The sequence below is a fragment of the Bos mutus genome, chromosome 1, assembly GCF_027580195.1.
Source record: "Bos mutus isolate GX-2022 chromosome 1, NWIPB_WYAK_1.1, whole genome shotgun sequence".
Taxonomy (NCBI): domain Eukaryota; kingdom Metazoa; phylum Chordata; class Mammalia; order Artiodactyla; family Bovidae; genus Bos; species Bos mutus.
The window spans coordinates 105,739,433-105,874,947 of record NC_091617.1 but is presented as its reverse complement, the minus strand read 5'-3'; the positions used below and the strand labels follow the sequence as shown (position 1 = coordinate 105,874,947).

At 38.1% G+C, this 135,515-nt stretch overlaps 1 protein-coding gene and 1 non-coding gene across 2 annotated transcripts; both read right to left on the bottom strand.

Moving 5' to 3' along the window:
• Nucleotides 1-19,081: 19,081 nt before the first annotated feature.
• Nucleotides 19,082-81,080, bottom strand: KPNA4 (karyopherin subunit alpha 4). The gene is made up of 17 exons (XM_070374007.1): nt 80,815-81,080; nt 50,488-50,532; nt 49,566-49,655; nt 49,433-49,462; nt 49,283-49,335; nt 46,222-46,317; nt 45,616-45,701; nt 44,051-44,137; nt 42,330-42,499; nt 42,180-42,224; nt 39,398-39,529; nt 35,910-36,038; nt 32,738-32,842; nt 29,787-29,858; nt 25,555-25,717; nt 22,494-22,588; nt 19,082-21,111 (listed from the first exon to the last, which is right to left on the bottom strand). Exons 1-17 carry the CDS (start codon nt 80,881-80,883, stop codon nt 21,013-21,015), a joined length of 1,566 nt encoding a protein of 521 aa, XP_070230108.1. The 5' UTR covers nt 80,884-81,080; the 3' UTR covers nt 19,082-21,012.
• Nucleotides 35,368-35,691, bottom strand: LOC138989531 (small Cajal body-specific RNA 7). Its single transcript, XR_011465822.1, has one exon. It is a non-coding gene; the product is annotated as a small Cajal body-specific RNA 7 (non-coding RNA).
• Nucleotides 81,081-135,515: the final 54,435 nt, after the last annotated feature.

Below are 135,515 nucleotides of genomic sequence, written 5' to 3'. Positions count from 1 at the left end.
AGACTGGTGCTGGTTTATCCTGTACCATCACATCCTGCCGCAGAACAAGAATTCTAACTTAGAGCTCAGCCTTCCAGATTACTAGGAAGGTCAAGGGAGGAAGATAGAACAAATTAAAAAAAAAAATTTAGGATAATTTGTAACACTTACATATTTAGCCATAGTAATATTGATTCAAATTTGTACTTTTGCCCCAGACCTGACAAATTTCAGGGGCAAGCCCGACTAGAAAGGATGGGGGAAGGGGAAGGAGGAGGGGAGTGAAATGAAAAAGGGGAGGCCTAGGAGACATGGTATCCAGGGATCTCCACGCGATAGGTGAAGGGGACCTCTTGGAGTGGGAAGGTGACAGTGACGGGTTCTTCTCCATGACTAAGAGAAGAGAAGCCCTTACCTGAACTTGTGCACACACACGTTAATAAATCATAAGTTCCCTGTGATCTGTGGTAATTTTGTGGGATATCTGCTTTCCTTTTAATAAATTTGTCACTGTATAAATCAAACAGAGTACAGTTCTGAACTGCAATTACTACTAGTATAAAAACACAAAAGAGGGGCTTCTCTGGTGGTCCAATAGTTAAGGATCCACCTTCCAAAGCAGGGGACATCGGTTTGATCCCTGGTTGGGGAACTAGGATCCCTCATGCTGTGAGGCAACTGAGCTGCAACTAAATTCCAACAAAGACAAATAAATATTTAGAAAGAACTTATAAAAATAATAAATAAAAAATCAAAGCACACAAGAAAGGCTAGGGGTGATAGATATATTCTATGATAACAAATTAAGAAACAAACAAAAAAACCTGGAGCCAAGCAAAATGGCCAACAACAGAATTAGTAAGTGAATGATAGTCTATCTGTATCGTGAAATACTATGTAACCATTATAAACCATATCAGAGAAGATCATTTAGTGACTTGAGAAATTGTTCATGATACAAATGAAAAGAGCAGGATATAAAATTGTACTTGGTAAAAAAAAAATTGTACTTGGTATAATATTAAGTCTGTTTTTAAAAATAGATCATATGCATATTGAAAAGACTGAAAATAAATCATCATAATGGCAACTAATTATTTCTGTTTGGTGAGTAATAGACATTTTTTATTTTCCCATATTTCCAAATTTTATATGATGACATGTATTAGGGTTGCAAACTGCTGCTATAAACACACACACACACACACACACATACTTACACACATACATATGCACACACATGATCTGGAGAAAAGAGAAAAAAGCAGAACTAAGAATCATCATCAGAGTATTCCAGTTCAATATGGTGATGGAACATATGTATTCCCATATAAGAACTTGTTGAAATGCTGAAATTAAAATGACCATGTAAAAGAGCAAAAAGAAACAAACCTTTGGGTAAGGAGGGTAAGTGAAAGGGTGCATCATCAGAAGAGGGGCATCAAGTGGTTTCAAGAAGATGAGAAGCAGGAGTGGGTTAATCAGAGTGGAGGAAGCCCACAGTGCAAGTCTAAAGAGACTGAAGTGGAGGTGTGAGCCAATGCTAGGGCAGAAATCTGGGGAGATGCTAGGCCAGGAACTGGGATGGTGGAGAGAGAGATGAGGGGGGTCTGGAACAAGGGTACATTGAAGGTGAACATTTAGCCCCTTAAATGCCCTCCCTATGCCTATATGCAAGCAAAACAATTGACATTTATCTTGAGTGCAACAAATTGAAAACAAAAACAAGAAGCATTTACCCAGAGATATGGATCTGCTTGGGAAGAACTAAGGCTTCTTCCTCCTTAGTCTGAAATGTTGAGGCTCTTGGGTAGATGATCAGCATCTTAGCCACACACTTTAAAGCAAGTCTGCAGTCAACAAGATCTCCTTAAATCATGCAAAATTCTCAGCCTTGTCAGTTTAAGAAGAGATATCTTGGGGGAAAAAAAAAGACCTACAGTGTAATAGTAGAGAAAACACACCAGTGACCTATATCAATCTGATCCTTCAGTCTTAAAGACGAACAGAACACCAAAGATCACTGTGTTTAAGTACCAACAGCAAGAAAGATAAGGATCCAGGTAAGCAAAGCACCTGATCACAGAAAAAACAAAAAAGGACAAAACATTTCCAAAATCTAAGAAAGACATGAATCTGCCTAACATGATAAATGAGGCAAAATTCATGCTCAACACCATCATCATTAAGTTTCAAAACACCATGTATAAAGAGATCATAAAAAGATTCAGAGGGGAAGGAGGATAATCAGATTACCAAAAAGGGAATGAGAATCCCACTGTTACAGGAACTACCATCAGTAATATTAGGTGCCAGAAGACGAGTGATTTCTTCAAGGCTCTGAGAATTCTAGATCTGAATGAAGGATTCTATACTTCATTATAGAATTATATGTCAAATTAATGTGAAAGTAATGTAAAGATATCTTCAGACATTCAAATATGTCAAAAATGTATCTCCATCAACTATTTCTGAGGAAGTTACCTGAGGATGAATGACCTTAAAACAAAAAGAATAAACAAAAAAGAGAAAGATGTGGGATCCTCCCAGGAATTATCAATCCCCAGATTACCTCTTGCAGTGAGTCTACATTGGAGCAGACAGTGGAAGGCTCTGGAAGAGATATTTCAGGGGGATAAAGAACTTCATGACGTCAGTTTTGTAGCGAAGTTAATATAATCCTAGTGCACTATTTGGCTCTTGTAGTGAGCAACATATACACAATAATATAATCATATTCATTATGTTTCAATGTTTAGAATCAAACTATAGGCAAGACAGACAAGATGACTATAACACATGATTATGTGATTATAACACATGGTTAAAGAAAGATTTACAGAATACAGTTACAGAATAAAGTGAAAAATAAGTCTAATAGTTTATAGCAACATTATTCATAATAGCAAAACAAAAGTGCAAATGACAAAAAATGTATATCAACCAAGATGGAAAAATAAAATGTGGTATATCCACACGATGAGGTATTATTCAGCAATAAAAAGGAATAAGGTACATGCTTCAAAAGCATTTTTCGAAGTGAAAGAAACTAGTCACAAAAGACTGCATATTACATGATTTCAGTCCCATGAAGTGTCCAGAATAGGCCAGTCTATGAAGACAGAAAGCAGGTTAGCGATGCAAAACGTTGTGCAGAAATGGGGAGCTAATGGAAATGGGGTTTCTTTTGAGGGGTCCTGAAAATGTTCTAAACTGAGATTATAGTGATGTTGCACAACTGTAAATACACACAAAAAATTTGAGTTGCACACTTTAAATGAGTCAACCTTAAATTGTAAATTATATCTCAACCAAGCTTTTTTTTTTTTTTTTAAAGTAAAGCTAACAGAAGTTGGGAGGTGGATGAGAGGAGTGGAGAAAAGAGCTGAGATGGTAACACCCTTATCTAATTGTCAGGAGGTTAAGAGACGATGTTGAAAGTTGACAAGAACTGGAGACTTAAAAGAACAATTTAAAGTATAAAGGTCACCAACAGGAGAATTCAAAAATAGCTTATCAAAAATTGGTAAGAAAAGAAGAGAGGGTAATTTGAGGGAGTAGAGTTTGTCTTTCATATATAGGAAGCACATACTATCTAACGCTGAAAGAGATATATGCATACTATGCAAAGTTTTGTGTGTCACCCCAATTATAATAAAGATAGCTGTCCCTGGGGAATGAAACTGGAATGGAGAGGAAGACTAATGTTTCATAAAAAGCCCTTTTGTCCTCAGTTCAGTTCAGTTCAGTCACTCAGTCATGTCTGACTCTGCGACCCCATGAATTGCAGCACACCAGGCCTCCCTGTCCATCACCAACTCCCAGAGTTCACTCAAACTCACGTCCATCGAGTTGATGATGCCATCCAGTCATCTCATCCTCTGTCATCCCCTTCTCCTCCTGCCCCCAATCCCTCCCAGCATCAGAGTCTTTTCCAATGAGTCAACTCTTCGCATGAGGTGGCCAAAGTACTGGAGTTTCAGCTTTAGTATCATTCCTTCCAAAGAAATCCCAGGGCTGATCTCCTTCAGAATGGACTGGTTGGATCTCCTTGCAGTCCAAGGGACTCTCAAGAGTCTTCTCCAACACCACAGTTCAAAAGCATCAATTCTTCGGCGCTCAGCTTTCTTCACAGTCCAACTCTCACATCCATACATGACCACTGGAAAAGCCATAGCCTTGACTAGATGGACCTTTGTTGGCAAAGTAATGTCTCTGCTTTTGAATATGCTACCTAGGTTGGTTATAACCTTCCTTCCAAGGAGTAAGCGTCTTTTAATTTCATGGCTGCAGTCACCATCTGCAGTGATGTTGGAGCCCAAAAAGATACAGTCTGACACTGTTTCCACTGTTTCCCCATCTATTTCCCATGAAGTGATGGGACCGGATGCCATGATCTTCGTTTTCTGAATGTTATCCACTGTTTATTTTACCAAGGACCTACAGTGCTTTGCTTAAAGCAAAAAGAGAAAAAAATTGACTATGATTACAAAACTATGGAGGGAACTCAAGGAAAAATACTTACCTGACTCCCAAAATAATTGTCTTGTATGATAATACATTTTATATATTTTCAACCCTCGATTTAGATCCTTGAAAATTATAAGCCAAATAAAAATTTGTCATAAGACCAATTTCAAAAGGCTTCCGTAAAACCTTTTTCACACTGCCACCTTGTGGCAGAAAAAAAGCGAGTGTATTTATGTAGAAGTTATATATTAATATTTATTTATATTACACACATGGTGTGTCTGTGTTGTGTGTTCAGTCACTTCCGTCGTCTCTGACCCCATGGTCTGTAGCCCGCAAGGCTCCTCTGTCCATGCGATTCTCCAAGCATGACTACTGGAGTGGGTTGCTATGCCCTCCTGCAGGAGATCTACCCAACCCAGGGATCGAACCAGTTTTTTCCTGCATCTCCTGCATTGCAGGTGGATTCTTTGCTGAGCCACCCAACAAGCCATTTGGTACACACATGGTACAAAATTCAAAAAGAATTTTTTTAAAGCATCATGTTTTAAAAGGTGTCTCTCCAACCATGCCCTTCAGGATCCCAGTTCCTCTCCAAAGAGAATCCAGTGTTAATATTTTCTTGTGCATATCCTTCCAATTTGAGCAAACTCCGGGAGATGGTGACAGACAGGGAAGCCTGGTGTGCTGCAGTCCATGGGGTCACAAAAAGTCAGACATGACTGAACAACTGAACAAAAACAACAACAATCCTTCAAGATATTTTAAACATATTCAAGCAAATATGTTTATATATAGACATACACACAAAAAATACTGTACACAGTTATATATTTTGCTTTTTCAATATTTTGGAAAATTTTCTGTATCAGTACACAAAGAGTCTTCCTTAATTTTATTAGTAAGTGTAAAATATTCCATTATATGAATGTTGTTGCTGCCGCTGCTTAGTCACTTCAGTCGTGACTGACTCTGTGCGACCCTATGGACTGTAGCCGGCCAGGCTGCTCTGTCCATAGGCTTCTCCAGGCAAGAATACTGGGGTGGGTTGGCATGCCCTCCTCCAGGGGATCTTCCCAACCCAGGGATCAAATCCCAGTCTCCTGTATCGCAGGCAGATTCTTTACCACTAATACCACCTGGAAATCACTTCATTTTAACTTAATTATATTTTTATGGAACCTATCTCTAAATAAGGTCACATTCTGAGGTACCAAGTGTTAGACTTCAACATATGAATTTTAGAAGGACTCAACTGAAGTCAAAATAGAGCCATTTATAGTTTCTAAACTGTTCATATATTTTATCTATTTTCCACTGAACCTTTAAAAACTGATTTGTAGGATCTTTTCATGTTAGAAAGATTGATTCTTCCTCTAGGATGATTATGAATACTTTTCTCAGTTGTTTTTCTTTCGAAGTTTTCTTTCTTATGAAGATTTTCCTGCAGAGATTTCTCTAATTATTATGCAAATAATCAATTTCTTATTTATGGTGTTTCTGAGTTTTTGTATTATATTTGAAAAAAATCCCTCCTTGAGACGTAAATATTTGAGTGAGTGAATGAATGAATGAGTGAACGAACAACAACAATAAAAACTCTCCTTTTACATTGATAAAATAACCCTTTCATGGCTCTCCACTAGCACTTCCATAGTATCAGTATTTTTTTTTATTCATTTGAGTTTTTTCCTGATAAGCAGTGTGATATATAAACCAATTTTCTTTCTGGATGGCTACTCAGTTTTCTATTACTATTTATTGAATAATTCATCATTTCCCATTTATTTGAGACACTGCTTTTAATATATAGCACTATGTTTCTAAATGTGTTTAGATCTATTTCTGGACTTTCAGAAAATTTGTCTCTTGTAAATTATTATTAATAAGCCAGTTCTATACTGTTTTAATTAAAATTTTATATATATTTTACAACATAGCAGAGCTAGTAAGTACTCCTTTTAAGAATTTTCATATTTCTGTTCATATTTTTTTCTTTTAAAAGATCAACTCAGGAGAACTGACATATTGGTAACTTAAGAAATTTTCGACTTTTAATTCAAATCTCCACTTGTGTTCAGCAAGAAGTAGCATTTTAAAAAAACTTTAAGTATATTTTATAGTGAATTTAATCCTTTTTAGTGGACAGTTCTATGAATCTTGACAGATGAATACACTTTCTCACCACTCCAAAAATTTCTCATGCCCATTTTCTCTCCCACTTAGTCCCAGGAGACCACTGATCAATGTTTTGTCCCTACAGTTTGCCTTGTCCAGATTGTTGTGTAATTGGAGTGAAAATCAAGTGGCTTTCACTTAGCATAGTGCATTTGAAATTCGTTCATGTTGTTTTCAAAGAAGGCAATAACAACCCACTCCAGTACTCTTGCCTGGAAAATCCCATGGGCAGAGGAGCCTGGTAGGTTGCAGTCCATGGGGTCGCAAAGAGTCAGACATGACTGAGTGACTTCACTTTCACTTTTCACTTACATGCATTGGAGAAGGAAATGGCAACCCCCTCCAGTGTTCTTGCCTGGAGAATCCCAGGGACAGGGGAGCCTGGTGGGCTGCTGTCTATGGGGTCTCACAGAGTCAGACACGACTGAAGCGATTAAGCAGCAGCAGCAGCAGCAGCAGCAGCAGCATGTTGTTTTATCAGTTTGTTTTTATTGATGACTAATAATCCATTATTATTAGTCATCAATAAAAACAGGAGGAGAAGGGGATGACAGAGGATGAAATGGCTGGATGGCATCACTGACTTGATGGACGTGAGTCTGAGTGAACTCCGGGAGTTGGTGATGGACAGGGAGGCCTGGTGTGCTGTGATTCATGGGGTCACAAAGAGTCGGACACGACTGAGCGACTTAACTGAACTGAATAATCCATTATATGGATGTACTTGTTTAGCCATTCTCCAGTTGAAGGAATTGGGGGTGGTTTACAGTATTGGGTGATGATGAATAATGCAGCTATAAACATTCACATGCAGGTTTCCCTGTGAATGAAGTTCTCATTTCACTTGAGGGCATATCTGGGAGTAGACTGCTGGTTGCAAGGTTAACTGTGTGTTTAAGTTTATAACAAACTGCCAGACGGTTTTCTGAAGTGACTGGGTTATCTTGGGTTCTCTCCTGGAATGTAAGGGAGTGTAAGTTGCTTTGCATCCTTGTCAATAATTGGTATTGTCAGTTATTTGGCCTTGGTTTTTTGTTTAAATTTTAACCATTCTAACATAGGAGTTTAGTGGTATCTTGAAGTCTTTATTCACACTCCTCTCATGACTAATGATGCTGAACATCTTTTCATGTGTTTGTTATCCACATGTCACTTTTCCTGAAATGTCTGTGCAAATGTTTTCTCATTTTAAATTGGGTTTTCTTATTATTGACTTTTGAGATTTTATATAATTTGAGATTACATCGATTTCCTGCAGTGGCATTTAATGTTTTATCTTAATCTGGCACATTTCTTGTAAAGTTATTCTTTGGATAACATTCCAGTTCAGTTCAGTTCAGTTACTCAGTCATGTCCGACTCTTTGTGATCCCACGGACTGCAGCATGCCAGGCTTCCAGTCTATCACCAACTCCGGGAGCTTGCTCAAACTCATGTCCATCGAGTCCATCACCAGATGCCATCCAACCATTTCATCCTCTATCAACCCCTTTTCCTTCTGCCTTCAATCTTTCCCAGCATCAGGGTCTTTCCTAGTGAGTCAGTTCTTCACATCAGTGGCCAAAGTATTGGAGTTTCAGCTTCAGCATCAGTCCTTCTAATGAATATTCAGGACTGATTTCCTTCAGGATGGACTGGTTTGATCTCCTTGCAGTCCAGGGGACTCTCAAGAGTCTTCTCCAACACCACAGTTCAAAAGCATCAATTCTTCAGTGCTCAGCTTTCTTTACACTCCAACTCTCACATCCATACATGACTACTAGGAAAACCATAGCCTTGACTAGACAGATCTCTGTCGGTAAAGTAATGTCTCTGCTTTTTAATATGCTGTCTAGGTTGGTTACAGCTTTTCTTCCAAGGAGCAATCATCTTTTAATTTCATGGCTGTACACACCAACTGCAGTGATTTTGAAGTCCATAAATTAACTGTTTCCATTGTTTCCTCATCTATTTACCATGAAGTGACGGAACCAGATGCCATGATCTTAATTTTTTGAATTTTAAGCCAGCTTTTTTCACTCTCCTCTTTCACTTTCATCAAGAGGCTCTTTATTTCCTCTTTGCTTTCTGCCATAAGGGTGGTATAACCTGCATATCAGAAGTTATTGATATTTCTTCCTGCAATCTTAATTCCAGCTTGTGCTTCATCCAGCCCAACATTTTGCATGATGTACTCTGCATATAAGTTAAATAAGCAGGGTGACAATATATAGCCTGGAGATACTCCTTTCCCAATCTGGAACCAGTCCATTGTTTCATGTCTGGTTCTAACTGTTGCTTCTTTACTTGCAAACAGATTTCTCAGGAGGCAGGTAAGGTGGTCTGGTATTCCCATCTCTTTAAGAATATGATCCAGCCAAAGGCTTTGGGATAGTCATTGAAGAACTAGATTTTTTTTTTTTAATTCTCTTGCTTTTTCTATGATCCAACGGATGTTGGCAATTTGATCTCTGGTTTCTCTGCCTTTTCTAAATCCAACCAAGAACATCTGAAAGTTCTTGGTTCACATACTGTTGGAGCCTAGCTTGGAGAATTTTGAGCATTACTTTACTAGAGTGTGAGATGAGTGCAATTGTGCAGTACTTTGAACATTCTTTGGTATTGCCTTTCTTAGGGATTGGAATGAACACTGACATTTTCCAGTCCTGTGGCCACTGCTGAGTTTTCCAAATTTGCTGGCATATTGAGTGTAGCACTTGCACAGCATCATCTTTTAGGACTTGAAATAGCTCAGCTGGAATTCCATCACCTCCAAGAGCTTTGTTCATAGTGATGCTTCCTAAGCCCCACTTGACTTTGCATTCCAGGATGTCTGGCTCTAGGTGAGTGATCATATTATCATGGTTATCTGGGTCATTAAGATATTTTTTATAGAGTTCTTCTGTGTATTCTTGCCACCTCTTCTTAATGTCTTCTGCTTGTTTTAGGTCCATAGCATTTCTGTCCTTTATTGTGCCCATCTTTGCATGAAATGTTCCCTTAGTATCTCTCATTTTCTTGAAGAGATCTCTAGTCTTTCCCATTCTGTTGTTTCCTCTATTTCTTTGCATTGATCATTTAGGAAGGCTTACTTATCTCTCCTTGTCATTCTTTGGAACTCTGCATTCAGATATATCTTTCTTTTTCTCCTTTGACTTTCACTCCTTTTCTTTTCTCAGCTATTTGTAAGGCCTCCTCAGACAACTATTTTGCCTTTTTTTGCATTTCTTTTTCTTGGAGATGGTTTTGATCACCGCCTCCTGTACAGTGTTATGAACCTCCATCAATAGTTCGTCAGGCACTCTATTAGATCTAATCTCTTGAATCTATTTGTAGCTTCCACTGTGTAATCATAAAGGATTTATGCCATACCTGAATGATCCAGTGGTTTTCCCTACTTTCTTCAATTTAAGTCTGAATTTGGCAATAAGGAGTTCATGATCTGAGCCACAGCAGATCCCAGTCTTGTTTTTGCTGACTGTATAGAGCTTCTCTGTCTTGGCTGCAAAGAATATAGTCAATCTGATTTCGGTATTGACAATCTGGTGATGTCCACGTGTGAAGTCATCTCTTGTGTTTTTGGAAGTGGGTGTTGGCTATGACCAGTGTTTTCCCGTGGCAAAACTCTATTAGCCTTTGCCCTGCCTTATTTTGTACTCCAAGCCAAACTTGCCTATTATTCCAAGTATTTCTTGACTTCTTACTTTTGCATCCAGTCGCTTATGATGAAAAGGATATATATACATTTTTTGGTGTTAGTTCTAGAAGGTCTTGTAGGTCTTCATACAAGAAGAAACAACTTCAGCTTCTTTGGCATTAGTGGTTAGGGCATAGACTTGGATTACTGTGATATTGAATGGTTTAAACTTCAGCTTCTTTGGCATTAGTGGTTAGGGCACAGACTTGGATTACTGTGATATTGAATGGTTTGCATTGTAGACCAACAGAGATCATTCTGTCATTTTTGACATTGCATCCAAATACTGCATTTTGGACTCTTGTTGACTATGAGGGCTGCTCCATTTCTTCTATGGGATTCTTGCCCACAGTAGTAGATAAAATGGTCATCTGAGTGAAATTCACCCATTCCAGTCCATTTTAGTTCACCTATACCTAAAATGTCGATGCTCACTCTTGCCATCTCCTGTTTGACCACTTCCAATTTGCCTTGATTCATGGACCTAACATTCCAGGTTCCTATGCAATATTGCTCTTTACAGCATCAGACTTTACTGCCATAACGTCACATCCACAACCAGGTGTTTTTTTGCTTTGGCTCTATCCCTTCACTCTTTCTGGAGTTATTTCTTCTTCACTCATTTCCAGCAGCATATTGGGCACCTACCGACCTGGGGAGTTCATCTTTCAGTGTCATATCTTTTTGCCTTTTCAAGCTGTTCATGGTGTTCTCAAGGCAACAATACTGAAGTGGTTTGCCATTCCCTTTTCCAATGGACCACGAAAAAGGGAGAAGGAAATGGCAACCCACTCCTGTACTCTTGCCTGGAAAAGTCCATGGACAGAGGAGCCTTGTAGCCTACGGTCCAGGGGGTCGCAATTACTTTTCAATGGACTACGTTTTGTCAGAACTCTCCATCATGACCCATTTGTCTTGGGTGGCCCTACACAGCATGACTCATAGTTTCATTGGATTAGAAAAGGCTGTGCTCCATGTGATCAGTTTGGTTCATTTTCTGTGATTGTGGTTTCATTCTGTCTGCCCTCTGACGGATAAGGCTAAGAGGCTTGTGCAAGTTTCCTGATGGGAGGGATTGGCTATGGGGGGAATCTGGGTCTTGTTCTGATGTGGTGGTGGGGGGGTGGGGCAATGCTCAGAAAATCTTTAATCCAATTTCTTGTTGATGGGTGGGGCTATGTTGCCTCCCTGTTGTTTGGCCTGAGGCCAAACTACAGTAGGGGTAATGGGCGCAATGGCAACCTCCTTCAAAAAGACTTATGCCAACACTGTTGTATTCAGTGCCCCTGACCCCATGGCAGCCCACTGTCAACCCATGCCTCCACCAGAGACTCCTGAACACTCACAAGCAAGTCTGGCTCAGTCTCTTGTGGGGTCACTGCTCCTTTCTCCTGGGTCCTGGTGCACACAAGGTTTTGTTTGTATCCTCCAAGAGTCTGTTTCCCCAGGGTTCTAGGCGATGCGCTATATGGTTCCTATGTTAGTCTTGTGAACTTTAAGGTGCTCCAAAGAAAAGGAATGGAGTTTTATGTGAATAAAGAAATTTTAAGTTGGGCAGTAAGCGCAGGTATCCCTTAGAATGTGATGCTCAAGCTGAGGGATAACAAAGAAATGGGAAGGTGACATTCTAGCAAAGCGAAAAAAATCAAAGGCCTCATGAGAGGAGAAGCTAAAAAGCCAGTGCAGTCAAAGCACAGAGAAGAGTGGTCTGAGTGAAAAAACAGCTAGAAAAGCAAGCAGGGGCCAGAAAATGAAAGGCTATGGCCATGTTAATGATTTTGGTTAGTACAATGGCATTTGAACATGGATTAGATACTTGCTATTAAATGCTAATTTTTTAAAGATTTGAATTTAAAGTTCTTAATTTTTTGGAGATATATAATGCCTAGGATTTGCTTCAAAATAATACTATCGAGATAGGAAATGTGGCTGGGTCAGAGAGGAAACAAGACTGATCATGTATCAGACTTCCCTGGCAGTCCAGTAGTTCGGACTCTGCCCTTCCATTGCAGGGGGCGTGGGTTTGATCCCAGGTTGGGGAACTAAGATCCCACAAGCCTCAAGGTGCCGCAAAGAAAAAAAAAAAGATTGACCATGTGTTGGTGACGGCTGAAATTGTGTGATGGGCACTTAAGGATTATCTTACTGTATTTTATGCATGATTAAAATCTCCGAGAAAAAGGAATGTTGGTTTTTATTCTACAAGCAATGAGAAGATATGAAGTGTTTTAAGTAACAACACTGGTACACACAGGTTTGATTTTTAGAAAGATTATGTGCATGTGTGCAAAGTCACTCTAGTCGTGTCTGACTGCGACCCCATGGAATGTAACCCACCAGTCTCCTCTGTCCATGGGATTCTCCAGCCAAGAATACTGGAGTTGGGTTGCCATCCCCTCCTCCAGTGAATCTTCTCCACCCAGGGACGGAACCCACGTTTTGGCTTTAATGCAGAGATCAGACTGAAAGGGAGCCAGAGTGGTCAAGGCAGATTATTTTAATATACTTACAATGGTTCAAGAAGAGATGATGGCTGGACTCAGGTAGAAATGGAGATAAGTGAAACGATGCCAAGAGTCATTTAAAACTCAGGGGAGGTGGCACTCACAGAGATAGGGAACAATCCAAGAGGACACACTTGGGGGTAGGAGAGGAAGAGCACAAGGCTTAGGCTGGACAAGTTTGAGTTGTGCTTGCTTTTTCAGGCATCTAAGTGGTGTGACTATTGTATCCTTGCACAGATTAGAGGAGACTGGTTTGAGAGGACCCTGGGTTGAGGGTTAAACCTCTTAAACACTTAATGAAAAGGAAACATATGTGCTAGAAAGGAGACAAAATGCTGGGTAGGAGTTTGAGGGGCAGGGGAGAGATACAGGGAAGGAGGTAGCAGTGGTCGAGGAAAAGGGCTGTGATTGATAGAAGGGAGAGGTCAAGAGTCTAATTTTTCTGGGAGTCAAAAATTGCTGATTTAGGGATCATGTAGGCATCACGTCAAGGGCTTTATGGGGTGACGAGGGTGAAGGAGACTGTAATGGGCTGAGAATGAGGCTTGAGCAACTGGATGGAGCAAAGTCCTTAAAAGAATTTTTGCTGTGATGGTAAGGGGAGGGTGCGGTAGGAACTGGAAAGGGAGGGCGGGCTGCATTCCCATTTTTAGGTTGGGAAATATTTGTTGCATGTTCAAATGTTAATGGGAAGGATCACTCTGAAGGGCAATAGTTGAATACATAGGAGAGAAGAGTGGTGATTCATAGCGTGAGGCTCCCGAGTAGCAGCAGGAGGTAGGACTGAAGACAACAGGATGGCCTTAACTATGAGGAAAGATACCTACCTCCTCTAACAGATGGAGTGGGTGAGTAATCTGTTAGGTTTAGAAGTGGGCTGAGGAAGTTTGTTTCATACAGTTTCTCTTGCTACCTACCCACCCCTAAAATAGGTAAGTTAACCTACTAAGAATGAGAGAAAAACAGAAGAGGGGGGGGATGTTGGGGGAAAAAGAGAAAAAAAAAACAAACCTGAATAGCCAAAGAAAGTCTGAAGTTGGAAATAATGAATTTAAGACACAGGAAGTTTTTTTGTATGGTCCATCAAAAGCTAATGTAGTCCCCAAACTGGGGGTACTTTTATAGGTTTACCTATATGATGATATGATGCACATCTGTTACTGTACTTAGTTTTGGTTTTTCCATTTACAACTGCCTCTTTCTCAGTAAACTGAGAACAAGTATACATTTTAATTAACTTCGTATCCCTAGCCCAAAGTGGGTTCTCAGGTATTTGTCAAATGTAAAAAATTAGGTTCTGCTTTTATCTTCAGCAGAAGCTAAAGGGAGTTTCTCCTGCTGCTATGTTTATTATTTACATAAGATTATTCTGAGTGTTTTACATGAATTAACTCATTTAAGCCACAAAATAACCCATTGGGGTAGGTATTATTACATTTTCCATTTTTTCAGATGAACAACTAGGAAACACATAAAATAATTTTACAAGGTTCCACAAGAGCTGAGTGGCAGAGCAAGGATTTGAAGCTAAAGACTCTGTCAAAGGGGCCACTGTATGCATTTGTTCTTAAGGCCTCTGGGACACTGACCAGCAAAAAAAAAAAAAAAAAGAATAAATACCATGGTGATTATCCAACTGTTTAGATCAGGACTACATAAAACTGACAGAGTTCCTTGTGCTTGTTCCTAATTATTTTTAGCATCCAAAAATTTGTGTAATTGCTAGTCGGGTATAGGAAAGCTTATTATGTAAAGAACACTGCAACATCAATAACCAAAAAGGATTCTGATTTCATACTGAAGACTAAGACAGTAATCACTTACCTTTATGGTTTGGCTACTTCGTAAAAACACTATTATGATGCAAAGATATTTCAATAAATGACATTGCAAAAATTAATTGGATCAATAGTATTAGATACTAGGTCACCCCCTGCTTTACAGTATGCAGAGCTGGTATTTTAAAGACACATGAGGATGCATTGCAATATCCTGCGAGTGTCAGATATCCAGATCTGACATTGGTAAATGATCAAAAGTGATGAAAAGGAAGTAAAGAAATGAGCATTCATCTGACAAGGAATGAAGTATCTCTTCCTATAGAAAACATCCTAAATTTTAGGTCCAATAAGGCAAACTGGACAATTCCAAATTGAAGTTTTAGAAAGTCACTGTAATCAGTTAATGTGGGAGGTTGCATTGTAATCACAAACCTTTATTGAGTGCCCACAGAACTCATGGCACTTTCATGGGATTTACAGAGCTTTACCTGTTGACTTTGCCCTTAAGGAGCTTACAATTTAGTGGAACCGACTCTACAGACTGAAACATTACCATAAGTATGAAACACACACTGTAAAGTGAGAGCTGATGGGGATGGCGAGGGTAGTAGACAGTATGGGATGTGTTTGGCTTCCTGAAGGAGACAGGCATCTGAATGTTAACATGTAAGGTGGCTGGGAGTATAGGGATCCAAACAAGACACTTCCTTATCTGCTACTTTGAGCTTTCCTTACTCTCTGCAGCTGGGGAGAACTGCACAAAAGTTGTGTGGGATCAGAGCTGAGAGGGAAACAAACTTTTCAGTCTCTTTCAGCACCTCTGATCACTAGCGGACTCAGACTGGAGCAAAGTTACCATTTAGGTATTTTAATAGGAGCTCTTTAACAACTTTTCTATACCATCCTGTTAAACAGGTTCAAAGAAAAAAAAAAAAAAGGTGAAAACCAGTTTCTCTGTACCAGTTATACACACAGAGGTGGGGGACCCTGTAGACCACACTGGGAGCTACTAGATTTGAGGCAAAGTATAATTTGTTTATGGAGGGAGCACACAGGCAAGTACAAAGGTAAGCGGTTGGAAGTAGAAAATACCCATAACGTATTACGGATAAGTTCTCTGCTAATGAGTTGAACAAGGGGACAACCCCTAAGAGATAACAAGTATGGAGTAAGGCAGTGGAGAACACCACTATGTCAACTCCTTCCCAAATCCAATTATGACCCAAAACGATCTTTTCTGGCTGTGTAGTATGAGGGATCTTAGTTCTCTGACTAGAGTTGAAATCTGTGCTCCCTGTAGTGGAAGCTGAGTCCTAATCAGGGACTGAACCGAACCCCCAGGAAGTCCCCCTTTTTGAGGTAAGAGAAATACCCTCCTGAGTCCAAGTGTTTGGATATTAGCATTATAATAGCCAATTATAAAATCAGTCAAAAGGTAACAATGTACAAAGTATGGGGGAAAGATGGCTTGGAAAGCTCAAAAATCCGAGGACTAGAAAGATGGGACACTGAAGGAATGATCTGGAAGGCAGGTAACTGGAGACTGAGTGCAACAAACGGCATGTAGATTTAAGCAGATTATCAGTTGTTAGAAGAGCAAAAATAGATGAGGAAATCTTGGGTAAGGTCACAGACTTACAAAGAATCCATGAGCTATACAAATCAGGGTAAGATATAGTCAGGGAAAGCAGGATTCATGCTTGAATAATAGAAACAAAAAAGTTATAAAAGTTTTTCTTCATGAAGAATAAACTTGGAAGAATTGACACTTTGGAAAAACTAAGTAACCTGGAGCAAGCAGCATATTTAGAGCTGCAAAGATGCAAAACTTGTGAAGGCAGAAATTGGGACAACAACATAAACGATGAGTGCAGGTCTCTTCTAAGAGGTAAATCCGAAAGGATCTTCAGGGCAGCACCTGCCCTTATACACAAAGTAGCAGCTGTCAAGTCAACTTTATAAACAGTACATCCTGACATGGACATCCTGAACCAAACTTGTCACTTAAAGAACCTGAATTTAAAGACATGTTCAAACTGCTAGGTTAAGTCTTACAGAAAAAACATTAAACCTACCTTCCTGTACATTGATATGATAGTTAATATTCACTGTACACTATAGTTCAGTTGCTTCTGATCACACCAGAATATAGGCTTTATAAATCTTCATTCTTTTCACCTTAATTTAGGAATTAACTGAATACAGTAAGACTATGAATGTGCACTTTGATTTTATTTAAAGGCATGTAAATTTCATTACTCATATTTTTAAAAAGCATACACTTCATTAATGTGTCTGCTAAAATGAAAAACCATTTTCTCCTTAAATGTTTAAAACGTCATGTTTAAGAGATAAATAACCCATTAGGCCTCAGGAGTTCACAACTGGTAACTTCTCTAATTCAAGCTAAATTGGCCTGTTTATATATAGTTCACCTTCTTAATATCCACAATGAAAGATTCAATTTTGGAAAATCAGAAAGAAATATAATACAGTGGACCCCTGAATAACATGGGTTCACTTACACGTGGACTTGTTTTCACTGTAATACTGCATGATCTGTGGCTGGTTGAATCCTTGGATGCAGAACCATCGATGAGGGCCACTGCCCCTAACCTCAGCTGTATTCAAGGGATTAGCTACACAGTATTTACAGTGTACTTAACAATTATTTACGTAGCAGTTATACTGTATTAGGTATTACAAGTAATCTAGAGACAGCTGATTTAAAGTACAGTTGACCTTGAAGTACGTATTTAGTGGGGAAAAAAGGCAAGTAAGTGGGCCTGCAAAGTCCATGGTGTTCAAAGTGTCAACTGTAATTTCAAAACTCACAGACAAGCTTCTGTAAAATTAGTGTGTCATTTCTCAAACTACAATAAGAAATGCTGCATAAATGCTTTTTTGCATTGGCTCACAAATTTAAATGAGTTTTGCAGCAGTAATTGAAAGCATAGCTCCCTATTTTAAGAGTTGAGATCTGGGTCTTATCTAGCCCTTAGTAGTAGTTGTGACCTTGGTCAAGTCACCTCTTGGCAAGTCCATCATCTGAAAGGGAGGACTCGGACAGATCATATCTTGAAATTCAGACTCCCACAGAGCTCCCAACTGTATGTATATGTATTCTGGAAGGAAGCTCGGGCAGTTTTCATTAGATTCTCACAGGGGACCTTCATCCAAAAATAAGCTTGTGATATGTTAGGTGATCACATCTAAATTGCTCCAGCTCTAAATGCTAGTTATTTCTTTGTGGTACAGGAACTCTTAAGGTGGCTTCCAAGATTCCCTGATATACATACCCTTTATAATTCCATTTACTCAAGTGTTGACAGGATTATTTGAGCATGATGGATATCACTCTGTGACTAGGCCAAACAGTAGGCTTCCCAGGTGGCGCCAGTGGTAAAGAATCCACATGCCAATGCAAAACACTTGAGAGATGTGGGTTCGATCCCTGGATCAGGAAGATCCCCTGGAGGAGGGCATGGCAACCTACTGCAGTATTCATGCTTGGATAGAGGAACCTGGTGGGCTATTGCCTACAGGGTCACAAAGAGTTGGGGGCAACTTGGTACGCACGCATAGGGTAAAGAGGAAGGGATAGTGCAAGTATAATAATGTACTAATCAGTTTGGCTTTGGGTCAATTAAAAGGGAGATAATAAGGGGTAGGCCTGATTTAATCAGGTGAGCCCCTTTAAAAGACAGTTTAGGTTCTTCTCTGAGATCAGCTTCTTCTGCAGGCCTTGACTAATCAAGCTGATATGAGTCCAGCACTCGTAAGAAAATTACTCTATAAAATCATTTGGCCTACTATAACCTCACTGGCTTACTTTTAACCAGGTTTTTGTACACTAAGAAACAAGATTTATGCAGAGCACTGTTATGTTACTTCTGGTAACTTATGCCATTTGTAAAATCATACTTTGTGTGCACTCTATCATTTGCAGCCATATGCTGAAGTAATAGAAATACTTAAAATATATTTCAGGTTGTCTCTCTCAGTCCACTTTGCTGAAGGAGTGAAGGTAGGTCAGAATCTTGGTTTGGACAGGGAAGAAGCAGAAGCACAGATGGCATCAGCTGAACAAATTCAGTAAGTTGGAATATTAATACATCTATAGTGAAATTAGGACTTCCCTGGTGGCTCAGACAGTAAAGCATCTGTCTACAATGCAGGAGACCCGGGTTCGAGCCCTGGGTTGGGAAGATCCCCTGGAGAAGGAAATGGCAATCCACTCCAGTACTATTGCCTGGAAAATCCCATGGACAGAGGAGCCTGGTAGGCTACAGTCTATGGGGTCACAAAGAGTCGGACACAACTGAGCGACTTCACTTTCACTTTCATACTGAAATTAAAGAATTTAAGAAACTTCTTTTGTAATGTTGGGTCAATGTTAAAAGCTTATGAAAGACAAGCAAACACAAGCCACTGAGTTGTACTCTAACTTTACATTAATATATATATAAAAAATGCACACAGCACACACACATGCCCCATGTAAAACATTGCTTTGAGTTTTAATGTTTATTTCCCCAAGATAGCCTAGCCTGCACTCTACTTGGATAAATTTTACAAGCTAGTTTTCTGCTGCTTCTAGTTTTAAACTTTAACCATGTTTTTGATGACAAGGAATGCTGCAAAAATACTCTAGTTCAACAAAGAGTTATGATCACAAAATAATTTTTATCCATTCTACAGTGTTTCAGAATTACCAGTTGATTTTTAAACACAAAGTAGATATAGATGCTAATGGTGGCTAATCTGGTATGTTTCTTATAGCAAACTGTTGTTCATGCAACACTTGTGCTCAAAGGGGAAGGCACAGGATTTCCTACAATGAGCCACCTTATAAAGAGTTCTTTTTGTACAAATTAATTTATGTCACATTTAATTTAGTGTGCATAACCTCAAAACTGAGGTATTATTCCAATTTATAAAAACCACTTGCATAACTTTTATGCAAGTTTTAAAAATACAAAGTTTTCTCCCTAAAGTGGCTCAAAATAGATTGTTCATGGCTGCCTACATCTAAGATAAAAAGATTCTAAAACAATTGAACAGATTAGGCATATTATTAAAGGTGTTCAAACCATTACTTGATTTGTACATCTATTCAAACCTCTTCATCGGTCTTTATTCAGCAGTACATATGCACCAAATTCCATTTTAGAAGTTTCCATATCATTTTCATAGAAAACAAAGTTTGAAAACAAGTAACATTTAAACACAGCACGGTATTCTACCACAACTGAAACTTTTTTCTTCTTCTTCTTTACAGGACTCAACAAAATCTAAAAATGAACTAGGCTGTAGATTTACCTCATGCAAAGATCTTTATGTTATCTCTGAAAATGAAAAGGATGGCTTTTAAAAGCACATTTTACTGTTTTATACTATAATGGCAACTTGTGTACTGCAACACAGTCTATTTTGAGGGAAATTTATGATTTTTTTTTTCATGCAAAAATCTACACAAATTAGTTTTGATGATATGGAAAGCTTTTCATAGCATCAAACATTCATCTGGTGCAAATGCACAGGGAAACCTTCCTGAAAGTTTTCTGACTTGAGAAGCAACTAAAAAGCCATACTAGGTAAAGTAAATAAAAACTAAAAACAAAACAAAAAACTCCCACAAAAAAAAAAAAAAAAAAAAAAAAAAAAAAAAGGAGGGGGTGGGAACAGGGAGGAAGGGAAATAGAAAACACAGGCTGCAGAGTACACCAATGTCTGCTGCTGAACTGGTCTTTGTTTTCATGTCCAGTGTACAGTAACACTTATGATCTCACTCTGATGATTTTACTAGGTTTGTTATCAGCCCCCTGAAGGCAAATCAAGCTTGCATGCGTTCACATACAGCACCACAACCATACTCTCGTACACAGTCACTCCAGGACTAGGAGTCTGCTTCGTGAATGAAGAGCCCTAGATTTGAAAGATGAACCTGGCTCTCCATCACTGAGCCAGACATTCATTCAACACTGTCCACTCACACACTGCTTCATAGCAAGGCCTGGGCTCGTTTTCCTTTGACTTTTATGGGCATCCTATTCTCTTTCATGCTTACAAGGCTTGAAGATGACAGTACTGCACTTTCCCCTCAATTGATACAAAGTCATTGTTCCTTCTCAGGCACTGAAGATCTGTGACCTGTAGCCCTTTTTACTTTGAACAACCTAAATAAGCATCCATGTAGAGTTTTCATTACATTTTGCCACTCATTCTCACTCGCACCCACTCGCCATCTTGACCTCATTTGGGCATTTTCTGTGATTCCAAATGAAATCTTCACATTTTCTTTCCCGATTTAATGCAGCAGCAGATCCCATGAGCCAAGCTTGATGGATCAAACCTTTTTATATATATGTATATATATATATATATCCCAGTGCTGCATTGTACCTAACTTCCACAACATCTTTCTAGAACTGGAACCCTTCTGTTGGTACATTGGCAGATGAATTGAAACCAAATGTTCCACCTTGTATTGCCTCTGGAACAAGGCTAGGGTCTTCATCAATCTAAAGGGGAGGGGAAAAAAAGAAGGTGATGGTTAGTTTTAAATTATAAAACATAGAATTGTAGTTAACACTTCCATTTAAAAAGTATGAGAGATTATGGGTGGCCAACACTGTCCTACCATCCCTTGAGAACCCTGAAAACACTTCATAAAGGTTTTTTTCTTAAGGGATGCCAAAAGAGAAGAAACTGAAGAGAATATGCAAAATGGATATCTTCTGAAAGAATGAAAGAGATTGGAGATGGGACTATGTCTCAAATTCAGACAGTATACTCATTCTAATGCTACCACTTTTGGAGGCTAAGTGTATTCTTCGGTTAATATTTTAATAGCAACTGGAGACAACTTTTGAGCTTAAAGTGTAACATAATAGCCCTATTAAAATGGATAACTGATATTCTTTCTATATGCTTTATATCTAACAGTTGAAATACCACAAAATTATGTGCCTATGGTATAGTTCCTATAAAGAGGCACATCATCTTTATTATTATTTTCACAATGTAACAGAGTAAGCAAGACTTGCATGTTGAAGTATTAAAAATCATTAAGGCTTTGTGTATACCTAATTATCAATTAGGACTTCTAAAAATATCCAACTTTAATACATGATAAAAGCTACTTTTAAAAAAGTATGCTTTTTAACAAATATTATATTCTAAATAGGACTTAGCTTGATAATCTGTAGGTATAAATAGTCTAATTCTTTTTTAGTATTGTCCTTCTCAAGTTAATCTACAAACCATATATACTTAACAAAATATTTAATAATATTCCATTTTCTTTTTTAAAAAGTTGAGAAACTTAATCAAGAAATCTACTGCTGGCTATATCTGATCACTATAATTTTAGATTTAACATTCCCAAAGAGATAATACTAAAAATAATTCTTTAATTTCAACTACCATATACTGACAATCTGAAAACATTCTTCTATAGTATACGTTATATAGTAACTTACATTTCTTGATAATTTTTTTCCACTGTATCTATTTATCTTCATATTTGTTTTTGGTCACCAACTAAAATTAATGGTGGCAATATATTCAAATACAGATTAATTATTGTCATAATGGATTTATTATAGGATATACTAGCTTCACTATTTTGTTTATAAACACATTAGGCTATTAGCAATATAAAATATAGAGACATCAAGGGAAAATAAAGCCTAATTTATTCACTCTCAAAAAATTCTCTTCTGTTTTTGCCATTTGAGCTAATACTACTTTTTAATACCCCAAAGGACTTTAAAAAACTGAAATATTATGTATCTATTTCAATTCCATTCTCTAAAATGCATACATATATGTCCTAGCTTAAATTTCATCCAGACCTATGCTTATTAAGTAAAACTAAGAAAATGATAAGATTATTAAATACATCATCTGAAGAGAAGAACTGATCAATGATCTCATAGGCCAATTTGTAGATGTCTTCATTTTCATGATTTTGAAGCTGTTCAATTTTCTCCAGTCCTGTAAGAGATTTTATGAAGTGAAATAATAATAATATTAAAACAACAACAACAACACAGCAGCAGAAAGTGTTACAATAATCTTGGGAACACATAAATTCAATTTTGGGGTATCTATTCTAAAGGTGAATCTTAAAAACAGTAAGGATTTTTTCACAAAGATATAGCGTATTTATCTTAAAAAATTATCTGAGGGACCTCTCTGGCAGTCCAGTAGTCAAAACTCCACACTTCCAATGCAAGGAGCTCTGATTCAATTTCTGGTCAGGGAACTAAAATCCTATATGCCATGTGGCACACTGCAGCCAAAAAACAAAAAACAAAAACCAAAAAACCCAAACACTTGAGGGTTTAACTACATATAAATTAAGCAATGGGATATCTATCTATTCAGAATAAAATTATATATCATACATCAGTGTTTGTAAGGAGTAATAGTATGTAGAATTACTCTGTTAAAAGCTGGGAAATCCCTGGTGGTGTAGTGGTTAGGACTCTGGGCTTTCACTGTCATGTGGCTCGGTTTCAATCCTGGTTGAAACTGAGGATCCCATGAGCCATGTTTAAAGAAAAAAACCAAAAACACCCCAAAACAAACAGTAAAACCCAAAGGTGCAAGAAAAGTAAAAGAAGTTAAAAGCAAGTTCTTTCTATTTAGTAGCATTTGCCAAATTTTTCTAGTGAGCATCTAAGAAAAAACTTTTAAATACTCATGATTAACAAATATGAATGTTAAGACAGCTATTAAGTACAATGAAAAATGATCATGATCAACAACAGTATTTCAGGGGAAAGAGGATTTTCCCCTGTAAATACTAACAAATGTATTAAATCAAAAGCAAAATATGTAAACAACCTATTGATATAAAAATTGAATACTGTTTTGCTTTGTAGTGGTTTAGTCACTAAGTCATGTCTGATTCTTGCAACCCCACGGACTGTAGTCCACCAGGCTCCTCTGTCCATGGGATTCTCCAGGCAAGAATACTGGAGTGGGTTGCCATTCCCTTCTCCAGGAGATCTTCCTGACCCAAGGATCGAACCCTTGCCTCCCGCAGGTGGTCTCCTACATTGCAGGCGGATTCTTTACCAACTGAGCCACCAAGGAAGCCTAACAGGAGTAATAATTAATTTTAAAATCTCTGAATTAAAGTGAAATTGCCCTTTTATGAGTATTTGTCCTCTATTTCTTAAGCGGAGGAAATTGCTTTAGGCATATTTCTCACTTTACACACTCTCCTTATGGGGCCTTTTCACGAAAAGGCTTAACTACTATTTACATATAGGTTGAGGACTTGTACTCATCTATGGATTCATTTTTCTGAGCGTCAGATGCTTAAAACTTTAAACCTGCTTGATAATTCCATGAGGACACTTTATAGGTACCAAAGTTCAAGCTGTACAAACACAATGTTATCTGCCATTCTTCATTTACACTGTTTATTCTACTGTATTCTTACTGGTGATAATCAACAACAGTTTGAAATCTGTGAGAAAGACTAATTATTAAAGTTCCCCTTTCCCTCAACTCTATAACAGAATCTCAAAAACCTCAAAGCCTATCCTATCCATTTTTTGAATCCTGTCATCTCCCCCTCGTCTCTATTATCACTGCCTTCATTTATTGTGGTGTGGTCGCTATACACTTTCCTAGGTGGTTTCCTGCCAGTCTCTACCAGGGTTCCATTCCCCTCATATCCATGTTCCATTAAACATATCAATTCCCTTGGTAAAATCTTCCAATGACTTGTTGTACCCTATGGCAGAGAATCCTTTGGGAAATTTGTAAGCTAGGCTTTACTTCCAGTGAAATAGGCAATGCTCAAGATCTATATTTTTATATTAATATAGAAAATAAAATTTTAATTATTAAAAGGTTTATATGGTAAAAGAAAAAAATACACAAGTAGGAAAAAAATTTTTAACTATTCCTTTTAAATTTCAAATTTTTTAAGTTTTAAATTTTTTCTGGAACTCACTTTCTAATTATAATTAGTTACCTAACAGTATTTCCCGTTTCCTGTTCCCAATTTGATAGTTACAAATTTTGTTGTTGTTGTTCTGTCATTTTGTGTGCTGCGTATCACTTAAGTAACTTTAAAAACACTTCCTATTAATTTTCAAGTCACCAAATTCTACTAAATAAGTTGAAGATACTTGTTCTCCTATTCTTAGCTACCTGTCCTTTCACTTACTTCTCAACTTCTATCCGAAACAGCTTTACTTTTACGCTTACCTAGGTTGATAATATATTTTGTTCCACACCCACACGAGAAACTTCCATGTTCTGTCTAGATGTTCATCTTAAGAGCTGAAAGCTAAGGCATGTTGTGTACCTTCTTGGTGGTTCCGGTACACTGCTAGATTTGGGAACCACCGCCTTAAAGTATCTGCTGTGCTACAAAGCTTCCAAGACTGTAGGGGCCTGATCAATGGCTAACTCTACAGTCTCATCTTCTGGCGTTTTCTATCTCATACTTTGTGATTTAGCAACACTGAACTACTTATAATTTGCTGAATGCTATTTCTCACCTCAGACTTTGCTCATGGTGTTATCTCTGCCTGGAACACCTTTCATCCCTTTTTACTTTCTTAATCCTTATTCATCTCTCAAATCTAGCTCAGGTTACTTCCTATTTCTTCCAGGACAAGTTCGGTTTTTCACTTTGTTGCACATTTCTATTAGGGTAATCATTAAATCAGTTCATGTTTATCTCCATGATTGGACTACATGCCTTGAGGGCAAGGACTGTGTCTTGTTTATCACTGTCTTCCCAGTATCTTAGCACAGTGCCTGTTCAATATATGGCAGCAATTCAGTTACGTAAGAATATGCAGCAAGCTGAGCAGGACTGTACATATAGAATATAGTATTTAGACAGAAAAATATAGAAGTGTGCATTTGAAAATAAAAGTAGTTACAAAAAGAATATTAAAATGTGGAATAACAGCATATAATAAACTTACCTCCACATTCTTCTATAAGATTGGCTATGGTTTCTGCCTCATCTTCAGCCATTTTTAATATATTACTTAGTCCATCGAGTACTACTTGCACAACTTGTGCATCTTTTACAGTCAGCAAGTTGCAAAAAGGTGGGATAACATTTTGTTGGATTAGGTAGGCCACCTGAAGAACAAAAATACCATGATATAATAAATGTTCAGTGAATTTCTTTTGTGCACCCTGTTATCTCACTGGAATAATTCTGACTTTATAATCTTGAATTTGGAAATATGACCTCATTTCTCACATGTTAAGTTCAGTTTCAGTTCAGTTCAGTCGCTCAATCGTCTCCAACTCTTTGTGACCCCATGAATTGCAGCACGCCAGGCCTCCCTGTCCATCACAAACTCCTGGAGTTCACTCAAACTCATGTCCATCGAGTCAGTGATGCCATCTAGCCATCTCATCCTCTGCAGTCCCCTTCTCCTCCTGCCCCCAATCCCTCCCAGCATCAGAGTCTTTTCCAATGAGTCAACTCTTTGCATGAGGTGGCCAAAGTATCGGAGTTTCAGCTTTAGCATCAGTCCTTCCAAAGAACACCCAAGACTGATCTCCTTTAGAGTGGACTCGTTGGATCTCCTTGCAGTCCCAGGGACTCTCAGGAGTCTTCTCCAACACCACAGTTGAAAAGCACCAATTCTTCGGCACTCAGCTTTCTTCACAGTCCAACTTTCACACCCATACATGACCCCTGGAAAAACCATAGTCTTGACTAGATGGACCTTTGTTGGCAAAGTAATGTCTCTGCTTTTTAATATGCTATCTAGGTTGGTCATAACTTTCCTTCCAAGGAGTAAGCGTCTTTTAATTTTATGGCTGCAGTCACCATCTGCAGTGATGTTGGAGCCCCAAAAATAAAGTCTGACACTGTTTCCACTGTTTCCCCATCTATTTCCCATGAAGTGATGGGACCAGATGCCATGATCTTCGTTTTCTGAATGTTGAGCTTTGAGCCAACTTTCTCACTCTCCTCTTTCACTTTCATCAAGAGGCTCTTTAGTTCCTCTTCACTTTCTGCCACAAGGGTGGTGTCATCTGCATATCTGAGGTTATTGATATTTCTCCCGGCAATCTTGATTCCAGCTTGTGCTTCTTCCAGCCCAGCATTTCTCGTGATGTACTCTGCATAGAAGTTAAATAAGCAGGGTGACAGTATACAGCCTTGACGTACTCCTTTTCCTATTTGGAACCAGTCTGTTGTATCATGTGCAGTTCTAACTGTTGCTTCCTGACTTGCATATAGGTTTCTCAAGAGGCAGGTCAGGTGGTCTGGTATTCCCATCTCTTGAAGAATTTTCCACAGTTTATTGTGATCCACACAGTCAAAGGCTTTGGCATAGTTAATAAAGCAGAAATAGATGTTTTTCTGGAATTCTCTTGCTTTTTCGATGATCCGGCGGATGTTAGCAATTTGATCTCTGGTTCCTCTGCCTTTTCTAAAACCAGCTTGAACATCTGGAAGTTCACGGTTCACGTATTCCTGAAGCCTGGCTTGGAGAATTTTGAGCATTACTTCATTAGCGTGTGAGATGAATGCAATTGTGCAGCAGTTTGAACATTCTTTGGCATTGCCTTTCTTTGGGATTGGAATGAAAACTGACCTTTTCCAGTCCTGTGGCCACTGCTGAGTTTTCCAAATTTGCTCACATATTGAGTGCAGCACATTCACAGCTGCACTGTGAATGTGAAATAGCTGAACTGGAATTTCATCACCTCCATTAGCTTTGTTCATAGTGATGCTTTCTTTCTAAGGTCCACTTGACTTCACATTCCAGGATGTCTGGCTCTAGGTCAGTGATCACACCATCGTGATTATCTTGGTCGTGAAGATCTTTTTTGTACAGTTCTTCTGTGTATTCTTGCCATCTCTTCTTAATATCTTCTGCTTCTGTTAGGTACATACCATTTCTGTCCTTTATTGAGCCCATGTTCCCATGAAATGTTCCCTTGGTATCTCTAATTTTCTTGAAGAGATCTCTAGTCTTTCCCATTCTGTTGTTTTCCTCTATTTTTTTGCATGGATTGCTGAGGAAGGCTTTATCTCTCCTTGCTATTCTTTGGAACTCTGCATTCAGATGCTTATATCTTTCCTTTTCTCCTTTGCTTTTCGTTTCTCTTCTTTTCACAGCTATTTGTAAGGCCTCCCCAGACAGCCATTTTGCTTTTTTGCATTTCTTTTCCTTGGGGATGGTCTTGATCTCTGTCTCCTGTACAGTGTCATGAACCTCCGTCCATAGTTCATCAGGCACTCTATCTATCAGATCTAGGCCCTTAAATCTATTTCTTACTTCCACTGTATAATCATAAGGGATTTGATTTAGGTCATATCTGAATGGTCTAGTGATTTTCCCTACTTTCTTCAATTTAAGTCTGAATTTGGCAATAAGGAATTTATGATCTGAGCCACAGTCAGCTCCCGGTCTTGTTTTTGCTGACTATATAGAGCTTCTCCATCTTTGGCTGCACAGAATATAATCAATCTGATTTTGGTGTTGACAATCTGGTGATATCCGTATGTAGTCTTCTCTTGTGTTGTTGGAAGAGGGTGTTTGCTATGACCAGTGCATTTTCTTGGCAAAACTCTATTAGCCTTTGCCCTGCTTCATTCCGTATTCCAAGGCCAAATTTGCCTGTTACCCCAGGTGTTTCTTGACTTCCTAGTTTTGCATTCCAGTCCCCTATAATGAAAAGGACATCTTTTTGGGGTGTTAGTTCTAAAAGGTTTTGGAGGTCTTCATAGAACCGTTCAACTTCAGCTTCTTCAGCGTTACTGGTTGGGGCATAGACTTGGATTACTGTGATACTGAATGGTTGGCTTTGGAAACGAACAGAGATCATTCTGTCGTTTTTGAAATTGCATCCAAGTACTGCATTTCAGACTGTTTTGTTGATCATGATGGCTACTCCATTTCTTCTAAGGGATTCCTGCCACAGTAGTAGATATAATGGTCATCTGAGTTAAATTCACCCATTCCAGTCCATTTTAGTTCGCAATTCCTAGAATGTTGACGTTCACTCTTGCCATCTCCTATTTGACTACTTCTAATTTGCCTTGATTCATGGACTTAGCTAACATCCCAGCTTCCTGTGCAATATTGCTTATTATACATTGGACCTTGCTTCTATCACCAGTCTCATTGACAACTGGGTATTGTTTTTGCTTTGGCTCCATCCCTTCATTCTTTCTGGAGTTATTTCTCCACTGATCTCCAGTAGTATATTGGGCACCTACCGACCTGGGGAGTTCCTCTTTTGGTATCCTATCATTTAGCCTTTTCATACTGTTCATGGGGTTCTCAAGACAAGAATGCTGAAGTGGTTTGCTATTCCCTTCTCCAGTGGAATTCCCTTCTCCATGTTACGTTAGCCTACATTAACCTTTTCTTTTTATGCAGTACGTTTGTTTTTCACGAACTTAGAGAAAAAAACTGAAGTGAAAATGAAGGAATCAACCCATTTCATGTGACACATTTCTCTGCCATAAGGAGTACTTCCTTCAGAGAGCCTTTCTCCTTTAATATTAAATTATGAAGTCATTTAAGAGGCCAGGTAATTTTTTTAAAATTACAATTGTTCAGTGTGACAGCATCCTTTCTTTGCTTTAATATTTAGCACTGTCATATACCTGGCCACCTCTCAATCTGCTATTCTGTGGTTCCATAAAATCTGAAAATTTTCTATCATCTTTATATTAGTTATTGCCATGTAATATATTTATATTCTGCTCTATATTCATATTTGAGTGGATTCAGTCTATGGCTTATCTGTGACAATTATGTGCTCCAAATTTCCCCTTTTTACTTGTCTGTGAAACGTATCTGGGACTGGGACTTTCCTGGCAGTCTAGAGGTTAAGACTCTGTGCTGCCAAGGCAGCAGGCACGGGTGTACAGTCCCTGGTCCAGGAACTGGCATTAAAAAAACAAAAAAACATTAAAAAACAAAAACAATGCTGACAATAAGTGCTTCATCTTACCCTGGATTAGAAAAATTCTTGTAGGCCAAGAAGCTGGAAAGTGAACACTTCACATTTATGAAATATAACTAAAGGAATTCAAGGTGACACTTTTATATATCACAGGATGTCTATTATCTTGCTATTATCTTAAATTATGATTTACTGAAATACAAACCTTAGAATTATTAGTACTATTACTTATCAGTTTTGAGAAATACATAAGAGCTGAACTTACTTGATCCTTTCTTCCACTAATTGTTAAGTTACTTATGGCCCACGCAGCTTCTTTCTGAGTGCCAAAATCTCCCTACAAAAGCAAAGTAAAGGATATAAACTGCAATATAAGATAAACTGGAAAAGGTGTTTCCTGAAATGATTTTTCAACTGCATACTCCCCCTGGTTTTCTTCTAGCCTTTATGTATCCACATAATAAAAATAAGGCTTTGAACCCAATTTACCCTAAACAAATGGAGATTCTATTTTGTGAACTTTCCCAACAACAAACTGACTTGATATTGCTGTTCATAATATCAAATGAAGTCAATGATAAAATACAGGAAAATCAGTTAAAAAAAATAAGGAAGTTACAATTTTACTTTAGTCAAAGAAATGTCAAGGTGAAATAAAGTATCTTTTTAAACACATAGTTTTAAAAATAAAAATACCCATGATTAATGAGACTGATAAAGACTACTCTTATAAAGGTTACTCTCATACAAATTAAAAAATAAATTTAAAAAGTCATATATTTGATTTAATAATCTCACCTTTGAGAGTTAACCAAGAAAATTTAAAAAACCACAATGGATTAATACTGAACACTGTAAATCAACCATACTTCAAAAAAAAAAAGCTGCAGTAGGACATCTACTTTTACTTATCAGATTGAGAAAACCCAAGTATCTGTCAGTAAGACTGGTAGGAGTGTAAAACAGTACACAACCTTACTTGCAATAAATGGGCATTATATAGCAAATTTATATCTATGTCTATTTGTGGATCCAGTGATCCTAAATGTAACCTGGCATGCGGAAAAAACCTTACATAGACATTTGCTTATATTTAAAGAAGAAACAATATTAGAATAACCCAAAAATTAAGGGAAAGAGTAGGGAAGAACAGACAAAGACAGAAGTTAGACCTTTGTGTATTACCTTGAAAACAAGGTACTTATTTTTCACTTGGAAACTATAAGTGCTTTACATAACCAAAAACAAAATAAAAAAGGGAATTTTTTAGCAGTCCAATGGTTAGGTCTCCAGACTCTCATTACTGAGGGTCTGAATGAGGAACTAAGAAACCATAAGCCTCTTGGCATGCGCAAAAATAAAGAAAAATAAAACCCCAAAACTGAAGCAATTTCCCCAAATAAAAGAAAACACAGAAACAAAAAACTGTATATGAAGCTGGTGGCTTAACTACACATATAGAAATTATTTCAAGTGACATTATTTTTAAGTACATCATTGATGGAATATATCCTGAAGAAAAAAAATCCTCAAGGAAATCCCAAAAGTGGAGTAGTGATGTTATTAGCATCAATGTGGTCTTGTTATTTTGACAGATTTTATATTATATACCTCAATATATGTCAAGTAACTGTGTCTACAGAAAGATTTCCACCATAGACGAGATAAAAATACAAAATCAAATAAGTGAAAATAAAAAAGTTATCTTAGTGATATCTGATAGCTTTCTTTCATTCACAATTTGTTTTTATGAATTCTCATGTTTACAAAAATTACAATATGTATATCTTTCATTTTCTTAAAAAAAAACAAAAAAATTTACTTCCTATTTTATTCATTCAAGCCTAGATAGATATAATGACAATCTTATAGCAATGATCATCCTTAGTATCTGAACTATGACCTTTAAATACCACTTGCTACAAAAAGGAAGCAAGACACCCTGAAAATAGTTAATTCTAGGTCTAGGTCAGAAAATATACCAAAAAAAAGCGCCCAAGAATCATGTCATATCCAAAAGGTAGGAAGCTCTCAACAAATACTCGGGTGATGTTAAAAAGACAGGCACCAAACTTAAAAGAGGTTCCCACTGGTCAGGGACAACCTGAGTGTCAGAAAGAATAACTACAAAGGACTGAAACTTTTAATAAAAATAGATGTATGTAAATCTGTAATTTCCTAATGACACTGAAAACTTCGCACTAGTCTCCTTTTGAGGTTGCTAGGGAACCATGTCATTCTAAAAACTGAATGATAATAAGCAGGAATCAAACATTTATCTTGCTTTTAATATATGAAATATATTTAAGAGTAAACAGCTGATAAGGAAACGCTCTTTAATCTTCTTTACTGAAGAATCACGCCTAATACATAAAGAATGACACAATTACAAAGTCATCATTTTGCAGTTCCTAGTAAAATAAGAGATCTAGGTACTGTTCATCATGACTGCTTAAAAACCACTATGTGAAAGAATGATGAATAACATTATAATAATGGGTGGAACAGTCTGGTAACACTTGAGCTCACTTATCAATCTAAATTATCACTAAATGTAGGATAAACAGAATGTATCTCCCCATGTAAATCATTAGAGCATTAAATATTTTTCCCTAAAAACTGAACCCAATCTAGCAGTTTGTAAGAAACATGGAGGAAAAGAGGATAGAGATAACTTCTCTTTAATGAACAGATCAGTGTTCAGGAAAAAACCCGCATGCTGTGATTGTGACATTTTATTTTTTGATTGTGACATTTTAAATTGTGTCCTTCCCAAAAGTTAATGTAAGCATGTGATGACATGGCATATGACTAAATAGCACAATTACTTGCTGTTTGATCTTGGGCAGTTTATTTGTCTATACTAGAGTTTCTTCATCTGTCAAATGGGAATAATTCTTGACCTTATAGAGTTACAGCATTAAATAAGGTAATATATGTAAAGTGCATGGAACAATATTCAAGCATATATGATTTTTAATAAATTCTAAGATAATGGTAATTTTGATAAAAGAATAAGAAAAAGGGCAGTGGTTTCTAAAAAGAAATGTTTCATGTATATAAAAATTGCTTGTAAGTTTTAATATTAATACTACTTTACTGTACTACTCATGCCACTGTATCAATTCTAATTAAACAAAAAAATATATATACACACAATTAGTTATATTAAGTTCTTCTCCTCTTACACAGATACTAACAAGATGACTTTCTTACCTTATCCAAAAGGTGTATTATCATTGGTACAAGATTGGCATCAATTACTGCCTGAACCTGCTGCTGATTTCCTGCAGTGATGTTAGAGAGGAACCACACTGCTTCCTGTAGAAAAAAACTCCTTTAATATTTCTTACTGAAAAATAAAATCTGCAGCTGAAGTAGGAAAAAGCATTCACTACCATGACCAAATGATTTTTACTATGGAATGAGTTTCATAATAAAAAATTTCAGCATCTGTATTTCCCTGTCCCCTTTTCTGTATTTTTCCTTGGACAAATTGCTAATGAAATAAACTAACCTTCTAAAAACTTCTTGAAAATATTCCAAGCACTAAGACTATAAAGAAGCTTGGCTGAACAAATACTAAGAAATTGATGAACTGTAACAACCCAGCAGAGGTGATGGAATTCCAGTTGAGCTATTTCAAATCCTAAAAGATGATGCTGTGAAAGTGCTGCACTCGGTATGCCAGCAAATTTGGAAAATTCAGCAGCAGCCACAGGACTGGAAAAGGTCAGTTTTCAATATAATCCCAAAGAAAGGCAATGCCAAAGAATGCTCAAACTACCACGCAATTGCACTCATCTCACATGCTAGTAAAGTAATGCTCTAAATTCTCCAAGCCAGGCTTCAACAGTACGTGAACTGTGAACTTCCAGATGTTCAAGCTGGTTTTAGAAAAGGCAGAGGAACCAGAGATCAAATTGCCAACATCCGCCAGATCATCAAAAAAGCAAGAGAGTTCCAGAAAAAAACATCTATTTCTGCTTTATTGACTATGCCAAAGCCTTTGACTTTGTGCTGCTGCTGCTGCTAAGTCGCTTCAGTCGTGTCCAACTCTGTGCGACCCCATAGATGGCAGCCCACCAGGCTCCCCCGTCCCTGGGATTCTCCAGGCAAGAACACTGGAGTGGGTTGCCATTTCCTTCTCCAATGCATGAAAGTGAAAAGTGAAAGTGAAGTCGCTCAGTCATGTCCGACTCTTCGCGACCCCATGGACTGCAGCCCCCAGGCTCCTCTGTCCATGGGACTTTCTAGGCAAGAGTACTGGAGTGGGGTGCCATTGCCTTCTCCATTGACTGTGTGGATCAAAACAAACTGGAAAATTCTGAAAGAGATGGGAATACCAGACCACTTGACCTGCCTCCTGAGCAATCTGTATGCAGGTCAAAAAGCAACAGTTAGAACTGGACATGGAACAACAGACTGGTTCCAAATCGGGAAAGGAGTACATCAAGGCTGAATATTGTCACCCTGCTTATTTAACTTATATGCAGAGTACATCATGAGAAATGCTGGACTGGATGAAGCACAAGCTGGAATCAATATTGATGGGAGAAATATCAATAACCTCAGATACGCAGAAGATACCACCCTTAAGACAGAAAGTGAAGAAGAACTAAAGAGCCTCTTGATGAAAGTGAAAGAGGAGAGTGAAAAAGTTGGCTTAAAACTCAACGTTCAAAAAACTAAGATCATGGCATCTGGTCCCTGCACTTCATGGCAAGTAGCTGGGGAAACAGTGACAGACTTTGTTTTTTGGGGCTCTAAAATCACTGCAGGTGGTGAATGCAGCCATGAAATTAAAAGACACTTGCTCCTTAGAAGAAAAGCTATGACCAACCTAGACAGCATATTAAAAATCAGAGACATTACTTTGCTGACAAAGGTCTGTCTAGTCAAAGCTACGGTTTTTCCAGAAGTCATGTATGTATGTGAGAGTTGGACTATAAAGAAAGCTGAGCGCTGAAGAACTGATACTTTTGAACTGTGGTGTTGGAGAAGACTCTTGAGAGCCCCTTGGACTGCAAGGAGATCCAACCAGTTCATCCTAAAGGAAATCAATCCTGAATATTCATTGGAAGGACTGATGCTGAAGCTGGAACTTCAATACTCTGGCCACCTGATGCAAAGAACTGACTAATTTGAAAAGACCCTGATGCTGGATTGAAGGCAGGAGAAAAAGGGGACAACAGACGATGAGATGGATGGATGGCATCACCGACTCAATGGACATGAGTTTGAGTAGGCTCCAGGAGTTGATGATGGACAGGGAGGCCTGGCATGCTACAGTTCATGGGGTCATAAAGAGTCAGACGCGACTGAGCGACTGAACTGAACTGAATACAAACACAAATTTTATTTATTCCCTCTTCTATTCTGATCAAGAGACCTAGCCAAAATGGATGAGTATCTCAATTACTCATGATGATGAAAACACACAAAAATGAAACAACGGATTGTTTTTGTACACTTATTTGTAATATTCATTCACTGCACCACCTCTCTCAAAGATAAAACAGAATCAGATGTTCAACGGCTTTACTGATCTACCTCAATGATCTTTTTATGCTACCCTTTATACCACAATGGTGCTACTGCTACCAAGAGGATTACAAATCGCTTTTCCTCATAGAAAATAAAAGCAACTTGAAAACACAGAAAGAAATGAGACAAAAAAAAAAAAAGAAATGAGACAAAATATCTGCCTAGTGTCCTATGTAGGATATTACTATAATTTATAAACTTAATAAATCTATTAAACATATCAATTTACTAAAGGAAACATTTTCTCTCTTTTAAAAAACTAGTAAACAAATTTTACTCCTAATGTGCAGAAGGCTCTTTTGGATCAGATCACAGGATCACGTTCAGTGAACCTGTCAGAGATTTTAAGGTGCTAGGCTACTTAGGTGAGCTGCTCCTGGGCTATAATCATAGGCAATGTTGTAATCAACAACCCATGCACTTCTACAACAGCCTCAGATGCACTCCAGTATCAGCATCACCAGTCAGTGCCCCCTTTTCATAGCCTCCACAAGCACACACACATGCACACGCACATACACACACTATCAGTTAAAAAATATTAAACTTAAGATTACTTAGATATTAAAATTTTCTAATCATACAACATTTAACACCCAATTATCTCTATTTCATCATTTCCAGGAGAGCCAAGTTTGCACTGTTTGCAACTGGTTTATTGTAAAAATGGAAAATCATGTACCAGTCCATATCATAAAGAGTAAAATATCTTAGTTTCTCGTAATGTCTAAATGACAGCTTATATTAACAATAAATATTAAAGATACTCAACCATGTAATTTCATAAATGAAAATGACTTCTTCACATGCTATTTGTTAAACAGTATTTAAAAATACTTACTTTATTAATTTTCTCTTTGGGATGTGTCAGAAGTGCAGGGAAGTGTGAAAGAGCATCACAGTTTAAAACTACTTGTGTTTGCTCATCAGTTCCAGTAACAATATTGCCTACAGCTCGAAGTGCTGCTGTCTGAAACATAAAAATATTTAATAAGATGATGCTGTTCTACAGGAATCACTCATTATACACAAAGGTGTATTAGGCAGGCTATGAGAAATATCTTCATTCATTCATGGCAATCTGTATTTTTGAGCAAGTTGTGTCAGACACTGATTTAGAAACAGAGGAGTGAATAGGTCAGATACAACCTCAGTTCTTAGGGAGCCTCCATTACTGTAAGAGTAAATGGCCAATAAACAAGTAAGTATGAAGGATAACTTTAGATAATAATTATGACCATAAAGAAAATAAGATAATACAGAAGTTTTGTGTGAACATATGTTTTCAGTTTTCTTGGGCATACACCTGGGTGTGGAATTTCTGGGTCATATAATAACTGTCTAACTTTTCCAGGTACTGTCAAATTACATTCCAAAGAGGCTATACCATTTTACATTCTTACCAGTAATGTACAAGGATCATATTTTCTTTACATTCTTGCCAACACGTTACTGTCTTTTGGATTATAGCAATCCTGGTGCGTATAAAGTAGTACTTCACTATGGCTTTGATTTACATTACCTTAGTGACTAATGATGTTGAACATCTTATGTGCTTACTGACCATCTGTATGTCTTCTTTGGAAAACATTACTTTTTAAAAACCATTTAGAATTAGGTTGCCATTTTTTGTTGAGTTTTAAGAGTTTTTTTATGTATTCTAGACACAAATCCTATTTCATATATGATCTGTGAATATCCCCTTCCATTGTGTGGGTTGTCTCTTCACTTTCTTGATGGTCTCTCTAGAAGTTTTAAATTTTGGAAGTCTAATTTGGGGGGCGGGGGGGCATTTTTTCTTTGGCTTCTAACAGTGTCAAATCTAAGAAACTACTGCCTAATTCAAGGTTATGAAGATTTATGCCTTGTAAGAGGTTTATATTTCCAGATGTTTCATAATATCTGTTTTCATTTAATAATAGCTGTGATTCATTTTTGAGTTTATTTTTTAAAAATATAGTGTGAAATAGGGATCCAACTTCATTCCTTTATATATATGGATATCCAGTAGCCTCAGAACCACTTGTTGAAAAGACTGTTTTTGCTCACTGAATTTTCTTGGCACCCTTGTTGAAAATCAATTGACCACAAATATATGAGTTTCTTTCTGGACTCTTGATTCTATTTCATTGATCTGTATGTCTATCCTTATACTAGAATCACAATTTTGTTTTCTCTAGCTTTGTAGTCAGGTTTTAAGTGAGAAGTCCCCAAACTTGACTCCTTTTTCAAGACTGTTTTGGCTATTTCTGGGTCCACTGTATTTTCAATATCGATTTTAACAAGAACTGCATTTAATCTGTAGATAATTTGGGGGACCATTACCACCCTAATACTGAATCTTTCAATCCACAAACACAGGTATCTTTCTACTTATTTAGGTCTTATTTAATTTCTTTCAAAAATGTTTTGTAGTGAGCCAGTTTCTTCAACTGGAGAATGCACTGGCGACCCACTCCAGTACTCTTGCCTGGAAAATCCCGTGGATGGAGGAGCCTGGTGGGCTGCAGTCCATGGGGTCGCGAAGAGTCGAACGCGACTGAGCGACTTCACTTTCCCTTTTCACTTTCATGCATTGGAGAAGGAAATGGCAACCCACTCCAGTGTTCTTGCCTGGAGAATCCCAGGGACGGGGGAGCCTGGTGGGCTGCCGTCTATGGGGTCGCACAGAGTTGGACACGACTGACGTGACTTAGCAGCTTAGCAGCAGTTTCTTCAACAAATAAATTTAATAAGGGAAAGAATAAAGGAAGAGTAACAGAAACGTAAGGGCATGGCTACTAAATGTAATGTGCTGACCTTGTTTGAAGACCTACTGATTTGGTCAAGTTGTGGGGAAAAAAAGAGGCAAAAAGTAAAATTCAGATACTGATTGGATTTGAATGATTATTTCTAAAGTGCTCTTAACAGTACTGTGAATGTTAAAAAATAGGCTTACTTCTTACAGATGCAAGCTGTATGAAATTATACAATATCTGGGATTTGTGTCAAAGTAATCTGGAGGGGAAGTAGAAATATACAGGAAACCTACATAGTTCATTACATTATTCTTTCTACATGTCAAATTTATGGCATGAAAAATTAAAAAAGTTTTACAAAATCTGTATTAGTAATCAGGTAAGGTATAGAACATTAAATTTCTCTGAGAGCTGGCTAAAGTAAAAGTCTAAGTGCTATTTTCTCAAAGTCCAGTATTAAAAGTGAAGATGCATTCAGAAAAAAAAACAAAATGCAAACCAAAAACCTATACCAAGACATAAATACCACATTTAAGAAATGCAAACTTCATGATAAGAATTTAGTAGGAATATTTAAAATAGACTACAAATACCCCTAAATGACAAAGTATTCTATTAATCAATTATTTGTGAATTTAGCTAAGTGTTCCTTCTTTTCTTTAAAGTGCTTTAAATTTTAGAGATGGGTTTTCATTTTGATAGCATATGAAGAGCTTTTTAAAGCCCAGATTTCAAGGAAATATAGCAGATTTATTGAAACAAATTCTAAAAGTTGGGCAAGGGAAACCAATTTTTTTCTTTAAGCTTCACACACCTGATTTTATCATCTGGCCAAAGTTGATAAAGTGAATCTGGTTAACAGTTTTCCTTATGCTATTATTGTAGTTTATAGGTTCTTTGTCATTCTATGATTAAAGCACCCTATTTACCTCTGAAGGACAGGGAGATCTTGCTGCACCTCCCTTTACCACCGTTGTTTGACAGTTATTGCTTAAAACTGTGTGAACGTCTCACCTTCTCTTTATTAGCTTTTTCTAGATGCAGGTTATTTGGGATATTTCTATGGAAGGATTTTAAAATAATACAATAAAACAAAAATCAAACTGGAAGAATACAAGTTAGGAAGCCCCTAAGCAGCACATTTCAGTACAGAGCCTTTATCACAGTGCCAGTGACGCTGAGCATTAACTAAACTTGCCAGGTGCGGTGAAGAAGAGTAAAAAAGGACAGCTGTAGGGGAAAAAAAGAGTAGGAGAGTAAAAGAAGAAAAACAGGGAAAGTAGGAAACATAAAATCATCAATACTTGTTTCAGATGCTACCCAAGTTGCTTTAAGAACTGCCCTGCTCTACGTTAGAGATCAGTAATTTACAAAGAAGTCAACTTGGCTTTTTTTTCTGAAGGAAAAGGGATATTCTTGTAGTAATTATACCTCATTGTCTCCTTCTTTAAAATGGGGATATAATAATTCACTCTTTTCCATCACAGATATATTATTATTAGACTAAAAAATACTTTAAACTATTGATATTATCCATATTCGAATGTCATGTTTAAAGCAGATAGTAGCATGTTATTAATATAAAACTCACCTGCACTTTAACTTCCTGGTGGCTGAGAAGAGGAACCAAATGAGGGACTATTCCAGAGTCTATTACCATCTGTATCTGTTCGTTGCCAGCATCAGTAAGGTAAGAGAGGGCCCAGACTGTATCTACCAATATCTAATGAATAAAAACAATTAAAATAATCCTTGAATATTTTCTCATTTCAAAAAATGTTAACCATATGGACTAACCTCTGATTGTTCTACCATCTTCTTTCTTGTTTGCTCTCACTTAAAATCACTGGAATGTTAGCCTTCTCTATTATACTAAGCACCGTCAACTATGAATGTCTGTATCAAGTATGTTCATGTTCCAGTCATAGTTAGGATATTTAGGTTAATTATGATCCCAATCACTGATAGCCACTCCTCAATCACAAAAATACAAATATACTATGTAGCACATAAAATACGAGAAAAAGACATTCTCTTTCCCAATGCTCAGATGGAGGGATAATAGGCCCAAGGACATTGTGATAAATGTATACAGTTGGAAAGAGTATATGTATCCAACATTATATGTATATGTATCCACCTTAAAAATATCTGGGGTAGGTGAATATACTCAAGGTGTTCTCACATCAGTACCACGTTGGCTGGTCTAAAGCCAACACTCCAGTATTAGGGTTATAGTACTTTCATCTTTTCCAACCAGTTTGCTTTACTTTGTAAAACCAGAGGCAATTTCCCAGAAGTCTCCCACAGCTACAGATAAAGACATTAAAAGTAACCACAGTCAGCCTATGAGATCTATAATCAAAAAACATGTTCTAGTTTAAAAAAACAAAACAATGAACCAACCAACCAAACTATAATTTACATCAGCTGCCAAAACTACTTTTTTAAAAAAGCTCATGTAATTAACTTATTATGATTATATTTCAAAGTACAAAAGGCCACTGTGTTTCATCTTTGTATGTTAAGTCCTAATTAGAAGTTATGGCAAAACAAAGTATGAAAAACAACTGTTAAGCTGCTAAATAATGCAATTATTGACAAAGATACAGTAATAAATAATTATGTTTGAAACTTTACTTTCAAAGCCTTTCTAGAATATGAACTCTATGAACCTTTACATTCTAAATCAATGGTATATTTATAACATCCAAGAAGCCCCCAGAAGAAAACAGCACTTTGTCATTTTTCCTTTCAGAAATTCAAGAAAGAACTATGGATATTTTTTAATGTAAAAAGAAGACATTGAATGAAAAAATTCACACACATAAGGAAGTATCAAAACAAGTGAGACAACTAAATTTCAACTTACAAAAGTAACTTCATATGCACTTTTTGTGTCAGCAAAGTTAAGTCTATGGCTAAGTTTACTAATTACAACTCTCGTGTAATTTCAATATTTCACTTATGGTTTGTGGAAACAGTTTCGTTATTTTAGTTATTTTTACTTCTTTGATGGCCTGATTTAAGAACTTGCTCCTAAGTGTTAACCAAAGAAGATTTTAATTTTAGTAAACATTATTATTTAGCAAACAATATTACTAATGCTAGTAAAAAAAGAACAATGCGAACTGGTTTAGGAAATTCAAGATAACATCAAGAGTAAGAAAAATGGAGTTACAATCTCAAATGGATTGGGGTAAACAAGTGGAAAGAACACAATACAGCTCTGAAAATAAGGTCAACCAAGATATCTGGTTTTTCCAGTAGACTTACAAACTTTGAGATTAATCTTTCTTGGAAATCTTTTAAAATAAAATATGAAAAATTTGACTATAAGAAGCCAAAACCAAAATTTGCTTACGTGTGTTTTCTGTTTGCTTTTAAAGAGCTTAGACTATTTGGAGCTATTAAAAATATCTTTAGAGCAAAGATCATGTTCCTTTATGAATGTCAAACACATGATATAATTCTAACTTAACGTAGTATAATTTGAAGTTTAAGTTGTTCCATATCTTTAGAGAGATCTTGGTAAAAAGGTATTACTACCTAAGAAACTGAAGAAATGAAGCAGTTTGTCACACACTGATCATACCAAACTGTGTTTTTAAAAACTACACGTTTCTGATGGTTGCTATGCATTTTGTTCATGTGATTTCCTTTTACCCATAACATTTCTAGCTCCTCTAACACAGGAAGGCTAGACTGACTTTATAAGCAGTTAGATCTGTTTCCTACTCATTCATTCTTCCTGAGTTGCTTTTTCCATTGCTGTGTTAGAAAGAATGAGTAGGATATATTTATTATGTTTAAAATCTAGTTTGCACTGATTTTTTTTCCCCTGTTGTTTGGATACTCAAGAATTATCTTTATACCAAGTGAGGCCATTAGCAAAGTCACTATAAATGAATTAACAGAGTAATAATGAAATTAAAGAGCAACTGACGTTTATGGTCTGGTGTAAGAATGGTACATGAATGCAAATGCATGCATAAAGGCACACACACTTTTTTTACCTTTCAAAAAATAATACCACTAGGCGTATGTGTTCTCTCACGGGCCAGCTGTCAGAATGAGCTTCCATAAAAAGATTATGAACAGTCAAAGCTATAATCTTAGTGAGAGCTTACTAACTGGCAACTTTAACAACTTCTAACGTCAGTTTTCGCAAAAAAATATACATAATATATGCACACACATTACTGCCCAGACCAAAATAAAAGGCTTGATTTCACTTGAAATTTACATTTTGTGATATGGGTAAACACAGAGTAAATACAAAAATACCAAACTATGTATAACAGCTCTTGAACTAGGGTGAAGCCTTAAATATATATACACATAAAAATATATGATGGAAAGCATTTACTCACATTTACGTCTGTGTGGTGAATTAAAACACAAAGAGCTGGAAGAATCTAAAGAGGGAGAAATATATAGATTTTAAAATATACATAGATAAAAATATACACATAATAATATCTACTTTAGTTTTTTAAAAAAATACAAAAAACACTTGTTACCTCCTGAATGGTTTCCATTGGGGGTGGTGGGTCTTTGTGGCGACATAGGTTGACCATAACCCAAGTAACATTTCTTAAGAATGTTATAGGAATAGATGGACTTATGAAGGAAAGTAAAGGTTTCACAACTCCAAGACTTATGACATAATCTCTACACTGTGGCCCATCACCTGTAGGAAGGAAGATTTATTAATACAATAAGTAATTCAGAAAACATAAAGCACTGGGCTCAATATGCTGCTTATTGTACTTGAACCATATATTTTGATATATGCAGCAGTTTTAGACAATAATAACCTAGCTCACATTTTAGGTCTTTGAGCCAAGAGATGTAACATAAGGTACTAAGACTTCCTTTGCACATTATTCATGTATTCAGGTTTATATGCTGCTCACCTATAAAATGTTTTTATGGCATCTAAATGCCAGAAGCCTAAATAAGGTTTTCAAGTACTTTGTGAACAGAGAATTGTTGCTTTTTGTCTTCTCTCTCAATGGTACTCTAAAAAACCTTCATGTTATAAAAAGAAATATGGGAATACCATTACAGAGAAAAATATCTAGAATTTATACTGATGACCTGAACGTCAAAGCACAGAGAGTATATTAACTTTATATATTTAAACTATGTAAACTATGTCTACAGCATTTGAAGATAAAATATTTGTTCTTTTTGTATCCATTTATTATATAATGTCACTAGAATTAAAAACCAGAGATCAAGATGTGGTATTAAAAGTTATAAATCTAAAATTTGATATAAAGTAAGGGACTCTGGATATACAAACGATAGCATTCCTAACAGCAATATATTGTATGCCGAGAACAGTTCATAGGGAAACCTGCCCATTTGAAAACTCACAACTGTGGGGCACTAACCATACTTCACCTTCCATCTTGGCCCCCAAAAGGGTAATAAAGAAGAGCTTTATCAGAGCAAGGCTGATTACTTCCATGCCAAAAAAAAAATCTGTGGCAAAAATAACTTTTAATATAATGGTACACAATACAGTTCAGACCCCAGATTTTTTCCATTCTCCAGCTTTTTGAATTTTTGAGTTTGCGTAAACTTAATGTTGTAGTTAAAAAACAAATTCCTGAAATACTGGAGCTGTCTTTAATTATTCTTCTTGCAATTATTTATCAGAGAAAACCAGAAAGGTATGGTAATCACGGTGGTCAACATTTAACAAGGCTGTCTATATGACAGTCATATAGACACCTGTATGATGATGACTTCATGATAATAGTGGACAACATTACTATATTTTACTGTACTAAAATCTATAAGAGATATAAAAATTTTCAACTTAAGATTCCTCTCAGAACTGCTATTGTAGAGAAAAAGTTTGGTTTAAGTTTTACCACCTCCTTTTTTCTTAATATTTCCTAGGACAGTTAAGAGAGTTGAGGAATAAAATGGACCTCACTGTAATGAAGGAGGATGAGGAAAATACCTAAATCATACACATATTTTGTAATTATTCAAATAACTAAGAGCTGACTATATACAAAGAGATATAATGGCATAAGCAACAAAATGTTCCTTCTGTTTACTATGTGTTTACACTTAAACAGCTGTAATTTCTGTAAAATAGTTCATAAACACTAGAACTGAAAACGGCAAGCTGCTTTTCCTTTTCAACTCCTAGTAGGCATTTGTACTACACAGTACATGATCACAACAACTGCTGGACTAGAATTATGAGTTTTAGACAAACCTATGATATTTCCCAGGGCCCACACTGCTTGCTCACAGACATTCTGATGAGGTGAATGGAGAAGCCTCAGGAAAAGTGGCACAGCATCTGAAGGAAGAAAACACATGCTATCATTTAAGTCTGAAGATATTATTATATATCAATTAGATTTTTAAAAAATTAAAAAAAAAAAAAAGTTGTCAATACTGTAAACTGAAAACTGAACTTCTTTGCTGAAATTCCAAAAGAAATGAGTCTATCAAAAAAATATACATATAGAAAATAAATTCTCATTAAATGATTTTCATTAGAATAACAGTAGTACAAAATTTCTGAGGAGCAGACAAAACTGTCACCATCAAAATGACAGCTTCAACATATAGACAAATATCAAATTAAGTGGATAAAACTTTATTCATAATTAAACCTGGATTTAAATTAAAAAAATTCCTTATAGAGTATTATCTTCAAATTTGAAGAAAAACTCTCCAATAATTAAAATAACTTTTGAATATAGAAATGTAAAATAGTATATCACATGGGTCTTTAACCTGGCCACATGAGACATTTTGAATCAGAAAATGCTTCTGTTACTTAACAACAAGGAAATACAGAGGGACATTTAACAGAAGAATACTGCACTGAATACATGATTCTTCCATTTCTTTTCCTTCTGATATTGTTTTGAAAAATGCTACTTTTAAGTACATAGAGATCAGTCAGGTATACTTAGGTGTGTGTTAGTCATTCAGTTGTGTCTGACTCTGTGTGACCCTATGAACTGTAGCCTGCCAGGCTCCTCTGTTCATAGAATTCTCCAGGCAAGAATACTGGAGTGGGTTGCCATTTCCTTTTCCAAGGGATCTTCCCAACCCAGGGATCGAACCTGCGTCTCCTGCATTGGCAGGTGGATTCTTTACCACTGAGCCACCTGGGAAGCCCTTAGACAAGAATACTGCTTATATATTTCAAGGGGATTTTCAAAGTACCTTCTTAAACTTATGAATTTCTTTGTTTAGTGTGTGCTAAGTCACTTCATTCGTGTCCAGCTATCTGCAACCCTACTGACCATAGCCCATCAGGCTCCTCTGTCCATTGAGTTCTCCGGCCAAGAATATTGGAGTGGGTTGTCATTCCCTTCTCCAGGGGATCTTCCCAACCCAGGGATCAAACCTGTGTCTCTACTGTTTCCTGCATTGGTAGGTGGGTTCTTTACCACTAGCAACACCTGGGAAGCAGAATGAAATAATACTCATGGACATCTCAAGTTACAATAACATAACTCAGTGATTATTTCCTACCTACATTTGTTGGAACATAAACAACCAATCCTATAATAACAATGAAAAAAAAATTCAAGCCATTCTCTCAAAGGGCTACTTTATAAAATAGAACATGTCACTCACTGGGATAAGATGATCAAAGTAACATACTTAAGTTGGCTTATTTCAACTGCCTTATGTGTTACTGAATTCAAAGTAATTATTTTATAATTTAATAGCTCTATTCTTTCAGAAAAAGCACTAAGTGTTTTAAATAACATGTTTTTGGAAAATTACAATTTTGTTTCTTAATAACCAACTTACTAGACTGAACTACTGCTTGAGTTTGTTCAGAGGTTCCAGATGCAATGTTTGTCAAAGCCCATGCCGCTTCAAACTGTAAAGAAGGACTACAAAAAAAAAAAACAAATTGTTTTAAACAGCAGGCATTTCTACATTGGCCCAAAATATCTACCAACCACTCCTCCCTTCCAGCATTTTAAAAGTATTAAATATTTTGATGTAAAAGATCTATATACCCAGTATTTTTTAACTTCCAATGACCATTTAAAATATCTCTTTGTTATAAAAAGCATATAACCCTCTCAAGGTGTCCTTATTTTTATTAAGAACTCTTTATTAAGATACCTGCACATTACTAACTAAACAGCTTTCTCAAGTAATTATCTGGATAAACTAGATCTTACTAATTTTCAAAGCTTAAAGGCTAACTAAATTCACTTGCAAGTTCCCGTTTGATCTTTATCTTCTCTTAGGGTAAACATATCTTATATTGTTTTTCACGTTGGCTTTTCAACTCCATCTTATACCCCTTTTTTTTTTTTCGTTGAAGATCTAATTAACTACCAAGAAAATGTTGTCTTCTGCAAAGGACACACCGTAAATTATTTCTTAAAAGAATGTACTTACTTGTCATCTCTTTCAAGACAATGGACTAAAATAGGCAATATTCCAGATTTTATTAAGTCATCAATTGGTGGGTTTCGATCACTGGACAAAAGCTTCCTATAAGAGATATACATACTCCTTATGAAACTTAATGAAACATAATTAAATTCAAATTAATGTTTGATTACAATAACCTGAATATGTGCCACACTCTTCTTGAAAGTTACTTTTAAAATTTATATAATGCAATTTTCTCTATTATAAAAAGATTTATAAATTCACAGAAATTATTACTAATTAGGAAAGATGGTAGACATGAATCATTAGACATGGTTCTAACAACCATAAAGACATGAACACTTTACCACTTCTTTTAAGTTAGGACAAAAGTGTGTAGGATGCTGGTACAAGTTTATAGCTGATACCAGTTTCCAATTCTTTATCCTACTCTATACACTAAATTAAAGACCATAAAAGCTCAACCATTCTCAACAACTAAAGGAAATGTTATTCCATATATAAACCAAGTGATAGCTGCTAATTTACTATCTTATCAATGTAAACTCCTTGACTGAGCTTTGTAACATTCCACAAACTGACTCCATTTTATTTGTCTAACTAATTCTCTGTAATTCAAGGATCAGTTGTCCGTCCCAACATTTCAATCTAATTTGCAGGCCCTTTAAATCCTATTTCCCACACTCTGAACGCTCTCTTTTCTGTCTAGTGAAACTCTATCTATATAACCTGTGTGTGTATGCTTAGTTGCTCAGTTGTGTCTGACTCTTTACAACCCCATGGACTGTAGGCCACCAGGCTCCTCTTGTCCATGGGGAGAGCTCCAGGCAAGAATACTGGAGTGGGTTGCCGTGCCCTCCTTCAGGGGATCTTTCCAGCCCAGGTCTCCTGCACTGCAGGCAGATTCTTGACTGTCTGAGCTGCTCTCTCTAAATTCCAAGAATATTTACATGGCATACAGCCATACTTACTGTTGAGCATCACTATTTTTTATATAGTTTTGCCTTCCCAATTAGCTTCTAAACTTCCTACAGAGCAACAATTATTCCACATGCTTCCTCACAGTATTTTCCATAATATATGGCACAATTCTTTACACAAAATAGGATATAAGCCAGTCTTTAACCCAGTCTTTGTTAATCAAGGTTTCAAATTTGATAAAAGAAAACTTTTTTACTACTTCACTGAAGACATTCTTAAAGAGAAATGATGTTTTTTCTTTGATTGCAAAATGGTATATACCATATATACAATGTATCATTAGTTTGGTGACACTGTTTTGGTTTGTGCTAAGGTGCCAGTAATTTACCCAGCCAATTTTGCAACATCAATGTGAATGCTAACACAATTTTTAAAATGGCAAATAAAGTCTTATTCTTTTTTAGAATTATTGTGAAAATAAAAGCCCCTAAAGTTATCTCAGGATCTCCTAGGGATCCACACACTGTATTTTCAGATACCCTGCCTTAGGACTTTCATTATCTTGCAGAACTCATGTTGAGAAGAGCTGCTCCAATATTTTAATTAACACTGACAATGGTGAGCATAATGTATTAATTTCTTAATCATTCTTCCTATAACATTAATTTGCTGAGATATGAAGATTTCTGTGACTTTCTTCCTATATTAACAAAGACCTTTCTAATAAGTTCTTTAACCTGTAGAGGACAACACTGTAATCTTCTAATTTCCTTATCGGTTCTAGGCCATATACAGTGAATATACAAAAGTAGCAAAGTCTAATAAACATAAAAGGGACTCAAAAGCACTGGATAAGATATTATATGAAGATGTGAAGTCTTTTTCCACTTTAACATTTTATAACAAGTTAATTTCTTGCTTAAGTGTCTCTTTCCTACTGATAATTAGAACATAGGGTATTATTCTTACATATATAAAAAAACAAAGAAACCACTATATTGTACTATGATACAACCATGTCTTCCCCAAGCTATTTATTAATACAAATGTCTCAGTAGTTAAGTTTCTCTGGCTTTTCCTTTGAAATATGAGTGCACAGGTTTTACAACAGAAATATGTAAAATGCTAAGTAGGAGTTTCTGTAGTCCTAAATCTTAACATCTTGCAGCCTGTACATGCTGTTTAGTTTAGTTCAGTTCAGTCGCTCAGTCGTGTCCGACTTTTTGAGACCCTATGAATTGCAGCACGCCAGGCCTCCCTGTCCACCACCAACTCCTGGAGTTCACTCAAACTCATGTCCATTGAGTTGGTGATGCCATCCAGCCATCTCATCCTCTGTCGTCCCCTTCTCCTCCTGCCCCCAATCCCTCCCAGCATCAGAGTCTTTTCCAATGAGTCAACTCTTCACATGAGGTGGCCAAAGTATTGGAGTTTCAGCTTTCACATCGGTCCTTCCAAAGAAATCCCAGGGCTGATCTCCTTCAGAATGGACTGGTTGGATCTCCTTGCAGTCCAAGGGACTTTCAAGAGTCTTCTCCAACACCACAGTTCAAAAGCATCAATTCTTCAGCATTCAGCTTTCTTCACAGTCCAACTTTCACCCCCATACATGACCACTGGAAAAACCATAGCCTCGACTAGAAAGACCTTTGTTGGCAAAGTAACGTCTCTGCTTTTCAATATGCTCTCTAGGTTGGTTATAACTTTCCAAGGAGTAAGCGTCTTTTAAAGCTTTAATTCAACTTATCGTTTGATCAATATGAAAATTGTGAGAAGAATCAGCTACCCGAGCAGGAGCTGAAGAATCTGACTTTTAATAAAATTAAACCTATTATTCATTAAAGAATGAAAAGTTTTACAATGTTTTTCTATTAGTCTATAGCAATAACATGTCAAATCAACCTTTCTCCAGTGTTTGCACATTTTAAATGTACATTAAAGTTTCTGGTTCTTAGTGAATTAGACATTTGCTAATTTTAATATTCTAAATTAGAGAATAATCTTAGAGAATAATTTTTAAAATAAATTCATTAGGTCTATGACTATTTTTTATTGTTTGTCATCAAAGTTAATAAGAAACAGGACTACTATATAGTAAAAACCCAAACCTAAGTTACAAACATTAAATATGTCCTTAACTTACCTAGCAGCTTGAACTGCACTTAATTGAATTCCTTGGTTATCACTTGAAGCATTCTATAAAAAACCAAACAATTTTTGATGCAGATACACAATAATTAGTTGACAAGTACAAGAAATATGAATGAGGGTGGGGGAGGGGAAATCAACTTACTTGAACTATAGCTTCTAGAGAGGTATTTTGCTAGGAAAAAGTTAGAGAAAATTAAGTTAAAAATTCACCTTGTAATTCTGTATTTATGTAAAAATCACAGAATTTTTAAATTACCAGAATAACAATAACTTACCACTCTATAATCGCCATCTATGTCAGAGTCTTCACAGATATCTTCATGTGGTACATTCCTCCTCTTTAAGAGATGTTCATCTCTTTTATTCTTAAAAAAATACAACTTCAGTTAAATTTTTAAAAGCTAAGTAGTTTCACATAAAAATTAGACAATCCTGTGCCTACAAAAAAATACAAAGTGACTTTTAAAAGTAAAATGCAAATGCAGACAATTAAACCAAATTGTGAATTAAACAGGTAAGCAACACCTATTTGAGCCCCAAACTCCAAACACTACATTTTTAATGAACTGTGAACAATGTAAAAACAAACTAAAAAAAAAAAAAACTAATTTGATTAAAAAAGATAAGAGTAGAGTTTAAGCCAGGACCAAACAAACATACATATTTATTTAAAAGTACTGAACCATTTTATACATCATCTGGGAGCTTCTCTTTATCACCTAAAAGCAAAGTCAAAGCAAAAGTTGGGCAGTTCAAAAATCAGACAAAAATTAACAATGTCTTACAAAAATTAAGGGTCACTTGAATTTCACTAAAATGTTCAGGATGAATTTTAAAATATATTCTCAACTAACCTACTTTAATACTTGAAAAGTTGATGAAATTTTTAAATACCAAGCTCCTTTTATGGAGTAATTATTATAAATAGCAGAACTATTTAGTATAACTATGACATACACTTTATATAAACCATTTAAAATTACAGAAGAAAAAACCATCAGATAATATGTTTACCTTTATTTTAGATACTCGACAAAATGCACCTTGCCAATAGTTGTCAAATTTAGTCAATATCTCCATTTTCAAAGAAAAAAGAAATGCTCATTTAAGCACTTGAGATTCATATACATTTGCTAATTTCTCTATATATGGCTGCTGTAATTATACTTGAAAGTACACAATATTAATCAGACTCACCTTTCTTAATTCAACTACAACTTCATTTCGTTGTCTTCTCATAGTCTGAAAGAAATTAAAGAAAATTGTTTTTAAAAAATCACCTCAAATTCCATCACCCAGAAAAAACTGCTATTAACATTTTGATGTACACCCCTAATCTTTTCTTCTAGTCATATATATACATAAAGTCATATTTTACTCCTAATAAAGATTATATGATGATTTCCTATCTTCACTTCATATTCACATTCTTAAATACTGAAAATCTCTTTGAAATTACTACTGGAACTATAATATTGGATATATCATAAAAGTTTAAAACTGTAACATAGGAATTATTAAAAACACAAAGGTACAAAGAATAATCCATAAGCTCACTTCTTGTAAGAATTCCCTATTTAAAAAGTAATATATGTACAAGGTTAGTAAACGGAATTGCTTTAAAAAAGGGGGGTGGGGGAGGGGGCGAAAACCTTGCTGACAATTCACAGCCTCTTTCTTTAAAGATAAACATAGCTAGGTTTACTATGATTCTGATACACTTATTCTGTTCTTTACCTTATTTTTATTTATTTTATTTAAAGATCTGGAAGACCTTTCATGATGGTATATGCAGATCTATTTTATTCTTCCTAAGGAGCACATAATTATTCTATCACATACTGTAACCATTCTGTTTTTTAACCTGTTTTTCTCACTTTAAAGTTACCTAACACATGGATACATGGATACATGTAAAACATTCAGACATTCAGAAACGATACCAGTTCATATTATGTACAGGACCACCTCATTCTTTCTAATAACTGCATATGCCAAGACATATTAAGTGGAGTGAGCAATTCATGAAGTAATACTTAGAATGTCTAATAAATACATCAAATGTATCTGAAACCGAAACTTTTAATCTTTAACAAACATATGTTCTACCCCATCTCACATGGTTCATATGAGGGTTAGATTATGAGTTCTTTTAGTATTTTTGTATTTTTATAAGCCTTATGTTACTGTTTTAAAAATTTGCAATATATCCAATATTCCAGGTCTATTAATAATTTCAAAGAGAATTTCAGCAAATGGCAACTCCATCCTTCCAGTTGCACAGATCAAATTATATATTAAAGCCAACCCTAATTCTTCCTTTTCTCTCATATTACACACTTGATTTGTTAGCAAATCATATTGCTTCAATCATCAAAACTTATCTGAAATACAACTACATATGATGATTTCTCTGCCACTCTCTGACCCAACTCACCATTCTCTCTCCACTAGATAACTGCAAAAGCCTCCTAACTTGCATCCCTCTCTCTGTTCTTGCTCTCCATCTTTCTTCCAGTCCATTATTATCACAGCAACCAAAGTAATCCTCATAGGGAGTCTTAATCTTTGTGTGCCATAGACTTGTCAGCCCAGTGCAATCAATGGCCACCTTCTCAGACTGTTGCTGTTACTCAGTTGCTAAGTCGTGTCTGACTCTTTATGACCCTATGAACTGTGCCAGGCTTTCCTGTCCTGCATCTCCTGGAGTTTGCTCAAATTCACATCCATTGAGTTGGTGAGGCAATCCAATGAACTCATTCTCTGTTGCCCCCTTCTCCTCCTGCTCTCAATATTTCCCAGCATCAGGGGCTTTTCTTTTGAGTTGGATCTTGGCATCAGGTGGCCAAAGTATAAAAGTTTCAGCATCAGTCCTTCCAATGGATATTCAGGACTGATTTATTTTAGGACTGACAGTCTGATCTCCTTGTAGTCCAAGAGACTTTCAAAAGTCTTTTTCAGCACCACAATTAAAAAGCATCAATTCTTCAGTGCTCAGCCTTCTTTATGGTCTAATAACGCTCACATCCGTACACAACTACTGGAAAAACCACAGCTTTGACTATACAGATCTTTGCTGGCAAAGTGATGTCTTTGGTTTTTAACACACTGTATAGGTTTATCATAGCTTTTCCTCCAAGAAGCAAGTGTCTTTTAATTTCATGGCTGCAGTCACCAGTAATTCTGGAGCCCAAGAAAATAAAATCAGTCACTATTTTCATTGCTTCTTCATCTACTTGCCATGAAGTGATGGGACCGGATGCCATGATCTTAGCTTTTTTCAAAAAGCTACTGTTGAGTTTTCTTTTTTTTTTTTTAATATAAATTTATTTATTTAAATTGGAGGCTAATGTTGAGTTTTAAGCCAGCTACTTCACTCTCCTTTCACCCTTATCAAGAGGCTCTTTAGTTCCTCTTTGCTTCCTGCCATAAGGGTGGTGTCATCTGCGTATCTGAGGTTATTGATATTTCTCCCAGCAATCTTGATTCCAGTTTGTGCTTCATCCAGCCCAGCATTTCACATGATGTACTCTGCATAGAAGTTAAATAAGCAGGGTGACAATATACAGCCTTGACATACTCCTTCCCCAATTATGAACCAGTCTGTTGTTCCATGTCCGGTTCTAACTGTTGCTTCTTGACCTGCACACAGGTTTCGCAGGAGGCAGGTCAGGTGGTCTGGTATTCCCATTTCACAGTTTGTTGTGATCCACACAGTCAAAGGCTTTTGTGGAGTCAATGAAACAGAAGTAGATGTTTTTCTGGAATTCTCTTGCCTTTTCTATGACCCAATAGACGTTGGCAATTTGATCTCTAGTTCCTCTGCCTTTTCTAAACCCAGCTTGTTCATCTGGAAGTGCTCGATTCATGTACTACTGAAGCCTAGCTTGAAGAATTTTGAGCATTATCTTGCTAACATATAAAGTGAGCGCAATCATACAGTATTGCCCTTCTTTGGGACTGGAATGAAAACTCACGTTTTCCAGTCCTGTGGCCACTGCTGAGTTCTCCAAATTTGCTGACATACTGAGTGCAGCATGTCATTAAGTCATCTTTTAAGATGTTAAAATAGCTCAACTGGAATTCCATCACCTCCACTAGCTTTGTAGAAATGCTTCCTAAGGTTCACTTGACTTCACACTCCAGGATGTCTGGCTCCAGATGAGTGACAACACCATTGTGATTATATGCGTCACTAAGACCTTTTTTTGTATAGTTCTTCTGTGTATTCTTGCCATCTCTTCTTAATCTCTTCTCCCGTTCTCCTTTATTGCGCTCATCTTTGCATGAAAATGTTCCCTTGGTAACTCCAATTTTCTTGAAGAGATCTCTAGCCTTTCCTTTTCTATTGTTTTCCTCTATTTCTTTGCACTGTTCACTTAAGGCTTTCTTATCCCTCCCTGCTATTCTCTGGAACTCAGACAGTAGTTTTAAATATAGAAATGAAATATGGACTATTACCAAAAAAGCCAATTAAATGTATTGTTCCCAAAATATAGAAAACATGAAACAACAAACTGTAATACATATGCTTCATTGTCATATTAAATGGAACCTAGCAGTTCCATAATAATTACTATACTTTCAAAGTAATGATGACCATGAATGGTATTTCAGGATATCTTGCAACAAAACTGATTTTTATAGGCAGTAACAAAAATCACAGGTAACTTTAATAAATATGGAGGTTTATTGGCTACATTATTAACTGAAGGAAATACTCTTTCAGCTAGAAGTTAGTGAAAACAAGGATGCAATTATTTTTTTTCTAAGTTCCCAGGTTTTCTTGAATTCTACCCATAGTCTTCATGGGAAGACTCAGTAAAGAAACCCTTTCTAAAAAGTCAATCAGATCATTTTACTCCCCTCTTCAAAACCACCCAATGGTTTTCCACTTTGGAGTAAATGCCAAATCACTGCAATGGCTTCAGTATTCCCATCTCATCCCCTCCCTGGTTACCACCTCCTAGATCTCAATTCCTATGATTCTCTCCATCCATTCTGCTGTATCCTCACTAACTTTACTATTCCTCTAACACACTGGAAATTCTCTCTTCAAGGCATTGTCTAACACACCATATAGCAACTACTAAGAAAATGGACTCTAGAAATAAACTGATTTGGTTTAATTTTCAGCCATAATAATTGTTACCATGCCCCAGTTTCCTCATCTATACAATGGGGATTAATAAAAAAAAAAACAAAAACAAAAACAAAAAACCACCCATGGGCTTCCATGGTAGCTCAGTGGTACAGAACCCACCTGCCAATGCAGGAGACGAGGGTTCAATCCCTGGGTCGGGAAGATTCCTGGGAGAAGGAAATGGCAATCTGCTCTAGTATTCTTGCCTATGGAATCTCATGGACAGAGGAGCCTGGCAGGCTACAGTGCATGGGGTTGCAAAAGAGTTGGACATGACTTAGTAACTGAAGAACAATAACAAAAATACCTGTATCATAGGATTACTGTAAGGATTAAACAAACACATACAAAGTACATAAAATTTCTGGCACATAGTGCACATGTTAAGGTATTTATTATTGCTATTGTTATATCCTCAGGCTGTAATGCTCTTCCCTCAATATCTGCAGTGTTCACTCATCTTCGAGTGTTTCAAATGTCACCTCCATGATGAGGTCTTCCTTTTCCTAACTATCCAGCAACTATACATCTGGGTACTGGGCTTCTCTAATTTTTCTCCATAGCCCTTACAACATTTTAATATACTATGTAAAACTTTATTTGCTTATTGTTCCCTTCCTCCATTAGAATATACACTAGTTCTATATATAAGGAATAACATGAGGAATAAATATTATTCCTTCTCAAAATGTACTGATCTTAAATGTGTGGAAATCTTTACCTCAATTTTTGACCAAATCAATTTATCCCATCTTTGTTTAAGTGATCATTTGAGCTTTGGTAAAGCTATGGAATTTAAAAATATGACAACTAAAAATACTAGTAAGTATTAGTATTGTATAGTACGCTGCAAATGAGTAAAAACAATTAGCCAAATATTATAATAAGACTTTCAATATTCACCATGGTTCAATCATTACAGCCTTCAGAGGTAAGAAGAAAAAATCTTTCTTTTTGCAAATAAGGAAACTGAGGCTTAGAAACGTCAAATTACTTGACCAAGGCTACATGGCTAGAAGTGTGACACTCAGGATTACAATTGAGAGCATGTGTGCATGTTTAGTCGCTCAACTGTGTCTGACTCTTTCTGACCCATGGGCTTTAGCCCGCGAGGCTCCTCTATGTGATTCTCCAGGCAAGAATACTGGAGTGGGTAGTCATTTCTTTCTCCAGGGGATCTTCCTGATCCAGGGATAGAACCCACATTTCTTGCATTTCAAGCAGTAAAGGATCCTTTACTGTCTGAGCCACCAGGGAGGCCCAGAATTCAGAGTTTCATACATAGCCAATTAACCACTAAGTGATACTGTCTCCCACAAGTCAAATGGAGTTCAAGCCAGTTTTTAGAGCCAATGGTTCATTCTAAAGCAGAAGCACCACTATCAAGACAATGGGCTTTTCACTGTATCACAATACTAAAACAATAAACAACTCAAGTAAACAGTAACAAAAAACAATGTCCTATGTCTCACACACAGAAAATAAAACCTGCAAAATGTACTAAGGTTTGTCTAGTAAAAGGCAGACTTCTGCGGGACAGAGATGATTTCTAGTCTGGTTTCTCATCCCATTTAAAGAAGTGGGATTAACGTATAATCAACAGGCTGTAACTTCTTTTTAATAAAGCAAGCTATTAATAAATCCTAAACAACTGCTATATATACACAAAATTTCCCCATTTTAATCTATCTTATTTATTAAATTTAGAGTTTCTGATAATTTGAACCACTACAAAAGGATTTATCAAACTAATTTAGACTACAGTTATGACATAAGCTTTGGGCTATTACTAGCCATAGAAACATACGAAACAAGAGAAGTGACAATCGTTTTTATAATAAAGCAAAGAAGATTTTTTTATTTAAGAGAATGATTGAGGTAAAGAGACAACTGAATAAAATAGTAGAAAGACATCCCATGCACCAGCCTGGTAGCATTTACTGTTTTTTTTTTGTTTTTTTTTTAATTGCAAAAAACCAAATGTCTTAAAAGTATTAGATATTTAGATATTTTCAAATCACAATCCCATCTCAAATCAAGGATTTTTTTCCCCTGAGGTCTCATGAAAGGGATACATAAGGTTTCTTTTTCTAAATTTTAACTTATTCTAAAGAGCAGTTTTTTACACACTACATGCAAACACAATAGTTATGGAGTCACATGATTTACACTGATGCAGTAAGCTGTCAATCAGAATTCCAAAAGGCTGCCAAACTGGCCAAAGGCTTATTTATAGGCCAAAGACTATCTAAAGGACAAAGGCTGTAGAGGGCGCCTCCCTCCACCTCTCCTCCCCCAATAAAGAGTAGATAGAGTTCAGGCTGATCTGATCACCCAGAATTTCTGTATTTCTTTGCTTGTAATACAGCTTCAAAGTTTTAAATTCAGGCAAAAGGGGACAAGAAATCGCCAAAAATTCAAACAAGTGAATCTTATAGAACACAGAACTTCCATTTAGAAGGAATGTGGTTCTTAAAATCAACAAATAATTACTGTATGTCCATTACTGAGCTAGGTTCTAGGGATTAAATACTTTCTCTGCTCTAATGGGATGTAGGGTATAGTATTTTCTTTCTTAATTTATGGCTATTTAATTTCTAAGTCACCTTTATCAATGTACAGTTTTCTTTAAAAACTATTAATCTAAGATATGGTAATATAACAACATACAGTATGAAACTTAAATGTTTAAAGAAAATTCTAAAGTTAGTCATTCAAGAGATAAGGAATTTAATACTTTGACTTTATGTCATCTAGCCTGTCATTTTTACCCTAGAAGTATTGATAATTAGGTAATAGCACAAAAAAGAAAAAGAATAAAAAATCTTATTTTGTGAAGAGATGAAATATATTTTAAAACGGGATTGTAGTAGTCAGCACAACTCTGAAAATCTGCTAAAAATAATTAAATTGTACACCTAAAATGGATGAGGTTTATGCAAGGTAAGCTATATCCCAGTAGTTTTTAAAAAGTTAAACACACACATATCCTTCCCACAACACAGATTCTACTGTATTACCACTTTAAGCCTGCTAAAAAGCATACACTCAACCATCCAAATATTTATTAATCACCTATATGCCAAGCACTAGAAATACAAAGATGGACTGGACATAGCATATCCATGGCCTTAAGCTAGTACTCTTATGGCAGAGAAATATAATTTAATAAAATAAGGTCTAACATTTAGCAAACATTGGGTGCCAAACACCATTCCAAACAGGTTACTTGACTTTATTTATTTAAATATATGCAATGTGTTATAACATGCAAACTGATCTTAGCAGCAGGGAGACTATGTAATAAAGATGAAATATAAGCTGAATCTTTAAGATTGAATTGAAATCTGGTTAGAGACAGGCATTCCAGGTAGAAAATACAGCATATACAAAAACAGAGATGCATAAAAGATGTCATATGTAGGATCTGTTGAAGAACATGAGAAGCCACGAACAGAAAGGTAGGCAAGAAGTCAAATTAGTCATGACATGAAAAGCTGACCTACACAACATTTCAGGGAAAAGTGAGTTACTAGTGTTTTCAACCTCAATAGCCATCACATCCTAAACATACTCGGTAAGGACAACAGCTCTTTAACCCAATAAATGCAGTAAATTGAATGTGAAAGATAAAATAACTATAAAAAAATCTGTCTTCCGTTCTTTACCTATTTTTCCTCCTCTCACTTCCACCTGTTGATCTCTGCAGCAGCAGTCATTATGGTGCTTATTTATTTGCTAGCAAATAAATTTCAACTCCACATTTCAACTTTACAATAAAAGTTAAATGCTTAACACTAAATGCTTGCTCTAACTGTGGACTTACTTCTCAGTGATAAATAATAGGAGCAGTATGAGAGAAAAGTTCTAATTAGCACTACTAGTGATAGGTAAAAGTCTTCACAAGCAGAATCAAGTTCTTATCTCTGCCAAGCATAAAGATGAATGCAGATTCAGTACAAGAGAAGTTTAAGAGTAAATTCACAGTAGGAGGCCACATGAAACCTTGGCAAGCTTTTGGAGCAGTTTTAAGAAACAATTCTAACCTACAGATACTATACTTTAAAATGATACATATCTAAATTATAAGCATTGAAATTTATTAGTACATGAATGTAAATTTTTTTAAAAAATCACAAAAACGTAAGTAACCATTAACACTTGTTAACTCTAAGGAAAGACATTAGAGTTTCATTATTTACTCAATATTCAAACAATAAGGAAATAGATTAAATTCAAAAGTTATATTTGGAAAAGTCAGAAAATAAAGGTAAGAAGAATACGAAAAAGTTGAATTTCTGAAGTTTTCTATATTCGCCTATCTTGTACAAGCAAATCAAATTCACTTGATCAAACTGCCAAAGTACACTGGATCATCGAAAAAGCAAAAGAGTTTCAGAAAAACATACACTTCTGCTATAATGACTACGTCAAAGCCTTTGACTGTGTGGATCATAACAAACTGTGGAAAATTCTGAAAGAGATGGGAATAGCAGACCACTTGACTTGCCTCCTGAGAAATCTATATGCAGGTCAAGAAGCAACTGGACATGGAGCAACAGATTGGTTCCAAATCGGGAAAGGAGTACGTCAAGGCTGTATATTGCTACCCTGCTTATTTAATTTACATGCAGAGTATATCATGAGAAACGCTGGGCTGGATGAAGCACAAGCTGGAATCAAGATTGCTGGGAGAAATATCAATAACCTCAGATACGCAGATGATACCACCCTTATGGCAGAAAGCAAAGAACTAAAGAACCTCTTGATGAAAGTGAAAGAGGAGAGTAGAAAAGTTGGCTTAAAGCTCAACATTCAGAAAACTAAGATCATGGCATCTGGTCCCATCACTTCATGACAAACAGGGAAACAATGGAAACAGTGTCAGACTTCATTTTGGGGGGCTCCAGAGTCACTGCAGGTGGTGACTGCAGCCATGAAATTAAAAGATGCTTGCTCCTTGGAAGAAAAGCTATGACCAACCTAGACAGCGTATTAAAAAGCAGAGACATTAGTCAACAAAGGTCTGTCTAGTCAAGGATATGGTTTTTCCAGTAGTCATGTATGGATTTGAGAGTTGGACTATAAAGAAAGCTGAGCACCAAAGAATTGATGCTTTTGAACTGTGGTATTGGAGAAGACTCTTTGAGAGGCCTAGTCCATCCTAAGGGAAATCAGTCCCGAATATTCATCGGAAGGACTGATATTAAAGCTGAAACTCCAATACTTTGGCCACTTGATGTGAAGAACTTACTGGAAAGTGATGTAAGGATGCTGGGATGTAAGTGATGCTGGGAAAAATTGAAGGTGGGAGGAGAAGGGGACGACAGAGGATGAGATGGTTGGATGGCATCACTGACTCAATGGACATGAGTTTGAGTAAGCTCCGGGAGTTGGTGATGGACAGGGAAGCCTGGCATGCTGCAGTCCATGGGGTCGCAGAAGAGTCAGACATGAATGAGTAACTGAACTGAACTGATCTTGTAGAAGAGGCTTCCCTGGTGGCTCAGACAGTAAAGAATCCGTCTGCAATGTGGGAGACTGGGGTTCAATCCATGGGTTGGGAAGATTCCCTGGAGGACAGCATGGCAACTCACTCCAATATTCCTGCCTGCAGAATCCCACAGACAGAGGAGCCTGGTGGGCTACAGTCCATGGGGTCACAAAGAGTTGGACACAACTGAGCAACTAAGCACAATATCTTGTACAAGAGGTGTATACACACACACAGAGCAGAAGAGAAAACATATGAATACATACATGTCTTCTCCCAAGATGGGTTACTATGACTAAACTACTTTATTAGTATATGGCTACTAGTCCCATATTAGGTAGGGAAAGAAAAAAGGTTAAGAAATGACAAGTTTGGTGAGACACATAAAACCAACCCTCTCAAAAGATGGAAAATGCTGCAAGGTAAACTTTCAGAATCACACAGAAGGTGATTAAGGACAATGCAGAAAGAAACCTGTTATACCAAACAAATACATATTCAAATTTTACATGAGCAAAAGGGTAAGTACTCCCTTCTCTTTTATAATGAGACTGATCAAATCCTGGCAAGAATGATCATTTCTCTTCAAAGATTTTGAGTACTTTATAGAAAAAATACAATTTCAGGAAGTGACTGACAGGCTGAAGAAAACTTAACATATGGCAAAGACAGTGGAAAAAATTATGATGAACAAGAATCTAAACAAGATTCAACCAAGTTAAGGAAGTCAACAGAACCTAAGCTTAACACACTGCTGAGTTATATCTGTTCTCTCTGCTTATTTGTTGCATTCTCAGATGAGAAAACCAGTTCGTTTTTTCCACTTACAAAACAACATCTGATTAAAATAAAATATGAGAGATATAAGAGATTAAGGAATATTAAGGAATATAATCAAAGTCATGGTTTTGTTACAGAAAAATCTACACAAAAAGCATTATAGGATTTTACAACTGGAAAAAAACAGAAATCAACTAACTGTCTCATTTTATACAACGACTTGTCCAAGAACAGTAAGGCTCAGATTATCCTGGTCTCAGGCCAATTTTCTTTATACTAGATCATACTACTTTTTCATTCTAGGTCTGCTTCTGTGGCATCTTTCTTCAAATAAGCTACTTTTCCTTTTTCCTATTTTCAAAATAGTAATTTTTCTTTGTGAACTAAAGTTCAAAGATTTTCACACTGCCAACAGAAAAACTTTACTGAAAGGCAAATCACTGAATTACTCCATTAAAACACCATTTGAGAAACATTAATTATGTTCACATACTAAACAGACGTGTACATCTACACAGAAAGCCAGTCATTCACTCAACAAATGTTTACTGATCACTATGTACCACAAACTGTTTTCAGAGTTAAGGACACAGCAGGGAACAAAAGGACACAAATCTCGTCTTCATGGAACCTAGTCTGGGGAAAGACAATTAATAAAAACTAAAATATATAGTATGTTAGATAGTGAAAAATATTATAGAGAAAAAATATAAAGTCAAGAAGGGGGATATTTTTAAGTAAAGACCTTAAGATGAGTGAGCAAGCCATGTGGGTAATTTGGCAGAAAGTATTCAAGGCAGAGGAATTAGCAAATAAAAAATGACCAGACATGAGAGGAAAGAAAAGCAAAGAGTCCAGCTGGCTGATACGCAATGAATTAAGGAGCAGGAAATGGTGGCCACTGTAAAGATTTTGGCATTTACTTAGTGAGGCAGAAAGTCACTGATGGGTTTTGAGCAAAGGGAGACATAGTGACAGGAACAGAATCATTCCAGCTACTGTGTTGGGAATACACCATAGCTATAGAATTCCAGTAAAAGATGACAGTTTGGAGCAGAGCAGTGGAGATCATGAGATGTGGATTCTGAAGACTGAACCTACAAAATGTGCTAATTAATGGAACAGATAAGACTGGGAAGAGAGGAAACAATAAGAGCTGGAAGCTTTCTGGTCCAAGTAAGTCAAAGACAGAACTACCATTTACTGAGATGGGGCAGACTGAATGATGAGCAGGTTTAGAGGGTAATATCACTTTTGAAAATGCTGAGCTGAATATGCTTATAATTAATCAAAATGAGACATCAAGCAGTCAATTGAGTCGAGGGTTCAAGGAAGAAGTTAGGACTAAAAACATCAACTTAAAAAGCTGGCTGTGTATAAACTGTATTTAAAACTAGGTGATCTGATAATTATCTATGGAATGAACACAACTTCAGGCACTCTAAGGGGTAGAAGACTAAGACTCAGTGAGACAGAAGACAGTAGGAATCTGTGCAAACCTGGAATCGAGTAAAAAAAATTACTTTTTCAAGGACATATACACAATTAACTATGTCAAATGCTGGTTTTAGGGAAAATAAGATGATGACTGAGAACCATCAGATTACTGTATATTTACTTTGTAATATGGCTCAACATCATAGAAACAATACCTGTACCCCATCTACTATGAATTCTGGTCTGTTCCTGTTACCATTTATTGCCATTTCTGGGAATTTAAAAAGGTAAAAAGCACTACCCAAGAATCAAAGCTTCTAATCCATGTCTCCTTTACTGTGCTACAGTACTGTAGGTGAATAAGTTACAGAACTTTTAAAGGTGAGCTCTGGTACCTACAAAACAGATTTCTTCAAATGAAAATAAACCTCACTCTCTAGCCCGTTCTTATTCTCTGAAGTCACTCTGCAGGCATTCTCATTTCTGAGTAGGTAACAGTATTTCAGGAAAAGACTAAATTTATGTAAATAATAGTTCCTCCTCTATCATTGTAGTCAATGAAGTAGACTATATTTTAACATATATTCCCAAATTAGTCACTTTATCTATAAGAATGAAGTTATTAAAAAAAGTCAAATATACAAAAAAAGAAAATTGTAAAACACTCATGTATCAATAAATGCCACTATTTTGCTCTATTTGCTTCATTTTTTAAAGAAATAAAAATTTCAGAGTGTTACAGATATTGCTAAAATCTCACTCCAGCCTCAACCCTCTACTCTACCCTTCCCTTTTGCCTTGCCAGAAACAACCATTTCCCTGAATTCTCATGGGTGTTTTGACTGTGTATCAATAAATCTGTTAAAGCTTTATATATTTAACATTTTAATATGGATAATATCATGACATACATACATTTTAAAAATATATTTTTGATGTGGATCTTTTAAAAAATCTTTATTGAATGTTACAACACTGCTTCTGTTTTATGTTTTGGCTTCTTGGCCTTCAGGCATGTGGGATCTTAGCTCCCAGACCAGGGATCAAACCCACACCCACTGCACTGGAAGGCAAACTCTTAAGCACTGGACTGTCAGGAAGTCCCTATATATACTTTTTTGAAAAATAAACATTAGAGCAGTTTCAAGTCCACAGAAAAACAGAAAGTTCAGAGTTCTCATGTATTCCTAGCCCTTCTTCCACTATTAACATCCTGAACCAGGTTGACACCTTAGTTACAAATGATGAACCTAAGACATATCACTATCACCCAAAATTCATAGTTGACATTAGGGCACATTCTACAAGTTTTGGCAAATGTAAAATAACATGTATCCACTCAGGTGGCGCTAGGGCTGAGAACCTACTTGCCTATGCAGGAAAAATAAGAGACCCGGGTTTGACCCCTGGGTCGGGAAGATCCCCTGGAGAAGAAAATGGCAACTCACTCCAGTATCCTTACCTGGAGAATCCCATGGACAGAGGAGCCTGGCGGGCTATGGTCCACAGGGTCACAGTCAGAAATGTCTAAGGTGACTGAGCACACATGCATCATCACAGTACCATACAGATTAGTTTCACTGTCCTACTCTGCCTATAATCTCTGGAAACACTCATCTTTTATTGTCTCTACAGTTTTGGCTTTTCCAGAATGTAACATAGTTGGAGTGATACAACAGGTGATCCTTTTAGACTGGCATCATTCATTTAATAGTATATATTTAAGCTTCCTCCATGTCTTTTCATAGCTTGGTAGAACATTTTTTCTTAATGCTGAGTAATATTCCACTGTCTGGATGTATCATAGTTACTTACCTTCATTTGCATAAATACCAGTGTGATTAATGAATTGTATGGCAAGAGTTATGTTCAGTTTTGTAAGACCCTCTGCCAAACTGTCTTTCAATGTGACTGTACCAATTTGTATTCCCACCAGAAATAAATGAGAGTTCCCCCTGCTCAACATCCTAACATTTGTTGTCAAGTGTTTTTTCTTTTCTTTTAAACTTACAATATACATGACATAAAATTTACTATCATACCCATTTTTAAATTAAAACTCCATATCTGGGTTGGGAAGATCCCCTGGAGAAGGGAAAGGCTACCCACTCCACTATTCTGGCCTGGAGAATTCCATGGACTGTGTAATCCAAGGAGTCGCAGAGTCAAACACGACTGAGCGACTTTCATTTTCTTTCCATACCTACTAAACAATTCCATATTTCCTTTTTGGCCCAGCAACCATTAAGTTACTTTCTGTTTCTATGAATTTTGCTATTATTCAGTTCACTTCACTTCAGTCGCTTAGCTGTGTCAAGACTCTTTGCGACCCTGTGGACTGCAGCACACCAGGCCTCCCTGTCCATTACCAACTCCCGGAGTCTACCCAAACCCATGTCCATCAAGTCAGTGATGCCATCCAATCATCTCATCCTCTGTCGTCCCCTTCTCCTCCTGCCTTCAATCTTTCCCAGCACCAGGGTCTTTTCAAATCAGTCAGTTCTTCACATCATGTGGCCAAATTACTAGAGTTTCAGCTTCAACATCAATCCTTCCAATGAGTATTCAGGACTGATTTCCTTTAGGAAGGACTGGTTGGATCTCCTTGCAGTTCAAGGGACTCTCAAGAGTCTTCTTCAACACCACAGTTGAAAAAGCATCAATTCTTCAGCTTTCAGCTTTCTTTACACTCCAATTCTCACATCCATATATGACCACTGGAAAAATCATAACTTTGACTAGATGGACCTTTGTTGGCAAAGTAGTGTCTCTGCTTTTTAATATGCTCTCTGGGTTGGTCATAACTTTTCTTCCAAGGAGCAAGCATCTTTTAATTTCATGGCTGCAGTCACCATCTGCAGTGATTTTGGAGCCCCCCCAAAATAAAATCTGTAACTGTTTACACTGTTTCCCCATCTATTTGCCATGAAGTGATGGGACCAGATGCCATGATGTCAGTTTTCTGAATGCTGAGTTTTAAGCCACCTTTTCCACTCTCTTTCCCTTTCATCAAGAAGCTCTTTAGTTCTTCTTTGCTTTCTGCCATTAAGGATGGTGTCATCTGCATATCTGAGGTTATTGATATTTCTCCTGGCAATCTTGACTCCAGCTTGTGCTTCATCCAGCCCAGCGTTTCTCATTATGTACTCTCCATGTAAGTTACATAAGCAGGGTGAAAATATACAGCCTTGACGTACTCCTTTCCCGATTTGGAACCAGTCTGTTGTTTCATGTCTGGTTCTAGCTGTTGATTCCTGACTTGCATACAGATTTCTCAAGAGGCAGGCCAAGAGGTCTGGTATTCCCATCTCTTGAAGAATTTTCCAGTTTGTTGTGATCCACACAGTCAAAGGCTTTGGCATAGTCAATAAAGCAGATGTTTTTCTGGAACTCTTGCTTTTTCGATGATCCAACGGATGTTGACAGTTTGATCTCTAGTTCCTCTGCCTTTTCTAAAACCAGCTTAAACATCTGGAAATTCATAGTTAACGTATTGTTGAAGCCTGGCTTGGAGAATTTTGAACGTTACTTTACTAGCGTGTGAGATGAGTGCAATTGTGCGGTAGTTTGAACATTCTTTGGCATTGCCTTTCTTTGGGATTGGAAGGAAAACCGACACTTTCCAGTCCTATGGCCCCTGCTGAATTTTCCAAATTTGCTGGTATATTGAGTACAGCACTTTCACAGCATCATCTTTTAGGATTTGAAATAGCTCAACTTGAATTCCATCACCCCCACTAGCTTTGTTCATAGTGATGCTTTCTAAGGCCCACTTGACTTTGCATTCCAGGATGTCTGGCTCTAAGTGAATGATCACACTATCATGATTATCTGGGCCATGAAGATCATTTTTGTACAGTTCTTCTGTGTATTCTTGCCACCTCTTCTTAATATCTTCTGCTTCTGTGAAGTCCATACCATTTCTGTCCTTTATTGAGCCCATCTTTGCATGAAATGTTCCCTTGGTACCTCTAATTTTCTTGAAGAGATCTCCAGTTTTTCCTTTTCTATAGTTTTCCTCTAATTCTTTGGACTGATCACCGAGGAAGGCTTTCTTATCTCTTATTGCTATTCTTTGGAACTCTGCATTCGGATGCTTATATCTTTCCTTTTCTCTTTTGCTTTTCACTTCTCTTCTTTTCACAGCTATTTGTAAGGCCTTCCCAGACAGCCATTTTGCTTTTTTTTGCATTTCTTTTTCTTGGGGATGGTCTTGATCTCTGTCTCCTCTACAATGTCAGGAACCTTGGTCCATAGGTCATCAGGCACTCCGTCTATCAGATCTAGTCCCTTAAATCTATTTGTCACTTCCACTGTGTAATCGTGACGGATTTGATTTAGGTCATACCTGAATGGTCTAGTGGTTTTCCCTACTTTCTTCAATTTAAGTCTGAATTTGGCAATAAGGAGTTCATGATCTGAGCCAGTCAGCTCCCGGTCTTGTTTTTGGTGACTGTATAGAGCTTCTCCACCTTTTACCTAATATAAGTGGAATTATATTAATTTTTGCTCTTTGTGACTGAACATAATGGCCTTAAGTTTTATCCGCATTGTAACATGTACCAGAATTTTCTTTCTTCTTAGGTCAGAATATTTCATTGTATGCGTATACCACATTTTATTTGTCCATTTACCCACTGAACAACACATGGTTTGCTTCTATGTTTTGATTACTATAAATAATGCTGCTACAGATATTAAGTGTACAAATATATATATCAAGTGTACAGATATCTCTTTCAAGTCTTTTCCAATTCTTTTGGGTATATTCCTAACTCAGAGGTAGAACTGCTGGGTCATATGGTAACCCTATTTTTAATTTTTTGAGGAATCAGCATATCATTTTCCACAGTGGCTGAACCATTTTGCATTCTTACCAACAGTGTACTAGAGTACCAATTTCTCCACATCTTCATCAACACTTGTTATTTTGTTTTTTAAGCAGTCATTCTAAACATGAGGTGGTTTTCCCCCTGTGATTCTGATCTCCACTTCCTCAACAACTAGTAACGCTGAGAATCTTCTCATACGCTGTTGTTCAGTTGCTAAGTCGTGTCTGACTCTCTTTGTGACCATGGACTGTAGTCCACCAGGGTCCTCTTTCCATAGGATCTCCCATGCAAGAATACTGGAGTGGGTTGCCATTTTCTTCTCCAGGGGATCTTTGACCCAGGGATCAAACTTGCGTCTCCTGAATTGGCAGACGGATTCTTTCCTGCCATCTGTATCTATTTTCCTTGGAGAAATGTTTATTCAAATCCTTTGCCCATTTAAAAATGGTTTATTATTGAGCTGTAAGAATTCTTTATATATTCAAGATATTAATCACATATTAGATATGCAAATATTTTCTCCCATTCTGCCAGCTGCCTTTTCACTATGTTGGCCAGGTCCTTTTATGTACAGAAATCTTCAAGTTTTATGTAGTTCAATTTATCTATTTTCTCTTTTGTTACCTCTGCCTTTGGTGTCATATCCAAGAAATTATTGCTAAATCCATGTCATGAAGCCTTTGTCCTATGTTTTCCTCTAACAGTTTTATGGTTTTGTCTTTTATTTATGCCCTTGGTACATTCTGAGTTAATTTTTTTATATGGTGTTAGGTGAATGTCCCACTTCATTCTTTTGCTTGTGGATATCAAATTTTCTCAGCACCATTTGTTGAAAAGCCGGTCTTTTGAATGTCCATTGAATGCTCTTGATACTCTCACCAAAAATCATGTGCCCATATATGCAAGGGTTATTTGAGGGCTCCCCATTCTATCCCACTGGTATATATGCCTGATTTTGTGCAAATCCTACAGTTTTTACTACTGTAGTTTTGTATAATACTAAGTTTTAAAACCAAGAAATATGACATCTCCAACTTTATCTCTTTTTTTCCCAAGATTATTTTTGGCTATTTAGGCCCATTAGATTCCATATAAATTTTAAGATGGATTTTTCTACAAATAACACAATTTAGATTTTGCTAGAGATTGCATTAAATCTGTAGATCACTTTGGGTAGTACTGACATTTAACAATAATAAGTCTTTTAATTCATGAATACAGTTATGTCTCTATTTGTGTCCTCTTTAATTTCTTTCAGCAACATTTTACAGTTTCCCATGTAAAAGTTTTTCTTCTCATTGGTTAGTTTTATTCCTAAGCAATTTATTCCTTTCAATGCTATTGTAAATGGGTATGCCTCTCAGTTTCCTTTTCAGGTTGTTCCTTCTTGGTGTTTTGTTAATTCTATACCCACAAGACTACGCTCCAGGGGTTCTCACCCAGGATGATTTTGTCACCTGTGGGACATATGGCTATTTCTGGAGACAATTTTGATTTTTTACAACTTGCAGATGAGAGGGAACAGATAGATATGTTACTGGCATCAAATGGACAGAGGCAAGGGATACTGCTAAATATTCTACAACGGGAAGTTTCCCACAACAAAGAATTACCTGGCTGAAGATGCCAACTGTGCCAAGGCTGAAAAACTTTGCTATATTCCAACTACAAACCCAAATTATGGCCAAACATACTTGAAAAATGTACACAAGAAAAAGAAAACATCACAAAAGATAATAGCAGCAAGGTTATAGAGGATTATTTTATTTTTCCTATTCCAACTTCTACAATTACCATGCCATTACCATTCCAAGAGAAAAAAATTAACTTCATTTGAAAAAAAATTTTTCATTTAGTCGCTAATTTTAACCTTCAGAGTTTAACTTCAGAGTCCATGGCTTTTTGTTTTTAAAGTTTCATTTGATTCCCAGAAATACTGTTTAAGTGCTACTTATATGCCAGGCTCTGTGATGAGAATTCAGAAGAGAGTGGTGTACAAAATAGACAAGGTACATACTCTCAGGGAGCTTACAGTCTGATGGGAGAAATGAACACTGAGTTAATACACTAACAAATTATGCTAAATATTCTTAAGGAAAACAACAGAAGGATTTAACTTTCAACAAGCTTGTTCAGGGATGGCCTCTTCAGGTAAATGATATTGAAGATTCAAAAGATGAGAAATAACCAAGCAGGTGAAGGGAGTGGGGAGGGTGTTCTGACAGAAAGGCATGTGTAAAAGGCCTGAAGAGAGGACTATTATTCTGTTAGAGAAATTAAAAGATGAATGAGAGAATAGTAAGGGGAGATAATAAATTGAGTGAGGTAGAAGGAGGAGACAAGCACCAGATGTAGCAAGGCCTTAAAGGTCTCAGTAAGGAGTTTGTAAGCTAAATGTGGTGGGATGCAACTGAAGTAGAGCAGTGTGACTGGATTTATTTATTTTTAAAGAATCATGCTGGTTTATTATGAATTAGAGAAGAGCAATAGCAGAAATAAGGCAACCACTGTGAATATGAGATAATAACAAGGTAATAATGATTTGCCCAAGATTTTAATAGTGAGGAGAAAGTTAACAGAAAAGTAAGAATGGACTGACATTAACTAGTATCAAACTTAAAAAACATTATCTAAAAGAAACTTCTTTCCAGGGATGTTGTTGCAAAATCAGCAAAGAATGTTACTTATGTGACACCCACTTTCCCTGACCCCACACATGACAGGTGGGGAGGTGAAGGGGAAAAGCCAATTCATAATCAGGCCAGCAGTAAAAACAATCTGCCTCAGTTTGGACACAGCTTATTAGTGCAAGCAGATTCTGTGAGCAATTCAACACAAAAGTTACATAAAGACTATAAGAGTCGGAATCTAGGAAAAATACAATTTACCAGCTGAATTAGTGGCTGGCAGAGCAGCAGAGCAAAGATCCAGGAATTCCTACCAAGACATTCCTACCTGAAATAATCTTGGATAATGTGAACACTGGTTCCTTAATTTTCCTAATGCCTCACGCTTATTTGACATAGTCTGAATAGGGTGTTCCTTGCTTTTTTTCTTTTTATTTGGCTGTGCCTTGCGGCTTATGTAATCATAATTCCCCAACCAGGGACTGAACCCCGGGCCCTCAGCAGTGAAAGCATCAAGTCCTAACCATTAAATTGCCAAGGAATTCCCTGTTCCTTGCATTCTTAAAAGCTTAATCAAAGTAAGTATCCACTAAAGTGAGACTTTAATTTTACAGAATTTGTTGTTCAGTTGCTAGTCGGGTCTGACTCTTTGCCACCACATGAACTGCAGCATGCCGGGCCCCCCTGTCCCTCACCATCTCCTGGAGTTTGCCCAAGTTCATGTTCATGGAATCGGTGATGCCATACAGCTATTTCATCCTCTGTCACACTCTTCTCCTTCTGCCTTCAATCTTTTCCAGAATCAATTTTACATTAATTTCCCTCAATTTTACAGAAATTGAGGCTAAAAAAAAAATTATGAGAAAGCTTTCCTAATGGCATATAGCTAATGAGATGCAATCCTAGGTCTTCTCATTCTTGAAGTCAACCTTTTCCACAAATCTCAAGGGAAGAGTTACTGAATGGCAAACATTTAAGATGTTCTCTTCAAATCTGAGGTATATTATTTATTATAAATTTGAGTTTAGGAAAGAAAAATAAGCTATCTACAACATTAGCTCACAGTGGCTAAATATCCCCACAGAGTCAGTTCAGAGCAGGGCTCTGAGAAATCGTGACCTGCTAGAATGCAAAAACCATGAAAAGAGGAATTTAGCCTGTGTTACTCATTGCTCAAGCCTCACTTACAACAGAACCTCAGACAAAGAAACTAAATAAATATTTGCTGAACAAATGAATTCAATTCAGGGAAGAGTAGATGAAGAAGTTAAGTGAAAAAGAGCTGCCAACAGTTTATCTGTGACCCTTAGGCAGTAGAAAGTTACCGTAATCCCTACTTATTTCTCTTAATTAAGCTACAACTTTATTGGGATATAAACCACACACGACACAATTTACTATTCAAAATGTAAAATTCAGTGGTTTTTAGTATATTCACAAAGTTGCACATCAATCACCACCATCTAATTCCAGATCATAATTTTCACCACAAAAAGCCCCATGGCTATTAGCAGCCATTTCCCATTTGCCTCTTAACCCAGGCCTTGGCAACTACTAATCTACTTGGTCTCTTTGGATTTCCCTATCCTGGACATTTCATATAATTGGAATTATAGAATATGTGATTTTTTCTAATTGGCTTCTTTCAGGTACCATAATGTTTTCAAGGTTCACCCATGTAGTAATCTGCAGCAGTAGTTAAATTCTTTTTATGGTAGAATAATATTCCACTGTATGCATATACCACATTTTGTTTATCAATTCTTGAGTTGATGGATATTTAGGTTGTTTCCATGTTTTGCCTATTTTAGATAATGCTACTACAAACATTCTTGGTCAAGTTTTCGTGCAGACACTTGTTTTCAATTCTCTTGGGTTTATACCTAGGAGTGGAACTGCTGGGTCACATGTTAACTGTTTAACTTTTTGAGGAACTGCCAAACTGCATTCCAAAGTAGCTGAACCATTTTATATTCTCATTAGCCATGTATGAGGGTTCTACTTTCTCTACATCATCACCAACACTGGTTTATTTTTTTGCTTACAGCTATACTAGTAGGAAGTGGTATCTCATTATGGTTTTCAGCTTAATGATTAATGATCTTGATCATACACTGCATTTGTTTATTGGTCCTAAATAAGCTTTTTCATAATTTAAAGATAATACTGTTACTATTTTAAAGCTGGGGAACAAAAGGGAATTGAGAAAAATTATTCAAGACATTAAGAGAAAACAATGTGAACACTGATATAAGATGTTTAAGAAAATAGTTGATCAACAAATGAAGTCAAAATTATAGTGTATATTCTTTTTTGGTCCAGCTTATTTCATTCAGTATGATAGTTTTGAGAGTCACATTTTGCCTGTATCAATCATTTGTTTTTATTGCTGAGCTAACCCATTGTATGTATATACCACAGACTGTCCATTAACCTGCTAATGAATGTTTAGATGTTTCCAATTTGAGGCTACTACAAATAGTTTTTACAAACATCTATGTAAAAAAAAAAGATGAACTCAAATCTGTAGCTATACCTGTGAATGAACATCTCTATATAAAAGTCAAAGGCAAAATAAGAAACCATTCTACATCTATACTGTATGGTAGTGCTTTATACTTATCTTCAATAGGCTTTTTCTTCCTTTTTCCTTGAAACAGATAGGCCTCTGATTCAGGGAAACCTGTGGTTTAATTGGGGCTTCCCTGGTGGCTCAGCAGTAAAAGAATGTGTCTGCAATGTAGGAGATGCGGGTCTGCAGGTTTGATCCTGGAGTCAGGAAGATCCCTTGGAGAAGGAAATGGCAGTATTTTCTAGAGAAGGAAATACTCTAGTATTCTTGCCAAGAAATCCTATGGACAGAGGAGCCTGGCGGGCTACAGTCCATGGGGTTGCAAAGAGTCAGACACAACTTTAGCAACGAAACCACCACACCAACACCTTTCCCAATCAATCCCCACCACCCCCCCACACACACCTGGTCTGTGGCACATGACTTTGTACTGGCCAATTACAAAGCCATATTCCTCTGCCCACACTGACTAAATTCAGGTACAAGCATGCAATCAAATCTTGATCAGAGTCCTTCCCTAGACTTTCATTAGAGCTCTTACAAAGTGAGCTACAGCTCTGAACTTCCTGGTTTTTAAGAGCCAGATTCCCTCATTGTGCTTAAACTAATTCAAGTTGTGCTCTGAATATTAAAAAAACCAGCCTTTTCAGCCTAAAGCTATCAGACCTAACTTTTAATATCAACATTATGGAAAAAGTTTATGGTATTTAAAGTCACTATTCTAAAGAAAGCCAGAAAATATAGGGTTTAATAATTACTACAGAACCTAGAGTAATTATTAAAAAATCTCAAAACTTTATTTTGCTTTTTACCCCTGTACCTGAAAAGCTCAAAGTGGCTAAAGAGGAACAGAAAAATAGGCAGGATGGGTGGCAAAAAGTGTAGGGTTATTTAATACAACCAGGTAAATAATTACTGTAACTAAATTTATGTAACATTTACTTTAAGGAAACACAAAGACATACTATAAAAACTAAAACAAGGTAGTTCCCTGGTGGTCCAGTGGTTAAGACTGCGCTTCCACTGCAGGGTGCTTGAGTTCATCCCCTGGTGGGGGAACTAAGATTCCGCATGTGGTGCAGCCATAAAAACACTAAACAAGTATTAAGAGTAGTTACCAGGCAACTAAAGTTTTCATTTAAAGAACTGGAAACTGAAGCAGAACATAATTTGCTTTCTAATATTAAAAATGTCTGTCACCAAATTATGAAACACCACATTATCTTAGGATTCTGACTTTTGTTAATTAAAGTTTCAGGTTTGTCAAAACACACCATTATTGAAAATGTTAATTTACATTAATTGAATGTAAATTAATTGAGGGTAAAAGTGATAGTTAATCAAATTTTATCCTAATAATACATAAACAGTAAAAGAAAAGTTTAGCATTTTATAATCAAGCTAATCTTATAGTACCAGCAAATGACTATGGCCTTAAGCCATTTTTCATTATGTGTACCAAATGGTGTGAATTTGAGCTATTTTCTGGTTCAATTTGGTTTTGTGGGCCATCAGTTAACAAAATCTACATAAAGTATTTACAAAACTACTTACAACACAGGATTAGAGAAATGAAGTTAGAAATCAGTAATTTTGTGACAATTTGGTTAAGCATGCAGGAGAAAGTAGGCTTTCACTTGAGTGCTAATGAAGGGAAAAAGAAGGCTTCTCCAATTCATGTGATGTGATTTGAATTATGGTGCGCAGTGGTACAAAAGGAACTGCAAACAAAATGTTACTCTGACAGGGAACACACAGTTGGGGGAGGAGGGTTATTTGGTTGTAATGTATGATGAAGCAAGTTGATACAAATAGAGCCACCATTCACTCTGCCTGCAAAGATACTAAGTTAACTTCTGTAACTATTGAACAGAGGAACTAGGGTTCAAATCAAGGTATGACTCCATAGTCCATGTTATTTAACTGTGATACTATAAAGCCTTTTAAGAGCCTTGTATCAATTAAAAGTGATTATCACCTATAACAGAACCTACAATACACAAAGACAATGATTCTCCAAGTGTGGTCAACAAGCCCCTGTGGGGACAGTGAGACCTTTTCAGAGGGTCCACAAGGGCAAAACTATTTTCTTAAATTACTACTAATAGTTGTTTTTATTCAGTTAACATTTGCACTGTACAGCACTGCAGTGGATAAAGCAATCACTGTATTTCAGTTAAAAAGAAAAGAGGCAGCTCACTTGAGAATGTCCTTGATAAATCAGTAAAAAAAATTGTTACTGTTATTAAAAAAATTTTTTTTAAGCCTTTTCTTTCTAAAATTTTGTGATAAAATGGGGAACACACACAAACCATTTCTACAGAATACGCCTGCAGCAGGATGACTGTCTCAGGAAAAAGTATTTGTGGGACTGTTTGAGTTGCTAATTGAACTAGCCACTTTTTTCATGGAACATCATTTTTACTTGAAAGAACAACTGACAGACAAATTATGGCTATTCAGTATCTGGCAGATGTTTTCACAAAAATGAGCAAAGTGAGCTTATAGCTTCAAGAAAAACAACTTACAGTATTCGTTGCTAATGATAAAGTTTGAGCTTTAAAGTGAAGATAAGAACTTTGGAAAACTTCTATCTACCACTGTGAGCTTGACAGACTTCCAATATTTAAGATTTTTCTGATGAACTTATGTGGTGATGCTAACTGTGAATTTTTACTGTATAATCAAGTGTGTCAGCATCTGGAAGATCTACATAACTCAGTGAACTAGTATTTTCCAAATGACCAACACACGATGTTACAAAATCAGTAATGTCCAAGGGTAAGACAGACCAGTGGATTTTAACGTAAGAGTAAGAAGTTTACTAAGTGATTTCAGATTCCATACTGCAACTAACTTTTTAAAGAAACTATGGAGCTTGGGCTTATATGGTATGATATGGTATATCAAAGTAATTTTTATAATTATCTAAAAAGATTATTAAGTGTTCTTCCCTTTTTCAACTGCCTATTGTGTGAAGCTGGCAATTCTTCATATACTTCAACCAAAAGAGTATATCAAAAAAATTGAGAATTCACCTATCTTTTCTAAAGCCATATATTAAAGAGACTCAAGAAAAGTGTTAAACATGGCCATTCTTCTCACCAATTTTGGAGGGTTTTGAAAAATCAGTTCTCTTTGGCTGGAAATTTATGTTTATATAAAACTCCTCTATTATTGCTATTTTATGAATTAATATTTTTAAAAATTCTTACTTGTTTAACTTCTAAAATGGTAAAAGTTGATAGAAACCTGCAAATAAGGCTTTTTGAGGGTCCTTATTTTTAACTGCATAAATGGGTCTTGAGACCCAATGCTCTGAAAATTTCTGAACTAAGGCCATTACAACCACATATATTTTGTCCTTATTTAGTAGGTGCCAATATAAAGATTGTTTTCATTTGATCTGTAGAAGGGGGAGTCTTCTTCATACCTGTCTTACTAAGATGGAAAGGACAGTAAGTAAATGGATTGTGTTCTCTAGTTTAAAGTCTACAAATGAAACACAATTTCCAAAAATATCTCTGGTAAAAACAACAACAACAAAATATCCTTACTGAATGCCTATTATACCCCATGGACTATACTAGGTGCTTTCCATTTACCCTTTAATCAACTTTGAGATCTGTATTAAGGCTGAGAGAAGCTAAAGGGAGGTCCTAAACATAATACAAATAGTACAGATTTCACTTTGAAACATCTGCGTTAAAGTCATTCCCTTAAATGTTAAGCTATTATGTCATGTAACTCTAGAATGTTTTCTTTACATAATGAATAGTAATCCCTACTTCTATGATTGAGAGAAATGAGAATACAAGTAAAAGTATATATACAGCAGATGCTGAAGAAGTTAGTTCCCTTTAATCAAACTTCTCCTCTGTTCTAAAACTAAACCTGTGAGTATCACAATTATCACTCAAGGTTAGATTGGACAAGCTCTCATTTCATTATTATAGGCCTCAAGTAGATGAATGCTGTTTCAGCAACATTAAAAAATACCTTAAGGACCCACAACCACTATCAGATACAAGAGATCAATGTTTAAAAATTACCTACACATTTTTTTTCTAAAGTATTTTCATTCTTTTAAAGCTAAATTACTCCTACCAACTCTTCCCAATCTTGTTATATTCACATCTGACATACTAGGCTCTATGAAAAACAAAGATCTTGATATCTCTAAGAAAATTACCAATGAAGCAATTCTGAAATTGGTTGCCTTATAAACTAGGAAAGCTGGCAGAAAGCACAATTATTTAATTCCCAACTATATTTCTATCAGATATTTCCTATTGTCACATACCTGGACTATTATATGAAAAATTAGACAGTGGTTATTTTAAGTATAGCAAATATGTTCCAAGATTTGTGATGAGAGAGGTCAGTCTCTAAAAGTTAACAAGACTTAATAGCTTAACAATGCCTTTCACTCTGTACAGTTTAACAAATCACCAAGGCCATTTCTAAACAACAAAACAGCTGATCAATTTATTAAACTCTTGCCAACCAAGTAATTTTTTCCTAAAGTTCAAGCTGACTTCATATTTCATGTTGCGTGGACGATTATAAGTTTCCAATTATGTAGTATTTTAATATTCTTTTATTTTTAGGGTAATCATTTTTCTCAAAGCAGTTTTTATAAAATCTAATTATTTACCTAACAAAACTTATGCTCTATTCAAACCTGGATAATCTCAGAACTTCTATAAAAATTATGCAGGTTTATTAGAAAGTCTACAAGAGAATTTCCCCTCTACCTCTCTACATTTAAAACTTAAGCTAGATGAACTTGGTCTGCTTTATTCTGACTCATTTTTTAATTTGCAATTTGGTCACTACCCATTTCCTGTGTTAAACTGTGCATACCCTCTCTATGGTTACTATCTCAAACTAATGATGATCCTTCATCACACTACATAAAAGAAGCCACACCTTGAATACCATCTGACAGTTCCTATAAGTTATTTTAAACGGGTATTGACATACACCTTCTTTAATGCCGTTATCTTTCAAGAAGTTAGCATGACCATATTTTGGAGGAGCCAGAATGGTAGAATAAATGATAGGAATGAATATCAGATTGAAGGTCATATAATTAGTTTCAATTCTAACAGAAATTCTTACTTTAGAAGGGTCACTAATTCCCTGTTCCCAAACTATCTTTCAATGGGCAATTCATAGCTCTACATTAAAAATGTTCCCATAAATTTTAAGTTCAACGTAAGATATATGCACATGGAGGAAAAAACAAGGAGCCAACTGCAAATAAGGAAGCAAGACAATCAATTCCACTAAATCCTATTAAATCCCCTTCTTCCCCCTAAAAAGAAAAGCTGAAGGTGATAAAACACTCAGAGAATTGCCAGGCACCTTTCTAACATTAAACCTATTAATCTTCACAATAGGAAGTAGATGTCAAGTACCTCTAATTTTACAGATGAAAGAACTGTAAGATTAACTGACTCTCCCAAAGTCACACACAAAGTTAGATATTAAACTAAATTCCAGGATTTCGTACCCATAATTTGGAACCAAACAATGTTAGATCAAACCAAAAATGCTAGTTATCTCACTCTACTTGCTCTCCTCTATATCAGTGCTGTCCAATAAGGTAGCCACAGCTGCAGCTGAAATGGAGCTAGTCCAAACTGAGATATTCTGTTAAGTGTACAAGGCCAGATTTTGAAGACTTGTATGAAAAGAAGAACATGAAATATTTAATTAACCATATTTGAGGGGGAAGAAATGGGCATAATTAGTATTTTCAGGGACACAGGCATGTATATAATTAATAAATACACACACTAGGACTTCTAGGGCTTCCCTGGTGGCTCAGACAGTAAAGAATCCGCCTGCAACGAAGGAGACCTGAGTTCCATCCCTGGGTTGGAAGATACCTTGGAGGAGGGCATGGCAACCCACTCTAGTATTCTTGCCTGGAGAATCCCATGGACAGAGGAGCCTGGCGGGCTACAGTCTATAGGGTCACAAAGAGTTGGACACGACTGTGCGACTAAGCACATACACACATAGGCCTTCTAATATTCTCCAAGGATAATAAAAGATGTTTTTATTTCATTGCAGGCATATGTGACAGGATAAATTACAAGTGAGGAGAAAAGGATGACTTTCTCAGAATCATATCCCATTTCTTTAGGTGGAAACATGAAAACACTCATATTCCTAATGCACACACAGTTATCAAAGTCACCAAAGGATGCCCATAAGGCAAAATGAACTTCTCAAAACATTTTACTTAATGTGTATTTACAGCTATTTTTAAAAAATCACATAGCAAATATGGTTCTAATATAGAATCAGCCCTTAATCTTATTTTGACTAAAATAATAAGAGATACACAGTGAGGGGAGAACATGAATTTAAAAAATAAGGATCACCTAAAAACAGCTTGGCAATTCCACAGAAAGTGACACATAAAGTTACCATACATGTAAAACCAAAGAGAAATGAAAATGCAGGTCTACACAAAAAATGTGTAGATGAATATTCAGAGCAGCATTATGCATAATCATTAAAAAGTGGAAACAATGCAAATATCCATCAAATGATGAATGAACGAACAAAAAGCAGTATATGCACACACTGGAATAGTCAGCTATAAAAAGGAATAAAGCACTAATACATTATTTTTACAATACGTATAAACCTTGAAAACATTATGCTACCTGAAAGAAGCCAGTCATAAAAGATCACATACTGTATAATTCCATTTATATGAAATATTTAGAATAGGTAAATCTAAAAAGACAGAATGACTGTTAGTGAGTCTGGGTTTCTTTTGGAGGGTGATGAAAACGTTCTAAGACTGACTGTGCTGATGTCTGTACAACTAAGTGAAAATACCAAAAATTTGGGTGAACTGTATAGTATGTGAATTACATCGCAATGAAGTTGTTTAAAAAATAAAAAGCAGCCAGAAAAGTAGAAGGGAAAGAAATTTGAAGGACTGTCAAGCATTTAATTGATATTTCTCTAGATTTTCTAATTTTGCCATATTTAAGCTTTTAGGTTTTGTAATTTGTGATTTTCCCCTCATTTTAAATATTCATAAAAGTCAAAATTTTTTTCATCACATCATTACACTACTAAACAATGAAAATCATAAATTCTACATTTAAATGGCACGTTCAATAGCATGTGAATCATCTCAATAAAGTTAAAATTCTTTCATTAAAAAAAAAAGGTATTATAAAAATTATGCCTGATGTTAACCTTAAAAGAATGACAGAATTAACCAGATAGTATTTAAGTCCCTCAAACTAGGAAACTCACTGAGACAGCATTAACTGCCTTGGAGAGTAAATGGCTTTGTGGAAAGCCCCCCAAATAGTCACTATCTCGATCAGGCAAAAGCTCAAAGTTCAGGAACAGATAATGGGAATCTGAAGATAGCAGTTTAAAAAAGTACAAAAAAATAAAAAATACTACTAGACCACCTTCTTTTAAAAGCTAAACTCTTGATTCAGATGCAGAATGGAAATATTTAAAAATTAAAAAAAAAAAAAAGGCAAACAAAAGAACCCCTATTCACCTAGACTCGTAAAACTGAAGGGAAAAAGTCTATCAAAAATGTTTATAGGTGTTATATCTGTTAATATATCTGTTAATAGGTGTTTTAACTCACACACCTTATGTACCTTAAGAACCTCAAAAGCAGCTGTTATCTAAGATAATGAAGGGTTTTTTTCACCCTTTTAGAATAATAAAATGTGATGGTGCCATTCCGCAGCCCACCCCATCCCCCATTACCACCACCACCGGCAGGTGGAGGGAAAGGATACTGTAGACTAGAGGAAGACAGCTTTGAATAACCCTTTGGACTTTATAGATAAGAATGCAGCTGGTGGTCTCTCAGGAAGGGGTAAAAAGATTTGTGAACAAGCTGACATAAGGGTTATCCTTTGCCAGGAAGAGCGCACACCGTGAGCCACATCTTGCTCATCCACATCAGCTATATCCACAGTAAAACACAGGCCGCTGGAAGGCACTGTTAGCATCACCAGGAAGGCCTCTCACGCCGGGGGTGTTTTTTTTCAACGGAGAAGTTGACTCCTGTAGTTTGGATATTGGGGGGAGGCAGGGGTAAAGCGGGAGTCGGAAAGACCAGAGAAAGTGCCTTTAAGTGGAGACGACTCGGGCCTCGCTGAGGAACTTCCGAGCCCCACTCGGTCGCCACACGCTAGTCCCTCCTCCCTCCCCACCCTCGGCCCCAGACGTCGATGCGGGAGCCAGAGCCGGAATCTCCGCCGCCGCTCCTGGGCTGGGGGCGCAGGCGGGCCGGGGCTGCGCGGCACACGCACGCCTCCTCCACACTCGCCGCGCCCGGCCTCCCTGCCGCGAGGCCCAGCCCCTCGCAACCGCGCCGGGCCGGCTCCGCGGGGCAGGCCTAGGCCGCGCCAGCCGTACTCCGGCACCTCGCTCCCCGCGGAGGCGGACCAGGCCCGACACAAACTTCCCGGCGCGTTAGCACACGCGTCACGGACGGGCCGGCCCCCAGCGCCATTCCCCCGCGGCCCGGCGGCGGCGGCGGCTCCCGCCCCTACTCCCCACACTCCGAGTCCCGGCAGAGATCGACCCGAGGCCCACGGCCCTCACCCCGCCGGCGTCCCCGAGTTTACCTCCAAGTCGCGGCCTTTGTTCTTGAAATTCTTGAGCCGTTGGTTGTCCAGTTTCTCGTTGTCCGCCATGGCCGGGCCGGTGACTCCTTCCCCCGCCCGGGCCCCGCGGGATCCGCCCCAACCACCACGCCGCACCGACACTCCCAGGAACCGGGCCGCTGCCTGAGCTGCTGTGCCCGCCGCTTCCTTCCTCCTCTCACCTGCCTCCGCCGCGGTCTTCGCCTCTCCCTGCCCGTCCCCCCCCGCCCTAACCCCAGCGCGACCGCAGCTCCGGCGAAGACAACTGCGGAGCCGGGCGGCGGCAACGGCGGCGGAATGTGCTGCCGGCTGCGAGGGGGAGGCAGCCTCGATCTGAGGGCCCCGGCGCCGCGGCCACGCCCATCGCCGCCAGTCCCGCTCGCCGATTGGCCAACCAGACTCCGGTGCGCGCGACCAATCAGAAAGAACGATGGAGAGCGGGGGCGGAAGAGCGAATGGAAAGGGGAAGCGGGAGACTCTGGGAGGAAGGGGCCGCGGGATGGGCCCAGAGGGGAGGGGCTGTGGCGAGGAAGAGCAGGGAGGGACCACGTGCCCCCGGAGCAGGGGGGAGGAAGCGAAAGAGAAGTAGGAGGCTTAAAGGAAGGCGGGATGGGGAAGGGGGAAGGAGACGCCCGGGAACGAGTTGGTTTGTTCTGGTTGTAGGGCCCGCCCCAGAGGTCTGGAGTCCCCGGGCCGAAGCTCAGTCAAAGTACGTTCTTTTCTTCTTCGGTGCGTCTTCTCTCCTAGGGCATTCTTTACGCGCTCCTGGTGCTTTACAGGAGATCTGCGCCTCGGTTCCATCCCGGATCGGGACAGCCCCCTATTCTCAATCGAGCTCCCTACCCTGGCAGGGGTCTCTGCTGTCTGGGGGCCCGGCCTTGGGGGCTGGACTGGAAAGAGTGACTTGCGTTCCGGAGTCGCAGCGGAAAGCGGGAGGGTCAGTGGCTGGAAAAGGAAAAGGACGCTTTAGAGGAATCTGATTCATCCCCTCTGACCAAGTCCCGCAACAGGTGGGAACTAGGGAAGCGCTGATTTATCCTGTGGTTATTCTTGTGTTGTTGGTTAGTTGCTAGGACTTATCGGACTCTTAGGGGCTTCCCTGGTGGCTCAGTGGTAACCGTATAGGACTCTTGGCGACCCCATGGACTGTAGTCCGCCAGGCTCCTCTGTCCATGGGATTTCCCAGGCAAGAATACTGTCGTGGGTTGCCTTTTCCGTCTCCAGGTGCTCTTCCTAGTCCAGGGATCGAACCGGTGGCTCCTGCTTGGCAGGCGGATTATTTACCACTGAGCCACCAGGGAAGTCCCCCATCCTCCAAGATACTTCGTCTTGTAAAGTTAAAGGAAATTCTCGGCCACACAGTACTAACTTCTGAAAGGCGGGAACCGTGGCACCTGACATAGGAAATGTAATATTGTGACTCTGTTGAGAAGGGAAAAGAGTTCCAAACATACACATCTCTAACAAAAATGTTATTACCAGAGATAAAAATAACACAATCTACGAAAGAATGTACTAAAAGTACTTAAGAAAACGGGAGACGGAAATGGTTTGAAAATATATTTTAAAACGTTTAAAATGAGAATAATGCCTTTAAAGTCCTCAATACTTAGTATGCTTTCAGCTACCTAGGCAAACAGAAGCTGTGCTTGGAAACAATTCACACTGTACGTTAACATGAATGTAAATTCAGTGCCGATTTTAAGTTTAAAATGATGTTCATTATAAATTTTATTCCCCATAGAACCATTTAATTGAAGTAACATTGCACACGGTAGCACTGATGTCTTCAAACTGAGTTTAGAATAAGAAAATTCAGTTCAGAATATCCTACTCCTAAAACAAGGGTGTGATCACAGTATCCACTGAGAGAGAGGCAATACAAACAGGAAATAACCACACTTGTAATTTTGGTCTTCCGTATTTGTTTAATGTCTGTCTAAGGTGCCTCTCCCTCTCTAGACAATAAGCTCTCTGAAGTCAAGGGCCGTATTTGTTTTTTCTCTATATTCCCAGCACCTCGTGCTTGGCACCCTTAGTATGCACTCAGTGACAAGTCAGGACCTACAGCTAAACTGTTGTGAGTGTATGTTTCATTAAGTTAAGAAACAAGCTAACACTTCTTGATTAAAAATGTTGATTGAGTTGTTACAGTTTCTAATCTACACTGGGTTCCTTCTAAGAATTCTTAATTTTGTATCATGCTCATTCTAGGGTTAAAGTTAAGGGAGTAGATTCAGACATAGGCTTCAGGGCAAACCCCCTACGTGTTTAGGAGTTGGAACATACTTTTCTAAAATGAACAATTATCCTTAATTATAAGGATAGGTAGTCTTTCTGTTGGCCTAAATTATTCATTTGAAATTATCCCTACCCATTGCCTCTCACTTTACATGTAGTTCTTTCCAGATGTGTGCGTGTGTTCTAAGACACTTCAGTAATGTCTGACTCATTGCGACCCTATGGACTGTAGCGTGTCAGGCTCCTCTATGGGATCCTCCAGGCAAGAAGACTGGAGTGGGTTGCCTGTGTCTTCCCAACCCAGGGATCAAACCCTTGTCTCTATGTCTCCTGCAATGGCAAGCGAGTTCTTTACCATTAGCGCCACCTGGGAAGCCCTCCTCTTTACAGATAGAAGACATATAATTTATAAAAGGGGTACACTGTTTTCCCCGGAGTTAGTAATAGATCTAAATGCAGATTGGCAATCTAATTGGCAAGATATGGTAGCTCTAAGCATAGTTAGGAGGTTTCAGAAATTTAACTTGCAGAACTAAGGAAATAGTAAAATGCAGCCATTAATATCATTTCAACATAGATTAATTAACAAGTGTTTTTGTGTATATGAAATATAATTATAACCAAATACTATAAGACTTCTACACAAGGCCTATTTTTTTTTTTAAATTATGAAAGTGTGATAACACATTTACAGGAAACTTGGAAAATACAGAACAAAGTTACACATAGTTCTACTACATATTACAATGTTTTAATGAAGATAAATTAGGATTTTTAGTTGGAGTTTCAGTATCAAATTCTCAAAAATTAACAAATAGAAAAGTAGAAAGATATACTAGACTTGAAAAGCACTATGAACCAATTCCACATAATTAAGATTTATACAATTTTCACACAACAGCAGGATACAAATTCTATTCAAGTTCCCATAGACTATAAACCAAGAGACACTGGAACATATCCAGGGACATAAAGTGCAAAAATTTCATGGTCTAAAGGTATTGAAATCATACAGTCTATTCTCTTATCACTGTAGAATTATGTTAGAAATCAATATCAAAAGATATTCGAAAATAAACCACATTTACCAAGAGAGATCTTTGACTTAGCCATTGAAGGCCCATAAGACCTATTTTTAAATAGGATAGTCAATATCAGGTACTTAATATCCCGACATTATTACTTTGGTATAAGAAAAGTCTAAAATATTGTGGAGATATTAACTTTCAATGTGTTGTGAAATTCTCTTCTTAGAGTCACTTTCTGAATAAAGAAATTTATTTATTTTCTTTACTATTTCTCTGTTCTGCAGCAGAGATTTGTGAAGAGGATTTGTGAAGCTTTATATGGTGTTTTAGTTGATCAAATGTAATTTCAAAAATAATTATAATTGATCATAGTTTCATTTAAGCAGTTTGGAGTATTCTCATGATACATACATTAAATTGAAGAATGTAGAATCCCTCTTTAATCTAGAGTATGGATCTTATAGTTTGTGTTACCATTTGGGGAATTATGTGCAATTTCTTGAGCAAAACTCTAGGCAGTATTTGCTGAAAGAAGAAGCAGCTTTATATGTTGCTAAATCTTTTTTTTTTTTTTAATATGTTGCTAAATCTTAATTAAAATGTAATTTATATTTTTTTATAGTTGAAGTGGTTTTTTTTTTTTTTTTTGAGAGAGAGAAAAAAGCAGTGAACCTTTGTTAACACAATTCTATTTTCTTAAGAAAACAGAACTGATCAGGTATTAGGGGACTTTATTTATTCCTCTTTATTGCCAGGATTTTTCAGACTTGAGTTTTTCAGACTTGACTTCTTATTTTGACTCAGGGCTCTGAATGGTAAGAGATTAAAAGGCTAGCTGTTGATAATAATCTGATTGAGAGAGATGAGCCATGAGCTTTTCTTAAGTTAGATTTTTGTTTGTTTTAAAGCTTAGTTTTTACTAATTATTAATAATTGGAGAAATGCTCATAATTCATGTGTACAAATTATTGATTATTGGTAAATATCTATTTGTATTGCCATGAGGCAAACATCCATAGACTTTCTAAAATTTTTTCACTTGCTTTTTATTTTGATCTAAATATTGGGAAAATGAAAGGATACGTACTCTTCATTTTTAACTTTTAAAAAGTAAATAAAACAGAAGGAGCCACTTGAATCAAACAGTCAAGGATACTGATTATATGACTCAGAGCAGTGTTTCTCAAACAGAGTTCCCCAGATCTAGATGTTAGTAAGTGTTCCTTAAACACACATACACACTTTTGCTGGCCTAACAATTTTAGGAACTTAGTAGGCTGGGGGAAGTAGGAACTTCAAGACATTAGTGTTAAGCAGAACATTATTTGGAAACTTGAAATAAGTGAACCTAGAAGGGTCACTATCCCTCTTCATTTATTTTGTGTTAAATTTTGTGTTAATAACACCAGTTTGTAAGTATATAACACCTAGAAGGGTCACTATCCCTCTTCAGTTATTTTGTGTTAAATTTTGTGTTAATAACACCAGTTCGTAAGTATGATTTATAAATGATTGGTATTTCAAAAGTTTGCTTGAAGATTAGTTCTTTGAAATATGTGCATAAGAGCATGGTCATGACTAGGGAGTAGGTGTTCAAGTTAGTCCACAAGAGCTTATTTAATTTATAAAGTACTTATATGAATGACATGGAACCCAGTGACAATATGTGGCAATAGTTCTATAAGGAAAATATTTGGATTTATAACTTCGGTTGGGAGGAGCACATTCCTTGTCTTTACCTCTATGCACCAGAAGCTGTGTTAGGTGAGAAAGTTACAGTGTTGTTTACATGTGCAATTACATGTATCAGAGATTCTGCAAATCCATATCTTACCCAATGTTAGGGGAGCCTCAACTCACTCTCACTAGTCAGGCTTCTATGGCTTTCATTAGCCCCAACTAGTGGAAAGGAATGTTCGGATTCTCGGGGCTGAGAAATAAGGAACTGGCCCAACCTTTTGCCCCAACTCCTATCTTTTTTTTTGGCGGGGGGTGCTTTTATTTTTTAAATAATTATAGGTTCACACGTACTGCCAAAAAAAGTACAAGGAGGCTGTATATATTCTTTACTCAGCTCCATCTCCTCCCCATGGTAGCATCTTGAGTAATGATAGTACACTAGCCAAACAAGAAAATTAATATTGATATAATTCATAGAGCTTATTCAGAGGGGAGGGGAATCATTAGGATGTAAGAGCTATAGAAAGGATCAGGGGTACCTATATACTGGAGCCTCTTATAATCCTGTGCTTGAAGAGAATTTTATGATATAAAAATTGCTACCAGGAATTCCCTGATGATTGGTGGCTAGCACTCTGAGCTTTCACTGCCAAGGGCCTGGGTTGGAAAATATTAATAAGATCCCACAAGCTTTACATTAAGACCAAAAATAAAAAATTAATAATTGCTACCAAATATTTAATACCTATCATATTCTAGGTCTAGGTGTTCTATCTATGTGATGTATCTTATTATTATCATTGTTATTTGCATTTTTACTATTATAAGCATAACAATTTTTGAGCAATTACGGGGCAGGCAGTCTTCTAAGCAATTGATAATATTGACTCATTGAATCCTCACAACAACCCTATGAAGAAAGTATCTCATTACTCACTTTATAGATGAGAAATCTGAAGCACAGGTTTAGTAATTTGCCCAAGATCACACATTAAATAGAAGAGCTAGCATTTGAACTGAGCCAGACACTGGAGCCAACACTGCTGAGTGCCATGTAGATACATAGACTTCAGTGTTCATAGTAACCTTTCAAGGTAGACATTGTTTCTGTTTTCTATATATGGAACCTGAGGTTCAGAAAGGCTAAGCAATTTGCTCAAGATCCTATACAACTAACAATTATTGGAACCCAGTTTGATTCCAGGTCTGACTAGTTGCAAACCCTTACTATTTCTAGTTTGCCATTGGTATCTTGGGCTTCGCTGGTGGCTCAGATGGCAGAGTCTGCCTGCAATGCGGGAGACCTGGGTTCTATCCCTATTTGGGAAGATCCTCTAAAGGAGGGGATGGCAACTCACTCCAGTGTTCTTGCCTGGAGAATCCCCATGGACAGAGGAGCCTGGTGGGCTATAGTCCACAGGGAAAGAGTTGGACTCAGCTGAGTGACTAAGCACAGCACAGCATTCTGACTGGTATAAGGTGAAAGCTCATTGTAGTTTGGGCTTCCCTGGTGGCTCAGACAGTGAAGAGTCTACTTGAATTGGGAGACCCAGGTTCAATCCCTGGGTCGGGAATATCCTCTGGAGAAGGAAATGGCAACCCATTCCAGTATTCTATCCAAATCCCATGGATGGAGGAGCCTGGCAGGCAGGCTACAGTCCATGGGGTCGCAGAGTGCTTTCACTGCCAAGGGCCTGGGTTCAACCCACAGTCGAAACAAACAAACAAAAACAAAACAGGGAGGCAAAAATAGATTTTTGTGTACTCAGGCTGCTATAACAAAATGTCATACAGAAAGCAACAAAATTCTGTAAAGCAATTATCCTTCAATTAAAAAATAAATAAACTTTTAAAAAGTCATAGACTGGGTGACTTATTTATAAACAACAGAAATTTATTTTTCATGGTTCTATCCAAGAGTCCTAACCACTGGACCACCAGGGAATTCCCACCTCACTGATTTTTAAACACAAATCCCTGCCAGACCTCAATGATACTGTGATTTAAGAAATGAATATATGGTCTTCCAAAGTTCCTGGCACAAAAATGGCAAAAAAAAAAAAAAAGTTCCTTTGCAGTTTCCTAATGATAAGGATCTTGGGGATATCTTTCTTTCTCAGCTTCTGAAGTAGCTCCAGAATGAAATCCATGTCCTTTCAGCCACCTCTAAGTTCATGTAAATATGACTTTTGGAAAGTCCCTAAGTATAGGGACTTCAGAGGAGGAGAGAGGGGCTGGAGGTTAAATCAATAGCTAATGAAGCCTCCATAGAAAAACCCCAAACCAACTTGTTCAAAGAGCTTCCATGTTGGTGACTATGGAGGTGCTGAGAGGGTGGTGAGACTAGAGAGGGCATGGAAGCTCTGCACCCTTCTTCACACCGAGCCCTGTGTATCTCTTCCACCTGGCTGTTTCTGAGTTATTAATATATCCTTTTATAATATACTGGCAATGGCAACCCACTCCAGTACTCTTGCCTGGAAAATCCCATGGACGGAGGAGCCTGGTGGGCTACAGTCCATGGGGTCGCTAGGAGTCGGACACGACTGAGCGACTTCACTTTCACTTTTCATTTTCATGCATTGGAGAAAGAAATGGCAACCCACTCCAGTACTCTTGCCTGGAGAATCCCAGGGACAAAAGAGCCTGGTAGGCTGCCGTCTATGGGGTCGCACAGAGTCAGACACAACTGAAGCGACTTAGCAGCAGCAGCATAATATACTGGTAATCCAGTAAGTAAACTGTTTTCCTGAGCTTGGGGAGCTGCTCCAGCAAATTAATCAAGTCCCAGGAGTGGGTTATTTGAACCCCCAGTTTACTGCTTGTGGATCAGAAGCACAGGTCAACAACTTGAACTTGTGACTCATCGGGGCGGGGCTCAGTCCCCCAAGATTTTAACCTGTTGGATCTGACAGTATCTCTGGGTAGTGTCAGAACTAAGTTTAAATGTAGGACACCCAGCTGATGTGGTAGCATTGTTTGGTGGGGCAAAAAAAAAAAAGAAAAAAACCTATCACACACTAAACAATCAGAAGTGAGAGAAATGCTGTGAGTAGACAGAAAATAGAAGAGTATTTTTTTTTCCTAAGCAAGCTCTAAAGAAGTCCAAGTCTGAGACCCAAGGCAGCGGCTGTCAAACCTTAGAGTGTTTTAGAACCAATTTGCAAGACTTAAAACCCCAATTGGTGGACTCCACCTGCAGAGTTTGTGATTCAGTAGGTCTTGAAGAGCAAGTGCTCACTTGATGCTGATGGTACTGGTTCTGGAACATACTTTGAGAACTACTAGATCTGGCCTGTCATCCCATTTAAGGTGGTTTCAGACTAAGGGAAGGAGAGAATTAAAATAAGGGTGATCAGACATCACAGTAATAGATGATGATATATCAGCAAATTTTCCAAGTACTGCAAGTATAAAATAATGGTTCTGTGACTTACTTGGAAAAGGTACCTCGTAATTAACGTTTCAAAGATAGAATATACATGTCGGTAATACGCAATTCCATTTACTTTCTGAATAAATTGATGCAGTATTTTCCTGGGTTTCCTTTCTGCCTCTAGTTTTCCCCTTGAGTTTTCTCAAGTTCCATTTTCTTGATGACATTCTTCTAAAACAGGGGTCCCTAACCTCCAGGACCTAATGCCTGATGATCTGAGGTGGAGCTGATGTGATAATAAAAGAAAGTACACAATAAGTGTAATGAGCTTGAATCATCCTAAAACCATCCCCACGCCTTGCTCCCCAGTCCATGGAAAAATTGTCTCCCATGAAACCGGTCTCTGGTACTAAAAAGGTTGGGGATTGCTGCTCTGAAAGATTAGCTCCATTGCACCTGTAAAATCTCTTCTGAGTTCCTTGTGTTTACTTAAATCTCATATTCTCTGCTACTGCCTTCCCTAGCTCCTTGAAGTCTCAGGCCCATCCTGCTTCTTGAGTCAATTCACAAAGAGGCAGAACATGTCTCCATTAACTGTTCTTCCTCAGCTCCTGAATTCTAGCCTGTTTGCTAGGTTTTCCTCTATAGCTGCCTCCTCAGGGCCATGCCTGCGCAGGTTCAGTCAGGAGTGGGGTCTCCTGGAACTGTCTCTGATACCATCAAACAAAACAGAAATGCAGAGTTAACTTTGTTTTTAGTCACCTTGTTCAGGGGATTCCTTCACAATCAAAACAAAGAGAAACCTGTTCATTCTTAATCCTCCTTTCTCATTTCTGCTAATGGTGCTATTCGCCTTAGTTTCTTGAACTAAAAACATTGTGTTATTGATTCCTCATCCTTTTCTCCTGTATTCCATGTCTAATCAAGGGTAAACAGTATTGAGTAAATAGGACATCTTCATGGTGACTCTTTCCCTCTCCTGGTGACCATTTTCTGCCCTGTTGGTGACCTGAGAATTGTTTCACAGTCATGATGTCTCAGAGTTTGAAAAGAGCACACTTGTTAGCTAGTTCAACCACCTATTTTGTGCTTGAATTCTCGTGTCAACTTTGTCATCAAGTGCAACACATTTGTTAATGGGGAATTCAATATCTATTGAGTCATAGCCTATTCGGTCTTCAGAGGATATCATTAGAAAGTTGTTCATGTCAAACTCGTGTGTATGTAATATCATTTAAAAGGAAAAGTCATTGTAATATTTAAGACTGAAGCAGTTAAATATCTAGAGACAAGAGAAAGGGCAGATGCATTAAGTAGAGCTCTTTTTAAAAAAATTGTGAAAATGATAGATTCCCACCTTTTTAGTAACGTCTAAAACCTGGATTATGAGTCCTATTTTGAAGTTTGAGAATAGTTGTGCTAGTCAGACTGGTGAAAATTCTCATGGATATGAGTGATTTTAATAACTTTAATGAAGACAGAACTGATGCTCTAAAACAGATGACTGCCTTGGATAATCACATATAAGTAGAACTCTGATGTATTTATTAGTTGTTTTTCCCCCTTAGTATAAATTAGATGTGACGTATGGTACTATACATACACATATAATTCTAGGAAATGTCTTTTAAAATAGTTCAAGATTGAACGCCTTCAAACAGACATAGAAATTAGTGTTGAAATACACAACACCTCAAAGCATCTATCAGATTTCTATTTCTGGTTCTGTCACTATGTTTTACAAAACCCTGAAGTCTGTTGGACTTCTCAGATAGTTTCAACAGACTTCCCAGACGCCTACAGAGTCAAAGGTCTGTAGCTCCTGTTGTGCCATTTAGACTTAGTTACCTTATGATGGACTTAAAAAACAAAACACCAAATCTTTTAGTGTTTTCCTCACTACTTCCCCACTTGGTTGAAACCTTGAGATCCTTGTACTTTTACCTATAAGTTTATCCCAATACTCATTAGGTCCTATAAAAACCTGCTATCTTTTAAACTAATAATCAGAGCCTGGTTAGTGTTAGACCGTCTTATTTAGAGTTTGTTAGATGTTAGAATGTCTTATCCTCTTGCCTTTTGGCTACATCCCTAGGATCTGCCTAATCAAATCTTGATGTTCTACATGGCAGAACATAAGCTACCATGCTGATCCCAAATTAGACTTCCCAGGTTTTTAGTTCTACTTATAAATAGAAGTATCAGAGGAACATTTAACTTGTAGACGGATGAAGTCAACTAAATAGCAGTACTATTATTTGCTTAATTCAAGGATATCATAGAACCCTTAGAGCAGTGGAAAAATATTTGTGGATACCCAGATGGCCTGAAGAGCTATTTAATTTCTAGAGATAAAAAATTCACGTTTATATTTCGTGTTCTTTTTTTAAAATTTTACTTGCCACATGACAAGAGGAAAAAAATTACTCATCATTTAATATGGAAGTCATTAAAGTGTCATTAAAATGGAAGCTCTTTAAATATAATTCAGATCTGCCACAGAGTAATCTTTTGAAAGCTGCACATCTCTCCTCATCGAATCTCTGGCAGTCCTCTTGGAGGCACTCTTGTGGCATGCACAGTGATCTAAAAGGTACACTGACAAATTGCTAATCTTGGCACCCTTAATGTGCTAGCTCCTTTTAGGAATAATTTAAATATGCTCTGGATTGCCCTTCTCACAAAGTATTATCCTTATGATAATATCCAAATTAACAAAGAGGTGTATGGAGCAGACAGACAGCATGTGTATTTCCACCCACCATTCAATATACCACTGCTTAGTGTAGTGTTTACCTTAGTATATACATCGTAGTGTAATATACACTGCTGCTGCTGCTGCTAAGTCGTTTCAGTCGTGTCCGACTGTGCGACCCCATAGACGGCAGCCCACCAGGCTCCCCCGTCCCTGGGATTCTCCAGGCAAGAACACTAGAGTGGGTTGCCATTTCCTTCTCCAATGCAGAAAAGTGAAAGTGAAGTCGCTCAGTCGTATCCAACTCTTAGCGACCCTGAGTATAGTATATACCTAAGTGTATAGTATAGTGCTAGGGTCAACTTCGTAAACATGTAACCTGCATTCAAAAAGGCCCCACATTGGACTTAATGTGCTGCTGTCCCTATCTTGAAATTCTTAATTTTTTATCGAGGGGCTCCCCGTTTTCATTTTGCACTGGGCTTGCAAATTATGTAATCTGCCATGGATAGTGCAAGTATATTCTTCTAACTTTCTACACCCAAAATTCTTTCTAGCATATGTTTCTTCAATCTTTAAAAATAAATGCTTGTATAATATCTGTTTTAAATATAAACAAGTAATACAGATATACATAATGTCATACTATATATACTACTCTGCAGCCTATTTTTTAATACATTAGAGATATTGCTCCCTGTTAGTTATCTCATACTTTGTGATAGTTGAAGAATGGTTTCTTGTATGGATAAACGTTATTTATTTAATCTCCTCTTGATGGATGCATCATGTCTCCTGTTCTTTGCTATGATAGAATATAATACATCTGTGCTCACTTACCCCACTATTTCCTTAGGGTACATTTCTAGAAATAAAATTTCTGAGTCAAAGGGTATGAACATTTAAAATGTAATACATACTATCTGATTGCTCCTTAAAAAGATTATACCAGACTATACCAATCTAAATCCCACCAACAGATTACAAGCACTATTGCTGCCCCACTTGCTAACTGATCATAATAACTTCATCTCTGCCAATCTGATAGTACTTGCTATTTCTAATAACCTTAGCCTGAGTTATTAGCTCTCTAGGATAACACTGATTCAACTAACATGTTTATTGGCAGTTCAGTGACTCAAGCACCAGTGTGCCTATCAAAGTGAATACTTTCTGGGGGGTGATTTTTATGCTGGAATTCCTAATCAAGATATCTGAGGCACTCTAAGCTCCCAGCTTTTCTATTAAAACAAGGCTTTTGCTTTCCATGTGTAATATTCATGGATACTGTAAATGTTCAAAGAGCCCCTACCAACATTAATCTTACTATCTTTCTGTTCTTAACCCCTAACCTTTAAAAATCTTTTATTTTGAAACAGTTTCAGACTTTGACTAAGTTGCAACAGAACAGTACACAAAATTCCCATATAGTCTTCACCCAGAGTCCCCAAATGTTAACATTTTATCACATTTGCTTTCACTTCCTCTCTTTTATCTGAACTGTTTGAGACTTAGATGCAGGCATGAAGCCCCTTTACCCCAAATGTTTTGTGTTCATTCTCTTAGATAACCACAGTGTGCTTATCTAAATCAGGAAAATTGATGCAATATTGGTTTCTATAGACATTATTTAAATTTGATCAATTCCCAACACTTTATAGAAAAAGAGGAAAACTATTTTTTTTCTGGTCCAGGACTCAAACCAGGACCACACATTACATTTAGTTCTTGTGAGTTCCTCTATACACATACTTTTTGGGGTCATATTTTTCTAGATAAATCCTAGGTTAATGTAGAAAAATACTTTTTGGCAACTTGAATTCCAAAAACCTGGTTGGTTAGCCTTTTTTGTATTTATGTTTTCAAGCAAAGTTGCTTAAAAGGGGAAAACAAAGAATCAAACAGGTTAAAGAAGTGGCACACTTTGTAGATAATACAAATTGTCAGCAGTAAATCATATATACAAAATGAAAACTTCAAAAGCCTTTTAGGAATGCTCTGGACTTTCAAGAAAAGTTTCTCCAGGGCTGTTCTAAAAAGACTGGCACTTGTGCTGAAGTATCAGGTGTTGAGAAGTCCTATTTGATTATATACAAATAAAGTTATTTCCAAGTTCCTAGAGAGCCTAGGGAGGAATAAAACCAAACAAATGTAATATGAAATGACTCAACACCAAAGTAAGGGCATTTGTATTCTTAGTAGGATGACATTGTGAGGAGCTTTCCTTTCTCTTGAGTCTTTTGTTAATAACCAAATGGTGTGAGGTGTGTTGAGTGGGTAAATTAAACTATGGCTAGCCCATGAATCACAGAAGGAAATGGCAACCCACTCCAGTACTCTTGCCTGGAAAATCCTATGGATGGAGAAGCCTGGTAGGCTACAGTCCCTGGCGTCTCGAAGAGTCGGACACGACCAAGCGACTTCACTTTCACTTTTCACTTTCATGCATTGGAGAAAGAAGTGGCAACCCACTCCAGTATTCTTACCTGGAGAATCCCAGGGACAGAGGAGCCTGGTGGGCTGCCGTCTATGGGGTCGCATAGAGTCGGACACGACTGAAGCGACTTAGCAGCAGCAGCAGCAGCCCATGAATGGGCTTCCCAGGTGGCACTAGTGGTACAGAACCTGCCCGCCAATGCAGGAGACATGAGATGCAGGTTGGGTCCCTGGGTTGGGAAGATCCCCTGGAGGAGGGCATAGCAATCCACGTCAGTATTCCTGCCTGGAGAATCCCATGGACAGAGGCACCTGGGAGGCTACAGTCCTTGGGGTCACACAGAGTGGGGATACAACTGAAGTGCCTTAGCACAGTACAGCACACAGCTCATGAACAGACTCCTGAAGCACTGGGGACTTTGGTTAGTTGTGACTGGATAACCTGAGTGCTTCTACAACATAAAGATGAATTCATAAAGAAGGAGCAGATGGATATTTTCCCTATTAAGCAAACATTTGAAAAGTGATCACTGAGTGTCAATGTGTTAACCACCTTGAATGAAAACTCATCAGGCTATTACTTTTTCATCTTACAAATGGAGAAATGGAGGCATAGAAAGGTACAGCAATTTTTGTCCAAGGTCACAAAACTAGTAGGTGCCCAGGAAATTGAGGATCTCTAGGTAAAGCCAACAGGCTGAAGTGGTGGTGTAAGTCCATGAATTCTCAAGATTGACCCATCAGTTTCACCTCAAGTCTGGGGCTTCACACTGAAGAGAAATGACTGGAAGCGTAATTAAAATCCAACAGGACAAAGATGGTCAAGAAAGATGTCTAAATATCAGACATGACACCATAAAACTAGTAGAGAACATAGGCAAAATATTCTCTGATATAAACTGCAGCAATATTTTCTTAGGTCAGTCTCCCAAGGCAAAAGAAATAAAAGCAAAAATAAGTCAAACCAATTGAACTTAAAAGCTTTTGCACAGCAAAGGAAACCATCAACAAAACAATGACAACCCACTGAATGGGAGAAAATATTTGCAAATGATGCAACCAGCAAAAGGTTAATATCCGAAATATACAAACATCTCATAAAAATCAATATATTAAAAAAAAAAAAGACAACATAATCAACAAATGTGCAGAAGACCTAAATAGACATTTCTCCAAAGAAGACATACAGATGGCTAACAGGCACATAAAAAGATGTTCCACGTTGCTAACTATTAGAGAAATGCAAATCAAAACCACAATGAGATGTTACCTCACACTGATCTGAACAGTCATCATCAAAAAGGGAACCAACCCTCCTACACTGTTGGTGAGAATGTTTTCAGTTTCATACTGTTTTTCACTCTGGAAAACAGTATTGAGGTTCCTTAAAAAACTAAAAATAGAGCTACAATATAACCCTACAAATCCCCTCCTGGATATACATTCAGAAAAAAAAAAAAAGAAAACTCTGATTTGAAAAGATACATGCACTCCAGTGATCATAGCAGCACTATTTACAATAGCCAAGATATGGAAACAACCCAAGTGCCCATTAAAAGATGATGGGCTTAAGAAGATGTGGTGTATATGTGACTATAATGGAATATTACTCAGCCATAAAAAGAATGAAATTTTGCTATTTGCAGAAACGTAGATGGACCTAGAGACTATTACACTTAGTGAAGTAAGTCAGACAAATACAAATATTTTATGGTATCACTTATATGTGGAATCTAGAAAGTAATACAAGTGAATCTACATGCAAAACAGAAGCAGACTCTCAGGCATGGAAAACAAACTTATGGTTACCAAAGGGGAAAGTGGGAGGAGGGATAAATTAGGAATATGACAGTAACAGATATAAACTAGAATATATAAAACAGATAAGCAATAAGGATTTATTGGGCATTATATTTAATATCTCATAATAAGCTATAATGGAAAATAATTTGAAAAACATATATATAACTAAATCACCTTACTGTATACCTGAAACTAACAGAGTATTGTGAATTAGCCATACTTCAATTTTTTAAAAAAGGAAAGAAAGAAAAAGAAGACCTAAACTAACATGGAAAAGGGGAAATATCAGGAAACATCTGAGAGCAAGCTGCTCTATTTTGAACAAAGCTATAAAAGTTTTCTGAACAAAGCTTTCTTCTTAAAATTCGGTGAAATTGAATTCATATAAAAATGAGCAACAAGTACATATCAAGATCTGATGTGATATAAAATTGTTATAAGGAAAAAGAATAAGGAATAAAATAACAAGCATACATTCTTTACCACTAGGGCCACCTGGGAAGCCCTACCAATTAAATGGAGGGCTGACCATATGCAGATTTTCAACTTCGTGGAAGGTTGGCATCCCTTGCTCCAGTGTTATTCAAGGGCCAACTGCACTTTTCAAAGTGGTTTTAAAATAATTTAAAATAATAAATTTGGTAAAGATGATTATTTTAAGATAAAACATGAAAATTTCACTTTATAATTTTGTAATTCAGTAGCAAATTATCATTTAAATCTCAGGCCCTATAGTTTTAATCCAAAGTCTGCTGTGCCTTACTACATGGGAGTTTTGTGAAACGAGAATAAAATTTTTTTGAAAGTCAAAACCATAAAAGGGAATTTAATAAGTGGCAGCAAATGTCACAATATATTATGGCGACATTATGTAGAAATTCACCCAAAACTTATTAGAATAATCTTTTGTAATGTCACATTGCATTATTATGAATTTGGAATTTTGCCATCATAAAGGTGTGAGAAATATATTTAAGAAAGGGTGCTGTTAGCAGCATAATTGAAGGGTAAACTTAGAACAATTATTCTCAGAGTGAGAGAGCATGTGTAATTTTTTAAAGTGTATTGAATATGACTACTACTGTTTTCCTAATACAACCTTAGAGAATTAGGTTTGATAAAATCTGTTCAGTTGTGGATGACTTATTCAACTGTGAGAAGGCACTGTAAAGGAATGGAATGATAAAGTCTGAGACATATTGACACAGACCCTGATTTTCGTGCTTGCGCATGAAAGTGTTCATTAGAGTTGGATAGATACTGACTTGATATATTCAAATCACTGTGGTATATTTTCCAAACTATAGTACACAGGTCAAGCCTGTTCCTCCCTGACTGAAAATCACAAATATGAAATATTAAGGCTAACTGGAGAGAGATTTTAACTATGTGCAAAGGCTGTATATTTTAGTGTAGATCATCCTAGAAAACTTACCTATCCCTAATTTTTTTTTCATAAAAACATTGGGCTAATGAATGTTGACAAGTCTTAAAGAGAAAAGGATGACTTTGTCAACAAAATATTTTTCTCCTAACTGGTTCCATATTTTTGAACCAATATAGAACTGGAGGAGGAAAAGAATTTTTTAAACCAAATTTTGATGAACATAGAAGTCCTAGGTTCTGGTTTGGACTTCTCCATAACAATTTTGGATCTGGCTTTGGAGCCCCAAGTGGGCCTACCTCATCGAGAAAGGAAGTGGAGGTGATCTAGATCTCTTTGTCCAGTATTTTTTAATGTTAATTTACTAGTACAACTGAGCCATAGATGAGCACAGATAAGATTAGTTGATTTATCTGGGGCTCATTTCCGGGGCGAATTTGGACTCTGGACCCCAGGTGACTTCGACTTGCTGTTTCCTAGCACCTTAACCTCACTGCCTTACACAGCCAGCCAGTCCTTTCTTATCTATCCAGTGACTGAATTCTTTCATGACTTATCCAGAGTCTCTGCCTTTTTTTTTTTAAAGTGCATTTCCACTGCTTACAACACACTAATTGGAGCTTGAGGTTAAGAAATAAAAGACAATTTAACTCAATTCATCTAAGCCTCGTTTTATTTCCTATGAATAGCTTTAACAAAAAGTTTTTGTTCAGTTCAGTTCAGTTCAGTTCAGTCGCTCAGTCATGTCCGACTCTTTGCGACCCCATGAATTGTAGCACGCCAGGCCTCCCTGTCCATCACCAACTCCTGGAATTCACTCAAACTCATGTCCATCGAGTTGGTGATGCCATCCAGCCATCTCATCCTCTGTCGTCCCCTTCTCCTCCTGCCCCCAATCCCTCCCAGCATCAGAGTCTTTTCCAATGAGTCAACTCTTCACATGAGGTGGCCAAAGTATTGGAGTTTCAGCTTTAGCATCAGTCCTTCCAAAGAACACCCAGGGCTGGTCTCCTTTAGGATGGATGGGTTGTATCTCCTTGCAATCCAAGGGACTTTCAAGAGCCTTCTCCAACACCACAGTTCAAAAGCATCAACTCTTCGGCCCTCAGCTTTCTTCACAGTCCAACTCTCACATCCATACATGACTACTGGAAAAACCATAGCCTTGACTAGACGGACCTTTGTTGGCAAAGTAATATCTCTGAAAATATGCTATCTAGGTTGGTCATAACTTTCCCTCCAAGGAGTAAGCATCTTTTAATTTCATGGCTGCAATCACCATCCACAGTGATTTTGGAGCCCCAAAAAATAAAGTCTGACAAAGGTTGGATCAAAACATGTGATTAATAAGAGATCTGAATTTTGAAGAGTCCAGTTTATATTTGGTATCATGATCCTGGGAATACAGAGAATTAACTCATTTCTATTGACTATGCAGAGGTTCAGCTTTATTTTTACATAATATAATAGAGAGTGTTGTAGTAAGAATATCAATAAATTCTCAGAAACTTTGGGGAAAGCGCTGACCATCTCCAAGGAAGAGATTTAAAAAACAAACAAACAACAACAACCAAAAAATCCCCCAAAAACCCACTTATGTAGGTTTTTTAAAAATGTAGTTAACTTAAAAAAAATTGTGGCTTGTGGTTACCGTAAGATAATACATGCATGTGGTAAAAGTACATAAAGAAAATCAAACATTAGGAGGTTATCCAATAAAAACCAAATCTTTGTCCCAGATCTGCTTCCCAATCTTCATTTCCCTCTGAAAAATACAAGTTTCTGAAGCTAAACTTGATAAGTGGTGCTGAATTAATCCTTTTGAAACTCAGTCTTAGTCTTTAAGGACCAAAAAACACAACACGTTGGGCTATAGCCTTAGCACTATTGGAAAGAACCACACAGCACTGGTTTCCTAAGAGTCATCATTGGTGTTATTTACATGTAAAGTGGCTGTGATCCAAGGTTTATAAATGATTGCACAATAAAAATTAGAGTGCCCTGTTGTGGATCACTGAATAGGTACCATGTAGGTTACAATTTAACCATGCTAAAGAAACTAAACTATGGAAACAAACGGTAATAAGTAAAATATTCATCAGAGATTTGAAACAATTTCCTTTTAATTTATATTTTTACGAAATACTCTTCCTCCCTCAATATCAGAGAATTTGAGTGACTGTTTAATTTTGATAGAAGTTTCCAAAGACAGAGATATTTACAAGATAAATCTACTTTCTGATTTTATAAACCTAATTGTAAGTGTGTCACTTTGTTTTGTATTCACTAATGTTTGATTTTTTTTTCACATGAAAAATTGTCTTTTTGTGGTTAGTACCTGTTTGTCTTTGATATCTGATTATTATATATCTAAAATAATGGTGAATATAGTCTCTGTTTATAGTTCATTGCATTAAAACAGAGCATAGATATTTTCCATAAACTAGTTTTTCATGTCCTGGATTACTTTTGTGGTTGTATTTTGACAACTCAGAACTCAGTATTTCATTACTGCGATCTGAGTTACTTTCTTCTAATGCATTTGCCTTAATATTTATATTGAATTCATTTATCATATTTCTGTGTTTTTTATTCCAATCAATAAACTTTCATTTCTTCACCTAGCAAACATTCACTGAATATCCACTATGACTCGAAGTTGGGTAAGACACAGTGCTGTTTCTAGTAATCTCACATTGTTTGACTTGAGAGGCCAACCAATGTGGGAAAGCAAAACACACTTGAGCAAATCAATTTTATGATATATTAACACAGAACATTTGGTGGTGGACAGGGAAGCCTGGCATGCTGCAGTCCATGGGGTCGCAAAGAGTTGGACATGACCGAGCAACTGAACTGAACTGAACTGAACATAGAAAATACATTCACAATATGGACACCACTTGGCAGTGAAACATTATAAGAATATTAGAATAAACTTTATTCTTGCTTAGAGAAATCGTCACCTGCTATTCTCAGGTCATTGGATGAGAGCTCAGAAATATTCTTCTGTCCTACTCAGAAGAGAAATGTCTGGTCATTCATGATTCTAACTTGTGTTTTTGCAAATGCTGAAAGAGTTGTTTGGTCCTAGCTTCAAGGGTTTTACATTCTGGGAACTACTATATCCACAAGGGTATGATTGGTCAACTGGGGGCACTCGGTCTGCTTAGAACTAACTTGTTGATGTTCATTATGAGATATTACCAACCTAAGATACAGTCATTAGCATTTCCATTCAGAAATAAGTTGTTCAAAGTTTGTTCAGTAACTTCCTTGCCTGCTTTTGCAGCATCTAAACACTAGGACTTCTACCTTCTAACTCTTTAGGCATATTTCATTTTGAAAAGAAAAATCCTGTGACTCAATTCTTACCTAATCACTACATTCTTTCATTATTGTTATTATTATTACCATTGTCAAGAGAAAGGAACATCTCACATCTTTTAACTGAAGGCTTTTCAATTTCTCTCCTTATCTATGCCTATCTGGGTGTTCTTCTTAACAGTGAATGGTAAATTTGTCCACCCAGTTGCTCATGTCTGAAATCTGACTGCCATGCTTGAAAATTCCATCTCCCTGTGATCACTTACTCACATCCAGTAAGTGATATTTCTACCTTCAAAATATGTATTGAGTTTGTCCACTCTTCTCCATCTGCATTGCCATTGCCCTGGTCCAAGCCACTGTTGTGTCTTCTTGGACAACCGAAAAAAACGTCTCACTGGAAACTCTGTTCACACTTGCCTCTTCTCCAATCCAATCCTCAGCAGCTATGAGAGTGATAGTTTTTAAAAATATTTACTTATTTGGCTGTGCCAAGTCTTAGTCGCAGCATGTAAGATCTTTTAGCTATGGCATGTGAACTCTTAGTTGCAACATGTGGGATCTAGACCCTGAACAGGGATCGAACCTGGGGCTGCCGCACTGGGAGCTCAGAGTCTTAGTCACTGGACCACCAGGGAATTCCCAAGAGTAACAGATCAAAGGGTATTTCTCTTAGTCCATTGTTGTTGAACATCTGCAAGCCAGGCTTCAACAGTACGTGAACCATGAAATTCCAAATGTTCAAGCTGGATTTAGAAAAGGAAGAGGAACCAGAGATCAAATTGCCAATATCCTTTAGATCATCAAAAAAGCAAGAGAGTTCCAGAAAAAACATCTACTTCTGCTTTACTGGCTACGCCAAAGCCTTTGTGTAGATCACAACAAACTGTGGAAAATTCTTCAAGAGATGGGAATACCAGATCACCTGACCTGCCTTCTGAGAAATCTGTATGCAGGTCAAGAAGCAACAGTTAGAACTGGACATGGAACAACAGACTGGTTCCAAATTGGGAAAGGAGTACCTCAAGGCTGTATACTGTCATCCTGCTTATTTAACTTATATGCAGAGTACATCATGTGAAATGCTGGATTGGATGAAGCACAAGCTGGAATCAAGATTGCTGGGAGAAATATAAATAACCTCAGATATGCAGATGACACTACTGTTATGGCAGAAAGTGAAGAAGAACTAAAGAGCCTCTTGATGAAAGTGAAAGAGGAGAGTGAAAAAATTGGCTTAAAACTCAACATTCAGAAAACTAATATCATGACATCCAGTTCCATCACTTCATGACAAATAGATGTGGAAACAAAGGAAACATTGACAGACTTTATTTTTTTAGGGCTCCAAAATCACTTCAGATGGTGACTGTAGCCACGAAATTAAAAGACACTTGCTCCTTGGAAGAAAAGCTATGACCAACTTAGACAGCATATTAAAAAGCAGAGACATTACTTTGCCAACAAAGGTCCATCTAGTCTAAGCTATGGTTTTTCCAGTAGTCATGCATGGATGTGAGAGTTGGACGATAAAGAAAGCTGAGCACTGAAGAATTGATGCTTTTGAACTATGGTGTTGGAGAAGACTCTTGAGAGTCCCTAGGACTGCAAGGAGACTGAACCAGTCAATCCTAAAGGAAATCAGTCCTGAATATTCTTTGGAAGTACTGATGCTGAAGCTGAAACTCCAATATTTAGGCCACCTGATGCAAAGAAGTGACTCTTTGAAAAGACCCTGATGCTGGGAAACATTGAAGGTGGGAGGAGAAGGGGACAACAGAAGATGAGATGGTTGGATGGCATCACCAACTTGATGGACATGAGTTTGAGTAAACTCCAGGAGTTGGTGATGGACAGGGAAGCCTGGCATGCTGCAGTCCATGGGGTCGCAAAGGGTGGGACATGACTGAGCGACTGAACTGAACTGATTATTGTTGTTGTTTAGTCACTAAGTTGTGTCCAACTCTTTTCAGTGACGCCATGAACTGTAGCCCACCAGACTCCTCTGTCCATTGGATTTTCTAGGCAAGAACACTGGAGTGGGTTGCCATTTCCCCCTCTAATTGATCTTCCCAACTTAGGGATTTAACCCATGTCTCTTACATCTCCTGCATTGTCAGGTGGATTCTTTACCACTGAACCACCTGGGAAGCCCCACATACATACTCACTAGTACTCAAAAAATTAAATACAAGGATGAATGAATGAATTAATACATGACAAAATATTTATCATGTATTTTTTCCTGATTATGTACACTACTGGCTTCCGGGATGACTCACAGATAAGGAATCTGCCTGCCAATGCAGGAGATGAGGGTTCAATCCCTGGGTTGGAAAGATCCCCTGAAGAAGGAAATGGCAATCCAGTATTCTTGCCTGGGAAATTCCACAGACAGAGGAGTCTGATGGGCTACGGTCACTAAGAGTCAGACATGACTTAGTGACTAAATAGCAACAACAAAAAACCAATGTACATTAGAGAAAGTTTGGAGAGTACAGGGAAAAATAAGTAATTCATATTCTCACCACAGGAATATCTGTATTTCTACTATACAGATTTTGGAAAATATCCCTCCAGTTAGCTGATGTCAAGAAATGACTTAGAAAAGCACCAATATGTTTCATTTGGTATAGAGTGGCCCTAAGTAATCTCAGGCCCAACTACCAGGAGGGAACAGAGCACCACCCATCAACAGAAAATTGGATTGTTGATTTACTAAGCAGGATCCCACCCATCAGAACAAGACCTAGATTTCCCCACGGACATTCCCTTCCATCAGGAAACTTCTACAAGCCTCTTATCCTTATCTGTCAGAGGACAGACAGAATGAAAACCACAATCACAGAAAACTAACCAAACTGATCACTTGGATCACACCCTTGTCACACATGGAGCACAGCCTTGTCTAACTCAATGAAACTATGAGCCATGCCGTGTAGGGTCACCAAGACGAACAGGTCATGGTGGAGAGTTCTGACAAAACATGGTCCACTGGAGAAGGGAATGGCAAACCACTTCAGTATTCTTGCCTTGAGAACCCCATGAACAGTATGAAAAGGCAAAAAGATAGGACACTGAAAGATGAACTCCTCAGGTAAGTAGGTGCCCAATATGCTGCTAGAAAAGAGTGGAGAAATAACTCCAGAAAGAATGAAGAGGCTGAGTCAAAGCAAAAACAACGCCCAGTGGTGGATGTGACTGGTGATGGAAATAAAGTCTGATGCTGTAAAGAACAATATTGCATAGGAACCTGGAATGTTAGGTCCATGAATCAAGGTAAATTCAGTTCAGTTCAGTTGCTCAGTCATGTCCAACTCTTTGTGACCCCATGGACTGTAGCAACCGGATCTCCCTGTCCATCATCAATTCCTGGAGTTTACTCAAACTCACTTCCATTGAGCTGGTGATGCCATCCAACCATCTCATAATCTGTCCTCCCCTTCTCCTCCCACCTTCAATCTTTCCCAGCATCAGGGTCTTTTCAAATGAGTCAGTTCTTTGCATCAAGTGTTGGAGTTTGCAAAGTATTGGAGCTTCAGCTTTAGCAGCAGACCTTTCAATGAATATTCAGGGCTGATTTCCTTTAGGATGGACTGATTGGATCTCCTTTCTATCCAAGGGACTCTCAAGAATCTTCTTCAATACCACAGTTCAAAAGCATCAATTCTTCAGTGCTCAGCTTTCTTTATAGTCCAACTCTCACATTCATAAATGACTACTGGAAAAACCATAGCTTTGACTAGATGGACCTTTCTTGGCAAAGTAATATCTCTGCTTTTTAATATGCTGTCTAGGTTGGTCATAGCTTTTCTTCCAAGGAGCAAGTGTCTTTTAATTTCGTGGCTGCAGTCACCATCTACAGTGATTTTGGAGCACCCAAAAATAAAGTCTGTCACTGTTTCTATTATTTCCCCATCTGTTTGCCGTGAAGTGATGCCATGATCCCATCAAGGGAGCAGATGAAGTGATGCCATGATCCCATCAAGGGAGCAGATGCCATGATGTCAGTTTTCTGAATGTTGAGTTTTAGGCCAACTTTTCCACTCTCTTCTTTCACTTTCAAGAGGCTCTTTAGTTCTTCTTTGCTTTCTGCCATAAGGGTGGTGTCATCTGCATATTTGAGGTTATTGATATTTCTCCCAGCAATCTTGATTCCAGCTTGTGCTTCATCTAGTCCAGCATTTCTCATGATGTACTCTGCATATAAGTTAAATAAGCAAATTCACAGTATACAGCCTTGACATACTTTCCTGATTTGGAACCAGTGTGTTGTTCATGTCCAGTTCTAACTGGTGCTTCTTGACATGCATACAGATTACTCAGGAGGCAGGTCAGGTGGTCTGGTATTTCCATCTCTTGAAGAATTTTCCGCAGTTTGTTGTGATCCACATAGTCAAAGGCTTTAGCATAGTCAATAAATCAGAAGTAGATGTTTTTCTGGAACCCTCTTGCTTTTTCGATGATCCAATGGATGTTGGCAATTTGATCTCTGGTTCCTCAGCCTTTTCTAAATAACTTGAATAACTCAAAGTTCTCAGTTCATGTATTGTTGAAGCCTAACTTGGAGAATTTTGAACATTACTTTCCTAGAGTGTAAGATGAGTGCAATTGTGCAGTAGTTTGTGCATTCTTTGGCATTGCCTTTCTTTGGGATTGGAATGAAAACTGACATTTTCCAGTCCTGTGGCCACTGCTGAGTTTTCCAAATTTGCTGGCATACTGAGTGCAGCACTTTCACAGTATCATCTTTGACGATGTTAAATAGCTCACTGGAGTTCCATCACCTCCACTAGCTTTGTTCGTAGAGATGCTTCCTAAGGCCCATTTTACTTCGCATTCCAAGATGTCTGGCTCTAGGTGAGTGATCACAGCATATCGATTATCTGGGTTGTGAAGATCTTTTTCATACAGTTCTGTGTACTCTTGCCACTTCGTCTTAATACCTTCTGCTTCTGTTATGTCCATACCGCTTCTGTCCTTTATTGTGCCCATCTTTGCATGAAAATTTCCCTTGGGATCTCTAATTTTCTTGAAGAGATCTCTAGTCATTCCCATTCTATTGTTTTCCTCTATTTCATTGTATTGGTCACTTAGGAAGGTTTTCTTATCATTCCTTGATATTCTTTGGAGCTCTGCATTCAAATGGGTATATCTTTCCTTTTCCCCTTTGCCTTTCACTTCTCTTCTTTTCATAGCTATTTGTAAGGCATCCTCAGACAACAATTTTGCATTTCTTTTTCTTGGGGATGGTACTGATTACTAACTTCTGTACAATGTTACAAACCTCCCATCCATAGTTCTTCAGGCACTTTGTCTATCATATCTAATCCCTTGAATCTATTTTTCATTTCCACTGTATAAGTGTAAGGGATTTGATTTAGGTCATACCTGAATGGTCTTTGGAAAAGACTCTGATGCTGGGAGGGATTGGGGGCAGGAGGAGAAGGGGACGACAGAGGATGAGATGGCTGGATGGCATCATTGACTCGATGGATGTGAGTCTCAGTGAACTCCGGGAGTTGGTGATGGACAGGGAGGCCTGGCATGCTGCGATTCATGGGGTCACAAAGAGTCAGACACGACTGAGCGACTGATCTGATCTGATCTGAATGGTCTAGTGGCTTTCTCAACTTTCTTCAATTTAAGTCTGAATTTGGCAATAAGGAGTTCATGATTGAGCCAAAGTCAGCTCCCGGTCTTGTTTTTGCTGACTGTATAGAGCTTCTCCATCTTTGGCTGCAAAGGATACAATCAATCTGATTTCAGTATTGACCATTTGGTGATGGCCATGTGTAGAGTCTTCTCTTGTGTTGTTGGAAGAGGGTGTTTGCTATGACCAATACATTCTTTGGCAAAACTCTGTTAGCCTTTGCCGTGCTTCATTCTGTACTCCAAGGCCAAATTTGCCTGTTACTCCAGGTATTTCTTGACTTCCTACTTTTGCATTCCTGTCCCCTATAATGAAAAGGACATCTTTTGGGGTGTTAGTTCTAGAAGGTCTTGAGGTCTTCATTGAACAGTTTAACTTCAGCTTCTTCAGCATTACTGGTAGGGACATAGACTTGGATTACTGTGATATTGAATGGTTTGCCTTGCAAACGAACAGAAATCATTCTGTTTTTGAGATTGCATCCAAGTACTGCATTTAGGACTCTTTTGTTGACTATGATGGCTACTCCATCTCTTCATTCTTTCTGGAGTTATTTCTCCACTGATCTCCAGTAGTATATTGGGCACCTACAGACCTGGGGATTTCATCTTTCAGTATCCTATCTTTTTGCCTTTTCATACTGTTCATGGGGTTCTCAAGGCAAGAATACTGAAGTGGTTTGCCATTCCCTTCTCCAGTGGACAATGTTTTGTCAGAACACTCCACCATGACCCATCCATCTTGGGTGGCCCTACATGGCATGCTCATGTTTTCACTGAGTTAGACAAGGCTGTGGTGATTGTCATCAGTTTGGTTAGTTTTCTGTGATTGTGGTTTTCAGTCTGTTTGCCCTCTGATGGAGAAGGATAAGAGGCTTATGGAAGCTTCCTGATGGGAGAGACTGACTGAGGGGGAAAGTGGTAAATCAGAAGTGGTCAAACAGGAGATGGCAAGAGTGACCATCAGCATTTGAGGAATCAGTGAACTAAAATGGACTTGAATGGGCAAATTTAATTCAGATGATCATTATATCTACTACTGTGGGTAAGAATCCCTTAAAATAAATGGAGTAGCCCTCATAGTCAACAGGAGTCCAAAATGGAGTACTTGGGTGCAATCTCAAAAATGACAGAATGACCTTTGTTCATTTCCAAGGCAAACCATTCAATATCACAGTAATCCAAATCTATGCCCCAACCACCAATACTGAAGAAGCTGAAGTTAAACAGCTCTATGAAGACCTACACGTCCTTCCAGAACTAACACCAAAAAAGAGATGTCCTTTTCATTATAGGGGGCTGGAATGCAAAAGTGGAAGTCCATAGATACCTGGAGTAACAGGCAAGTTGGCCTTGGAGTACAGAATGAAGCAGGGCAAATGCTAACAGAGTTTTGCCAAGAGAACACACTGGTCATGGCAAACACCCTCTTCCAAAAACACAAGAGATGACTCCACACATGGACATCACCAAATGGCCAATACTAAAATCAGATTGATTATATTCTTTGCAGCCAAAGATGGAGAAGCTCTCTATACAGTCAGCAAAAATAAGACCAGGAGCTGACTCTGGGTCAGATCATGAACTCCTTATTACCAAATTCAGACTTAAATTGAAGAAAGTAGGGAAAACCACTAGACCATTCAGGTAACCTAAATCAAATCCCTTACACTTATACAGTGGAAGTGACAAATAGATTCAAGGGATTAGATCTGATAGAAAGAGTGCCTGAAGAACTATGGATGGAGGTTCATACCATTGTACAGGAGGTGGTGATCAAAATCATCCACAAGAAAAATGGTTGACTGAGGAGTTCTTACAAATAGCTGAATAAAGAAGAGAAGTGAAAGGCAAAGGAGAAAAGGAAACATATATCCATCTGAATGCAGAGTTCCGAAGAATAACAAGGAGAGATAAGAAAGCCTTCCTAAGAGATCAATGCAAAGAAATAGAGGAAAACAATAGAATGGGAAAGACTAGAGATCTCTTCAGGGAAATTAGAGATACTAAGTGAACGTTTCATGCAAAGATGGGCACAATAAAGGACAGAAGCAGTATGGACATAACAGAAGCAGAAGGTATTAAGACGACATGGCAAGAATACGCAGGAGAACTATGCGAAAAAAATCTTAATGACCCAGATAACCATGATTGTATGATCACTCACCTAGAGCCAGACATCTTGGAATGGGAAGTCAAATGGGCCTTAGGAAGCATCGCTATGAACAAAGCTAATGGAGGTGATAGAATTCCAGTGAGCTATTTAACATCGTCAAAGATGATGCTGTGAAAGTGCTGCATTCAGTATGCCAGCAAATTTGGAAAACTCTGCAGTGGCCACAGGACTGGAAAATGTCCGTTTTCATTCCAATCCCAAAGAAGGACAATGTGCAAGAATGTTCAAACTATTGCACAATTGCACTCATCTTACATTCTAGGAAAGTAATATTCAAAATTCTCCAAGCTAGGCTTCAACAGTACATGAACTGAGAACTTTTGAGTTGTTCAAGTTGTATTTAGAAAAGGCAGAGGAACCAGAGATCAAATTGCCAACATCCATTGGATCATAGAAAAAGCAAGGGAATTCCAGAAAAACATCTACTTCTACCTCATTGACTACAATAAAGCCTTTGACTGTGTGGATCACAACAAACTGTGGAAAATTCTTAAAGAGATGGGAATACCAGACCACCTTACCTGCCTCCTGAGAAATTTGTATGCAGGTCAAGAAGCAAGAGTCAGAATCGGACATGGAACAATGAACTGGTTCCAAATTGGGAAAGGAGTACATCAAGGCTCTATATTGTCACCTTGCTTATTTAACTTATATGCAGAGTACATCATGTTAAATGCCAGGCTGGATGAATCAGAAGCTGGAATCAAGATTGCCAGGGGAATTATAAATAACCCCAGATATACAGATGAGACCACCCTTATGGTAGAAGGTGAAGAGGAACTAAACAGCCTCTTGATCAAAGTGAAAGAGGAGAGAGAAAAAGCTGGCTTAAAACTCAACATTCAAAAATGAAAACCATGGCATCTGGTCCCATCACTTCATGGCATAGATGGGGGAACAGTGAAAACAGTGACTGACTTTATTTTTTTTGCATCCAAAATCACTGCAGATGGTGACTATAGCCATGAAATTAAAAGTTGTTTGCTCCTTGGAAGAAAAGCTGTGACCAACATAGACAGCATATTAAAAAGCAGACACATTACTTTGCCAACAAAGTTCCATCTAGTGAAAGCTATGATTTTTCCAGTAGTCATGTATCGATAGGAGAGTTGGACCATAAAGAAAGCTGAGCACTGAAGAATTGATGCTTTTGACCTGTGGTGTTGAGAAGAGTCTTGAGAGTCTCTTGAACAGCAAGAAGATCAAACCAGTCTATCCTAAAGGAGATCAGTCCTGAATATTCATTGGAAGGATGATGCTGAAGCTGAAGCTCCAATACTTTAACCACCTGATTTGAAGACTCATTGGTAAAGACCCTGATGTTGGGAAAGATTGAAGGCAGGAGGAGAAAGGGACGACAGAGGATGAGATGGTTGGATGGCATCACCAACTCGATGGACATGAGTTTCAGCAAGCTCTGTAAGTTGCTGATGGACAGGGAAGCCTGGTATGCTGCAGTCCATCGGGTTGCTAAGAGTCGAATGCAACTGAGGGACTGAACTGAACTGAAGGATCAGAATGCCACAGCTGCACAGAAACCATCCTCTCAGAAAAGTGTACTTCTATCCAGTGGGACTGGACACATTGAAGGACTATTGATGTATTTTTATACCTTGATATAAATTTAGAACTCAGAGGTATAGATTCAAAAGCTATAAAGGAATGTACATCAAACATGGACCTCCCCTGTTATATTTCAACCACCTAATACTCCTTCACAGAAACAACCATCGTTATCAATTGATTTTACAGATTAAAAGACAATTACCCCAAGTAATCCTTACTTAGAAAAATAATTTTTATATATTACCCCTTGCCTTAGTAGACAAAAATTGCTGTTAAAAATCCATACCTTATATCTAAATAATAACCCTGATTTAGTCAGAACCAGTAAATTGATATTGTGAAATGGGAATTCAGTTTAAACACAGGTGAATGGATAGTCTTGAAGTTGCAGTAAATAGGCTTTACTTATCCACTGGCGTGGTTTTTGCTTCTCAGTGGCTTACAGTAGGGCTTCTGGAGAAAAATGATGTAACTATATAACTTGGCACCTTTGAAATGGTCCCCAAATCATTTGTTTTCCAAATTGGCTCTCTCCTTATTTTAAAACTTCTGAATTCTTCAAATATCTGATTCTGTCTCTTTCTTCCTCACTTTTATCAGATGACTTTGCCTCTTTACAGGGAAAAAGAAACCATCATCAAGGTTTTCTGTTTAAGAAGCTTCTTTCTGCCAAGCAGATGCACATGTGTGTTTTAGAAGGACTATCTCATGGTCCATTTTGTATGGAAGGAGATGTTCTGAGGTATGAATCTATACTGATTCCTGAGCTACATCAGGTCATGGAAAAAGAAGATTGAAAACTGTGACAAGGAGATATGAGGAAGGAAGTGCACGGACGCACAGCTTTAGATTGTGCCTGGATTATGAGAATATCTGTCCCATGTGGATACTTGCCAAGGACTCCTGCAGAGAAGGTTCTCAATAATTAGGTGGACAAAATGACCTTGCCCTAGGCATCTAATTGTTTGTTCAAAAGGCTCATTTTAAAAGGCTCCATAGGGGAGAGAGTGGATGGAAACATGTACACTACTGTAAGTAAAATAGATGGCTGGTAGGAATTTGCTGTATGACTCAGGGAACTCAAACTGGTCTCTGTCATAACCTAGACAGGTGGGATGGGGTGGGAGGTGAAAGGGAGGTTCAAGAGGAAGGGGACATATGTATCCCTATGGCTGATTCACGTTGATGTGTGGCAGAAACCAACACAATATTGTAAAAGCAATTATCCTTCAACTAAAAATAAATAAATTTAAAAAATAAAAAGGGGCTTCCCAGGTGGCGCTAGTGGTAAAGAAACTGCCTGCCAATGCAGAAGGCGAAGACGCAGGTCTGATCTCTGGGTTAGGAAGATCCCCTGGAGGACAGCATGGCAACCCACTTCAATATTGTATTTGTGCCTGGGGAATCCCATGGACAGAGGAGCCTGGCAGGGCTCCTGGGGTTGCAAAGAGTCAGACATGACTGAAGAGATTTAGCTTGCATAGGCACTTCCCTGGCAGTCCAGTGGTTAAGATGCTGCATTTCCACTGCAGGAGGCACAGGTTTGATCCCTGGTTGGGGAACTAAGATCCTGCATGCCAGGCTACATGACCAAAATATTAAAAAAAAAAAAAAAAAAAGCTGCATAGTGGCAGGGAAGGAGATTACGTGTAGGTCTAACATCAACTTCCTCCAGCAGGGCTGATTGGGCTACTTCACCTTCTGAGTACCTAACATACCTGCAGCAGTGATCAGTAACTGAACCCTGATCCAGCCCCAGCCCTGGAATATTTACCAGCCATCTAGCCGCAGATTGGTTACATAGGCTTCTTCCATTATGGAGGGGGAAGCAATATTTCCTCGCTGTGAATATGTATTTACTATAGATATAGGTTTACTTTCCCTGAATGCCAGATTTTTATCTGTACCATTATCTCTAGTCCTACTAGGTACCTAGTTCATTGTTGTGGTATCCATTTAATCATTGCTTCTAACCAGGGAATTTGTTTATTGATGAATGAAGTAAAGCACTGAACTAATACTGTTGTGATTCACCGATCTTATCATGTAGCCCATCATCTAGAAGTGAATGGACTTTTAGGAAGATAGACAGTCCTTTGAGAAATCCAGTAAAGGTACAGGCTGGGAAATAATACTTTGTGAGGGTAATGCTATCAGTCAGGATGCAGTAAATGCATATCTTCCATGCCCACAATACATGGGTCCAGAAACCATGGATGTAAAGTGGCTGTGCTGTCAATGACTTGTGCAAAAGCCAAGGTTGGTTCCTTAGCCTTCTGGACATCCTGTAAACTAACCAGTATCCTGTAATAAATCCTTTTCTGCTTCAACTAGTATGTGTGTACTCTGTAGTATAAAATGAATACTCCAGTGAATATGTTTCTAAACTAGTCAGTGCAAGAGCAATAGAATCCCCCAATTTCAGAGAGGGGGCGAATGTTTGTGATTCAGACACAATAACCCCCTTACTTCCCATTCAGTCCTCAACCACTGAAATCTCACATCTACCTCCCCTGCTACTGCCTTTGTTAAGATCACCAAGACTTCCCTGATGTCATCTCTTGGCAACATTTAACCCTGTTGTCCACCTAAAAGTTCTAGAAAAATCTCCCTTCCTTTAACTGCTGTGTGTGCCATTTGGTTTCCTTCCTTTTTCTCTGTTCCTCCTCAGTATTTTCTGAGGGGCTTGCTTTCTCTGCTGTTGATCATTTTAGATGAGTATTCCTCAGTGTTCTCTACCAAATCTGCTCCTCTTCTTACTCTACATAGTATTCAGGGGTGATTTTAGATTTTCTCTACTCCCACAGCTTTAATGAATTCCTGTACAATGCTGACTTCCAAATTTATTTCTTCAGGACAGTTACCTCTCCTCAGGACCAGCTGCATTCTGAATATCTCTACCTCAGTGGCTCAAAAGCACCTTCAACATAAGATATATAAAACAGAGCTCAGTAGTTCCTCCTCTCACCTCTTCAAAATCCTTCAAACTAGCCAATTACTTCTTTATTATATTTCTTACCCCGATCACCAACACCACCATTAACAGGAGAGCTCAAGCCAGAAACTGGGTGTTGGCCTTCCCTCTTCACTCTCCTGTGCTTACCCAATGATTCCTCAAGTCCTACAAAATCTACTTCTCAAACATCTCTCACCCCTACTGCCTTAGTTGTCTTTTTTTTCTCTTTTGTTTTTGTAAGAGAGCTTGGGAATAGGCTATTTTATTTGTGTATTTATTTTTTGGGCCGCTCCCCACAATGTGTTGGATCTTAGTTCCCCAACTGGGGATCCAACCCATGTCCCCTGCATTGGAAGTATGGAGTCTTACCCACCAGACCACTAGGGAAGTCCCCCTTAGTTTTAGATTCCATCATCTCCAGCCTAGTTTATTGCCTCCTAACCAGTCTTTTCCTCCTTCTAATCCATTCTTCACATTAAAGACAGACTGATACATTCAGAACACATGCAAAGTCACGTCTTTCCCCTGCCCATAGAATAAATAATATCCTAACCCCCTTCTCAAAAGGGCTTGGAAGGTCTTCCACGGGTTGGCTTCTTCAGCATCGTTTACTGCACTGCTTGCTTCCTTTCCAGCACAGTTTGTATTCAGTCTTACTCAAGTTTTCTTAGGTCCTAGAATATGCCATGCTCTCCTTGGCCCGAGGAACAGCACAGTCTTCCTACTCTAAAGACCCTGAATTCAACTTAGACATTATTTTCTTTAGCGAGTCTTTCCTTCTGGGTTGTTGCCCCTGCTTTGTTCTCTATTAGCAGGGAGGCACCATCTACTTCTCCATCATACACGTGTGGCAAGCAATTGTAACTCCTGATTTACTTTTTTGTTTTTCCCCGATAGACCTCCCTCAGCGGAAGCACAAGCTATGTCTCTTCTGTTCACTGTTGGTGGTCCCATCACCTAGCAGAATTTTGGGCACTTAAATATTTGTGAAATGAGTGAACAGTTGACACAATAAGGTAGTAAATGACAGGGAAGTAATAAATAATTAATTGTTCATCAATTATTGGCTAATGAACATAATGTCAAAGAGTTAGCTAAAATGAAACAGAGTCGTATAAATCTAAATACCCAAGCCTTTCTTCCTACATCAAGGATATCAGCAGTGTGCTTCTCTACAGCAACTTAAAAAAAGTGTTTTATTGAAATACAAGTTAAAACGTACAGATCTTAAATCTAACGTTTGACTGGCTTTTGTATATTCTATACCAGGGTAACCACTACTGAGATTAATATGTAGAACATTTCCAGTAGCACAGAAGGTTCCCTCATTGCCAAAGAGCATCCTCTCAAAGGTGACCGCTTCTGACTTCCTACCACCGCAGATTTGTTTGCCAGATTTTTTTTTAATTTATTTATTTTAATTGGAGGTTAATTACTTTACAATATTGTATTGGTTTTGCCATACATCAGCATGAATCCGCCACAGGTATACAAGTGTTCCTCATCCTGAACCCCCCTCCTGTTTGCCAGGTTTTGAACTCCACACAATGAAGCGGCTTCCTTTTCTCAACATCACATTCATGAGTTTTGTTCTTTTACACTGCTGTACTTATCTTACTGTATGACTACATGGTACTTTATCCATTCTACTGTTGAAAGACATTTGGGTTTATTTCAAGTTTGGACTGTTATTTATAAAGCTATTATGAATATTCTTGTATGGGTCTGTTGATCGACATAAGCACTTATTATGTTGGGTGTATAGCTAGAAGAGGACTTGCTGTATCACAGGATATGTAGTAAGTTCAGCTTAAGTGAATATATTATCAAATACTTTACTAAAGCCATACCAATTTATTATACTCAATAAATGTACAAGAATTTCAGTTGTCCCACATCCTTGATATCACTTTATTTGATTGATTTATTTTTATTTTTCGGCTGTGCTGGGTCTTCATTGCTGCACGCGGGCTTTCTCTAGTTGCAGCGAGCAGGGGCTGCTCTTCGTTGTGGTGCACGGGCTTCTCATTGCAGTGACTTCTCTTGTGGAAGGCTCTAGAGGCGAGAGCTTCAGTAGTTGCAGCTCATGGATTTAGAAGTTTCGGCTCCTGGGCTCTAGAGAGTCAGCTCAGTAGCTGGGGCCCCTGGGTTTAATTGCTCCAAGGCATGTGCAGTCTTTCTGGACCAGGGATCAAACCTGTGTCCCTTGCATTGCAAGGTGGATTCTTTTTTTTTTTTTTTTAATATTTATTTATTTGGCTGTTCTGGATCTTAGTTGCAGGATGTGAACTCTTGGTTGCGGCACGTGGGATCTAGTTCCCTAAACTTATACAACTAAGATGAAAACTGAACTTACTGTGATAGTATAAAAGCATTCAAAACCAGCTTCTTGAGGCTGTTTTTTAGGCATAAGATAATAAGAATGGTTAATATTTACTGAGTGTGCTTTGCTTGCCAGGCATATTCTAGGCACCTTATGTAGGCTACCTCATTTAATTATCACTACAACTGTAAGAAGTAGATACTATTATCCCCTTTTTAGGGATGAAGAATTTGTGGCACAGAGAGACATCATTAAATGATAGACTTTTAAAGAGCTAGATGGCAGTACCCTGAATGGATTAGTTAATGCAATCCCACTATATTGACAGAAAGCCAACTTATACAGTAGGCTGCATCTTATGAAAAAGATGTCACCTTGTATGTTAGAGAAGACTCTAGATTGGAATCCAGATCTCCTAACTTCTTGTCTAGCATTGATAACAGAACCAGCAGTGTACAAATCAGGTAAAATTAATGGTAATCAAAACAAACACATTTAAAAAAATTACTTCATTCCCTTCAGAATTTAATTATTATGGCTTTGATTTATGGAATAGTTTCACCAAATTCTAAAATGATGCTTAAAGTTCGAGCAAGGTCACATAAAGTTTCATATTTTACGGGGGCCAAGTCAGTTCAGTTACTCAGTTGTGTCTGACTCTTTGTGACCCCATAGACCGCAGCACGCCAGGCTTCTCTGTCCATCACCAACTCTCAGAGCTTGCTCAAATTCATGTGCATCGAATCAGTGATGCCATCCAACTATCGCGTCCTCTGCCGTCCCCTTCTCCTCCTGCCTTCAATCTTTTCCAGCATCAGAGTCTTTTCCAATGAGTCAGTTCTTCACATCAGGTGGCCAAAGTATTGGAGCTTCAGTTTCAGCATCAATCCTTCCAACCAATCCTTTTGGCCTTACGGGGGCCAAAAGTTTATATAATTAAGGTGGGGGTGGGGCTCATTAAGAGAAAGAATATAAAAGTATCTTTTGCAAATGTTACAAGAACCTGTGAACAAACTGCTGGGGGCCTGGTGGTAGCCACCCTCCCGTTATGAAGATTTCCCCCAATAGTCCCTATCTCATGGTATTCATGCCCTTGTATAATTCTTCTCCAACACTGTACTGAGATTGGTCTGTGAGACCAGCTGAATATAGGAGAAGTGATGTCCCTTTGGAGGCTAGGTTATAAAAGACAGTATGACTTCTACCTCTCTCTTTCTTGGATCATTCACTCACTCTGGGTAACCCAGCTGCCATGTGGTGAGACCCCTCAGGTAGCCCTGTGGAGAAGCCCATATGGTGAGAAACTGAGGCCTCCAGCCCGCAGCCATGGGAGCCATCTTGGAAGGGGATCCTCCAGCTCTGGTCAAGCCTTTAAATAACTGCAACCTTGGCTGCAACCTCATGAGGCACTCTGAGCCAGAAAAGCCCAGAAAAGCTGCTCTCTGCTCCCAGATTCAGAAACTGTGTGGAATAATAAGGCTTTTGTTTTAAGCTGATACATTTTGAAGCAGTTTGTTGTACAGAAATTGGTAAGTAGGACTTCCCTAGTGGCTCAGTGGTAAAGAATCCACCTGCCAGTGCAGGGGACATGGGTTTGATCCCTGATGAGGGAAGAGCCCACATGCTGTGGAGCAACTAAGCCCTGTGTCACAATTACTGAGCCTGTGCTCTAGAGCCCAGGAGCCGCAACTACTGAGCCCATGTGCCACAACTGCTGAAGCCCTAGAGCCTGCGCTCCGCAATAAGAGAAGCCACCACAGTGAGAAGCCTGCGTGCTGCAACTACAGAGTAGCCCCTGCACTCTGCAACTAGAGAAAGCCTGAGCAGCATTGAAGACCCAGCACAGCCAAAAATAAATAAATAAAAAGTTTTAAAAAGAAAAGAAACTGGTAATGAATGCAGGCCCCTCACAGGGCCCTGGAGGAGGCCCATGTAAGTGAGAATCCTAGAAGTTTGAATTTCATAAGCTTTATAATAAATTGGTATCTGCCAATGTTAATGGCTGTCTATTAAAGTGCTGCAGCAAAGACAGCTAGTTTCCCTGAATAATTTGTTCTTTCTTCCATAGAGGCCGTAACTAGATCATGCCTGTCCAGCCAGGAGTGTCCAGCCTCCTTTGCAGCTAAGTGTTTCACGTGGCAAAGCTCTTGTTAATGGAATGCAGCAGAAGTACTGCGTTCCTTTCTGGACTGTGCAATCAAGAAAGTGGGTGTTAACACGCCTTTCCTCCCTCTCCTGGGGCAGGGATGGTGACAAGTGTAGGGAACTTGGCAGCCACATGTTGAAGATGGCAGAGCTCTGCCGGCTAAGTCCCTGAAAGAATTCACAGAGCACGGTATCTACCCCTCCAGACTGGAATATACCCCCTGAACAACTTTGTTAGAAATAAACTTCCATTATGTTAAGTGACTATCTTCTAAAAGAAGTGAACCTGCCCTAATTAATTAGTTATCTTCTTCAAAACTCAGATACCTAATTTTCTCTCCAGGCTCTAGTCTTGGTGTTATTTATTTCTGTATCTGTTTGGTAATTTATTAGCTTTTACTTTGTAAAATTTCAAACATATGAAATTAGAGGAAATCATATAATGAAGCCCTATGTTCAAGTCGCTCAGTCGTGTCCGACTCTTTGCAGCCCCATGGACTATAATCCACGAGGCTCCTCTGTCCATGGAATTTTCCAGGCAAGAATACTGCAGAAGGTTGCCATTTCCTACTCCAGGGGATCTTCCTGACCCAGGGATTGAACCTGCGTCTCTTGTGTCTCCTGCATTAGCAGGTGGATTCTTTACCACTAGCATCACTTTAGCTCCCTAAAGAAGCCCTATATTCATCACTAAACTGTGTTTATCAGGCCATTCCTATTTCCTGTGTGTGTGTGTCATTTCCTACATATTTATGGCCATTTCCATGTCATTGGCATCCTCTCTCCCCTTTGCTCTCTCCTCAATTATTTTAAAGCAAATCTCAGAATCTCAATCAACATATCATTTCTCTGGAGACACTTTAAATGCCGTGTAAGAAATCTCCTTTGCCTTTCCTGGAAGCCAGTGTTTTCCGTGAAACTGCGGCTATGCAAAAAGCCAGCTCCCTACTGCTTGACAGCATATGATGAGGACATCGTGAACTGTGAGGTTAAGCTCACCCACCAGTGTGAGAGGCACAACCTATTCACACAGTGTACCAGACTCTACCTTCACCCCATTCAAGCAAGAAGTTTTGAGCCTATAAAAGGAACTGGCAGGGTTAGGCAGGTTGAGAGTATGGAGTGAGAACTAAAGTCAGGTGACTTGGATCCTAAACGTCTTAACCGTGATCAGCTACTCACTAGCTGTATGCTATTTACTTAATTATTCAGATCCTCACATTTTCTCATTTATAAGATGGAAGCAATATCTATTCTACCACTGGACTGATATAATAAAATGAGCTAAGATTTTTTAAACTATAAACTTTATATGATGGTCCATTTATAACATGGAAGTAAAGATAAGCTAAATTTTTAATTCTGACTTAATATTCTCTTGCAGAGTAGAATTTATAGTCACTTAAGCTACAAGAAATCCCAGGGGGAGCCTGGTGGGCTACAGTCCATGGGATCGCAAAGAGTCAGACATAACTGAGCAACTAACACACGCACACAAACTACAAGAATCAAATAAAATCAGTGTTATTGGTGGGAGTAAGTACTTTTTCTTAGTAGTTTATTGAATATGAATCAGCACCACCATCCCATGAAAGGGAAAATGATGTTGCAGTTTGTCCATTTCTGAATATTTTGCATCTGAGAAAATTGGACAGCACCATGGTGAGCTCCTGCAGGGAAAACAGTAACTACAATCTAAGCTGAATTTTTCTCTCAGTCATTTGCCTTCTCCCTCACCCTCACCAATATCCAGATTTTGACCCAGACAGTTCTGGATATTCTGGGATATGGAGATTTCCAGATCCTAATGACATCCCCCAGACACCAAAATGTCTCTTTCTGCATTTAAGCTCAGTTCCAACCAAGTCACTGTGTTGGGCAAGGTTGGTGTTGCTGGGGAAAGAGGTGAAGCAGTTGTTTTGCTCAGTGCACCTGTGGGCTCCCTGGAACTGGTGATGCCTGCTCACAGCCTCTAACCTCTCACTCCGGCTTCCTAGCCTTCACTCTAATCTCTGATCTTGCCTCTTGCTCTCCTGTATGTCTGCTTTCCTTTTCATTTACAATATTCCAGTAACATCATCACAGAACTATTTTTAAAAAGGAAGTGTACAATAATTCACGTGAAAAATAAGTAATATCTTTTCTCCTCTCCCACTGAATCTGTATGCAATGTTTTTCCTTTCTGGTTTCTGATTTTAAATTGTAAGTACCTGGTAAGCTAGAATATCACTGGTGGCTCAGATGGTAAAGAATCTGCCTGCAATGCAGGAGACCCAGGCTCGATCCCTAGGTTGGCAAGAATCCCCTGGAGAAGGGAATGGCTACCCACTCCAGTATTCTTGCCTGGAGAATTCCATGGACTGGGGAGTCTGGTGGGCTATAGTCCATGGCATCGCAAAGAGTCGAGCATGACTGAGAGACCAACACACAACTGGTAAGCTAGAATACTATTGTTTTTTTAAACCTTAAATTTAGTTTTATCATTTATAACTTTTTATTTTGTATTAGTGTATAGCCATTAACCTATGGTTTTTCCAGTAGTCATGTATGGATGTGAGAGTTGGACTGTGAAGAAAGCTGAGCACCGAAGAATTAATGCTTTTGAACTGTGGTGTTGGAGAAGACTCTTGAGAGTCTCTTGGACTGCAAGGAGATCCAACCAGTCCATTCTGAAGGAGATCAGCCCTGGGTGTTCTTTGGAAGGAATGCTGCTAAAGCTGAAACTCCAGTTCTTTGGCCACCTGATGCAAAGAGTTGACTCATTGGAAAAGACTCTGATGCTGGGAGGGATTGGGGGCAGGAGGAGAAGGGGACGACAGAGGCTGAGATGGCTGGATGACATCACTGACTCGATGGACGTGAGTCTGAGTGAACTCCAGGAGATGGTGATGGACAGGGAGGCCTGGTGTGCTGCAATTCATGGGGTCGCAGAGTCGGACACAACTGAGTGACTGAACTGAACTGAACTGATAGCCATTAACAACGTTGTGATAGTTTCAAGTGGACAGAGAAAGGACTTGGCCATACATACACATGTATCCATTCTCCCCTAAACTCCCCTCCCATCCAGGCTGCCACATAACATTGAGCAGAGTACCACCTGCTATACAGTAAGTTCTTGTTAGTTATCCATTTTAAATATAGCAGTGTGCACATAGGATAGTTTTAGATTTACAAGAAAGTTGCAAAGACAGTACAGAGAGTTCCTGTCTGCCCCTCACCCAGTTTCTCCTATTGTTAGCGTCTTACCCTAGCAAGCTACCTTGGCACAACTGAAAAACCAACAATGATGTACTACTATGAACTAAACTCCAGACTTAATTAGAAGTTTACTAGTTTTTCCTCTAATGGCCTTTTTCTGTTCTAGGATCCCATCCAGGACAACACTGTACATTTAGTCATCATGTTTCCTTAGCCTCCTCTGATTTGTGACAATTATTTAGGTTTTCCTTATTTTTCATACCTTGACAGTTTTGAGGAGTACTGGTCAGTTGCTTTGTATGTATCTCTCTCAATTTGATTTTGTTTCTGTGTTTAGACTGGGGTTACAGCTTTTGGAAAGGATGACCACAGAGATGAAGTACCATTCTCATCACATCGTATCAGGGATAGATACTATCAAAAGAACTTATCACTGGTTGTGGTAACCTTGCTTACTTAGTTTAGGTAGTGTTTGCCAGGTTTCTTCACTGGAAAGTAACTTTCCCCCTTTCTCCATAGTCTATAGAAGCAAATGACTAACTCAGCCCATATTCAAGGTGGGAACACAGATTAAGCTCAGCCTCCTTGAAGGGAAGTATCCCCAACAATTACTTGGATTTCTAATGAAAGAAAGACTTGTCTTCTCTCTCTTTTTTTTGCTTTTCCAGCCATTTATTTTTATCAGTATGGACTTCTGGACATTTTTTTATACTTTGGTACAATGCTACGTTATTTTCGCTCTCAAATTCTCCCAGCTTTGTTTTGGGAGCTCCTTCAAGTTGGCTCCCATATCTTCTTGACATGCTTCATCCTTTTGGGTTTTTTGAGTACAACAGCATGCTTCATCTTGTATTTTCCTTGTCCCAGCTTTAGAAGCAGCCATTTCCCAAAGGAGCCTTGGTTCTTTTTATTAGAGAATGTATTAGAATTCAAAATCTGGGCACACTGGGCATGCTCGTTGCTACTGGGGAGAAACTTTAAAAATGTATTGAAATTTTTTTTATTTGGCTGTGCTGGGTCTTAGTTGCCACATGTGGCATATAGCTCCCTGACTAGGGATCGAACCCAGGCCCCCTACATTGGATGCACGGGGTCTTAACCACTGGACCACCAAGAAAGTCCCTGGAAACATATATATTTTAAAATTGTGGTTGTTTTAGTATGAGGCATTTGCCTGTGCTTTATAAACTTAATTATGAAAAACTAATAGGCAAAAATCTAATCTCACAAAAAATGAATGTGACAGTAGATTGTATTTATACAAATTACAGAAAGGTTCTCATCCCATTAAAATAATTTTAAGCAGAACAATCCCCTTAAATTCATTTAAAATATAATTCAATCTGACTAAATTTGATTTGAGCATAACTTTTTGGCAACCCACATTATCTCAGTTCAGTTTTCCTGGAAAACAAAACCTGAGGCAGAGGTTTGCCTCTGCCTTACCCACCACGTAAGGGTTTATTGGTGGTGCAGTCTCAGGGGAGCAAGAGTGAGGGTAAAAGAGAAATGAGGCATGAAAAGAAACCACCCTGAAACACGGAACAGTGCATGGAGGGAGGAGAAAGAATTTATCTGTTGGACTTCTTGCTGAAGCCCAGCCCTCATCCTCAGGGGAACTGAGAAGTTGATGATGTTAGAAGATGGAGTGGTAGTAGCTACAAGTAGCAGAAGGGATGGGCATAAGTGGAGGCCATGTAAATTTGCTGAGGTGCATAACTAGGTCTGGTTGCATATACATGGAGCAAAGCAAGATATATGCCCAGGGACTTCCCTGGTGGTCCAATGGCTAAAACTCCAAGCTCCCAATACAGAAGGCCCAGGTTTAATCCCTGGTCAGTGAACCAGGGGGGCTTCCACAGAGGCTCAGTGGTAAAAAATCTGACTGCAATGCAGGAGCCACAGAAGACTCGGGTTTGATCCCTGGATTGGGAAGATCCCCTGGAGGAGGAAATGGCAAACCACTCCAGTATTCTTGCTTAGAGAATCCCATGGACAGATGAACCTGGTGGACTACAGTCCATGGGGTCGCAAAAGATTCAGATACCACTTAGCAACCAAACAACAACAAAATACCATCCTTAATGCCCAGCTAAATAATATGGTCTCTACCCCCACAATTTTGTCATTTAAAGACAAAGTAAAATGAATGATGTATAAATGAAATGAATGAATGTTGTATAAATGAAATCACATAGCATATGACCTTTAGAAATTTTATTTTTTCTTAGATATACTTGGTTTTAAGTCCTGGCTCCACCAGAGAACACTGTGATCAGGACAGTTACCGAACTTCTGGGAGCTTCTATAAGAAATGAAATAGACACACAATTTGTTTTATTTGGTTTTATCCTGTCTCACAAATATTATAATAATGGAGTGGTAATAAAGACTTATTTGCATAATTTACAATTAATAGATTTTATTTTTTAGAGAAGTTTTAAGTTTACAGAAAAATTGTGTACAAAGTGCAGAAGGATCCTATATACACTTCCTCTCTTCTGTCCAGTTTCCCTTAAAATTAACATTCTGCATTAGTGGTTAACTTTTGAACTTCTGCTGTATTAGAAATGAAGAGTAGGACAGTACTGTTGTGGCAAAGTAACCTTTTGACTCCCAATAAATAGCAGTGTTTTCCTATGAATAGAAACAAAAGAGAAATCTTGGTATGGAGACAGATAACATGAGACTCCAAATTCTATTACACAAATAGGGGCAGAGTCGTTTAAAATTTTCTTTTCTTTGTGATTTTAAAACTCTTGACTCATCTTCAAAGAGAAAGAGAATAGAGGTCATTACAAATATCATAGCCAGCTCTGTGATTTTATACTTGTGAGGACTAGTTTCAAAGTAAGTTCTCGATTCAATTCTTTGAACTAAATTGAAAACGAAAACTGCATCTGAGAGGAAGGACCAGCATCTGAAGAAAGATGATTGAAGTTCTCGTGGTGACTGGCACGGGAAGATGTCGTAGGTCACTAAGTATCCACAGGAAGAAGACATTTCTGTGTCTGCCAGTGAGACACCTCCGTTTCTGGGACACATTGATAACCACCCCCCCGAGAGGTGTTTTGGCAGTGTCTGTCAAATTTTCATAGGGGCCCAAGGAAATCCCCTTCAGTTTGGACTCAATCTGGAAGTTATTTCTTTCTAAAGGAACTGAGCTGGTTATGAATCTCACTGAAAACCTCATGATAGGCAGAGCACAGAGATGCTGGCCAGAGGCAAAGCTGTGAGTGTGGCAAAGGGGCTGTACAAAGCTGGCAGCAGGCTCGGCACCCTGTACGCAAGGAAAGCTATGCGTCCACAGCCGAGGTCCAGGGAGTTGTTCCAGTAAATCTGAACTTTGAGCAACTGCCGATACAGATTCTGAAAACTCTGTTAAAGGATTTGTCAAGTGGCTGTTGTTCCTGGGCAAACTGGTATGTGGCAAAAACAGAGTCAATTATTCAGAGGAGGACTGCCTGGACAATGTAAGAAGTGAAATCCAGTTGAGAACAGAAACATTTCTTGAGAGTTGCCTAAGAATGCCCACCACTTCTTTAGTGAAGGCAGGATACCAGAACAGCACTGCCCGGTGTCTGTCCTGTAGGTGTGGGTATAATTAATGAAAGGCATGCATTTTCTCTGACTGTGATTCACTCAGTTAGTCTTTTTATTGTCTTTATTAAGCCCCAAGTGAAAGAATCCCTCCAGTATTGTTATAGACAACCATCAGGGCTGAGTGGATGCAAACAACAGTTGCGGTCAGCTGCCTGAATGAGGTGACCAGGTGGACAGTTGCCCTGGCAGCGTGGTGCCTGGGCGTTCTGTTTGGTGTGTTCCCTGTTTACAATGGCACTGGGCAGGAATTCATGTTCATATGGTGATGGCCCCACAAGAAAGGGCCACTTTCTGTTTTGTCTGTTCCATTCCAAAAGACAAGTAATTTTCCATCTTTTGTACTCTAAAGCAGTGGTTCTCTAACATTATCATGCGTCCGAATTCCCTTGAGTGTGATTAAAACTTCGCTGGGCCCCACCCTCAGAGATTCTGATTCAGTAGATGGGGTGGAACCCAAGAGTTTGCATGGTAAGCTTTCATTCTGTGGAGCAGCCGGATAAATTTCTCATTCCTCATGATGCTGAACTTAAAACTGGAGAGGTTATTGCCAAGTGACAGGAATGGCAAGGCACTTGTTGCAGCTGACCCTGCTTCTTTGTCTGCACCAAAGCCTCTGGGATCACTCTTCTGTGCTTATCCTTTACTGACACCACCTCCAAATCAGGATATCTAAAATGGGGAATTCACTCCCCTCTGTTATTAATTCCTCTATTCTCTTTCCTCTAGCTCCTGCTGCTAATATATGTATAAGAATAATAAATAAGGACTTCCCAGGTAATCCAGTGACTAGGACTCTGAGCTCTCAGTGCAGAGGGTCCAGGTTCAATCCCAGGTCAGGGAACTAGACCCCACATGCCGCAACTAAAGATTCCATGTGCTACAACTGGGACTTGGTGCTGCCAAATAAATAAAATAAATAAATAAATAAAAATAATGAATAATATACAGCAGCATGTAACTGAGCCATTGTATTTCAGGAGTTCAAGGAAAGACCCATGGTGGAATTGAAACATCAGCTCCACCTGGACAGAAGGATGGCATCGGGCTAGGCAGATGGGAGACAGCGTACATTTCACACACAGGCAGCATCTTGGGCAAAAACCCAGAGGTAGGACAAGTGGAGAGACAAGCCTGAGAGGGGTGTGTCCTGGAGACAACTAAAAGCAAAGACTGAATACGTAGGGTGGGGCTAGAGATCCTGGCAGAGTTCAGGGTAGATTTTGTAAGACATGGGAAAACAGTGAAGGCTTTAGAGTGATTAAAGTCCAGCTTTGGGCAGATTAGTTGGGTGATGGATTGTGCAGGATGGCTTAACAGTGGAGGCCATCTAGCAGGCTGTTCTGGAAATTTCAGATTTCTGCAAGCTGGCAGCAGGTTCTTTCTTAGAACCTGAAAGTGAAGTGTTAGTTGCAGCTGTCTCTTTGTGATCCCATGGACTGTAGCCTGCCAGGCTTCTCTGTCCATGGAATTCTACAGGCAATAATATTGGAGTGGGTAGCCGTTCCCTTCTCCAGATCTTCCCCACCCAGGGTTCAAACCCAGGTCTCCTGCATTTCAGGGAAGCCCAGGTTCTTAGAACCAGACATGTGTCCAATTCACGATCGAAGTCATCCCTGGATGTGACCTTAGTGGCTCAGAGCAAGCTGAGCCACATCATGTTTTGCCTACTGTCTCATATTTAAACTTCCTAAAAATCACTTTCAGTTACTTTCAATACTTTGCATGTAAATGTTCAAACTGATTTAAAATAAAGCCTTACTTTTATTAAAAAATTTTAAGCCTTAACTTTTTAAGCTTAAAAATCTCTTTCCAACTGGCTATTGTTTCTAAACCAGCCTTTGATTTCTTTGCACTCCCTCACTTTCTCAATCCTCCAAGGTTTTCTTTCCTACCTCAGTAACCTTTTCTCTTCCCTTTGATAATCCAAACCTAAATTATCTCTACATTCTTTTTCCTGGCTTAGTTTAGAGGCCTCTTTTGCCTTGTGATCAAATTCACTAAAATATACAGTGGCAGATGGTTCTCCCCCTAATGTTGCTTCCACTTAATGATTCCAGATATATGATTCATAGATTATCTCAGGAAAAAAAAAAGGATATTTTCCTCATTTGGATAAGGGAATATGAACACTGTTCTCTATGTTATATGTGTCATCACATTTCTGTAGGTCGTACTGATGAAACATGAAACAGCCACTTGTGGTTCAGTCTTCATCAGCAAGATACGGAAATTCCAGGCCTCAGGACCTTCACAGAACAGTAGGGTGTCTGCTACAGAGGCTGTCTCGCTGCTCCCGGCAGCCTCATTTGCCCTCCAGTGTCAGCCCTGTGGTCCCCACTGTCCTGACATTCCCCTCTCTCCCAACACAGGCATATTCTGGGTTGCTCCTCGATTCCACTCTCAATTACTGTCATGCCACCCGGCTTTCCCAGCTTACCCTCTTCCTGGGCCCCCAAGCAGATATACCTTGTGTTCTGTACTCCTCAGGGACTCTGTTCTTTATCACTGCCCCTTCCCAGGAACAAAGCATGAGGCCGGAGCAGCCCTGCAATCTCAGAGACGCCTCACTGTGCTGCCTCGTGGCTGTGCTCCCTTTGATCTCCTCCAGTGCCCCAATATCAAGAGTGTGTGTGCCTCAACTCTCTCTCAGAGAACATGCAGAATCATGAATTATGTGGCAAGATTTATACAGCCAATTTCATAAACTTTGTGCAGTTTTTTAAATCATGATTTCCACAACTATAAAATTTTGTCTTTGGTAATTTGGAAATGATGGTGAGGAAACCCCACCCCTCCTGTTTCTTACCACTCTCCCTGGAGGTTTTATGTGTAGCCTCCATGTATTCAGGAATGGAGTTTCTGAGGTCCTCATTCAAAAATCAGCTGAAGCTCTCAGCACCCCAAGAACCGTCAAAATATCTAAATTTCCAAAGTTCACAAACTAGGTCCATTCAAATGTAACTTTTGAGTATCTACTCTGTGCCAGGCACTATTCTTAGTACTTGGCTGATATAACTGAACAAGGTAGACAAAATCTCTGCTCTCAGAGAATGGGTGTATAAACAAACAATTTCAGACAGCGATACATGCTATGAAGAAAATAATACATGGTGATATGATAGATAGTGATGGGGATGCTGAGGGAGGCCTCTCTAAAGAGGTGAAATTGATGTGTGACCTCCATGACAAGGAAGAGGCAGCCATGAGAAGCCCCAGGCAAAGAATGCTCTAAGTAGGAGGAGGGTTTGGTGTAAAGTTGGCAGTGGGAGGGCCAGTGAGCCCAGAATGGAATGTAACTGAGAGATGGGGAGTGATGGGATATGAGATAAGAGAGGGAGGTAAGGATGATGTCATATAGGGCCTTGTGGGACTAGGTGAGGAGACTGAATTTTATCTGAGTACTATAGGAAGCTATTGCATGGTTCAACTAGTGGGAGATAATGATCTACTTAACTTTTTTGTCTTTTCTCATTAGCGTTTTTGAAAACTGAGATATGATGTATATAATATGTTACTATTTTAGAAGTGTATAATTCATTGGTTTTGAGAAATTCATAATGGATACAACCATTACCACTAATTCCAGAACATTTCCAACACCCCCCAAAGAAGCCCTGTACCTGTTGGCAGTTATTCTCCTTGCCCCTTTCTCCAGTCTTTGGCAAAAAAAATTGTCTAGTTTCAATATCTATGGATTTGAGTCTAATATAAACTGAATGATATAGCCAATTGTGTTTAGCTTCTTTTACTTGGCATTATGTTTTCAAGGTCATCCATGTTATAGTATGAAATAGTATTTGATTCCTCTTTATAGCAAAATGATATTCCATTGCATGTATATACCACGTTTTGTTTATGCATGCATCTGTTAATGGACATTTTGACTGTTTCACTTTATATCTTTTATGAATAATATTGTTATGAACATTTGTATACAAGTTTTATATGACTATATGTTTTCATTTCTCTTGAGTATATACATGTATGAATATATACTTTATTTCTCTTCCATATAATTGCTAGGTTATTTGATAACTCTTTGGGTTTCCCAGGTGGCACCAGTGTGGTAAAGAACCCGCTTGCTAATGCAGGAGATGTAATAGATGGGGGTTGAATCCCTGGGTTGGAAGATCTTCTGTAGAAGGGAATGGCGACCTACTCTAGTGTTCTTGCCTGGAAAATTCCATGGACAGAGGGGCCTGTTGGGCTATAATCCATGAGGTTTCAAAGAGTTGGACATGACTGAGAAACTAACATACACACACAGTAACTCTTTAAATTTTGAAGAAGTGCCAAATTACTGCATTTTCCAAAGTGACTGCACCACTTTCACAATATCAGCAATTTATAAAGGATTCCAATTTCTCTACATCCTTGCCAACACTTGTTATTTTCTATTTTTATCATTATAGCCATTCTAGTGGATGTGAAGTATCTTAAGGTTTTTTTTTTTTTTCATTCCCCTAATAACAAAGGATGTTAAGAGTCATTTCATGTGCTCATTGTCTATTTGTATATCTGCTTTGGAGAAACGTCTATCCAAGTCCTTTGTCCATTTTAGAATTGGGTTATTGTAGTCAATTTACAATGTTGTGTTAACTTCTGCTGTACAGCAAAGTGATTCAGTTATACATACATATAGATTCTTTTTCATATCTTGTTCATTATGCTTTATCCCAGGAAATTGAATATAGTTCCCTGTGCTATATAGCAGGACCTTGTTGTTTGCTCATTCTGTATATAACAGTTTGCATTTGCTAATCCCAAACTCCCTACCCACCCCTCCACCCTCTGCCGCTGGCAACCGCAAGTCCGTTCTCTATGTCTGTGAGTCTATTTCTATTTAGAAGATAAGTTCATTTGTGCCATATTTTATTCCACATATAAGTGATATCATGTATTGTTTGACCTCTTCCTGACTTACTTCACTCAGTATCACAATCTCTAGGTCCATCCGTGCTGCCGCAAATGACATTTATTCTTTTTTACGGCTGAGTATGGTAGGGACCTAACAGAAGCAGAAGATATTAAGAAGACCTGGCAAAAATACACAGAACTGTACAAAAAAGATCTTCACAACCCAGATAATCATCATGGTGTGATCACTCACCTAGAGCCAGACATCCTGGAATGTGAAGTCAAGTGGGCCTTAGGAAGCATCACTATGAACAAAGCTAGTGGAGGTGATGGAATTCCAGTGGAGCTATTTTAAATCCTGAAAGACAATGCTGTGAAAGTGCTGCATTCAATATGCCAGCAAATTTGGAAAACTCAGCAGTGGCCACAGGACTGGAAAAGGTCAGTTTTCATTCCAATCCCAAAGAAAGGCAATGCCAAAGAATGCGCAAACTACCGCACAATTGCACTCATCTCACACACTAGTAAAGTGGTGCTTAAAATTCTCTAAGCCAAGTTTCAGCAATGCGTTAACAGTGAACTTCCAGATGTTCAAGCTGGTTTTAGAAAAGGCAGAGGAACCAGAGATCAAATTGCCAACATCCTCTGGATCATCAAAAAAGCAAGAGAGTTCCAGAAAAAACATCTATTTCTGCTTTACTGACTATGCCAAAGCCTTTGACTGTGTGGATCACAATAAACTGGAAAATTCTGAAAGAGATGGAAATACCAGATCACCTGACCTGCCTCTTGAGAAACGTATATGCAGGTCAGGAAACAACAGTTAGAACTGGACATGGAACAACAGACTGGTTCCAAATAGGAAAAAGAGTATGTCAAGGTTGTATATTGTCACCCTGCTTATTTCACTTACATGCAGAGTACATCATGAGAAATGCTGGGCTAGAGGAAGCACAAGCTGGAATCAAGATTGCGGGGAGAAATATCAATCACCTTAGAAATGCAGATAACACCCTTATGGCAGAAAGAACTAAAGAGCCTCTTGATGAAAGTGAAAGTGGACAGGGAAAAAATTGGCTTAAAGCTCAACATTCAGAAAACGAAGATCATGGCATCTAGTCCCATCACTTCATGGGAAATAGATGGGGAAACAGTGGAAACAGTGTTAGACTTTGTTTTTTGGGGCTCCAAAATCACTGCAGATGGTGATTGCAGCCATGAAATTAAAAGACGCTTACTCCTTGGAAGGAAAGTTATGACCAACCTAGATAGTATATTGAAAAGCAGAGACATTACTTTGCCAACAAAGGTCTGTCTAGTCAAGGCTATGGTTTTTCCAGTGGTCATGTATGGATGTGAGAGTTGGACTGTGAAGAAAGCTGAGCACCAAAGAATTGATGCTTTTGAACTGTGGTGATGGAGAAGACTCTTGAGAGTCCCTTGGACTGCAAGGAGATTCAACCAGTCCATCCTAAAGGAGATGAGTCCTGGGTGTTCATTGGAAGGACTGATGTTGAAGCTGAAACTCCAATACTTTGGCCACCTGATGCGAAGAGCTGACCCATTTGAAAAGACCCTGATGCTGGGAAAGATTGAGGGCAGGAGGAGAAGGGGATGACAGAAGATAAGATGGTTGGATGGCATCATCGACTCGATGGATATGGGTTTGGGTGGACTCCGGGAGTTGGTGATGGACAGGGAGGCCTGGCGTGCTGCGGTTCATGGGGTCGCAAAGTTGGACATGACTGAGCGACTGAACTGAACTAAACTGAACTGAGTATTCCGTTGCATATATGTACCACATCTTCTTTATTCATTCATCTGTCAATGGACAGTTAGGTTGCTTCCATGTCTTGGCTATTGTAAATAGTGCTGTTATGAACACCGAGGTGCATGTGTCATTTTGAATTATAGTTTTCTCTGGGATATGCCCAGAAATGGGATTGCAGGATCATATGGCAACTCTGTTTTTTGAGGAATATCTATATCATTTTCCATTGTGGCTGCACCAATTTACATTCCCACCAAGAATGTAAGACTGTTTCCTTTCTTCTGTACTCTCTCCAACATTTATTATTTGTATAATTTTAATGATGACCATTCTGTCCAGTGTGAGGTGGTATCTCATTGTAGTTCTGATATACATTTCTCTAATAATTAGCAATGTTGAGCATCTTTTCATGTGCCTGTTGGCCATCTGTATATCTTCTTTGGAGAATTGTCTATTTAGGTCTTCTGCCCATTTTTTGATTTTTTTTTTTCGTTATTGAGTTGTATGACCTGTTTGCATATTTTAGAAATTAAGCCCTTGTTAACTGAATCATTTGCAAATATTTTCACCCAGTCCTTAGGTTGTCTCTTCATTTTGCTTATAGTTTCCTTTGCTGTACAAAAGCTTATAAGTTTGATTAGGTCCCATTTGTTTATTTTTTTCTTTTATTAAAAAGTTAGTCTTTCTTAATGATGTGCCTGACAAAAGACCAGGCAGTCTCCCTCAATAACCCATTCCAGTATCGTTTTATTTTAGTAGTCTGGAAGTTCTTTATGTCCAGTAGAAATCTCTCCTATTTTAAACCCATTTTTTCTCATTGGCTCTTCTGTACTACAGACTTATTGGAAAAAACCCTGATGCTGGAAAAGATTGAAGGCAGGAGGAGAAGGGGACTATAGTGGATGAGATGGTTGGATAGCATCACTGATTCAATAGACATGAACTTGGGCAAATTCTAGAAGACAGTGAGGGAGAGGGAGGCCTGGCATGCTGTAGTCCATGGGGTTGCAAAGAATTGGACATGACTTAGCAACTGAACAACCATAACACTATAGACAAAACAAAACAAAGCCAACTCTTTCAAAACCCCTTTAGTCTTTAATAAATGGTAAAGGATCATTTATCAAGGTGTTTGAACACTGGTAACATTGCCTGGGAAATCCATGGACTGAGGAGCCTGATAGGCTGCAGTCCATGGGGTCACTAAGAGTCAGACACGACTGAGTGACTTCACTTTCACTTTTTACTTTCATGCATTGGAGAAGGAAATGGCAACCCACTCCAGTATTCTTGCCTGGAGAATCCCAGGGACAGAGGAGCCTAATGGGCTGCTGTCTATGCGGTCGCACAGAGTCGGACACGACTGAAGCGACTTAGCAGCAGCAGCAGCAGCAACATCCAAACAACAGAACAGTGATGATGATTTCCTCTGCCAGTGTTGGCCCAGTGGCCCAGGTCACTCAATGCAGACAGGACAGTGCTGATTATAACAGGCAGATAGAAAATAACCTTGTCAGTGGCTATTTCAGGTGAAAGAAGAGTACACATTTTATGAAATAAAGGTCAGTTACTACTGAGCAAAAAAAAAAAAAAGAAAGAAAAACTACTGTTGTAGAGGCTGAAGCAGACATTTGGAAATGAAAAGGACTGCAGAAGCAAGCAGACATTGATGAATCTGTCCCAGTGAGTGTTGCATTCATGTCTCTTTTAGTTTTGCCCAAAGCAATTTCAATAAATCCTGCTAGCAATTTTCTCACAATTCTCTCTACGGATCATCAGAATTTCACAATAAGTAAAAGTGATTTGCTTTTTTATTATTTCATACTGCTTTGGGAAGGATTATTTTAATAAAATTAACATGTATCACAAATTCTATTTTTTTATAATGTGAGAATTGAAATGCATAACCTATTTGTTGTTTTTAAGATCATTAAATATTTAGACATTTTCACAATGTGCTACATTTCTGTTGTTATTACTTTCAGGTAAACCCAGATAGCTTTAGTTGATAAAAAATGACAACGAATCCTTAATCCATGCTTTGTTTTATTTACTTGTATTAGATTAAAATGTTTTATAATCATATAAGACTTCCAAACTTATATATTTATTTTGATCATTGAATATATCCCATTTTTGATACCACTGTGTATTAATCAGACTTTGGTTAGGCTAGGCTATCTATGTCATGATAGCAAATTAACTCTCAAATCTCAGTGGCCTCACCTAACAATTTTATTTCTTGCTCATGTTAACCATGCTCTCTGAGTCAGTGGTGGGTTCTCTTTCACACAGTCTCTTAAGTACCTGGACTGAGTCCAATATCTTGTTGTTGCATTATTAGAACATGAGATCCCATGGCTGCTGCAGCAGGAGAGAGAGCTGCAGGTTCTCATACCAATGCTTAGATGCTCTGGCCAGAAATGCCACTCATGACTTTTATCTGCTGAAAAGGTCTATTATTTGATCTCAATTTTTTTTTTTTTTTGGTCGTTCTGTGTAATATGTTGGGATATTAGTTCCCTGACCAGGGATCAAACCTGTGCCCTCTGCACAGGGAATAGGAGTCTTAACCAGTGGACTGCCAGGGAAATCTGATCATAATGTTCTTTTGAAGTTCAGAATAATCTTGTCTTTAATTATGTCACCCTTCCTTATTCTTTTCTTAAGTGAACTCTATTTTTGTTAGCCTCCTCTAACTGTTAGCATTCTTAAGTGTAGACAAAGAATTGAGTCTAGGTTATTTAAATGAGAAGGGATTTATGAAGGGAGATTAGAAAGCCCAGATAATCATTGGAAAGGCTGGAGGAACAGGTTTGAGGCCAAGTACCAGCAGCCCTAGAACCCAGCAGTCTTTTTTGCAATGGGAAAGATACTGTTCCCACTGCTGACCCCAGAACCATGACACTGAATCCAATTGTGCCAGCAGAATGCATGTCTGGGCCCTGTCTGCTCTACAGGTATTTTCTGACCGGCACAACTGAGAGGTAGAAATTAACGTATGGGACTTCACCCTAGAGTCAGAGGCTAGGGAGGTTACAAAATGTTTAGTTTTAGAATTTACTCTCGGATAATAGAATTCTGGGATAAAACAATGTGGGGAACTGTTAATATAAGATGTAGGGTGGTTTTTCAGCAGATTTAAGGCTGCCATGTGTAATAGATATTTATTTATTTATTTTTAACCATTTATCATTTATTTGTTATTATTATTATTTTTTTACTTTACAATATTGTATTGGTTTTGCCATACATCAACATTAATCTGCCATGGGTGTACGCGTGTTCCCCATCCTGAACCCCCTCCCACCTCCCTCCCCGTACCATCCCTCTGGGTCATCCCAGTGCACCAGCCCCAAGTATCCTGTATCCTGCATCGAACCTGGACTGGCAATTCGTTTCTTGTATGATATTGTACATGTTTCCTATACTTTCTTCTAGAACTCGTTTTCTTTGCCCTTGTAAATTTGTTTTCTGTTACAGAAATAATACAACTAGACATAAGAAAGAAGCAAAGACTGTCTGACACCACCCTAACATAGACACTGTTATTATTTTGGTGTATTTCCTTTTTGCTCCTTTTCTATGCAGAATTCTCTTCTATAAAATTATCTGACAGTGAATACTGATTCCCTAGTGAATTATTAGAATACAAACATTTCCCCCCATGTTGTCACATTATCTTCAAGATCATGGATTCTAGTGGCTGTTGCTGCTGCTGCTGCTGCTAAGTCACTTCAGTCGTGTCCGACTCTGTGCGACCCCAGAGATAGCAGCCCATCAGGCTCCCCTGTCCCTGGGATTCTCCAGGCAAGAACACTGGAGCGGGTTGCCATTTCCTTCTCCAATGCATGAAAGTGAAAAGTGAAAGTGACGTCGCTCAGTCGTGTCCGACTCTTAGCGACCCCATGGACTGGAGCCTACCAGGCTCCTCCATCCATGGGATTTTCCAGGCAAGAGTACTGGAGTGGGGTGCCATTGCCTTCTAGTGGCTGTGCAATACTGCAAAGGTTGGAATGGCTTTTCTATGTAAATTTACCAGGTAAATATAATACTGTGATGCAAGTCAATAGGCATAACTTCTAGAACTGATTACAACTGTATGCTTATTTGTTCATTTATTCTGTGATTGTATCAACATCTTGATGGTTTCTTTATTTTCCAGTTTTCATCAAGATGCATGACCTCAGAGAGACACAGACCAAGACTCAAGGCAGATAAGGAAAGAAATGTGAAATTTGTAGGCAATTGGTCAAGTACAAAAACATAATCTTCACTCTTTCTTTCTTTATTTCTGGCAGTACTGCAAGGCATGCGGGATCTTAGTGCCCTGACCAGGGGAACCCGTGCTCCACGAACTGGAAGTATGGAATCTTAACCACTGGATTGCCAGGGAATTCTCAATCTTCATTCTTTAGAAAAAAGGGACTCTTGGTATCATCCATGCTAGTAGTGATACCAAA

Coding starts and splice junctions, on each gene's coding strand:
- KPNA4 (XM_070374007.1), bottom strand. CDS start 80,883: ATGGCGGACAACGAGAAACTGGACAACCAACGGCTCAAGAATTTCAAG. Junction 50,533..80,814: donor ACAAAGGCCGCGACTTGGAG/GTAAACTCGGGG, acceptor AATTTCTTTCAG/ACTATGAGAAGACAACGAAA. Junction 42,225..42,329: donor CAATGGAAACCATTCAGGAG/GTAACAAGTGTT, acceptor CTCCCTCTTTAG/ATTCTTCCAGCTCTTTGTGT.